This window comes from Tenrec ecaudatus, chromosome 12 (genome assembly GCF_050624435.1).
Source record: "Tenrec ecaudatus isolate mTenEca1 chromosome 12, mTenEca1.hap1, whole genome shotgun sequence".
Classification (NCBI taxonomy): domain Eukaryota; kingdom Metazoa; phylum Chordata; class Mammalia; order Afrosoricida; family Tenrecidae; genus Tenrec; species Tenrec ecaudatus.
The window spans coordinates 112,972,124-113,116,302 of NC_134541.1; the positions used below are offsets into that span (position 1 = coordinate 112,972,124).

Genomic DNA, 144,179 nt, shown 5'->3' on the forward strand with positions numbered 1-144,179 from the left:
TTTTAAAAAGAAATCTTCCCTAATGGGAAAGGCATTGGAATATTATCTCAAAGGCTCTAAGTCAGAACGTCAGGCTAGCCTCTTGTATTGATTGACTGTCCTTAATAAAACAAACAATAAGCAAAAGCAAAATGCTGCTACACTGACCTTGAGACGGTGTGTGAATGCCCACGCAGTGCTGGCGTTCCAAGGGAAGATGCTCCACTGCTCTGATCACCCACCCCTTAACTTGGGCTGCTAAAGGCCAGGCTTTCCGGCTCGGTGAATTTAGAGGAAAGCAGCACCCCCTATCCCTTGCCCACCCAAAGTCAGCCTGTCATCGGGCTGAAGCAGAAGGGCTCTCCCTCCACTAAGATGCTGGCACCTCCTAATGAATTGTTTCCTCACTTAAAAATACATACTCGCATCCCCGAAGGAGACTCAACAGGCAAAGTCCAGTAATTAAGGCTCTCTGCAGGAAGAGGACACAAACCCAGCAGTCAGCTCGCCTCGCAAGCTGTCATTTATCAGCCCCTGCACATGGAAGGGGAGCTGCTGGTGTCACAGTGCAGCCCAGCGCGCCAGCAGGATCCCTCTGAGGACATCTGCTGCCCACGGGTCAGGGCTGGGGTCCGGAGGGGTAGGTGACAGCATGCATACTCCACGTTGCTCACACTCTTCCTTCCTGAAGTGGTCCCTGCACCTGCAGGATCCCGGCGCTTTGTTGCCTGTCCACTGTGCTCTTAAGGAGGTACCGATTCTCAGGGGTGTGTGCATGTGCATGGCTGCACCTGAGAATGGAGCAATCTTAAATGTCATACCCCAGCCTCCTCCCTGACCTAATGTGAGAGCTGGCCCCAGGAAGAACGGTGTGCTTGGAAGGCTGATTGAATATTTATGTTCTGTGTTAAGGGTTCTGGGGTCCAGGGCCTGTGAAAGTCTCCTCTGAGCTTGAGTTTCCACCTCTGGGAAGTAGAGAGGTGACGGGGAAGTGGCCACCTTGCCAGTGTGCAGGTTCCGTAGAAGAGAGTGCTATTACTTGAGCAGGACATTTTTATCTTAAAAGGTGACACTGTCTGAATGGCTTGACCTAGGCCGATCAGGAAGAACCCTCTGGAGCTAACTGTAATTTTTAAAAGGAGATATTTTAGCAACTTGAATAAGTGGCTTGTTTATGTATGAGGAAGCCTTCTCTGAGGCATGCCTAAGTAGGAGAGTTTTAGAGACGCAAGAGTTACATGAATATGCATGACAAACAACAGAACTCAAGGTCTCCTCCCAGTTGATCAGGAGACAAAGTCTTGGAGGGTCTTGAAGTTTGCTGAAAGGTGAGAGAAAGAGGTGCTGACAAGGAGCTGCATAGGGAAAGAAGGCTCCACAGGGAGGTAACAGTTGGAGCTGGAGGTGGGGGACCAGATGGGGCAGGGCTGGGTCCTAACCAATCCAGACTTACTAGGGTTGAACACCCAACACAATCTTGCAAACGTGAGTGCGCGCTAGGATGAGACAATAAAAGGCTCCGTGTCAAAGAGAAGCCGTTTTCATACCCCCAAGCTCGAGAATATGTCTTTTGCCCCAGGCCTGGCAAAACCAGCTTCCTCGTCTCTTACGACTTCCCACTTGCTGCTTTTTAAAAAGAACAAGTAACAACATACAGAACCCAGAATTACTCATGTCTCAGGTCCCCGTGCCTTTGCAAATGCTGTTCTTGTTTCCAAATTCCCTTCCTCCAAAATCCACCCGATGGTCTCTGCTCACCTCTGCAGACTTCAGGACAGAGAGACTGAAACGCTATTCTGTTTCACACCCCCCCCCCATGGTTATAGCTGCATAAAAGGGACAACCCGATCTGTCTAGGAAGAAGGAGGGCCTGAGTACTGCCACCTTCTCAACCTGTGGGTCGCAACCCCTTTGGGGGGGTCGGATGACCTTTCACAGGGTTCCCCCGATTCATAACAGTAGCAAAATGACAGTGATGAAGTAGCAAGGGAAATAATTTTATGGTTGGGGGGGGGGGCGTCAAGACAACATGAGGACCTGTATTAAAGGGTCACGGCATTAGGAAGGTTGAGAATCACTGGCTTCAAGGCAAGGATAGTGAGTGTGGTAGTGACATAATTTCATGTCAACTTGAAGCTATATACAAGTGTATGGGTAGTACTTAACCTGTCCATCAGGTTACAGCCTGATGGGGCCTCCTTGTGGGCGTGGCTTCTCATAAGGAGGGCCCAGGGAACCTCCCCTTCTCTCTGCCTTCACCTTCCTGCTGGCTGACCACTCTGAGACCTGACAGAACTCGGTGATGCTTCCACTGCCATTGGATCCACAAGACTTTGCACTCACCGGCCTGTGATCTCCCTGCATTCTACATCATTGCTCGTGGCTGTGTGAGTCTGGAGTCTGAAGAGGGACTTATGGACTAGAATCAGACTTATGGACTAGAGTTGGACTAGGCTGGGATGTTTTCTTTGATATATAATTACTTCTTGATGTAAAGCTCTTTTTAACATATATATGTTAACAATTATCTATCTATCTATCTATCTATCTATCTATCTATCTATCTATCTATCTATATCTATCTATATATAATTGGATTTGTTTCTCTAGTCAACGCGACCTAACACAGAGAAACTTGGTCTTATATACTTTCGACCTGCTGTCAGGTGAGACCAGTCCCTGGAGAAGGACATCCGGTTTGGTGGAGGAGCATCAGGGAAGAAGGAGGCCCTTCAGGAGATGGATTCACAACAATGGGCTCAAGAGCAGGAACCATGGTGAGATGGCACAGGACGGGGCAGTGTTTCCTTCTGCATCGGATTGCTATGGGTCAGAACTGGCTCGATGGCACTTAACGACATCATTCCCCCCGAGCCTTGCACCATGCTCTGAGCGCATCTATGAAGTTTGCTACAGGAAACAGCCGCAGGCGAGAGGTTCCTTGGGAGAATCAGGGAGGAGCGTGGTCCACTGTGGGCTGTAGCTTCATGGAAAAGGATGACAGTCAAAGCTCCTGGTGGGAGCTGAAGATTTCTCCAGGGACAGGGATTCCGATCCAGCCAGGACCCTTGAGGAACTGGGCCGAGGCATAGCAGCCAATCTGCGAAAGCCAGAATTCAGGCATGGGGAGAGCCTTCTAAAGAAAGAAAACAAATTTATTTTTCACTAAAAGGAGCACTAGAAAAGTGATAAGACTGTACCCGATCACAGGTACGGACTTATTAGACATGGGAAAACCGGGCAGCCCCGTCAAGGTCTGGTTTTCACAGACTTCACCTTTTTTCACCTGAATGGAAATTTTTACCTGGATGGAAAGGGTTGAATGGAATGGAAAGACTCAGGGGCCTCTAGGTTAGGCTGGTTGTCCAGAGCAGGGGTTGGCAAACTTTTGAGATGGAATAGCCAATCCTGTCCCTCACAAAAATTAAAAAAATTATTTGAGGGCGATAAATATATGTTTACAAACAAAGGAAATCACCATGATCTGAATAATACCCTTTAATTTTTTTCAATTCTACTTCAAAGCCACACATAATACCAAAAAAAGCATTCAGTGCACATGGTTGCTATGGGTCAGGACCGACCCAAATGCACTTAACAGCAGCACACTTTATTTGCTTACTCCCGCCCAATCCTTTGGTGGGAGTTACAAAGACCATGGACCGAAGAGCCGGAACAGACCATCTCCCTCTACCATGCTTGGCCTTTCTCCTGAGGGGCTCTTGGGTAGACTCCAACCTCCAATGTTTTGATCCGCAATCAACTGTTTTAAGTGTCTGAACTATCCAGTGACTTTTACATATCCAGTTCTGTCTTGTCTGCATCCATCTCCGTCGATTCCTCCTTTTCCTGCTCCCTCTACCCTTTCCCCTTCTTCTTCCTCTGTTCCCATGAGCCTGTTTGGTTATCGCCCTTGGGTGACTTGAATGGCCATCAGAAGAACTCAGGACTGGTTGCAGATCAATGGAGAGCTGGGAGTTTCTGTGGCTGCAGGCTCCTTGTGCTTGCTGAGCATCTATCTGAGCATCTATCTCTGAGGCCAGGGAAGTCCACCATGAACACAGAGGCTATTCTTTAAGCAGAGCCCGGGTCCTGCTGCATCTGAGAGGCATGTCAGGGAGCAGAAGCTCTTTGATGCCAGATGTGTTCAAGGGCACACATTAAAGAATTCCCTCTTTTAATCTGAGAAGCTTTCTAGCCCCGTGGCTAGGAGAGAGTCCTTGAGGGAGGACAAGAGCCCTTCTATCTTTGTTTTACTTTTGAGGATACTTGTGAGTTGTTCTCTGCCTCACTGTGCTTCAGGGTCTTCTCATGCAAACCTTTGATGTCGGTTTGTTGTTTTCAGTTTCTCTTTTCTTTGGATCTCTGGGTTGTCACCCAGTCAGGTCAAGTGCTGGCCTAATACAGGAAAGGGGAAGGGGTCCACATTGGCTCCCTCTCATGGGTGATCAGAACCTGCCTCTTGGGAGCAGTCATGGCTTCCTTTGCCCCGTGGATCTCTGTGCTTAAAAGAAGACTAGATACAGAATGCTCACACGACCAAAAGGCAGATCTTTTGTTTTGCTTTGCTGAGCAGCCCTGGTGGCACGGCGGGTACTCGATGGGCTGCAATCCACAAGGTCTGAAGTTCCAAACCACCAGGTGCTCCTCAGGAGAAAGACAAGGCTTTCTAGTCCCAAAAAGAGTCAGTCTCCCAGAACCACGGGGCAGGTCTCCCCTTTGCTATAGAGTCTCTATGAGTCAATGTTGGCTCAATGGCAGTGAATTAAAACTTGTTGTTTTTCGTACTGTATGGATTTTATTTCTCTCTCTCACTCTCTTTTCTTGGACCACAGGCTCATAACACATCAGCATTAGTGTGTCTGGGTGACTGTAGAAGAAGGGGTTACCTACTGGGGGTGGTGCCACCATTAAAAGGGCCTGCTTTCCAGCCCGACGCTTGGCTGCCATCTGAGAACTTAATTTCTGCAATATTCAGGAAGACTGCTTTGCCTGCGGGGGACAGTGAACACTCATTTACCTTCTAGGAAATAGTTGTGGCTGGTTTTATGCCTACGTGACCAACCCCCATTAGAAACTCTGGATTTGGGGGTCTTAAGTGAGCCTCCCTGTGCGCGGTGCTGACTGCTGCTGCAGAGAAGAACGGGGACTGCTGGGAGCCTGTGCCTGGTTTCCTCTTGACCTCCCCTTGACCCTTCACTCACGGGTCCTGGTCAGGAATGACCGCCCCTGGCTGATGCTAGTGATCCGTGTGCTCCCTGGCGAACCACAAAGTTGGCCCAAGTCTTCCCAGAAGCATCGTCCAGGAAAGGCCTGGCAATCTACTTCTGAAATGGTTAGATCTTTCTCATGGGACAGATTTACCTCGGTCCTTGGCTTTTGCTCAAGAAAGAACTCACGCTGAAGCCTGATTTGTGATCCAAGTGAGTTTTGTGAAAGAGAAGACACTTCAGGTTTACACAGACACCTCGGGGCCCTTGATACCTGCACATGGAATCCTGAGGCCAGAGGAGACCACTGCAGGGCTCCCAGGAACAGCTTGAGAAGTCGAAGGGCCTCAAGGCTCTGGATTCTGGCTTTTGAGGTCCTCTGCTGGGAGGCGTGGCTGACCCCTTTGACTGAGGTGAATTCACCTGGCCCAGATGGGCCAATCCAGGTGTAACGCCCACCTAGTTGTACCACCCCTTCCTTCCTGGCCAGACGCTTGTACCTCTGTGCATGCACAATGGATGCCCAGTCCCTATACAGGTGACCTAACAAAACCACTGGCCAAGGAAAGCACCACCGAGCACAGTTTGACTCTGACACCTGTGGGGTCACGGTGAATTGACGTGAACTTGAAGGCAAATGGTTTTCCTGGTGACTCCCATGGCTCCTGGGTCCTGTGAGTCTTTCTAGCAAATCAGTGAGTGAGTGAGTGAGTGTGTGTCTGTGTGTGTGTGTGTGTGTGTGTGTGTGTTGGGACTCTAAGACAACCTCTTTCATATTTATAAGATTTAGTTACCTTTATCCCAGCATTGTACTCCCGTTCTTGACATTCTTTTTTTAAATGTCCTTGCAAAAGGTGGATTTTGTGTGATAGATTCATACTACATGCATATTTATTTATTGCATAGCTATTGAATAAAAAAAACCCTCAAATGTAGAATAAGACTCTGACTGAGCATCTTACGTCCTACTTCAAAATAATCACATGGTAAATTTGACCCTTCTTCCTCTTGTGATGTGTAGTTCTATGAATTTTAACACAGGTTCAAGTCATATAATTCTGACAACGGCCACAATCAGGAAATGGGCAAAGTCATGCCCTCCCTCTGGCAACACCCGGGGTACCTGGCAACCACTGATCTGTTTCCATCTCCGTAAATTTATCTTCTCAAGAAAGTCATGTATAAAGAGGAGCTAATACCAAGGGCTCATGTAAAAAGTAGTGTTTTGAAAATGACAATGGCACCCTATGTACAAATTAGTTTGGTGCTATTGATGTGTGGATTGTTAAAGGAGTTGTAAGAGCCCCCAATAAAATGATCTATTAATAATTTTTAAAAAAAGAACGTCTTGGACATGAGATCGGAGAGTGTTAACTTGTGAACTTCAATCAGCATGATCCTTTAGAGATTCCTTGAGATTTCTGCACGCACCAGAAACTTGATATTCCAGAGTCTGGATACATGTTTATCCTTTCACTAATGAAAGGATGTTTGGATCATCTCTGTTGTTCTGTGATTATGAATAGAACTGCTATAAATATTTGAGTGTCTGCGCAGATTTTGTGTGACTGTCAGCTTTTCATTTCTTAAGGTAAATCCAAAACAAAAGTTTTGCTGTGAATTGGGTAAATAATCGCAGGGCAGATCAATTTTCCATTGAATGATTTATATGCATTTTGTTTCACATCATTGAATGCACTGCCGACGGTGCAGCATCCTTATCCCACGTCCTCCCTGTGTTTCCTGCTTCCGTTCTTCCTTCTATCCAAACCCTTCTGTCCTTTGCTCTTGGGTATAAACTGTCCTTCTGACCCCAAGTCATTGATGATGCTAAGCTACGCCTCCCTCCCTCCATAATGTCACTGCTCGTACAGGGTCATAGGTACAGGCTGAGCTTCCTAAGACACGGTTTTTCAGAAGGGCTGCTCTGCAGAGTGCAGGGTGTGGTCATGTTGCTGCCCCAGCAGCCATCAGCAAGGCTCTACTGTACGGTGCCACCGGATGTCCTAGTCACTCCGCAGGTCATTGGCATTTAGCACTGTCAGTGGAATCTGTGTCTGGTGCACGTGTCCCCCTCATCAGGTTTATTTGGAAATGAGTCTACAGTTAACATAAATGAGTCTATAGTTAACTGGGCTTACACACACAGCCCAGTGGTTCTGGACATTTGTATAGACCCTGTGTAATCTCAGGTTAAAGCACGTCAGAAGTGCAGGCTGATCGCCGATACTTTCCAAAGGGAACCACGGCAATAACCTCTGACACTATTGATAGAACTCCTCTGGTAGCACAGTCAATTAAGCAATGGGATGCAACCTAAAGGTTGGCAGTTCAAGTCCACCAGTCGAGCCAAGGGAGGAAAACGAGGTCCTGTGCTTTCATGAAGATTTATAGCCTCGGAAAACTTAGGATCCTATTGTGCTGTAGAGGCCGCTCTGGGTGGGAATGGACTCGATGGCAGTGAGTTTGTGTTTGGTTACGAGTGTGGATGCGTTTTGTCTGATTTGAAACCTCATTACATGGAATACTACAGCCCAGCCTCTTTTGCACCTGGCTTCTTTTGCTCAGTGCCGTGTCTGTAGGATGCCCCTGTGCTGCATAGAGTTGCAGGGTTTCTATTGCTTGGTCATCTGTTGTAGCGCTGGCTGTCTCACCCTTTGTAACGACTGGCTGCTTCCGGTTTGGCGCTGTTAGGAGTTAAACTGCGATGAGCGTGCTGATACATGCCTTTTGGCAGATGTAAGTGCTCTTCTCTCGGGCATCCTCACCAGGGCGGAATTGCTGTATCATAGTATTTATATTTCGCTTCAGCAAATACCGCCAAATAGTTTTCCAAAGTCCTTGTACCAATTTGCTCTCCCAACATGCACACTTACAAACATGATGTATGTTGACATGTCCTAAGGAGACCAGACTGTTTCTTATTACCCCTCCTCCCTCCATGGCAGTGTTAAGGTCCACTTACCATGCTATTTTCCCATCTACACTGTCACTTCTAATACACTCTTGTGGTCATTCATCCCCTCTTATTGGTCCACATTTCCATTGCCTTCAACTTCCCAGCACTACACAATGCTGCAGTCATGATCTCCTTCCATGTTGTTTAAAAAAACCAGTTTTATTAGCATGTAGTTCACATATCATACCATTCAGTGCATAATATTAAGCAGAGCTATCCAATCATCATCATAATTAATTTTAGAACATTTTCTTCTTTCTTTCTTTTTAAAATACTTTTATTGGAGGCTCTTCCATCTCTTATCACAATCCATACATTCCTCCAGTGTGTCGAGCACATTTGCACATATGCCGCCAACATCATTTTCAAAGCTTCTCTTCCCACTTCAGCCCATATGTTATTACCTCCTCATTTCCCCCTACCCATTTTTGCCATGCCCTCCCAAGAAACCATTAACCCAGTCTCTATAGATTTATCTATCCCAGACTTCAAACCTAGATGAACATCCAAAAGAACAAAACAGCAACAACCACAAAACCCTAACAACATTAACAACGTAAAACAGAGAAAGACCTCAATCGAAAAGAAAGCAGAAAACATTAGAAACGAGAACAAATTTAAAGTGGGCCAGAAGGGAGCTCAAACGAAGAAGTATGAATAATGTCCTATAGCACTACTGGTCATGGGGACTGTGAATGCTATGTTGACTAATTAGTTAATGGGTTGTTCTGGAGAGACTTTCCCACTGTGTGGAAGGTTTCCCTTGTCACAGATTCCTGCCAGTAGTCAACTTGGTTATTGCACCAGGTATTAGAGATCTCATTCATATTTTAAGTTGCATCTCTCTGCATCCTAATAAGTTTTAGCATCCTGATATATGTTACATACATGTTTATGTGGGTTTCTTCCAAAATGCAGTTTCTCACCTTTGACATTATTGACATTTGGGTGTGATCCTTTGTTGCATGTTTGTATGTGTGGGAGGGATGCTTTCTATATAGTGGGAAGTTTAGCTGCATCCTGATCTCTATCCATGTAACCCCTCCATAGGATAACCAAAAACGTCCTCTGGGGTCTGAAGTCACTCTGGTTGAGAACCACTGCTTTAAAGGGACCAGGACAAAATGGACACTGATTAAGGCCATGCATTTGCTGCTTGGGGGTGGTGGAGCTGCAGGATACTAGGTATGAAGGCTCCTGGGATGCAGACCTGCTATATTCTGAGGTGAACATCTGAAGCTGGATCGTCCCAGACTTATCTTATTCCCCCATCTCCCATTTATTTCTCTCTTAGCGAGTCCCAGTCTGAGAGCTGGGCAAACTGAGTTGGTGGTGCCACCCACGGGGGTTCTGGGGCACTGACGTTGGGGATTGAGAAGGCCAGGCTGGAAAAGAGTTGGATGGGATGTGGGAACAGCCCAGAGTGGTGAAGCTGAGGCCCTTCCAACAGTGGCTGAAGAGAAATGGGGAAGTGGCGGTCAGGGCAGCAGGGTCCTTCATCAGCGTGGGCAGATGGACTTCTAGTCCAAAGCTGAGCAGACCAGGAGCAGACTGGACAAGAGAGCCTGAAACAGGACAGAGAAGTGGACCTGAACATGCTGTAGGTATTGGAGGCCTGCTTTTGGGAATACCCCAAGATCCTTAACCTTAAACTCACCTGAACATGACAAGAGTACTCCTGCCTCTAGGCCTTGGCACTGCTGCTGCTGCTGCTGCTGCTGCTGCTGCTCGAGTTTGTCTTTTTCCATCTCCTCTCATCCTTCAGTCATTGGGTTAAGTGACTTCTGACACGCTACTGGTTCCAGCTGCTTCTCAGCCCCACAAACCATCTCCGAATGAGTGAGGATGTGCTGTGGGCTAGGATGAAGCAGGGAAGTGGGTCGCAAGGGGAAGGGCTCCTGGTTTTGAGCAGGATGGCAGAGAAATCTCACCGAGAAGGGGACATTTAAGCCAAGTCGAAGGAGGCTTGGTGAGAGAGCCAACAACCTTGAGGTGAATCATCCTCGATCCCTTTGAGAAGCTGCAAGGAGGCTCGTGCCACTGAAGGGCGTGGGAGTGAGTCCGAGGAGATGGGTCTGGCTAGCACACAGTCAGGTCCTCCATCTCCATCTCAGCCCCTTGAAGTTGAGCATCTATGAAGCCTCCTGGAAATCCTAAGAGGTTCGCCAGGCGGTGGAGCTTTGAGGTGGAGGGGCTGGTTCGGACAGGATGATGTTAAGTATATGTCACGGGCCCAAGGTCTCCAGCCAGTGGTTAATTTAGTACAAGTTAATACAAGGCTCATGCTTCAGGGTGTGCCTGGCTTTAACACTTGAATCCATGAATCGAACTTCTGTTTGTTTGTTTTTTTGTTTTGTGGGGGATGCGATGTAGCGATGTGAGATACCGTGGAACATCAAGGACTTGTGCATCCCCTGTGAAACCCGTGAAGGACAGGTCCTGGGTAAGATGGCCTCCTGCCCCAGAAGGAAAACTCAGAGCGTTTCTCCTAAACAATGACCTCAGGCTAATCAACCATTCTCTGCAAGTGGACTTGGTGAGATGCAGGTGGAATTAAGAAATCACGGACGTTGCAGCCTGACTATGAGCAAGTGTGTTTGCAGAGACCGGAAATAACATCCAAGAAGTGCCAGAGTCGGAAACAAAGTCCGCCCCCTCCCCCACCCCCCTTTCTTGTGCATCCTGGGCCGTGTGTGAGGACTCACTGCATCCCTACTCTTCTCCAAGGACATCTGTCCTTTTTGTTTCTGTACAACCTCCTCCCCCCCCCCCCCACTTTTTTGGAGCCCGTCCCTCTTTTGTCTGTAAAGTTCAGTTTGGGGAAAATTTCTGCCTGGAGTTGTTTTTTGGAAGAGTGTCTTACCAACCTTTTGATAAGGTTATGGACTTAAGAGACTTGATTCAATAATGTCATCAAAAACCCAATACCAAAGAAACGGTTGGCATCAGACACTTTTTTAATTAAAAAGTTAAGCTGGACTGTCTCTTTGTTAGAATGGTGTGTCTGTGTACAGTTTGAATACACTTGGAAATCCTTGTGACACATGGTTTCATGTCTTTTCCAAGCCTACAGAATGGAAAAGGAAGACTCCCTAGGCATTGATGTAGCAGGGTTCTTCACAGCCGGCCTTAGATCTGGAGACACAAGACAGTCCCTTGGGTTCCGGTCTTCACAGGTGTCACTGTTCCATAAACGCTCCAGCAGGGACTCCGCTGCCTCGAGACAGCCTAGGAGAACCACCAAACCATTCAGGGACCAGCCCTCTCCCTTGTCCCATGCACTCTACAGCTACAGGGTGCCAAAGGCTTTCCAACAGCAAACACAGGTGCAGCCACGGGGTACTTGATCAGGACACCCCATGATTTTTGCTTAAAAAAATAACAGAAGTCACAAGGGGTGGGGAGGAGATACCACCTATTTGACCACTCTGTCATTCAACAAATGTTTACCAATAACCTTCCCAGTGTTAGGCACTATTTCTTGTCTTTAAGATATAGCAATGAACAAAAGAGATGGAAATTCTTGACCCCTAAGAACTTACCTTCCAGTGGGATGGTGGATTTTTATTTTTAAACATAAAACTGTACTGTGTGTCCCACCATTGTTACTGGCTACCCTCGAGTGATTTCAGATGTAGGATGGCCTTTTTATGCCACAGGGGCTTTCAGTGGCTAATTTTTCAGAAGCAGATTTCCAGGCCTTTCTTCCATGCATCGCTGGGTAGACTTGAACCTGCAGCCAAGCATGTTTAACTATTTGCCCCACTAAGGGACTGCTTATCTATTGGATGGTGGTAAGTTCTATAAGGAGAAATCAAGCAGGGCCAGGGACCAGGGTGTGCTGGGAGTGGCCGGTTACCATTCTAAACCCGTAGTCAACATTTCTGTTTCTTTTTTTGTAGTAAAGGAAATTGTTGGATCAAGTGATGGAATACAAACAAGCTCTGAAGATTAGATAAGAGTATTAAGTTAATGTCTGATTTTACATGGTAAGAAAAGGACTTTGATCTTAGGAAATGCATATTGAAATGTTAAGGAGAAAGAAATCTGATGACCCAAATTTACTTAACCAAATGGTTCAGAATTAAGCAAAACAAAACTCTTCTCAACCCCCACCAAACATGCTCTCTGACAATCATCTTTATTCATTTGTTCCTGCCATCGCCAGAAATGTTTACACCTTTCCTCTCTGAAAATCTCTGCTTAGCCCTTAAAACTCACCTCTGTGAAGCTTTCCATTATTGTTTCTTATACTCTCTCCAGAGCATGAATATCTTTGCCTCTGTCGTACATCTGGATGTCGTTTTCTCTTGTATAACTGTATGTAAAGCACATGATTAGTTCATTTTGATGTAAGCCAGCTATCTTTTCCTCTTGTGGATGCCATGGGACGGGCTGTGGGTCTTAGTCATAGGTGCTGTCAAGCCAGTTCTGACTCATATCCACCCTACGTGCATCAGAAGGAAACGCTGCCCGGTCCTGCACCGTATTTGAGCCCATTGTTGCAGCAGTGGGGTCAATCCATGTTGTCTAGGGTGTTTTTCTTTCTCGTTGCCCTTCCACTTTGCCAAGCATGATGTCCTTCTCCAAGGACTGGGCTCTCCTTACAACGTGTCCAAAGTATATTGAGAAGCAGTCTTGCCATCCTTAGTGGGAAGAGAAGATAGAGAAGCACAGTAGCAGGTTGAAGTTGAAAATGAAAACAAATCCGAGAGCCAACATATGACCTCGAGGCGATCGCACTTGGATTTCGAGAATAAGGTTGTTCTACAGAGAAGTGGAGAGGGAGATATTGATAGTTAGTCTTTCTCATGACATGACCAAGGCTTCTTTTGACCAAAGTCCTTGTCAATTTTCCAGGCCACTAAGAACTCTGAAAATCATAAGAGGTCGGGGATGAACAGAAGTCCATGGACCATTAGTCAGAATCCCATTGGCTGTGCGTGCCCTTCAAGCTTTGATGCCCTTGGCTTTAAACTCACAAGGAGGGTGACCCTGAAAATGAACCTTCCTAGTAGAATGTGGAGCACTAGATGGTTTACTGACCCATATCAGGCTTGCTGGATGTCCTGGGAATGGATATTCTTTGTAGTACATGACATGATTTCCAGTCTTTATAGAGTTCATTAGATTTCCAGCAAAGCTTTTCCCTAAAGTTTTGGGACTTGGGCAGAGAGAGACTGAATTGTGTAATGTCAAGTGGAGTTTGTAGGGATCTGCTGTTACAGAATTGTATGAGAGAGAGTCTTGGAGACAGACCTAGAGTTGAGTCACAAGTCACTGGTCAGTTTTGAGCTCTTGTCCTCTCTAATCCTGTGCCTGAATCTGTAATATGGATACACTCATAATACCTAGGTCTGATCGTCTTCGTGGTGATCAATAAATGCACGTAAAGGGCTTAGTGTAGCACAACACACATAATAAATGTCTAGGAAATTTAGTTTATAATAACGCAATAATGAAGAATATCTCTCATTTCTGGCCTGATTTATCTGAGAGATCCTCTACCTAGCGTCAGGGCTGGCACAGAGAGGGCACCTGGTGAATGCCTTTCTCGAACTTGCTTACTAAGAGTCTTTCATTCCTTTTTCATTATAACACTTTATCTTCCAGGGCTGCCCTTGGAAAATTTCCATTCAGCTCTTTTACGTTATCATTTCTCCGCGTGGCTCTAGCTTCTCTACCACTGCCAGAAAAAGGAGCAAATCTGTTTGGGAAGAAGTACAGCTGGATTGATCCTTGGAATCGATGGTGGTGAGATTTTTGTACGTTGGGCATATCATCAGGGGGAACCGATTCCCGGAGAAGACATCATGCTTGGTAAAGCGGAGAGTCGGCTGAAAGGAGGAAGACTCTCAGCAGGATGGATCGCCGCCGTGGCTGCAACAATGGCCTCAAAGAGAGAGATGAGGATGAAGTTGGTGCAGGGCCGGGCAGTGGTTCGTTGTGTTGTACACAGGGTCGCTACGGGCCAGGGCTGACTCGGTGGCACCTCACAACAGTAACAAGTTAGATCTACAACCCTCCTCCCAGCTCAGATCCTGTCTCCAGGAAGGAGGTCAAGTTGAGCTGTTCACAGCTACATTCTGAGCCCCTTACGTGTCCCCTGACACCTGGCAGACCATTTGCCATCTGTTGACGGGTGGAAGAATGAATGAAAGTGTGGATCGATGTGTTCCCTAGTGAGGAGCGGGGTGCTCGCTGATCCTCGGCAGTTCTCTATTGCTTGGCAGTTTTTATAATCAGCGTGCATTGCTTGAGTGATGAAAACACCAAGTGAGATAAAACAACGACAACAACAACAAAACATTGCAGAGAGAACTGAAGTAGGAGGGGGGCAAGATGAGAAAGAATGGGAAACAAAAATGAGTAGATTTACTAGAAAGAAAAGCCAGTCACATCTGGGCCATCATGGAGGTTAACCTCCCCTCTCCCAAGTCTACCTGTCCCTACAGAGTCACTCTGAGTCGACATCAACTCGATGGCAGTGAGTTTTCCCAGGTCAGAACACAGAGTTCAAATAAATGATCCAACCAGCAAAGACTGGAACTGGTGTTTCTATCCAGCTGACCCACCTGTTTCCCTGATCCACGCTGCCATCTCAGCCTTGTCGAATGTGAGTTTCCATGAATGGCAGGTACTCGCATGCGCTGTTAGCCTGTCCTCAACAAACACTGCCCACCCATGGCAGAATCTGCCCAGTTCGCTCCCCTGTTTGGGGGGCCTAGACATTTGAAAGTGCACCAGTAAATGACAGCACCCCCTTTCAGGCTGGAGGTTTATAGCCAACCCTCCCCCAAATTTTCAAATGCTTTTCTGAAAACTGCATGTGCTTTTTCCCATGACCATCTCAAGATGTTCCAGTGTAGCACTTCCCCTCAGGGCACCCGGCACAGTGTGTTCCTGGGAGACCGAACGTAAATTGTCTCTAAGTTCTCAATTTAGCTGTTCAAGAACTTCCTCAGAAATCCACGACTGATGTTAGTTCTTGGAGATCAGCTTTCAGGCCAGATGGCAGAGATTTCCTTTGTGGGGACAGAAATGACAGTGGCTTCTCTGCAGCTTTTTCGGTTTGACCCAAAGGTGCTCCAGACCAGGCCGCTTCCTGGACATGACCTCATTCTCCGACTTGGTTCATCTGATCTGGAAAGTTGAACGTATTTAAAGCAGTGTCTTTTGTGAGCCGCTCATTTATCTCCGGTTTCAATTTCCTCCTCATTTTATATACACACCACGCACCTGCCGGCTCAGCACATCCACCTCTGCGATTCAGCGATGCTGATGGCATTCACGTTTCACATTCATTCTCACTCCCTTTTGAGCTATCCCTCCGCCGTTAACATAAATTCTGCGCCCCTCCCCTAAGCATGATCTCCCTCCTTTTTCCTCCCACTCCCGCTGGTTGACCATTAATGATTTTTTGGTTTGCTTTTTTCATAAAACTGAGGTGGAATCGTTTCTTTACTTTCACTGTTGATTCATTCTGTTTCACGTGATGCTTCTGAGGTCCATGCCTGCCGTGGCATGCCTCAGGAAGTTAGTTCTCCATGGCTGATCTGCAGGCCAATGTGTGAATTCACCGTATGTTGTGCATCCATTCATACATTGACGTATCTCTGGATTGTCTTTACTCTTTTGTTATTGTGGAAAGTGTTACCATGCACATTGGTGGACCTGTTTCAAGTTCCTCCTCTTAATGGTGTGTGTGTGTGTGTGTGTTTTAAATTGAAGAGATAGTTTGTTAGTGCGAGTAGACTAGAGAAACAAAATCAGAGACACTCATATGTATGTAAGAGAGAGCTTTTATATCAAAGAGCAATTAAACGTTAAGAAAACATCCTAGCCCAGTCCAGGTCAAGTCCATTAGTCCGCTATTAGCCCATATGCCCATTACCGGTCTATAAATTCTTCTTCAGAATCACGCAGCCATGCAATGATGCCGAAAGCAGGAAGAAAGGTCACAGGCCAGTGGGTGGAAAGTCTTGTGGATTCAGTGGTGGTGGAAGCATCTCAGTGCTGTCAGGGGTCTCCACGTGGCTCCTCCAGCTCCAGGACTGGCTACTCTATCAGCGCAGCTCCATGTGTCTTGTCAGCAGGACTGTCTCCCAGGAAGACGAAGTAGAGAGAGTGTGTGTCCCACCTCCAGCGAGCTATTTATTTCCTTAGCGCCTCCAAATGAGGTCGTCAAGCTGTGACCTGATTGACAGGCTAAACTCCATCCCATTCACTCTTAATAGTCTCAAGTTGACAATAGATTATGTAACCGCCACAGATGGACATGCATCAATTTCAACTCTCCCCTTGTAGCTGGGGGGTGGTTTTGTTGCTCAGTGCTCAGACTGTTCTGCTCACACTAATGACCGTGAAGTGTGAGTTGCCGTGGGTCCGCCCTGACCCCTAGCAACCCCAGGTGAGCCACGGTGTTCAGTGGCTGTGGTCCAATGGGGCTTTGATGGCTGGATTTTCTGACGTAGATCACCAGGTGCCTCTGGGTGGATTCAAACTGCCAGCCGGAGGCTGTAATCGTTTGCTCTCTCCAGAGTTCCTCTCCTGAGGAAGAATGGCCACTTTCCCTCTGGAACAAGTGCTTCCTTCAGAAGGGGGTGAAGGTCAGCCTGGACTCTGGGTGTGCGCTTCCAGCTGGCTGATGGGAGCTTTGCATTCTCTTGACCGTGAAGACAGCCAGTGACCAAATTAGAATGACTCGGGTGCTGTTACATCAGTAGAGGAAGTCCCGCCAGCCCCCTGCCGAGGTCTCACTTTGTCAGAACTGTTTGCAGAAAAGAGTGTTGCCAACCTGGGCTTCCAGGAATTCCTCTCTGGCTCCGGCATCAAAGCCAATAGGCTAGATGGCTGGCCTGGCTGTGAGAGGAAAGGGGAGCGTAGATGCGACCGAACCCCGGAGCCCAGCAATTACCCAAGTCAGCCTTCCCTCCGCACCTCTCGACTCGGGACAGTGGCCTCACTGTGTCGCAGGCCAGGAACAAAGTGGTCACGTGCTCTGAAGTTCACGGAGAGATCAGGGGTTTGAACTCCTTGGACTGCCCTTTGGGGAGAAACCAAACCAAACCCATAGTCTGCTTCTATACAGCTTCCAGGCTTAGAAACTGCTGGGGTATTTCCCTCTGTCCCACAAGGTTGCTATGAAACGGAATCGAGGGATGGGGTTTCTGCTAATTACAACAAAAAGGGTACTAGTGATACACTTAATATTATTGTGAACTCTGAGCGACACTTTACAAGTCAAGAGTGGGCAGTCCTGGGCTTTGCTCTTTTGGGGGGAAGGGTTATCTTAAGGCGCTGCACCTTCTCCATCACAGCCTTCATGTTCACTGCCATTTCTGGGTGTTTATTTTTCATAAATCCCTTCATTACATATGTTGTAAATTAAAAAAATAAAAAGCCAAGGGAATTCATACTGTGAAGCCAGGCTTACTTGGATTTATAAATAGCTTTCTTTCATTCTAGAGAGTGTTTAATGTTACCACCCGCTCATATCTAGGAACACAGTCAGAGGGAAGGAAATAAAGCCCACCCAGTGTCTTGCCATCCAAACAAAACCAAGGAGCGTTTCCCCCAGATTCTGCATTCTTTTCAAAAACTTACCTTTTCTCCGCTTGCGCCATTGTGGCACATGCTATAAGGAGTTTGACATGTTGCTTTAAAATGCGTTTGAAGCGACCGTATGGGGATAGAATACAAAAGGTCAAACCTGCCGACTGCTCCGTTGTGCTTTGCATTCTTCACCTCTGGAGGAATCTTGGAAGTGGCTCTATGACCGGACCAAGTGCGTCGCCTCGCTCTTCTGCTCCGCGGATGTCACGGACGATTTGGACAAATCCCTATTGTTGCACACTTCAGTGGTTCCCAGGTTTTGTACCATTGTAACCCAGTGCTGGGCGTCTTGTGTATGAAGCTTTTGTGATCATTTCAAAGGATGGACGCTCTGAAAAGAAAGGACATGTACAATTGGCGGGGACACTTTTTAAGGCCACGGATAACGTTGTGAAATTACCTTTCCAAAGGACTGCTGCGTGTATTCTCTCTAGGAGCAAAGGAAAGGGCTGTTTTTGTTCACTCGCACGTGTTTAGCGTCCAGAGGCGTGCTCGGCCAGTCGTAAGCGCTTCGTGCATGAGGCGCTGTCCCTGCGGTTGCTACCACCATGATTATTGTCCCCTCGCACTAGCGCCAGTCTTTTCTGCCTCATTAGTCCCATTTGAGAGCATGCAGACAGTATTCCAAGTTGAGCAAACCTCTCTTCCAAACCATGAGACCGTGATCTTGGGAACATAACCTTCCTTTAAACTTCAAGATGTGCTACTTCCCCCACGGGGAATGCACAAAACCCAAAGCCCGTTGCTGTGCTGTTGACCTTGACTCGTACGGATCCCCCCCTCTGTTAAAGTAGAACTGTGTCCTCACGGGCTTTCTTCCATGGCTTTGTGTGTAGGAAGCAGACTGCCAGGACTTCCCTCTCCAGTCACGCACTGAACATTGCCACCACCAGGGAGCACCTGGAAATAAGAGAATGCAATTATTAAAAGGAAAAAAAAGGCACAAAAATAAAAATGACTGTCATGCTTCCTTTGGAAAGGTGAAAAATAAAACATCTTCATGACATCCGCCCGAGTTTCTGACGGGTTCCCACTTTAAGGCCTAAGCAAGATCCCACGTCCTTCGCCCAGTGCCTGGCACGTTGGAGGGGCCTACATTCTGCCTGAATGAATGGTGTAGAATGAATGGTCATTGAGCTCTTTGGCGACTGACCCTAGTAGCTCATGGACGCTCAGTAAGGGTGTCATTTCTTGCTCACCACAAGCTGAGACTGACTAACTCACGGGCATCTGGTCGCTGCTCCCTGACAGCAATCCTAGAGGACAGGGTATAAGTTTCCCGGTGGTTTCCATTTCTGAGTCTGTAACTCTGTACAGGAGTAGAGCGCTTCATCTTCCTCCCGTGACAATGTTAAATGAATCTATGGATAAATCCCGATGTCCGGATCACTCCTACAGATCCCGTGGCTGTCAAGTCTATTTCCACTCCCAGTGGCCCTGTTAGGACAGTGGAACTGCCCTGGACGGGTTTCCAAGGCTGTAACTCTTTTCCCTGGCAGACTGCCACAGCCTTCCCCCACTGTGGCTGCGAGGTCGGCACTGCCTGCCTGTTGTTAGCAGCCAAGTACTCACCACTCCGCACCATCAAGACTCTTCCAAGTATTCATGCCAACGTAAGACACCTCACACAGTGTGAACGGAACCTTTCCAAACCTGGCTGCTGCCAGAGCATCATCATCATCATCCTCTGAAATTCTTTTTAAATCACCAACAGATTCCCAGGCTAAACGTCAAAGTCACCGAACCCCAAACTCTAGGGAGGAGCTATGGCTTTGTATTTTATAAACCCTCCTTGGGGATCCTGATGTGACATCTTTACTGAAGATCATGGACAGGTGCATGGACATCACTGGTCTTTCCTCCCGCATCCCAACATCATATTACAGGTGTGTGTGTGTGTTTTTTTTTTGTGTGTGTGTGTGTGAAGGGGCTTCTTGGCTGCTCTGCAGGTGATCTAATCTTTGGGTACACACTTTTTCATGCTGATAAGCCACCCTGATGCTCTAGCAGCTGCCCCTGACTTTAATCCTATTAATAAACCTGTCCCTGGTCTCCAAGGAGCTGCCCTTTATCTTGCCCGCCAAGGCTGCAGCGAACGGCTTTTCCTAGCCGTGTACCACAACTCAGTTTTATTACCAAGTTCTGCTCTCTTTTGGAGAAATAGACTTGATGCTTGTGATTTCAATCACCAGGCTCTTGCTGTCCAAATGGCTTATCTGGTGTTTTTATGGGGCTGTAGGGATGCCACCATATTGTAGAAGTAGCAGGTTGGGATGAGCGAACAATGAACCATCCTCTTTTATGTGCAGACCTCGTGCCCAGTGTGCTGTGAGCATTAAATCTTTACATCCATAAATGAGTATTGTTATCCCACTTTTCAGGTGAGGAAACTGAGGTCAGAGAGATTAATGCGTGAGGACACTGACTATTCAAAGTTCTAAAATTCCAGAGTCCCAGTTTGGAGCCAGAGAAGACTTGGGATGGAGAGGAGTTTTAGGTTTGGACCATGGTCCCTGGTAGATTGGGGGAGGATCATGATCAGAGCATGGGGTGCTAGGAGCCTGGCAGGTTAAAGCCAGAGAGGGCATGATTGACTAGCAGCTTGGAAGCAGCAAGCAAAATATAAGAGAAGATTCAAGGTCAAAGGTAGGAGTTGGAATTTCAGGAATGAATTCAAAGCATCAAGTGCCAAGAGGAGTTGATAAAGGGCAGGGATCAGATCCAAAGTGGTTGACCGGTGACCCTAGGTGGAATGGCCAGCATGGAGCTCCTGAGGGAGCTGGGTGGGGAGAGAAACTCCTACAAAAAGAAGGGGCAGTTGAGGGTCCTTGGGTAGGGGGGCTGTAGGGTGATCTGGGGCACAATTTGACATCAGCTAAGCTTGCCATTTAATTCAACCATTCAACTCTTTAATCCAACAAACATTTACCTATGACACTCCCTATTGTGAACTAGGTGCAAGCTGACAGAGCAGACCATCAGTGTGACGCTCAACAATTCATACTCGTTTTGTTCGAACTCATCCAGCGCAGCCCCTCAGTGTACCATCCCCTCGCCCACTTTCTCCTGGTGTGCCCTGTTTCCAGAGATCCTTCTCTCATGGCCTTCCAAGCATTGCCGTTGGGTAAATGCTTCCCTTTTGGTCTTAAAAGGGTGATGGTTCTAATGCCAGGGTGACTTCAGTCCAGACCTGAAGCGTGACTAAGGAACAGAGTCACAGGGGTCCCACCTGATTCTGTCCAATCAGTAAGCTTGACCTCTTTCATGATTTTGAGTTTTGTTCCATATTTTTCTCCCACTCTATCTAGAACCTTCCAAGGTGATTCTTTTCAGAGCTCCTGGTGGTGGTAGCTGGGCACCCTTTGGTTCTTCTCGTCTCAGGGTTGTGAAGACTGCTGTTTGGGCGGTCCGTTAACCCATTGGACTAATTGTTTCCATGTTTGTTACTTTTCTTTTCTCTGGGTGAAGAGAGATCAAAGACGGCACCTTAGGTAACTGTTCGCCAGCTTTTAAGACCCTAGTCAGGACTCAGCAGAGTAGAATGTAGAGCATTATCTTTGTGAACTATGTTATGCTGGTAGACCTTGTAATTCGGATGTCCTGTGAACTTCATACATTGTAGTCTGGCTCTGATTATTCTTTAACCACATCAAAGACGCCGCACTTGTTTAACAGCATTTTGTTTGTTTGCTTTTGAGTGTTGCTGTGATTTCTGTGTGCAGTATCCCTCAGTGTCAAGCAATAGCAGTCACTGGATTCCCATTCCACCTTGGTGTGGTTGAATAATCGTTTGTTTCCTTTCCAAATGGATACTACGCCTTTGCCTCTTGCTGCCGCCATTACTAGCACTGGTTTGGCTGGATTTGAGAGACATGGTGCCCTTCATGGTAATATTTTAGAAAGAAGACTGAGCAGAGAGATAACTCAACATTCAAGAGACATGCGACACACATGATTACAATCTGCTGCCTACCTGCGAACCATGTGCTGTGTTAGTCTGGGTTGACTAGAGAAACAAATTCATAGACACTCGTATGTGTACAGGAAAGAGCTTTATATACAAGAGTGATTGAATATTGAGAGAACATCCCAGCCCAGTCCAGCTCAAGTTCATAAGTCCAATATTGGCCCATGTGTCCAATACCAATCTATAAAGCCCTCTTCAGACTCACGAGACACATACAATGACATCAAATATAGGAAGATTACAGGCTAGTGGGTACAAAGTCTTGTGAATCCAATGGGGGTAGAAGCATCTCAGTGCTGGCAGGGGTCTCCATGTGGCTCCTCCAGTTCCCAGGGTATGGGGTCTATCAGCACGTGTCTTGTCAGTAGAGTGTCTCTCAGGGAGTCAGCGTAGAGAAAGTGTGTCTCTCGCCTCCAAAGAGGAACTACAGGAATTCCCAGAATCCTCAAGGGAAGGCCATGCCCACAGAGAGGTCTCATTGGCTACAACCTGATTGACGGACTAGACTCCACCCCTTCACTCTTAATCCTCTCAAGTCCCACTTTGACACCAGATGATGTAACTATCACACACTCAAAGTTACAGAGCCAATAATGTTTCATGCAACAGTTCATACATATTTTGTTTCATGTCAATGATTGCAATCTCTACAATGTAACACCACCCGCCCCCCTCCTCCAGGTGTGTGCTGTTCCATTTGCTCTTCTTTCCTATCCCTTCCCTCCTTCTGGACTTTGACCTTGCACTAACACTGCCCCTTTGATTTTGAACAATTTGTTATTCTAAGTAACTCAGACCTTCCTGTTGTTGTTTTCCACCTGGGAGACCTCTCTGTTGTGTGACTGAAAGCTAAGTCAAGGCAGTGAGCTCAGTTCCAGGCTTGAAGGATGACACAAAGCCATACTCTCAGGGGTTCAATCATCTCTCTCAGGCTTGTAAGCCTGGTCTTTTAATTCTTTTTTTATGATGTTGAGTATTACTCCATGTTTTTCAGCAACTCCACACGAGATCTTTTGATGTCTTTCAGAGCGGTCAGCTGTGGTGGTCTACACCTCTGCTTCTGTTCCCAAGGCTGTGGAGGCTGGTTGCATGGCTTATTAGTCCTTTACACTCATTGTTTTCATGCATCTTTGATTTTCTTCACTCTTCTTTGCTTCAGACAGGGAGAAACCAATGGTCACTACTCATCAAAGTAGGAGATAGACTATCTCCTGTGGGCTATGTTGTTCCACTTGACTTTGATGTCCTCTTGGTGACTTTGATGTTTGGTTATGGCCAAGACGTTGTCATCACTGTGCCCCTGTATGCTCTACTAGCATCATGGTTATATTTGCATCATATGGAACTACATATGGTGGGGGAGGGTTTCAAAATTTGTGGAAAAAATGCAACGAAAAGATCATGGAATTTTTTCTGTGAACTTTTTGAAGCCCCTTGGTTAGGTGGGCATCCCTGCTGTCAAACCAATATCTATTCCAGAATGTGGTCACATTTGCCTCCCACCCCTCTTCAGCTTACAGTAACACTTGAGCAATGTTTTCTGTGCTGCTTTTGGTTCCTTCCTGTTGTGGAATTCCTATCAAGCATAGTGTGCTAGTCCAGGTTGACTAGAGAAACAGATTCATAGCCACTCATACGTGTATAAGGAAAAGCCTTATATATAAGAGCAGTTGAATATTGAGAGAACATCCCAGCCCAGTCCAGAGCAAGTCCACAAGTCTGATGTTAGCCCATATGTCCGATTCCAGTCTGCAAAATCCTCTTCAGACTCACACAACACATGCAATGATGCTGGATGCAGGGAGATCACAGGTCAGTGGGTGGAAAGTCTTGTGGATCCAGTGGTGGTGGAAGCATCGCAGAGCTTTCAGGGGTTTCCACGTGGCTCCTCTCCCTCTAGGGCCCGGGTTACATTAGCGTAGCTCCATCAGGCTCATTGTCAGTAATGTCTTGCAGGGACTGAGTAAGTGTCCCACCTCCAGTGAGCTACTTATCTTCTTAGTGGCTCCAAATGAGTTCATCAAGCTGCGACCTGATTGACAGGCTAAACTCCATCCCTACACAAGTTGACCCCAGACCATGTAACTACCACATGTATGTCATTCCTCTTGCTAGTGTTCCACGTAATTCTTAGGCTTTCTTTGGATCGTTTGTTTAGATTGTTCTTCTAGTAGATGTGTATTGAGAGATTTATTTTAAGGCTCATTGATTTTGTCTTCCATTTTACTATGCTTTTACAAAGGATTTAAAAAATTCTAAATTCTTTTTTTTATTTCTAAATTCTTAGTAGTAATCTTCTGAATTTATTTTTGGTTTGTGTTGATTTATTTTTTTATATGATTTGTATGTGGTTTACGTTTTCATTAATTGTATCAGATTGTTCTAAAGTTATCCTCCCCAACCCCCTACCCCCATGTAGCTTTCTTAACAATTCTCTCCATCCATTGAAAGTACCTAAGAATTATTCTCCATGATTTATTTTATGGTAGTTCCAATACCTTTACTTTCTCAGGAGGGTCTTTGGCTCTTTATATTGCTCACCTCTTTGCATCATTCTGTCTTGTTTCTTTGTCAGGACTGAAATTGCCTGCTGTCACTGAGGTATTGTGGTATTTCGGTATTTGTGGGGTTTTTGTTTTTGATGATCAGATGGGACTGGATTGGGTGGTAGCCTTTCGCACTCGGTGTACTTATTAGAGGGACAGGGTTTGGGGCTGGATCATGTGGGGACAGTTGTCAGATAGACCAAGAAAGGAAAAAATAAGAACTAAAAAATAAACAAACCAAAAAAAACAACCCGAAGCCAGAACAATCTCTTGTTCTGTGTCCCTTTCCAGTGACTGCATTGTCCTGATCAAGGTGATCTCTGTGACCTGTGATCCTGATAAATCTACACTTTCCTTCATCTACATTTTCTTACAGCCACAGGGGAGCACAGGGAGAATGCAGCTGCTTCTGGGGACATGAAGCTGGGGGCCCGCAGCTCCTTGAGTTCCCAGGGGGTTATTGAAGAATAGAGACAATGCCTCCCTTCTTACATCAATCTCTAGTGTGTATCCGTTCTGTGGTTTATCAACGCCATTCCCATGACTGGTTGCTCCTGCCTGGTTTGCTTTTTCTCTCAGACTATAGTAAACAGCTCTACAGGGTGGGGGCTGGTCCCACCTCTGTTCATCGAGGATGTGGGAACAAGGAAGAGTCCAATCTTTCTCCTGCCCAACTGTAGAGGAGAACCCAGTGCGGTGGCAGGAGCTGAAATGTACATGCCTGAGGTATGCCAGTGGAAAATCCACTAGCTTAATTTTCCTCTGGGTATGGGTTACTCTTAATTTCTTTTCTCTCTGTTGATATTTGGTTCACTAATCCATCTTTGGGAGCCCTAGTGGTGTAGGGGTTACATGTTGGGCTGCTCACTGCAAGGGCAGCAGTTCAAACAACCGGCCACTACTTAGGAAAAAGATGAGGTTTTCTAGTCCCATGAAGAGTTACAGTATTGGAAGCCCACAGGGGGCAGTTCTGCCTTGTCCTATAAGGTCACGTTGAGTTGACATCACCTCGATGGCAGTGAGAATCTATCTTTTCTTTAGAGCTCCAAGCCTCCAGAGTTGTGCTCTGTGTGTGTTTGGAAATCCATGGAGAGGTATATGAAAGTTGGACATTGAATAAGGAAGACCAAAGAAGAATCTATATATTTAAATTATGGTGCAGGCAAAGAATACTGAAAGCACCAATGACAATTAAAAGAACAAACAAATCTGTGATGGAAGAAATACAAGCAGAATGCTCCTTAGAGGCCAGGATGGTGAGACGTCGTCTCAGGTGCATTGGAAATATTGTCGGGAGAGACAGGTCCCTGGAGAAGGAGGCTTGGTCAAGGAGTGGGGCAGTGGAAAAGCAGAAGCCCTTCCAGAAGATGGACTGACACAGGGCTACAAGAATGGCCTCCGACAAGGAATTGTGAGGAAGATGCAGGACTGGCCAGCGTCTGGTTCAGTGGTACGTGGGGTCACTATGAGTTGGGACCGACAGGACGGCACTTATCAAAGAGAGCATGTTTTCTGCGTGTCTTTGTTTTAGAAGGTCTGTACGGCGTGGCTCTCTGGGCCGCCATCTTGCCACAAATCTCTGTGCTTTCACTCTTAAAAAAAAAAGAGATATATATTCTAGAGACACGAGAGCATGTGCTGTGTGTGGGAAGCTGTCATGTTCATGATGCCCTGTTCTCTGGTTGGGATTTCGGAACGCGATGGGACCAGGGACATATATGATGGAGATGTCATCAAGCATGATCTGAATGTGCATTATGTGGCTTGTGACTGCACATTAATCATCATTATAATAACCGCAATCAACATTCTTTGAGCATTTATGTGTTAGATGCAACTTCAATTACGGTCCACAGGTTAATGCATTTAATCTTAGTAATTGCTGTATGAAGCCAGTCTGTTGTTACTCTTACGTTATAGTTGAGAACCTTTTCTCCAGAACAGGTGAGCCCCTGCCCCACCAGGTGGGGATTTGGGGTTGGGGAAGGGGGAGGGCACTGCTAGAACTAGGATTGGGGGGCTGACTTCATCCCCCCAGAACCTCATGCACTGAGTTTGCTCCCTCCCATTTGGCATCTTGCCATTTTCCTCAACTTCTTTCAATAGCTTCTGATAACTTCCAGTTTCATTTACTCTGCTTTGTGCTCTTAATTGTCCTCACCGGCATTTCTTAAAGAGTCTGCTTTTAAAATGTAAAGCATTTAATTGGCCTCCGTGGTGAAAAGGCAGGCACCTGCATTTCTTGTAGAATGCCATCCGTATGCAAATTATCAAACAGCCTCCTGGTCTTGAAGGATTCTGGGCCCTGGGAGACCCACTCTTCCCAAGCTCACCTGCCTTCCTGTCCTGAGACATTGGTGTGGCATCTGTTGGATCATTCACTCCGATGACACCTTTTTTCCTTTGTTCCTAAGTGCCTAGCCCACTGGGGTAACGAAGCCATATCAATAAAGGGCCTGCCCTCTAGGAGTTTGCATTTGTGCTGTGGAAATGAGACACAGCAAGGGTGAAACACTGGGGTTATCACTGTAGTACATACTTCAGTGCAAAACTATGTGGTAGAAATTGCCAAATGCTACACCTGGTGGTCTAATGGGCTGCACAGTGGGCTGTTAATTGCAAGGCCAGCTGTTTCGACCCAAAGTACATGAGATGAAGTCTTGCCATCCTTGCCTCGAAGGAGCACTCCACTTATAATTCTTTCCAGACAGATCTGTTTGCTCTTTAAATAAAATGATTAAAAAGAATTTTACTAATTTATTAGTAAATATTATTCTAATATATTATAATAATCAGTACAATATTATACTAATATTCATTTTAGTATTAGTTGGGATTTAATACATATGAGGGGGTAATCCCCCTCAAACGGAATTTTTTTTAAAGCTATGTATTTAAATTTTTTTACAAAGCAACCTCACCACCTTCAAATTACTCTCCATGACCCTTAATATGTTTGCCAAATCTGCAATTCCATTCTTGGAAACATTTTTCAAACTCATTTGTTTGGATGGCTAACAGCACCTCCCTCGTTTTTTTATTTTACCTCTTCTATGTCATCAAATTGCTGTCCTTTCGTGTTCTTCTTCATTCACTGAAACAAAAAGAAGTCACATAGAGTGAGATCAGGTAAGTAAGGTGCATGGAGCAATTTTTTTTTTGCCCCAAAGTGGCGCACTGAGATGGCTGCGTGAGCAGGTGCATTGTTGTGGTGGCAAAACCAGTCCCCTGTCTGCCACAAATCAGGCTTTTTGTGGTTGTTGTTGTTAAAGATCATTTTATTGGGGGCTCTTACAGCTCTTATAATTATCCATGTATCAATTTTATCAAGCATATTTGTATATGTGTTGCCATCATCATTTTCTAAACATTTACTTGTCATTTGAGCCTTTGGTATCAGTTCCTCTTTGATTCCTTCTTCCCCCCCCCACCCTCGTGACCCCTTGATAAATTATAAATTATTATTATTTTCATATCTTACACCAACTGCTGTCTCCCTTCACCCATGTTCCTGTTGTTCGTCCCCCTGAGGGGGTGGAGGTGGTTATATGTTGATCACTGTGATAGGTTCCCCCTCCTCCACTCCTCCCCCTGCCTTCCCCCTACCCTCCTGGTATTGATATTCCCATTTCTGTTCCTGAGAGGTCTATCTGACCTGGATTCCATGTGTCATGATTTCTTATCTTCACCAGTACATGCTCTGGTCTTGTACACTGTGATGCAATCTTTTCAGAACCTCTAAATAGAAAGCTTGGTTAACAGTCTGACCTGGTGGAGCAAACTCCAAATGCACTATGAGTCGACGTTTCATCTTTTCAGGAAGTTCAAGGACTTCCAGAAGCAAGTTTGTCATCAATCGACATTTCACCTCTTTGAAACTTCAGAAAAAACACTTGTTCACTTGCGTTTTCCCATAGTGCTGTCCTTATAATCTGTGTTCGATATCGTAATAGTCTATATAGCATTTGTCCTGAGCAGGAAATAAAATTTCACATCTGCACACGGTTCTCTTAAATTGGCCATCACAAAAAAAATGAGGTTTAAGTGAAACTGCTTTGATGAAAAAGTTTGCCATAACCAAAGAGAACCTTCCCAGGTGATGCCACTGTGTGTACCAACTCAGAGCGAGAATACTTTGAATGTGATGGGTTGTTTTGTAAAAATTAAATACATTGCTTTGAGGAAAAAATTCCATTTTTATGAGGGAGGTGCCCCCTTGTATAGTCCAGCTGCTTGGAATGTTTGCTCAGAATTTGGATTGAATAAATATGGTTGAAGGACACCACCCTGACACACACACCTCTCCTGATTGTAAACCACACAGCACCCTTGGTTTTGATTCAGTAACTCTCTCTTGGTTACTAAGTACAGGTTCTGCATAGCACAATTACATGTTTGGGAATTCCCATTCTTTGCAATATTATACACAACAGGTTATTCCTCACACAAATTCCCTTGCTTCATCAATCAAACACAAGCAAACATTGTTTCTGATATCCTCTGATTCAAATAAGATCCGTCTAACATCAATAATGATATGCCTCATTACATTTACTCTTCTGAACATGGCTTGGATTTTTGGCGGCTCCCTATTGATGTATTGCTGCAGTCTTTAAAAATTATCGTCTTTACTGGCATGTTGTAGTTACAATAGTGTTCAACAATGTTGACATACTGGAATTACCTATCTTTGGAATGGTCACAAGCAAGAACCTCCTTTAGTTGGCCAGCCAGGTGGGTACCTTCCGAATTTATTTCTATCTTCTAAAAAAACCCCAACTTCTTATTGTGAATTGGGTGAGGGTTTACAGAGCAGGTCAGCTTTCCATTCAATAATTCACATGCATTTTGTTTTGTGGCATTGACTGGAATCCCCACAGTGTAACATCCCTTCCTCCTTCCTAACCCTTCAGAATCTTGCCCTTTTGATACCATGTGATTGGTTCTTCTAATGTATTCTTATCTCACTTGTGTTATTATTCCCCGTATAGACCTGTCTATTGCTTGTTGAAATGGAGCTGTAGGTGAGAGCTTATTTTGAGACCCAAAGGGTGAGTAAGAGCTTAGTCTTGGGGTTCCACCAGGTTTTCCACTTGACTCATAAGCCTGGTCTTTTGGTGTTCTGTTCCTCATTTTTTTCTCTAACCAAGACTTTATAATACAATCTCTTCCAGAGATGTTAGGAGTGGCCATTGGTCATCATCCAGATCTACTGGCTCGGGGTCATGGAAACAGGTGTTCACATGGTCCATCCATCCTTTGGGCTAATTATTTCTGTGTGTTTTAGATTTCCATCATTCTTTTTATTCCAGACTGGGAGAGACAAATAGCGGCACCTTAGATGGCCCCTCATGAGCTTTTAAGACCCTAGTTGCTTTTCACCCCAAAACTCAAACTCACTGCCATCAAGCCAGTTTCAACTCATAGCAACCCTATAAGACAGAGCAGAACTGCCCCTGTGAGTTTCTGAGACTGTACTTGTTTATGGGAGTAGATTGCCTCATCTTTCCCCTGTGGAGTGCCTGGTGGTTTTGAACTGCTGAGCTCCTGGTTAGCAGCCCAACACAGAACCTATGCCACCAGGGCTCTTGACTCACCAAAGTAGGATGTAAAACATCTTTGTGGACCACGTTATGGAATTGACCTTGGTGTTCCTTGACCTCTTGGCCCCAATTCCCTCTATTCAGTGACAGTGACACAGTCCCTCAAACTGTTTGGTATATCCAAGAAGTTTCATAACTTTGCCCCATGTACACTCTACTAATTTATGGATATATTTGCAGTAGAGTTAAAAAAATAAGACAGTGTGGTAGTTGCATAATTCCATGTCAACTTGATACGTAAGTATGGGAGTGGAGTCTAGCCTGTCAATCAGGTCACGGCCTGATGATGTCTCGCTGTGGGTGTGGCCCTCTCATGAGCATTCTGGGAACTTTCTCTCTCTTTCTCTGCCTTCATTTTTTCCTGTTGACAAGACATACAGAGTCTTGCTGAGACCTGCAAGGAGCTGCTCTCTCTGCTTTACCTTCCTGTTGAAGAGCCACACTAGGAGGGCTAGAGGAGCCACAGGGAGACCTGCACCAACAATGACCTGTTTCCACTGCCACTGGATCCACAAGACTTTGCACCCACCGGCCTGTGATCTTCCTGAATTTTGCATCGCTGCATGTGACTGCATGAGTCTGAAGAGGGAATTATGCACTAGTATCAGATTTATGGGCTAATATTGGATTTATGGACTGGGCTGGGATGTTTCCTCCATATACAATTGCTCTTTGATATAAAGCTCTCTCTTACACACATTTGAGTGTCCCTGGATTTGTTTCTCTAGTTAACTGGGACTAACATAGAAAGTACCAAGTTCTGGTGATGGGACTGGAAGCCACGTAGATTGCTAGTGAGACTGTAAGATGGTGCGAAATGTTGGAAAAAACAGTACGGCACAGCCTTAAAAATTGGAAAGAGAATTACTATTTGACCCAATAATTCTCTGCTTGGTATGTAATGATTAGGGGCCTGTGTTGCCTTCTATTTTTTTTTATTTTACCTCTTTAGCTTCTAATATCCATTGCAATGGTTACTCAGAAATTGAAGACAAAATTCATGGATAAAGGGTTTATTAAGGAAGTTAACCAGTCGTAATGCCAGTGAGAAATGCCCAGGGTAGAGCTGCTTATCAGGACATGTTACAAAGTTCTTTCAGGTCTGCCAATCAATGCCCAGAGGGGCATATCACTCCACTGTAAGCCTCAAGCCAAAGGCTTTCAGCTCCGTGAACAAGCAAACCCAGCGCCTCCAATTAAGTGCTCAGAGGCACCTCCACGGCTTGAGAGGTCCTGCCGCTCTGTTTCGTGCTTTGGCTCCTGGTTCTTCCACTTATCCTCTGATATTTTTAATTTCTTTTATTTTTTTAACAGTTTTATTGGCACATAATCTACATATTATGCAATTCAATAGTTCAATCATATCGAGAAGAATTGTACAATCAGTACCATAGTCCATTTTAGAAGATTTCCTCCCCCCTCCTCCATGGTTAAATCACCTTTTAAAGTGAGTTGTGCAATCACAATCAGCTCTAGTGCTCTCTCCCCGCTCCCACATTCGTAGTTTGCTCCCCCAATCTACTGACCCTCCTATCTCCTACTCCGCACCCCCACCTCCCCTATTAAACCCTTTCCTCAGCTCTTATCTCCATCCATCTACTCCTTCTGTGCTTCACAAACTGGTAAACCCAAGAGAAACAGTAAAAAAAAATGAAATAAAGTGGTAAGGATAAAATAATGATAACAGAAAGATAAAAAATACCAATAATGAGTAAGAGAGAAAAGACCACCATCAATATGTTAAAAGCCAGGGGAGAAATGTTTGTCATGGAACAAGCAAGAGATACTTGCACCTAGAACAAATCAGGTTGGGTTAAAAGGGGTGTCAACTGACCAAGTATCACGTTCAATCCCGCATGAGCAAGATTATAATGCTTTCTGTCTGGTAGAAAGGATGCGCAAGTCCCTTGCCTGTGGCTAGCGGGGGTCTGCCATCAGCTTAATCTAACCAGTTATTCTGCAGATGGGTTTGGGGCTCCTACTGTCCTCCATGGCTTTCTACAAATCAGGTGTTCATAAGTTCAATTCGGCTACTTTTCCCTTTGTCCTATTTGAATTTTGTTATTGTCTCCTTTGGGTCACCTGTGGACTTAGCTGACTGCTCGATTAGATGGTTGCTTGTTTGAATACAAGCCTTTAAGACCACAGACACTATTCTGATTGATAGCCGGGCACCATCTGCTTTCTTCACCACACTTTACTGTAGCACCCTTATCTCCAGTGTCATTTCATGAAGGTGAGTATTGAGCAGGGCCATGTTATCAGAACCAAGTGTTCTTGGATCATTCTGTTGTTGTGCTTATGGGGTTCGATTTTGTCATAGTACGACCGCCCCAAGTAAACCTCGGTCGTGCACATCCCATGGGAAAGCAGATAGATTCTGGGCTCCGACTTAACTATCCTCTTCTTTTATAGCTGTAGTCTGGATCCGTGAAGTTCACTGCACAGAGATCTCAGGTCCAGAGGATGCACTCCACTCCCGGCTCTTGCTGGTAATGAAATCTCTCTTGTTTCTCAGAGGGCTCATTTTATATACAGTAGGCTGGCACCCCCAGGGAATCCTATCAGTATCTTCAACCACCTTCTAACCAGACCCATGCAGGGAAAGTTCATCTGGCGAGAGTTGGAGACCTTGGCTGGGAGAGCCATGTTAAATAATTCACCGCCCCTGCAGGGACACATCTGACCTCCGGCTTCCTAAGCGGATTGCCATGAGGCTGAATCAGACATGCCTCCACTCTCTGTCCCCTTTACCCTATTCTGACATCGACAGTCTCTCACATGGCACTTTATTTTTGCTGTGGTCGCGTTTGAGAATCCGTTGCAGTGGCCACACCCAGCTCCCAGATGGTGCTCACAATTGCGGGTTTATTAGAAAAGTTGAGAGGTTACAACCCAGGCTACAAAATGCTCAGGAAATGGTTGTTCGGTCTGCACAGTTTCTGCTCTGTTGGGACCACAGGCAGGCCTCTCTCTGGTCTCCATCCTCTTTGCCCGGCCTCTGGCCTGCTTGGGTCATGTTACAAAGCTCTGGAAGGGCTGCTCAAAGGGCATGCCTCTCTGCTGTAAGCCTCATTGAGCCTCAGCTCAACTTCAAAACCCAGCTCTCTGAACTAAGTGCTCAGGGACGCCTCCACCCCGCAGGCAAGGCTCCTGCGCTAGAGCACTCAGCTTGGCTTGCTCTGTGGGCTGGGGAGTCGACTGCTCTGTCGCATGCTCTCTTTGCTTCTGTTTCTGCTGTTGCTGCCCCTCTGGTGTAGAGGCTGCCCGTGCATCAAGGAGACGCCATGCACAGGTATAGCAGGGTTCAGAGGCTCCTCCTTCTTACAGGGAGGGCACCCCTCCTGCATCTGAGCTGGCTGATTTTGTATCCAGCTGGGTGGCAATCAACATTAACCCTGTAAGTAATCACTCACAGCCGAGCCCTATAAGCTACAGAGTAGCTCCTTCCACCTGCTTACGCAGACCCACCAGTAAAAGAAAGGTGGCTTGGTGGGAATCCCCAAGGCTGTGGCTAGAAGAGTCATGGTAAAAAATCCGCCGAGTTGAAATATGTTGAAGAAATAGGAGCCGTGACATAAATAGATGTATGCACACCCAGGTTGATCTCAGAGCTATTCATGACAGTCCAGGATGGACACCATGTAAATGCTCATCAGCAGAAAGAGGCATAAATGGATCACGGTCCTTACGTACAATGGAATACTATACAACATTACAGAATAGCAATTAATCTGTTAGAACCCGATAGGATGGATGAAGCTGCTGGTGTGGATGAACATTGTGCAGTGTGAAAAATTATAATCTTTTAAAAAACATTTTATTAGGGGCTCACACATCTCTTATCACAAAATTATAATCTTTTACTTTCCTTTCTCAAGGTACCTTTGACATCTCCCGCAGAGCTCTTTGGCTCCATCCTTTCTCCCGTTCACCGGAGCAAGTCTACACTCCAGAGCAAGCTTCACAGTTTGGGGTCTTTTCTTTCTTGTCTTGGGAACAACCCTTTGCTTGTCTTTGACGTCCTCTCACACACATTTTCTGTTGGGAACAGAATTGAGTACGTGCCAACACTGGGTCATATTCTCAATACCACCGTCCTTCCCATTTTCTAAATGAAGAGAAAGACTTTGGGGCCAAGGGATTCTTCTTGGTCACAGCCCTCAGAGCCCATTTACTTCTGCTACTTCAAGCAAACACAAAAAGGAATACTTAAAGGCTTTAAGGAAAAGTTGAAGGTCATACTTTGCTAAGATTAATGTCTACACCCGTTGTCCCAGTCACAGGCACCAAGTTTCTTACTGACTTCTGAACACTGCGTATCATGCTCTTGTCTTATTTCCCTTAGAGCTAGCGGCCTCCTTGGCCACCATGACAGAAAGATGCATACTGCCTGATATGTGTTTCCTCTCATGGAGGTTTCCAACCGGGTTGTCAGAGGACTGGCCCGGGAGTCCTGTGTCTTTGTGAGGCAGGACTTGTAAGTGAGAAAATACTCCGTATAAGAGGACTACTCTTTAAAAAGTTCTGGGCAGCTAGAAAATCAGTCTCCACAGTGCATAGGTCTTAGTGAGTACTGGACCTTTGGTCCAACTCCATGCAGATCTGACTACAGAGACATGCTCACCATGACTCTACTAAAATTCCCAAAGAATGTTCTGAGGCTGGGCTGGCTGAAAAAGAATCCCCGAGGGCCCTGGTTTTCAACCTTCCCAATGCCCCACCCTTTAATACAGTTCCTCATGTGGTGGTGATCCCCAACCATAAAATTATTTTTGTTGCTACTTCGTAACTGTCATTTTGCTACTGTTATGAATCAGGTGAACCTGTGAAAAGGTCATTTGACCCCCCAAAGGGTCACGACTCACAGGGTGAGAACCGCTGCCCTAGGGAGTTTGTTAAGAACACAGAGTCCCAGGCCTCTCTCGGAGGTTCTGGTTCAGTGGTTCTGAGGCAGTCTGGCAATCTGTATTTCTCTTAGATGATTCTGATATGCAGCCCGGTTTAGGCATCAGTGTATGGTGTGCTGCTCTCAGCGACATTTTCCTGAACCACAGACAGATCCTTGATATATTAAGAAGCCCCCATGGTTCACCTGTTAAGCACATGGTTGGTAACCCAAAGGTTGGTGGTTTGAACCTACTAGCTGTCCCGTGAGAGATGTTCCTGTCTAGATTACAACCTAGGAAATCCTATGGGGCATTTATACTCTGTCACACTGAGTTGCTATGAGCCAGAGTCAGCTCGATGGCACCTCACAGCCACAATGTGATGTATTCAAGCTGTGGTTCTCAAGCAGGGCAGATGCCTGGACACATTACTGGTCGGCCACAATGAGTGGATGCTACAGACATCTCATGGATAGGAGGCAGACTCACCATTCACCATCCATGCACAGGACAGATTCCTGTAACAGAGGTATCCCGTCCCAAATGTTAGTAGTACAGAGGTGATTAGTACAAATTTCGTTGTGCCAACCTGGGTGATAAACACATGTGGGGTTAATTCAAGGGCAGAGGGATAAATGGCTCCATGAGCCTCGCCTTTCTAGTTCTCAGGTCTCTTGTTTTGTGATGGTCACACCAGGGTGCAGCTGCCTTAGCCAGTTCCCTGCTTCAGCTGGAAAGGTTCACTTCCTGCAAGACATTCTGAGGAGAAGCTGCATGGACCTACCCCGATGCGCCCTGGGTGCTGGAGCAGCCATGTGGTGACTCCTGCCAGCGCTGAGATTCACTGATTCAGCTTTCCTCCTGCAGTCGGAGTCATAGAGTATGTTTTGTGGGATGGAGAAGAACTTTGTGGAATAGTGTCGGGCATATGGGCTAATATTGGACCTGTGGGCTTGGGCAGCACTGGGTTGGGATGTTTTCTTGATGTGCACTTAACCTTTGTGTAAAACTCTCTCTTATACATGAGTTTCTGTGGATGTGTTTCTGTAATGTACCCAGACGAACACAAGAAGCTAAGAAGGCTGTATTTAAAGGTGCCCACTTTGCCAGGACCCTTCTCACCGAGCGTGATGTGCTTCCGTTAACGCAGAGCGACCTCACGGACAACAGTCCTGCTTTAATCGTGACCACTTGAAAATCAACTCCCGCGTTCATGTCATTTCCCAGAGACTGAAGCTTTCACACTAGAGCCCTTGTGACCACGGTCCTTCCTGTCTGTGACCCAGACCTTGCACGGACTCAGCCCTCTGCTTGCTTGCCCTGAAGGTTCAGGAAGGCGACGTATTCAGTGGTCTTTAGAAGGTCTTTTATTGCCAGAACGCACCCACCCAAACGTTCGCCAGCAGAACTTCTGCTGACCTGGGTCGTTAGTTTTCAAGTTGTGCACCCGTCAGTGTTATCCTTTCCCAAAATGCGTTACCTCCATGGACGTAAGGGCAGTGCCTTCCGAAGGAAAACCGTCCCCTCCCCATGCCTCCTCCCTCCTGGTAACCATCAGTGAGCTTCGGTTTCTGCGTAGCAGCGTTGCTGAGCTCCTACACACGAGGCCGGAGCAGCCTTTGTCCTCCCGTGCCCGCCGTCTTCCGCTCCTCCTCCCCTGTGCCGTGGATCAAGCCTTCGGGTCTCTTCGTGGCTGTGTCACACTCGTCTTCCGTGGCACGTCGGCGCCACATTTGTTTGCACGACCATCTACTGAGGGGCACGTGGGTTGTTTTCACCGCGTGCAGTATTTTTAAGCATCGTCTTTGCAAGGAGACTCGCGTTAGAAACTCAGCCCTGCCATTTGCTGTTCTCAACCAGGTTCCTTAACCCTGCAGGATGGTCGCCTCCCTCATAATAGTGACAGATAACCGTTTACCTGCCTTGCTTGTGGAAAGGGTACTATCAGTATGCATCTTACCCCATAACACTGTACCCCACACCCTGAACTTTTCGAAGGCAGATGGAAATAGCCATTAATCCCCTGCCCAGGCACCGGAAAGCTGGGCTGATTGAGGGTGGGCTTGGAGCCAAGGCTGCAGCTTGGCCCAGGTCTGTTTCACCTATCTCTCATCCTCCAGGGAGCTGTAGCTTCTCAAGATAAGTTCTTCACGGGATGAAAGGTGGGGAGCAGAAGTCGAACCCCACAAATACATAAAGGTCGAGCTTTGGCTCATAGGAACCCTTGTTCCCTTCCCATCGCTCCCACTGGCCAGGCCAAAGCAACTCCAGCCCCCAAGCCTCATGTTGAAGGAGCTGCCCACAGGAAGCAGGGGAGGAGTGTAAACCAAATCTTTATTCTCGCACGGCAAGTGTTCGGCCGGGGGTTTGGGTTAGGAGTAGTTACTGTGCTCCAGCACAATCTTTGTTCTTCCCTAGCCTGCTCCTCTGACCTCGGTATTGATCCAGGTGTGCATTAGCTTACACCTCTTGCTTATGAGCCAGCCTGAGATCTGTACATCTGGCCTCCCCAGAGGGCCTGCATGCATGCCTGCTTCTCTGCCAACTAGGTTAGTTCCTTCATAAGAGCATCTCCGTGGACCCCTGGCATCACATCCCTTCGTCCAGGAGTCTATGTTGTGTTAACCTTTTACACAGAGCTGTAGTTGCCCTGAATTTGCCCTGCATTGCAACATACTGGGATTTCAATTTTTAGTCTGTTACTCTGCTGGTTGCTCAAATCCTTCCCTTGCTTTTAGGTTGTGATCAACCAGTTATCGTTATTCTAAGTGGTTCCAGCCATCAGGAGTCTCTTTTCAGGGTCCCCACGCTTTGTCATACTTGTCCCCAATCACCTTGGCCAACACGGCTTCTAGAAGATGGCCAGTCCCTTTTGCGTTGTTCCGGACCCGTGGCAGAGCTCTGAAAGGCACAGGGCACTCAGGAAGTGCTCGGCTAATGGTTGTTACTTCCTTTGTTAGAGAGAGAGAGAGAGAAAGAGAGAGAGAGAGAGAGAGAGAGAGAGAGAGAGAGAGAGAGAGAGAGAGACCCTTCTATGTGGAGAGTATGGGGATGTCTAGCTCTTTGTCAAGGAGTCCTGGTGGCTCCTGGCGGGCTACTAGTTGGCTTGCAACCTGGAAGGTTAGCAGTTTGAACCCACCAACCTCCCGGAGGGAGAAAGATGAGAAATCTTTCCTTCAGGATCCACAGCCTCAGAAACCCACAAGGGCAGTTCTGCTCTGTCCTCTTGTGCAGTAGTGATGAATTGGGATCGACTTGATGGCAGTGGGTGGGTCATAGCTCTCCACCTCTTTCTCACCTCCGTGATGATGCGGAATGAGAGGCTGCCAGGCCCTGCATCATCCACATAGTTACTGGCACGCTGAGGTCAAGGGTTGTGGCTATTGTACCAGCCCCTCTCATGGAGCATCTCCTTGGTCCTCACTGCTCCCTCCGTCCCTTCTTCAGCAGACATTCCTCCCAATGACCTGTCCAAGGCAAGCAAGGCAGTGTGCTGTGGTCATCGATGAGGTTTTTGTTGGCTAGTTTTCTGATGGAGATGGCCAGACCTTTCTTCCTCACCTTAGTCTGGAGATTCTGCTGAAACCTGTCTACCATGGCATGGGAAATACTGGTGGTGTTCTCTTCCAGCATCACAGCAACACATAAGCTGCCACTGTGCAACACACTGACAGAAAAAAGCAGCGGTGCTCTCTGTGTCTCTTTGGGTTCAGCATACCAGTGTTAGGGGGCACGGGTGGAGGTTTGGAAAAATAGTGATGCTTGGTCCCAACCCTAAAGATTCTGATTTCATTGGTCTGGGGTCGAATCTAAGGAGCCCCGATGGCATTGAGCCGCTTGCTACAAGGTCAGCAGTTCAAACCCAGAAGTCGCCTTGTGGTAAAAAGGGGAGACTGTTTGCTTCCATAAATAGTTACAGTCTTGAAAGCCTATGAAGCAGTTCTGCTCTGTCCCGGAGGGTCACTCTGAGTTGTAATTGACTCAATGGCAGTGGATTGAGTTTTGGGGGTGTGTGGCCTGGGCATCAGATGGTTGTCATGTGCACTCACAGTCGAGAAATACTGTTTAAGAGCAGGTCCCCGCTCATTTGTAGACCTTAGCTTTGCACTTAGAGCGACAACCTGGTCATGCTCCCCCGTCTGCCTGAGCCTCATGTCCTCACGTGTAAGACAAGGCAACCACAACACCCATCACCCCCAGATGATGTAAAACAGAATGGCTTAGCCATAGAGCCAGCAGCCAGAAAGCATCTTTATCCCCCAAATAAACCCAAACCCATGATGGCCCAGCTGATTCCGTTGGGTTTCCACAGCTGTTGTCTGTGTGGAAGCAGACTGCCACGTCTTTCTCCTGTAGTGCAACTGGTGGCTTCAACCCGCCGACCTTTAACGTCGTAGCCAAGCACTGAACCCCTGTGCCACCAGGGCTCCCGAAGCACCCTTTTAGTCCTCGAACGTGGAACCTGGTTTTCTTTCTACGGCGATGTTCAGTAATGGAAACTTGAACCCCACGGAATGGAGGTGGGCAGCCTCCCGCGGAGTCCTTCTTTGCCACCTGACCTGCTGTGTCTGTTTATATCTCTTTCACGGCGCACAGATTTTTATTTTATTTTCAACCGAGGTTGAAATGATGGTGAAATACAATTTTACTCTTGCTTTTGTGTACTCACTTTTCTAATGATGAGTTCATAACACTGCTTCCAACCTGCCGGAGCACTGGAGCACTGGTCCAGGGAAGAGCCTCAGGTGCATAGGCGCACCGCTCTGAGGTCACCATGCCTCCGGAAGGTTTGGCTGTTACTGTACAGGGCCAGAAGCAAGCATTCGACTCAGTGTGGCACTGTCTTTGGGAACTTTATTCCCTTTGCCTGAGAGCATCTTGTCTCTGGTGCCTCGTTCCACCCATTCCACCAGCAGCCAGTGACTCCTCTGTCGGCACCCTCCTCCCCTGGGTGGCAGGAGTGGGTGGGCAGGGCTCACACTCCCCACTTCCCAGCTTAGATACCCAGTCCTGCCTCAGGGCAGCAGGAAGCCCGCACTCTCTGTGCGGTTGTCCCCATCTGGGAGCCCAGCCCTCCAGTGTCATGAGAACACCTTGACCTCTCGGATCTAGCCGGCTGCCTTTGAAGTCAAGACCTGCAGCTTTACATTCACCCTAACAGGTGTGTTCCCTAACACCGTACACACCGTCTCCTCCCTTTACAAGGGCCTTCAGCCACCAACCAGGATGTGGGCGGTGCAAACACACCTGCCTTCCGGGGGGGGGGGGAGGAGAAGGCGGGGCCAGCTGGTCCTGTAAGGATTGTGACAACCTTGCAAACCCTTCTTGCAAACCCTTCTGCTCTGTCCAATAGGCTTGCTGCCTTTGGGTTAACATAGACTCAGTAGCCACTGGCTTGTCTAATATCATCTACCTTGTGGGGTTGTGTGAATATTAATAATTCATTTATCTGCTAAAATCTCTTACTACAGAACATAATGCAACTATTACAATAGAAGGTAACTGTTTAGAAAATAGTGATGGCAACATATGGACAAATATGCTTGATACATATTTGATGTATGGATTGTTATAAGAGTTGTAAGAGCCCCCAGTAAAACGATCTTTGAATAAAAATAAGTAAAATAGCAAATGCAAAACCAAAACACAAACTATTTACTGAGCACCTATTCCTTGCCACCGATGGTCGTCGGTGGTGGGAACATTGGGATTTTCCGGTTAGCGGGAGAGAGGCTTGCAGCACAGACAGAGGTCCCGTGACTCATGTTCCGACAGGGAATCCCAAGGGGGCCCGGGGAGGACATGACATGGAAAGGGTGCTGCATGTAGACTGTAGGTAGCTTTCCAAGAAAATGGGGTGGACGTGCAGGCTCATACTCACTCCTGGAAGCCCAGAGAAATCCTGGATAAAATATAGCAGGGGGTGGAAATGTAGCTTAGTTTGAAAGAAAGAAAGGAGAGTTTCATGGGCTGGAAAGAGAGGGTATGACAAGCAGGCATGAGGAGCCAATGCTGTGACCAGACAGCCCCACGCAGGTCCCCTCCCATGCTCTTGGAGCTGGACGGCTTGCCTGGCAGCAAGTAGGACCCACCCACCAGCAAGTCGGGAGACACAGTCTCAAGCTGTCAGCGTAGGTGTGCAGCAAGGAGACTGGGCTCTGTCTAGGGTGAATGGGGCAAGGGAAACTGGAAACATAGGGGTTAATTTGTGTGGGATTTTTATTCCATTTCAAGGCATGGAGACCCTGAGCTGAGGAGTTCATGTCAGGACTGGGCCACAGTTAATGAAACCCAAAGGGTTCTGCTAGAGGACCCCGTCACCCGGAGGACCACACCATGGCCACCCCAGCCTGCAGGGCACCCCAGGGCTCCTTTGCACAGGCTCGCTCCTCCCCCTCATACACTCAACCTGCTCCCCGGGTAGTCTGCTTCCCCCATCTTTTTATGGCGAACGGCGGGAAGGTTTGCAGAGCAGATCCGTGTTCCATTCAGCAATTCACACACGTTTTATTTCATGTCATTGGGTTCAACCCCCACTTCGTCCCTGTGTCCCTTCCTCTTCCTTTCTTAAACCTTCTGAACTTGGTCCTTGGGTAGACACTGCCCCTTTGCTCTCTGATGGCTGGTTAGTCTGAGGTGCGTGGACCTTGGCAGGGTGCCCAACAGTGCTCTCCAATACTCACCGGGCCTTGGTTTGTAAGGCAGGAAATGGAGGCACAGAGAAGTTAGGACATTTGCCAAGAAGGCACACACTCAGATTATCTAGGGAACTGCTGCGTGGTCAATGTTTTTCATGACTAACCGCAAGGTTGGATGTTCCCATCCCCCAGGAGCCTCTTTGAAGAAAGGCTTGGTGATCTATTTCCCCAAAACCAGTGATTGAAAACCTTTTGAGTTCTAATCTGATACACAAGGGGTCACAATCGCCTCTGTGGCAAGGAAGTAAGAGTGCCTAGGGTTGGCCCCCAGACGGTGCAGTGCCAACTCCTTGTTACTTCAGCAACTCATTACCCCCAAGAGTCCCAGGAAGCAGGTTCCTTAGAGAGCACGTGGTTCTGTCCGCCCTGTTGGTCTAGAGGCCTTTGAACTTCAAGTTCCAGCTTCTTTTCCTTCCAGAACTACCCAGAGGCCTTCCTCTCAGATCCGCAAGGACCCAGCCCTGTCCTTTCTTATTCGCACTGCCCAGGGGGGAAGGCTGGCCCTGAGCTTTTCAGGGGAGCTGAAGCCCCAGCTGAGAAGCTACACTGCCCATCACACACAGAGTGAGAGACCTCACAGGCTCCCCCTGCAGACAATCCCAGGAGAGCCGTGTCAGGTAGGCCAGAAACCTGCGCAGGCCCACAGACCACTGTGGACTCAGAAGAAATAAGCCTGACTCTCACTGCAGGGCTGGCTTAGCTGTCTTCACTGCGTGGCAGTGACTATATTTATGGAAAAAGTGACCCTGTAATAGGTTTTGTGTTTGTAGAGGCCCCCGCTCCACACTGGTGTAGATGGGTCTACCCATGCAGGAGCCTGCGTGGTGTGGTGGTTATGGGTTGGGCTGCAATCAGCAAGGTCAGCAGTTCGAGCCACCAGAAGCTCTGCAGGAGAAAGGCTGGACTTTCTAGGCCTGTCAACAGTTACAGTTTCGGGAATCCACAGGGATTTGCTAAAGGCCAATATTGACTCAATGGCAGGGAGCGAGTGAGCTGTGCCTTTGAAGGGGTTACCTTGCCCAAGCATCTTGGTGAGAAAGGGACTGAGAAACAGGTACTTTGGATGCAAATCTTGGTCTGGCTCCTCCCTAGCTGTGTGGTCTTGGATACACATGGGGTTGGATTTGAACTTCAGACCCAGACAAAGGCCCACAGGCAAAGTGATGCAGGAGCTGGCGTTGGGAGGCAGGTCACTATAATTGGCCATTGACTTGAAGGCATGGGCTTGTCTTGCCTTGGAAAAGGGGCAGGAGGGACAGACTGTCAGCCTCCACCGTGTCTTCCACAATCTGGCCCAGCCTGCCTCTTCAGCCTTAACTCCCACTACACTTGGAAGCACACCTCACAACCACATGCCACCTTCCACGTACACACACACACTCACCAGCAACACACTCAATCTACAACCCTTCCCCACACAAACACACCTCATAGCACACACATCAGACAAAACTCACAACGTGTATGCTCAGACCACACACAGCCTGCAACATACTAACAGCATGTACAAGCCACGACACACACACACACACACACGATTTAATTTCTCAGATGTGAAAAACCCAATCCAACGAACAATCCTACTGCCAGCAAGTCAATTCTGACTCACTTTCTGAAATAGTACATCTTGAGGGGAGTCCATAGTCTTAGCTCTCTCCTACGGAGAGGCCGGTGGGGTTGAACTGCTAACCTACAGCACCATGAGGGCTCCTGACGCTGAAAAGCCTCATTTCAGAATAGCTCTTTCTCCCCTCTCTCTAGACCAGTGGTATCAACTTTCCTCATGCCGTGACCCTTGAATACAATTCCTCATCTCGTGGTGCCCCCCACCCCCGACCATAAGATTATTTTTGCTGCTACTGCATCACTGTCATTTTGCTACTGGTATGAATCAGGCGACCCTTGTGAAAGGGTCGTTTGACGCCCAAAGGGGTCGCGACCCACAGGTTGAGAACCGCTGCTCCAGATCTTAGTTAAACTCAGGTCTCCTTGGCGCAGAGGTTCTCCCCATGCCGGTGGTTGGGTTTGGATGAACGATGTCAGTCGTATTTGACTGTCAGCAGCCTGCATGTTCATTTCACTCCCTAGCTCCAGCTGAGCTTTGCTGCTGTACTCTGCACCCCAGGAGGGGAGGGGGTCCTCACTCCCCTGGCTCCCACTTCTTAGCGCCAGGCCTGACATATTTACAGATGACCCAATAGAAATGTGTTGAATTGATCTGAAAAGTCATCTCTTACCACAACAACCACTTCGCTGGGTAGTGTTGCCTTTTGTGCCCATTTCACAGACGAGGAAAGTGAGGCTCTGTGGATGCATATAACTCTGTGACCAGTCAGGACAGGACCCTGAACACGTTAGTCCCTGTTCACGTGGATTTCCGGGGACACAATTCCCCTGATCACATGGGAAGCTCTGCATGCAGCCCTCTATATTGACACCCCTTCTCTGAGTGTTTTGCTCTTTCAAGATGGACTGAGCTTTTTAGATCAAAAAAGTAACTTATGCCTCTTGCCTCTGTATTTTTCAGAAAGGCCTTTCCCATCTTTTGCGTTTCCGTTTGTACGTGCCGCAGAATGCGTGGTCTTTGTTTCCTTCTCTGGAAAGCGGGGTGCTGGAGCAGGCCAGGCCTTTCACTGCCCGCTGAGGGGCACCGGGCCATCTGGGAATCCCCTGAATGGAGGCAATAAATGTCCCTGGGGACCCTAGCTTTCTTGGATTATTTGAGTCCCCGTGACCCCTGAATGTTTCTCAAGTGTTGTAACAGCTGTTCCTTACAGCCTCTTCCAGAAGCATTGTGTTAAAATCTTTATGAACTACCAGCGCGCAGTGCCAGCCCAGAGACCAGTCATTACTTGTAAGGTCTGTAGTGGGAGGACGGGAAAGAAGTGTGGCCTGTGCTTGTTACAGTTAACATCCAGGTGTCTGGCCCGTCAGCCCGATGTTAGCAGTGAAAGTGGGCTCTGGCAGGAGTTCAGGGGGATGTGTACTTTTATGTATTGTGGGAATGTTAAGTGGCTGTATCCTCAAGGAATATCGTGTGATAACATGTGTGATGAGCTCGAAAAGGTGTGTCTCTGAGATCCAACCATTACCCTGCTGGACCTGTGACGTGAGAACACAAGAAATTCTGGAAATGCCTACCATGGAAAATCGGGAACTCTTCATGGGAAGTTTAAGACCGTTGTGGTTGATTCTTACTCTCTAAAAATATTTGATAAACTCTGCCACCCACTGCCGATAATAAGAAGATGGCAGTCTGAACACACATGTTGAACAATACCAAACGAAAAAGAAAAAAGCCTATACCAAACCAACCGACAACTAGGCCCTGTTGCTCACACAGGGAGATGCGAAAGGCGTTTTATTGACTGTAGGGACACACCACACTCTCTGACATCAATTTACAAGTGAACTAGGATTGCTTGCCCATGCAATTATAGAAGAAAATGAAATAGAGATAAATATTGGAGAGGACATGACAAAATAACCATGACTTAAAATGATAGGGAGATCGAGATAGAAAATCTCACAGAATCAACTCAAAGCTGTTAGATGGAGTCCGCAAGTGTCGAGCTGCTTGGGAGGCAGCATTTGTCTCTCACCCCTCACCAGGGAGGACGTGCAATGATCCTACAAAGATGCCGAGTGACTGCCAACAGCGAAGCCAGCTAGCAACGAATAATTAACATTTGCATTTCTGAAACGTGCCCGATGCCGTAAAAGACGAACGAACAGAGGGGTTTGAAAACAGGGTGCCCAAGATTGCGAAGCCAATTCCATCGACTGGAGTTTGGGAGATGAGTTGGGAGATTAATAGCACCGTTCAGGTCAGAGGTGAACGAAGGCTGTGGCCATGGACATGGAGACAACATGGGGGCTGGTTCAAGAGGCTTGCTGACGGCTGGGGCAGGTGAGGAAGAGAGGAGGGAGACCCCTTCAGAAGGAACTGGTTGCCTGTTTCTTCTCTCGGATCCCCTACGGATGGTCCCGTTCAGACTGTTGGAGCCCTTCTGGCTGCAACGGATGACTCGCTGGGCTGCGAATCAAAAGGTCAGATGTTCAAAGCCCTTAGCCTCTCCAAGGTCGAGAGATGAGTCTAGCTGTTCCAGTAGAGATTTACAGCTCCAGGCAGCAGTTCCATTCTGTCCTATAGGGTCGCAGTGAGTCGGAATTGGCACACCAGCAGTGGGTTTGTGGCCGGGCAAAGATCCCTGAGGGGGTAGCATGTCAGCACTCGACTGCTATCCACAGGGCCAGTGGTTTGTACTTGGCAGCCGGTCCACAGGAAGAAAGGCCTGCCAATCTCCTCCGGTGAGCGTGACAGCATAGGGAATTCAGTGGTGCAGTTCTGCTCCGTCTTGTCCTGGTGGGTCCCTATCGGGCTACACAAGTCAGAATCGACTCTGCGGCACACAGCAGTGCCAGGGAGCCCATGATCTCCAAAGCCAGACCATCTGGTACTGGGCTAAGCCCACTGAACCCCTTCTTCCCGTGCACCTTGTTCTATTGCCGGCACATCGTAGATTGCTGGGGTTCCTATGACTGCCCTGCCCTGTCCCTGCGGCTGCAGTGAACACTGTTCTGTTCCAAGCAGAGACAATGAGGAAGTTCAGTGTCTACTGCCTTTCGTTGACTACCAGTCCCAGGCCCGTGGCCACGGGAGAGGAAAGTGGGTCCCAGCGCAATCAGAGTTGCAAGGTGTGGTGGGGCTCAGAGCGTGGGAGGACTTAGGATCCAATTACCAAATCTCCGCAGGTCTCAACTTCCCAGAGCAGTGTGGAGAAAATGTGCTAAATTGCTCCCCAGCAAGAGGCAGCACGCTGGCCCTGGAGTGCCCCCACTGGACTCGGCTGTGCTCCCAAAGCCTGGCCTACTTTGATGTGCTCTGGGTGGCTGCGGAGCCAAGCAGACCTTAGGAGATGCCTGATGCTCTTCCTCCCTCCCTCTTCTCTCTGCCAGAGCCCACCTCTGCCTCCCAGCCGCAGGAGTGTCAGGGAGGCACCTGTTAGGAAGCGAATGGATTCTACTCCAGTTTCCTGGGGTTGGCGGCAGCCGCTGATTAGAGGTGTGTGCACAAAAGTGGCTGCTGGAAAGTGAACAGGGAGAGGAGGGTGCTGGGCCCCCTGGGACTTGGTAGAAAATGGCAGAACAGGGCTTTGGGAGAGAGGTGCAGGCGCGTGGAAAGACATTCATGACATCAGCCAGGCCTGGTCCTGGGGCTGAGGTGAGGGCCACCATGGATGGCAGTGTGAGACAATCCAGAGGGCGGGAGGAGTGGCAGCCGCTGGGGTTTCTCCTGCTTTCCCAGGGACTCCCTTAAGCAACCCTAAAGGCACCGCCCTGGTCGCACTGTAGTTCAGGTGACCAGCTGCTAGCCAGAGGGTGGTAGGGGTGGAGACTGTGAGTGGCTCCACGGAGGATGGAGGACGGAGGACGGAGGACGCTGGGACAGCCTTCTCCCCTAAAGATGGTAGCCTGGGGAGCCCTGTCCCGCAGGGGCACAGAGAGGCGCTGACAGGTTTGGTTTTAATAAGGTTGCCTCTTAGAAGGGACGTGACGTCACTGATTTCGAGCATCAGTCTCGCCTGAGGTGTGTGGTCTCCTTTGTTCTGACATTGTTTTTTGGACCTAATCTTCCCACTTTATTATTTTTATTAATTAAAAAATTCGTGTTTGCGTTCTTGCCTGTTAAGACACTTTAAAACAAACAAACAAGAAGAGAGACTTTAACATAACTTCTTCATATGTTATTACTTGATACTACATTAAATACATATATATTTGATTCCAAAACTTCAACAGTGATAGCTTCTAAAAGGTTATGGGAGGGAGATTTTGAAATCATTCCAGTGTTTTTATTTTATGCTTTCCATATACCATTAAATTAAAATGCATTGGTCTGTTCTACTAAAGAAGGAAAGAAACTTCCATCTGAGAGCCCATTAGTTTTCCATTCAACACCCCACACACGATTTGCCTCTGCTCATTCACTGTAGTTTCCGCAGGGCAACATCGCACCTCCTCCCAGTGTTGGTGCCTCCACGTCTTCTCTCCTAACCCTTCTGAACGTGGCCCCCTTTGGTCCCTCCAGTTGCCATTGGGTTGGGTAGGACGCCATGGAGGGGTGGATGTGTGAGTCTGTAACCCACAGCCAGATGGCTGTTTCGTGGAGTTTTGTCCAGGGAAGGAGTCTGGGGCCTCGTGATGTCTACTCCTCAGCCCACTCCACAGCCTACGTCTGGATCACAGGGAGAAGATGCAGGTCCTGAATAAAAGCAGAAGGGAATGATTCTGATGCACAAGCAGGGTTGAGTGGGACCAACATCACAAACACAGTGCCATTGACTGATGAAAAGCTGGGTGGGTGGGTCTGACATAAGAACCCAGAAAGGAGAACCACACCTAGACCTCCATGGGGCACCCATACCAGCAATAGTTACCCTCCCCTCCCTTGACAGGCAGCCTTCATCAATCCACTCACACCTGTTGGCTGAGCTGCTGGTGGGGGACCAGAGTCTTGAGCAGTGGAGGAGACACATTAGAAAGAGTCTTTTCAGGGTCAGTCAGATAGGAAAGGAGACTCACATTTGAGACCTATGGGGCTGGGGAAGGATTCATGCTGGAAAGAGCATGTTGATCAACATCTCCTAGAACAGGTAGACTTTGAGTAGGTGGGTAAGGGAGCATGCCAGGTGGGACCCTGCCATGGATGGAATTCTCTCCCCATAAACTCTGTGCTGCAAATCCTCACCCCTGTGCACGACTAAGTTCATGAGCTCAGTTGGGTTCCGTTAGTGAGGCACTATGAATACAGTGTGTCTCCGGCCCATCTCTTTGGAGATGCAAGAGCAGAGACGGTGGTAGATGCCAAGGCCGTGTGAAGATTGCGTAGGAGCAAACGAAGTGACGTTCCTTGCTCTCTTGCCCCTGTTCCATTGCCAGGAGAAACATATACCTGGGCTAGGCGTCAGGGCACAGAAGAGGATGAGACACGCACGGCACAGATTCAGCTACTTAATCTAGCCACGCCCACATAACCCTGCCAGCCGAGCGAGCTGGCTGGACTCCAGGTGCATGAGCTAAGTAACTTCGTCGTACTATCTATCCCACGCCACGGGGACTCTGCGGTTGTTACACAGCACCACTGGGCCATCGTTAACAGAGCGAGCCAAAGGGATGAGCTGGTCTCATGAAATTCTAACAGGATGAACTTCCTTCCTTCGAAGGCTTGTGTCTGCAAGTTTGGGCCTATTCCTATTCGTCGGTTGCTCTTGCTTCCGCAGAGAGCTTCAATGATTTCCTCAGGGCCGCACAGGTGACCCCAGAAGCGGGGCTCAGGGTTAGTGCCTTGGCCCTCCAGCTCAGAGATCTTTGCCTCCCCCTGCTCTTGCTCCTCACACGGAGCACTGCGTGGGGGCCAGGACGACGTTTCCTCTCAGGCTGGGGAGGTCTCAGGGCCTCAGCAGACACCTCTGCTCAGCTATTACCCAGATTGATGTGGCCGTTTGCCATGACATTTAGCAACCTCTCCATCAAACAGATGGCCGGAGAGGCTCTTGACACTTTGCATCGTGAAGAAAGAGAAGCCCCATTCTGCAGCTTTAGGGGAGGTTGCCTGAACAAGGAAGGAAGCCCTGGGAATTAAGGCTCTGTGGCTGCCCCAGTGGGCGGTCCTGCGGAGTCAAAGGGCAGGGAAAGCCAACCCTGCAGCTGCGTGGCTGTGCGACACCCTTTCGGGTCCCCAGCACCCACCTCTCAGGCAAGTCCTTCTGTTACCCTGTGGTTCTCTGAGTCAATGGGTTTTCCTTTCTGAGTGATGGGTGGGGAACTGGGAAGAGGATCTGGGGTCGGAAATGACAAGACCAGTGTCAGTACTGAGTGACTCCCATTTTTCCCCCTCTCTCTTCACACCATTAAGAAGCCTTGGACCTTGGCGGTGCTAACTGAAAGGTCAGTGATTCAAGTCCCACAGCCGCTTCTGGGAGAGAGCTGAGGCTGTTCACTCCTGTAAAGACATAATCCTTATCTATAAATATATTTACATATGTACATGCCTGTATTTAGACCTCTATAAAAGTCCTTTGTCTCCTAGTTCTTTCCTCTATTTCCTTTTACTTTCCTCTTGTCCCATTATCATGTTTGACCTTCATTTGGCTCTCAGTAATTCCTCTCAGTTACATTGCCCTTGAGTGCTCAGCTCGGGCGTTTCTGACTTGGTCTCAGGAGGGCCTGGTCCTCAGAAGAGAACAGCATGCTTGGAAAAGTGGAGGCTCAGCCTGGGGTTCACGTAACAAGAGTAAGAAAGCATAGGGGGGCTGAAGGGCTCTCCTCCATTCTTGCTATTGAAGGTGTTGTCCACAACCAGGAGCATAAAAATCACCTGGGAGCTTGTTAGAAACACCATCTGCGTTCTGACGGTTGGAAATGGAGTGTACATTGAAGAAGATCCCTAGAGGATTTACATACAGCCATGTTTGCTAAGCACTGGCCACAGCGAGCTGGGGAATGACCGGTGTGGTTTAGATAGGTGTGCTATGATGGCTGAGTCAGCTTGTCAGTGGAGATGGACATCGGTTTAGACATTTCTAATCCTGGCTCTTCTAATGCTTTGGGAGAATCACTGGTCTCTTGCAGCCCCACATTCCACATGCATACATTAGGGATAATAGGATTTCGCATATGGCATTGCTGTGAGAATTAAGTAGGAAAACAGAAACACCGATTCTGGCACACACCTGAGGCTCAACGAATGGTATTTCCATTAGTCTTTCCCTGGACGCTGACGATCGTCCTCTCTGAATAGGTGAGCACATTGGGAGGCAGAAAATAATAGGTAGCGCAATGACAAAATTAGCAATAATTTATGGAGTGTTTATTATGTGCTAGGTACAATGCTCACGGTGTGGTTGCTAAGAACTTCTGTTCTGGAGCCAGACGGCTTGGCTGACATCTTGTATAAGACAGTGAGCCAGTCATCTAACCTCTCCATGTCTCAGTCTGCTCATCTGTAGCATGAAGACCATGATACGGCCAATTCCTTTGTCAGAATCATGTGAGGAATGAATGCATGTTCAGTGCTTAATGACGTGTCACACGGCGGTACTTAGTGATGGCCGAGTAAATGTTAACTTTATTAACAGCTTATTTAATTCTTATTGCAGTCTCTGGAAAAGAGCATTACTCTCCCTATTTTATAGACGAACAACCGAGACGTTAAAGAACTCGCTGAGGACCATATGGCGAGTAATCAGGCAAGCCGAGATTCGAACCCACAACTGTTAGTCTCAGAGTCGATGTACCTTATCAACTCACATCGCTGTTCTCGGATATTCCAAGGCCTGGGAAGTAGCCCTATGGTCAGACCAGCTATTCTCAGCTTCCTAGTAAGGACAAAACCAATGGAAAAGTAGGAGAATTCACTCTGCCAGCCCCGGGAAGTGAAAAGACAGAGCCTGAAGGTATTAACACTGATCATAATCCATCCCTTTGAAGTGTTCTTCAGGGCAGTTTGGAAACATGTGTCCACAGAGGTGCTGTTCCCCCATTGGCTGTTCCCTGACACATCTCTTCAATTAGATGTACAGTGACAGCCGCACAGATGCAGCCTGGCTGGGACTTATTTATGGGGCAGCCCTGGTTCCAGCTGAACTAATGCTCAGGGCTTGCCATAGACATCAATAGAAGAAAGAGAATGTGTCACTTGGGGTGTGGGGGGGTGTCTGTCTTTATTTTCTGTATATTGGTTAAAGACACCCCCCCCCCAATTGTCGCTGAAATGCGTGCTGTGTTTTAAGTGAAAATTGCAGGTTAAGATATATTAAGGGGATTTGGACTAGATTGGAAGTAGGACCGTAGGTTCTTTACAGCTCAGGGCACCACCCTGGGTCCTGGTCCAGTTTCTACCAGCAGTGTGATCCTGGGCCAGGGGTTCACTTGTCTGTCCTCAGTTTCCTCAACAGTAAGGCATACGTTCGAATTATTCCCAGAATCTTAACTGACATACCACACGTGGGGAGCTTCATGCAGGTCCTGGTACCTGGCGAGTGCTTAAAGCATGTTAGCTGTTATTAATAACAGTTACAGTACTGGTTTTGTGACCTGGGTAGTTAATTCCCTTTTAAGCATCTCAGTTTTTGTTTTTTAAGTGAGACCATCTGGCTAGACTGTTTCTTAGATTCCCTGTTCAGCCATCTTGCATATTTCTCCTCTTAAACCCTTGATATTGCACCCTTCATGAACAGGAGACAGATCAATCTTGGAACCTATCTCCGAATTACTCTTTGCTCCCATCTGTCTGTAACTCTCCCTACCTGTTTATCTGTCTACCTGTCATCTCCAACAGCCGTCTGTTAGTTTCATGTACTTAGCTTATGTGTTGCTAAGCGGTCAGAAGCTAAGCCAAATTCCAGATTTCAAATTCCAGCAGGGTTACCCACAGTGGTCAGGTTTGCACGGAGCTTCCCGACTAACACAGACTCGGAAAAAAGGCCTGGCAGTCTACTTCTGAGAGAGAGAAAAAAGTAGGCCGTGGAAGCTTTCGCGATCCCAACAGGATGTTCTCTAACTCTCTTGCTTTGGATATGTCACCAGGAGGGATCAGGCACGAAAGCAGGACACCGTGTTCAGTGGAGCGGAGGGCCAGTGAGGGGGAGAGAGCCTTTGGAGAGATGATTGGTGCAGTAGCCACACCTGTGGATTCAAACATGCTGGTGATCATGAGGATGCTGCTGGGCGGGGCGACATCTCATTTGTTGTCATGGGTTGGAGTTAACAGCAACAATCTCTCTCTCTTCCTCTATTAATTATTCATCTATCCGTCCATCTGTCCATCTATCTATCTGTCTATCCATCCATCCATCCATCCATCCATCCATCCATCCATCCATCCATCCACCTATCTACCTACCTACCTACCTACCTACCTACCTACCTACCTACCTATCTACTTACCTACTTACCTACCTACCTGTCTGATATCCGTTCTAGAAAGAATCCAGGAATAATAGATAAAAGTATCAAAGCAGTCCCTTCCCTTCCAACTGAGGACGATCTAAACTTGACATACCGGCACCTGTAAACTTGTGGTCCACACATCCTCTTCTTACGTTCCTGCAGCACGTTTGAGATCTTGGCCTTGGCTTGACCGCTGGCCATTTCCCTGTGGTCTGATTTTCTCAGTTTCTGTTTGATGACCATTGGAAAGCAGTGGGCTCAGTCTAATGAACTGTGCCGTGCTATGAAAGGCCACCACAAGCTGTCGGACGCCCAGGGTTCATTTTCCTCAGACTGGCTCTTGACACGAAATAGTGACCGTCAAGGTTGTTAAAGTAAGCATGCTGCCTCAAACACGCGAATGGGTTTCGATGGAGTGGACCCTGTGAGAAGAACTGATGGAGAGACGTGGTTTCCATGAGTAATAGTTATCATGGGAGGCTTGTGGCCCCTAGGGGGCGAGGGGAAGGGGGCGGGAAGGAGCAGGGAGAGAGGGGAAGAGAGCATCATTCCAACCTCAGCGGGTGTTGTTATAAGTGGTGATGATTATTTCTGCAATTGAATATCATTCTACCGCCTCTGAAGCAGTGACACCCATGCTTCCTGATTCCATCCTCACGGCCACTTTGTGGAGATGAAATGACCTTCCCGTTACAAGGACGGGGAAGCTGCCACTCCGAGAGGCAGGCCCCCATGGATACACCTCTGGTAAACCAGAGCTGCTAAGCAAAGGCTCTGTGTTTCACCCCCACACACAGCGCTGCAAGCGAAAAGGCCCTGCTCTCTGCCAGCTGGACAGCTCAGCCCTAGGAAGCCCCAGGAGGCAGTTCTCTTCTGTCACAGCCACGGGGTAGCTGTGGATAGAAAGCAACTCCATGGCACCGAACTGCAACAGGCAAACCAAAGAGCCAGAGCCCGCACCCTCTCCTCTAGACTCCAAGAATCTAGTTCTGCAGAATGCAGTACAACAAAGGACGGCTCCCACTTGGCTTCCCCCCACATCCCATCCTCCCTGGCCTGGACTGGTTGAGAAGCGGGTGACATGGTGAATGGACAACCCTGCCTCTGAGAACCTATCCTTATCGCTGATTTCCAGTCAGTTGGAAGAGACTTTATTTTACAACTTCATCCAACCAAGAAATAAAAAGAACCAAAACATCGAACCAAACTCACTGCCCTGAGGTCGATTGTGAGCCTCCAGGACCGACTGGAGCGGCTGTGCCTTTTCAAGGAAGCAGAAGTGGACCGCCCGGCCTTTCTCCAGGAAGTCTCCAGAGAGGGGGGAAAAGATGCCTTTAAGTTTAGAGAGTACTTCGAGATTGTATAAAACCGCAGCATCTTGTGGTTTGCAACATCACCTGTTTTATTTTTTAACATTTTAGAGAAACTCAGTGGTTATTTTGAGATCTCTCCGCCCCCACCCCCCACCCCCAGCCCGTTCCCTGGGTTCTGCAGAAGCAGATGTTTGTCAAACTGAACGCGCCCCTCAAGAGTCAGTCCGGGGGAGCCTCTTTGCTTTTTCATTTCCCTTGTGCTTTTCCAGTCTCGTGCTGTGCCGGCATATGTTTTCGTCTCAGACAGCCCGCCTTATTAATTAATCGGTTAATTAATTCAGTCAACTATATTACGCAGAAGGATCGTCCAAGCTGTTGGAGGAGCGTCATCTGTTTTGGGAACCAAGGTGACAGTTCAGTTTGGACGCGTCACTGCACCCCTACCTCGGCCCCCGCGTCCCTAAGCTGTCTGTCCTCTAGGGGAGCAGATGGGCGGCACTTTCTCCCGCCACGCTGCCAAGTCACTATGAATCACCAGCCTTTCTGGGAGCAACTGAGCACTTAACTGCTGTACCACCTGGGACATTCTAGGAGGAAGGATGGAGGGAAAGAGAGGGATGACTGAATGTTCTGGGGAAGGAAGAATCTATCACATCTCCTGTCTGGGGTCCTCCAAGGATCTTCCTTCTGCACTGGACACCCTGCTTGGCATTCGCAGCGGGTCAGTTGAGAAGGCTTTGCCTGCAGAACGGAGGTCAGAGAGGGAGTTTTTATGCAGTGGGAGGGCAGTCCTGGGTGGATAGATGTTGTGTAAATACATTTATTCATTTCTTTACTGCAAAGAAAAGAATATATATAACTCCCGATCAAAATTCCCTCCATCTCTCCCTCTCCCTTTCGGAACGAGACTCGTGGTATTGCTTGTTTGTTGGGGGCAGTCTTTCAGTGTGTTTGTTTGGGATCAAGACTAGAGAAAGATGGTATAAGAAATATTTGAGACTTTGCTTTCAATCTTAAATTCACAAAACCCAAACCATAAAAAAAAAGAACAGCACACTCCAAACCCAAACCCAGACCTACTGCCACTCCATTAATCCTGACTCAAAGGGACCTTATGTAGGTTGCCCAAGACTAAATCTTTTTTTAAAATGTAGCTTTATGGGCATATACTTTGCATATCGTATAATTGTTCAATCATATTGAGTTGGGCAATCACCACCACAGTCAAGTTCAGAACATTTTGTTTTTCTACTCATTGTTCTTAGTTCCCCACTGCCCCCTCTTCCTTTGCTTAACCGCTGGGCAATTATCAATCCAGTTACAGTCTCTATGGAGTTGCCTATCCTAGATTTCATATGCAGAAAATCCCACAAAACACAAAAAGGGAAGTAAATGTGGGGACCCCTGCAAGTGGATTTCGGGCTTCCATTGTCTTCCATAGAATTCTGGGTGTTCACAATTCAAGCGCTGCTACCATTCCCTCCCTTGTATTTGGGTTTCATTATTTGCAATCCTTGGATCACACCGGTCGGTGTACTTCTTCTATGTGGTCTGAGTTGACACCTCACTTAGATGATTCCTTGTTTTAAGAAGAAAAAGTCTTTAAGACCCCAGGTGCTATTCTTTCTGATAGCCGGACATCATTTATTTTCACCATATTTTGTTACAGCACCCAGATCTTCAGCAAGGGTGATTATTGAGTAGGGCCATGTCATGAGAATGAACTGGTTTTAGATTGGGACTAGTGGGTACCCTATCCATTCACATATCTGTGGTTTATATATGTCTTTGGTTCCCTTTAGAACCATCCTTATCATTTTATGTTAAAAGCCAAAAAACCCAAACTCGATGCCATCAAGTTGACGTCAACTCCCAGCGACCCAATAGAACAGGGGAGGACGGCTCCTGTGAGTTTCTGAGACTAACTCCTTATGGGAGTAAAAAGCCCATCTTTCTCCCAAGGAGTAGCTGGCGGTTTGGCTAAAGAACATCATAAATTATCCCCCGTTGTTAATTTAGCCAATGGCATAGAATTTAAAACACTGTAGAGAAAAGTCATACAAATGCACAAATATCGGCTGACTTCAGGCCATATGCATGAACTGTTGACTTGTACAGACTACACTCTTAAGTGAGGACACACTATTTACACAAACAATGGGAGTTTGTGGATAGGGCAAAACTTTCAATAAAACTCATTCACAAAGGCCATGCCAACTAGAGGAGTACATGTCATAAGAAAGCAAGAAGAGCATGAAAATAGTCACGATATGGTCGCCCCAGGCCACTATGCTTTGGGCACCCTCAAAACAAGAGATCCGAATCAAAGTCCTGACCTGGGATAGCAGTCATCTCTTCCTTTCATATTACGGCGTTTCAGCCGTAAGTCCAAGAGAGTATGTCAGTTCCTTAAGTCAGCTACAAAGGAGTTTGAGGTGAAGCCTAATTTGCCTAGTAGGGCTTTCACATCAAATCGTTTGGACGTGGCCTATGAAGGATGATGGGCGGCTTGAAACATTGGGGTCTAAAGTCCTAGTAGTCTATAGCACGTGACCTGGGTCACTAAGGGCTGAATAGAAACTAGTTCACCATTGACCAATTAGGAACATAGTACTAGGTGTATCTTCCCCTTGAGTTCCATGCTAGTATTATTAAGTGTTATGGAAGCAGACAGCCTCTGTTTTCTCCTGCTGAGCAGGTGGTGGCTTTGAACTGCTAACCCTGTAGTTAGCAGTCCAATGCTTTATCTAACATCGCCGCCAAGGCTCCTTGAGTAGCAGTTGGAAAATGCAGAGGAGGCCCGGGTCAGCAGCCCAAGGACACACTGTGGCCAGATCACCTCGTCCTGGCTCGTCTGTCACTGCTACTCCAGACCCCTTGCTGAGTGGGCCCAGAAGCCAAAAACATGCAGACAGGAGAGCTGAGAATAGCGCAGGCAGATCTCCAAGAGGCGCTGGGATCTGGGTCTGAACCTGGTGTCTTGGAGCCTCTGGCTGAATCTCCCCATTCTGTCCCCGTGGCTGAAACCTCCTGGGGCTCAAGCAACTGATTGTTGACCTCTAAGCAGGATCTCCTAGAACAGAGTGTGTTCCACCCGTGATTCTGAGTCAGACATGAGGAGTTTTCTGTTTATGCTCATGACGACTAAGAGATACAATATAGCCTGCCCATCTAAGCAGTAATAGGACATTTCCTTTAAAAAGACATTCTTTTAAGTTAAAAAAATGAACAAAACCTGGAGTCTATTTAGGGGGAATATTAAGCAAATAATAAGGGAGAGGGGTCACCCATGGGACAGGAACTTGTAAAGGTAGCCCGTGGACGAATGAAGGACAGCGAATATTCTTGTAAAGAGAAACAACTCACGAATAATGATTTAGGTGGCCTTTTAAGGATCCCCGATTAGGAGCCTGGAGTTTGGTTACATGTGTTGGTTAAGGAGCCCTGGTGGACGCTGGTTAAGGAAAGATGTGAAAAAACTTCTTTTGGAGCTGGGCTGTGCATGGAACCAGTCCTGCCTTTCCGGCTTCCAGGTCTAGGAGCCCAGGCGGGTGACCAGAGGGTGGGTTTGGACTGTGCATCTCAAGTTTGAGAGTTCAAATCCACAGAGTGTCTCCTCTGTAGGAGACCAGTGAGGTTATCTGAGCCTGAAAGATTTTTGGTCTTGGAAGCCCTATGCAGGGTGGCGTGAGTCAGAATCCATTTGGTGCCAGGGGTTAGGAGCAAGATAGTGTCGTCTGGGCTAGACATGAACAAATCAAAGCTCCACTCTCTCAGCGATGAGTCTTAGAAGGTTATAAAGTCAAGGCAGCGGCAGTTGGGTGTGTGCAACATTTTGGCTGCTCGATGTCTATACCTCGTGATGTGGTTAGGGAATCAGCCATGGCTTGTCATGGAGATGTACATGTGCTTCTGTCAGATCACAGGCCAGGCCAGGGAGCGTGCTCTCCAGGGTCCTTGGAGGAAAGAATAGGGGTTCTGGGAAGAAGCTCAGGCTTGACAAGGGGCGGGCCTCTGTTGGGATGGGCTTTGAGCTGTGATTTGGACCAATTACTTCCCCTTGGTTCCTTCCCATTTTCAAAGCACATTTTTTATCTTTGCCTGTATGAGCTGCTGGAATGAAATAAAGAAAGCAAACCTGCAGCTGCTGGGTTCATGCCCACTCATGGTGGCCTCATGTTTACAGAATTATGCTGCCTATTTATAGGATTTTTTTCAGGAGGATGTGTTAGGCTGGGTGGACTAGAGAAACAAATTCAGTGACACTCCTAGATGTACCAGAAAGAACTTTATATCAAGATGCAATTATGCACAATAAAACATCCCTGCCCAGTCCAACTCAAATCCATAAGCCCAACTTAAGTCCATCAGTCCCTCTTCAGACTCACACAGCCACATGCAATGATGCCGAATGCAGGCAGATCACAGGCCGGTGGGTGCAATGTCTTGTGGATCCAACAGCAGTGCACAGATCCCCAGGGCTCCGGCAGCCATCCTGGTCAGCCAGCAGGAAGGTGAAGGCAATGAGAGGGGGAAGGTTCCCAGGGCCCTCCTTATGAGAAGACCACACCCACAGGGATCACTATCTGGCTGTGACCCGATTGACAAGTTGAATACCACCCCTACATGTCTATATCTCTTCAAGTTGACATGAAATTATGTAACTGCCATAGAGGGGGTGGTGGTGGAGGGGACTGTAATTTTTACAGTAATAGTTTGCCAGGCCTTTCCTTGGTGCTGTCAGAGTGGAGGTTTGAACTGCCAACCCTTAGGTTAGCAGTTCAATGCAGTCTTCTTGCTGCAGCCAGGGCCTGAGGCTATTGGATACTCATAATAGTCGCTTCTCTGCTTAGGCTACAAATTGTCCATTTCTGTTGCTTTCCACTTGCTTCTCCTAGGCTCTCCCTGGCCCTTGTTTGGGACGGCCTTTGGCCAGTGCGGTCCCCGTGCCTCACAGCTCCCTGCTGCAGAGTCTTCCTGCCCGGAGGGATGAAACTCTTGGGGATTACTAAAAACTAGAACAAATTTAAAATGGGTCAAAAGGGAGATGAAATGATCAGGTGTTAAATTTTAACCTAACTTCATCGGCAAGAACCCACTTTGCAGTGCACGCTGCAGGAGAGCAAGGCTGTTCTCATCTCTGGTCTGTGGTCGGGGGGAGGTTCTGTGGGCTGCATCCCCATGGGTCTCTTCACTTCTGAACACAGTGTTTCCGTCTCTCTAACCCTTCTCGGAACTATTCCACACCATTTAATTTGCACATCTCACAAGGTCCGGCTGGCACCCACCAGGGACTCAAATCATGTTCCTATTGAATTACAGGGGGGTCAGGGTGGGGGAGCAGTCTGAAGAGGCACATAGGGTTGGAGGGTGGGATAGGGTAAGGGAATTCTTGTAGGAAGTCCTTGCTATCCTCAAAGGATGAGGACGTACATTGTTTGATGTGGGGAAAATGCTTCAGCACTGCTTTCCTGGACTTCCACTTGCCATCACGGTTTTCATTTTCTGAAATGTCTTCGTAATACACTCTGGTGATCATTCCACTCCTTTCGAGAAAATCTATCAAAATTACTCCTTGGGAATCACTTCCCTCTCTCCCCCCCCCTCAAAAAAAAAAAGAGTCACTGTAATCTTCTGAGCGGACCTCTCTTGAATTGAATTGGTTCAGTACCCCACCCCGCCGCCGGCAGCCTATGTTTGCACTGGGTCTTTTTATGTAGGTACCCCATGATGCTAACATCAAGCATGTTATGGAAAGAACTTGTTGGCAGTCATCTAATGATGGCTGGGGCATGCTTCAACGTGTCTCGTGTGAAGCAACCCACACATGTATGGGGATTCACGTATGGGATTCAGTGGGGTCCTTGTAGCTGCACTTTCTGACAATCCCATGTACGTTACTTATTGGTGTCTGTCTATTTCCATTCAGAATAACATAAATCCAGGCAAGTAAGAATAGCTGGTCTATTTATCTCTTCCAACTACCTAGAATAGTGTCTGACACCAAGAAGGTACTCATGAAAGAAAATTAAAACCGACACATGAGAATGAGCTAGTGTGACAGTAAAATAGCTCCATGCTTTTAAAACAAGGCTGCTTTGGATTTTGGGGTGGGTGCAGCTCATATCTAGATGAAAATGGGGCTTTAGACTAACTAAAAACAAACAGTGAGTGAACTATGGGGCTCTGGACTGGATTCTGACCCACAGTACCTGAGTAGAACTGCCCTATAGGGTTTCCCGGAAGCAGACTGCCCCGTCTTTCTCAGAAGAAGCAGATAGTGTGCTTGAACCGTGGACCTTTTGGACGGCAGCTGAATGCTTCACCAACGTTCCATTGGAGGCTCACTAGTGTTAATTCAAATAGAGGTTTCTTTTTTCTTATCCTCTTTCGCACATTCCTGGCCTTCCCTCTTGTGTTTGTCTGTCTTCTCTCCCTCCCTCCCCTGGCGCAGGCACTGGCTGGAAGGAACCCGGTGTGAGCTCTGGGGGCTTGGGTGTTAGCAGGACAGTGGTATACATAGGAAAGGATTTCTGTTCCCAAGTTCCTACTCTTTTCTCTGGGACACACTATCTGCCGATGAGGGTGTTGGTATAAGAGTTAGAAGGATGGATTCGGGCAGCAGACAAGCCTTTCCAGGACCTGCTTTAGGGCCCTTGTTGGGGTTCACTTCACCTCTGTGAGACCTCAGTTTTTCTCATCTGCAAACTAGGGCTGGAGTCATACCTACCCTCCTAGGACTGCCGTAAGTATTCCAGGAGGTGCTGTGGGCCTGGTCGTTCTGGCTAAGGGTGGCGACACGTTTCTCTCGTGTTGTCATTAAACAGGGTCACGTGGCTCTGGGTACCCCTGGATGCCCTCGGGCAGTGCTGTGCCACCAGCATCTCCATCTTCTCCTCGAACTCCTTTCCAAAGGACTTAGTGCTGGACGTGTTTCCTTATTTCTCAAAGGGCCAAATGTAACCTGGTAGTTCCCTGCAATTTGGGGAGCAGTGGCTGGTTTTGAGGGGACCATTTCAGGCCCAAAAGGATGTTGATGGCTTTCCCTCCCCCCCTGCCAGCACTTTATTTTGTGAGTGGGATTCGCGTTACCTCTTTCTGAGATTTTGTTCCCCCTTTTTGGACATGAGGCGGTTTTCTTATCCAATCAAAGTCTATCTGACCCAAGGCTTTGGAGGCAGCAAAGTGACATGCTTATCTGTCTTGTTCTCTGGGAACCTGGCAGTTCCATTATTCATGCACAGCAGTGGGAGGGACCACGGGGCAGCTCAGAAAGGAGCATTAACTCTTGCCAGCCAAGCGTGGAGGGACTTCTGGTGGCTCCATGGGTAAACGCTTGGCTGCTAAGCCAAAGGCCAGTAGTTTGAATCCACCAGCCACTCACGGAGCAGAGAGGCAGTCTGTGTCAACACAGACGACAGCCTGGGGGACTCTCCTGGGCAGCGCTTCTCTGTCCTACAGGGTTGCTGTGAGTCAGAAGGGACTCCAATGACAATGCATTTTCCTCCTCCAGGAGGGAGCCCGCTCCAGCCCCACTCTTCCTGTGGCTCTTTGCTCTCTTGTCTGCGTTGGCAGCTCCTCTTGTGCATATCCCTCCTACACATCCTCAGTGATACTCAGGTTCCCTTGCACTACAGCGCCTTTGAATATTTCCTCCCCTTAAATGAGCGTCCCTGTTCTTCTCCCTTCAAAGAGTGACATTCCTGTGCACCCTTCAGCGTCACCAGTAAACCAGAGCCTCCCAAGAGGCTCGCTTTGGGCGGGAAAAGCAAAACCGGTGGCCATGACGTCGATGCTAATGCATTTCAATCCTGAGCAGGTTTTCCGACTGGAAATCTTTGCAAGTGCAGACAGCCTCCCCGTTCCCCCATGGAGCAGCTGGGGTTTTGAACTGCCAACCTTGGGGTTAGCTGTCCAACGCCTCGCCTGCCAAACAAAGGGGAAAAGGCCAAGAAGGATTCAGATGTTGTGCTAGATACCGATACGGGAAAATGTGGTTTCCAGGAGATGGAAACCCATCAATATGGCAATCCTGGCCTCCCTTCACCTGTTCCCCCCACCCTCCCACCCCAATCTGGTGCCTTAGGGGAAGAATTATAGCTGAGCCCTTTCTCCTGGCCCAGTTCCTTCTGGGCTCAGTATGCAGAACCTCCTTGAAGCAACACACGGCTCCAGATGAAACACCTCTCCGACATCATCCTGAAACCCAGATTAAATCAGTCCTCCCCTGCTTTCCACAGAACCCCTATTTTCCTGCCTGGCTCTCATCTCAGAGGATAATTACACTTTCATTTCTATAATCATTTAATGCATTTCTATTTTATCAGGTTGAACCATATGAAATGCCATTTTCACAAAAATAAAGAAGTCAACTACTGGCAATTTCATTGGTTCAATACTCAATAAAAAGTAAGCACTTGGAGCAAAAATCTAGGTCTGGTTTAGATAACTCATTTTACCCATACAGCCAAGGCTAAATTCAGAGGCTGGGTTGATGCAAAAATTTAGCTCCCTACCCCTGTAAGCAGTTACAGTCTCAGAACCTCACAAGGCTGTGGCTATGAGTCAGCATTGCCTGAATGGCAGTGAGTTTTGCTTTGTTTGTTTGTTTGCTCCTCATAAACATAAATAACTATTGATTGATGGAATGACGTGGGTAGCCTCATAACAATCACCTATTAGCACAGAAAGCTTTAATTATTTAAAAAAGAAATCTGTTCGAGCAATGAGGAGGCGTCAAGAAAGTTTGTGGAAAACATGGAATTGTAAGAGAATAGATTTTCCCCCCACAAACTTTCTGAACCCCCCTCCCATATACTAATGCTATAAAATGTAATCATCAAATATTACATATGATGTAGTATAACTTTATTTTGTTGTAAATATAGACTCAAAAGAGCTAAATTATCGTGTCATGGAACAAACCCACTGCATTTTCATAAGCAAAGGATGGGATTGTTGATAATTGCTACCTTGCTTTAAGGTCAGACAAGATTGGGGCTGGACTTGTCACCCTGCACGCAGATGGATAGTCAGTCTTCAGTAAGAATTTGAACCTAGGTCTGCTTAAATCCACACCCCAGTACTCTTTCTAGCATACTTTCTGCCGTCTCCCCCCATACCTGACTGGATTCAGTTCTTCATTCTGTTACAGATGAGGCGGTTTCCAGCCACACCGACGTCGCTAATCCTCTAGTGCTTCTCGGTGTTCAGCTCAGCCGTGCGCGCGAGATGCTAAACTCTCCCTGTCTCCCTTGAACCCCCGATGACCTTTTCCCATCTTTTCGATTCTAAGCTCATTTGTAGAAATCCTGTTTCCTTTCACTTTCCCCACCTGTAGTCCTTGCAGAGAGGGAGAGGTTGGGACCTTGGGCAAGTGACTTAATGTGTCTGTGGATCAGTATGCTGATTTTTAACGTAAGGATTAAATGAGTAAGCTCTAGAATGGCCTGAACAAAGACCCTGCAATGGAGTAGACTTCTAGCAATGTTAAACATACGAGCAGAAAAAACCCAAAACATAACTCAGCAGAGTTGAGTTTGCCTCATAGCCACTCCACGTGGGCAGAGTAGAACCATGCTTCACAGAGCTTTCAAAGCTGTGATCTTTGGGAAGGTGAATACCAGACCTTTCTTCCTAGCTACCTCTTGGTGGATTTAAACTGCCAATTGTTTGGTTACAGTCCATTGCTTAGCCTTTTGCAGCACCGAGGGACTGATCTCACGTTTTGGTAATTGATACCCCTATTAATAATATCTTAATAGTGCCAACAATAAAGCAATGCTCAGGTGATCCTTTGGTGTGAGGGGCATCTGGTTTCGCTAAAAGGAAAGTAGAAGATGGTCAAGGAAAGTTTCAGATTTTCTTTGGAGAATGGATTTTCTTTCTCCCAAAGAAGAGAAGCCACTCCTCAATTCACTGCCATCACACCTATCCCAACACATTGCAACCAGGGAGCAGTTTAAACTCCAATGCCAGGGTAAAGAAGCAGGGGAGGAGAGGATGAGTGAGGCAAACGCTTAACCCTGCGCACCCCGGAGAAAAGTGAGTGCGGGCCAGTGAGAGTGTCTTTCTCCAACTCCAAGCTGGAGATGCTGCTTAAAAAAAAAAGCCTCCCTCTGAAATGGCATGGGGGAAGTGACAACGGAATCCAAATTAAAACTAGCAAAGGAGCCAGAAAATCCCGGGGATCTGGTGATCTGAGCTAGAGCAAAGCCAGAGAACAGGAGAAGGTGTCGTGTTTGGCATGCGGTCGGCATGCGATAGGAGATTGTGAGATAAGTGTGTTGAATCAAAGCACATTAGCACTTTAGTTGGCATCGCCCATCTCTGATAGATCCTTTTCCACCTAGAAAGTGAGTGGGCCAGAGCCACGAGGTCCAGCCTGTTGGCCCCAGACGTCTAAGGGAACATGGACTCAGTAGGCGGTGCATGGAAATCCTAGGAGACACAGAGGGGAGGCTGCTCTCTGCACTGCAATATCCCCGATCACCTTGAGGAGCCTGGGGAATGACGCTGTGGGCTGAGGGAAATGTGGCTGGAATTGACTTATAACCATCACGGCAGATGTTAATGGTCATGATGATAATGGTCCATGTGCAGAAAGCACGGTGAGCTCTTTAAGTATATAAACAGCCCTGAAATCCAGAGGAGTCCCTGGTGGTACAGTGATTAATATGCTCACCTTGTAATGGAAAGATTGGAGGCTCAAGCCCACTCTCAGGTGGGTTTGAAAGCAAGATTTGATGACCTAACTCTGACAAGTCAGCCATTGACAATCCAACTTCCACCAAAGCTACACGCTGAGCAATAACAAACGTGGGTTTGCACCCTTGGGATCGTCAACCCTTTGAGATCACAGGGCAGCTTAAGGATCACATGGAGAAGGCAGGATGGGAAAGGACAGAAGGACAAACGGAAATGATGGAAACTGAGAACGACAGGGCAGAAGTGGAAAGCAGGGTGTTGTGTTATGGGGACTGCCATCCATGTCACAAACTGAGATGCATAATCGCTTAATCGAAAACCAAGTTACTCTGTACACTTTCACTCAGGTCACAAAGAGAAAAAGTTTAAAAAAAACAAAAATAAACCCAAAGATGCATAACTTAAGTCCTTACTTTCTTTGAGGCTTATGGAAACCTCTAGCCCCTTGCATAATGCCAATGTTGTCAGGGGTCATCCTGCAGGTTCCGATTCAGAGACACCCCTACAGACACCACCACCTGGTCCAGCATCATCCTCCCAACTGTTCCTGTGTCTGAGCCCATTGCTGCAGCCACTCGGTCAATCCCCCCGGTGAAGGGCCTTCCTCTTTTCTGCTGCCCCCCATCTTTACCGAGCATGATGGCCTTCTCCAGGGACTCGCCTTTCTGACATGTCCGACGTACATGAGATGAAGTCTTGCCATCGTTGCCTCAAGGAGCATCAGGGCTGTACTTCTTCCAAGAGAGATATGTTGTTTTGGCCATCCATGGTACGTTCCATAGTCCGCGTCTGCACCATAATTCAAATGCATTGATCCTTATTCTTGCCCAACTCCTGCATGCATATGAGGCCATTGGGAATATGACTTGGCTCAGGCAAACCTCCATGATAGAAGGAAACTCCTTGCTTTTCAACACTTTCAGGAGGTCTCGTGCAGCAAATTTACTCAATGAAATGTGTTGTTTGATCTCGTGACTGCTGTTTCCATGAGCATTGATTATGGATCCAAGCAAGACACGATCCTTGACACCTGCAATCATTTCCACGTTTATCTCGAGGTTACCCATTAGTCCAATTGTGAGGTTTCTGGTCTTCTTTACATTTCATTGTCATCTGTAATGTGAAGGCTGCAGACCTTGGTCTTCATCAGCAAGCGCTTCAAGTCCTCACTTTCAGCAAGCACGGTTGGGTCACCTGGGCAGGCTGTTAATAAGTTTTCCTCCAATCCTGATGCAGTCACATTCTTCTTCACCTGTCCAGCTTTTCTGATGATTTCATCAGTGTACAGATTGAAGAAGTACGATTAGAAGCTACAACCCCGACACACACCTTTCCTGATTTTAAGCCACGTGGTATTCCCTTGTTCTGTTTGTACAACTGCCTCTTGGTCCAGGTGCAGGTTTCACATGAGCAGTTAGGTGGTCTGGAATCCCCATTCTTTCCAAGGTTATCCATAGTTTGCTGTGATCCACGAAGTTGCATGTCTTTGCATCGTCAATGAAACGCAAGTAGACATCTTTCTGGTAGTCTCTGCTTTCTGCCAAGGTCCACATGCCAATGTAGATAAATATTTCACCTGAAGATTGATCAGGGATGAAGAGGAATATCGTGTGTTCGTGGTTGGCCCAATTAGGATGAATATCTCAGAGGTGATGGACCTCCTTCAGGTGTCTCCTCTGCCTTTCTCTCCACAAGCCTCTGAGATAACACTCTCAGAGGAAGAACTAAAGGCCAAGAAAGACAGCGCTGACTAGTGGGGTAGAGAACTGGCTCTGCAAGTTGGATTATCCTCCCTCCCAGTAGGGCTTGCTCAGAGTTGCCCTCAGATTTAGCGTACATCGGAATAATCTGTAGTACCTGCTAAGGTAAATTTCTGGACCTTAACCTCAGAGGTTCTGATTGGTGAAGGGACTTTTTCTTCCTTTAAAAGCACTTAGGTGATTCTGTATCATTTCGATCTTCCTTTCTTGTGATTGATGATGCACACAGGGGACTCTGGCCCACCAGACATGTGACTCCAGCCTCGGGGATCACAGAGCCCAGTAGCCTCCAGATGCTGCTAAACCAGAGCAATGGAAGGCTCACATCGCAGTCTTTTAGCCAGATGAGTGTGCAAAGCAATGCTCTCTGTATAAAGCAATTTGGTTAACTCACAGCTGCCTGATTCAGACTTAGGGGATGACATCTGGAGTCTTCAGTCACTGACCTATTCTTCAGAAAGTTTCTCAGAAGGAAGCTTTGCTGACATAGTGAGCATTGACGACCATGAAGAAACCCTTCCTAGGGCCAAGTTCTCACCCCTGGACCTGAAAACAATAAGTGATAGGGGCTGTAAACTTCAAAATAAAAGACTCTTCTGCCTCGGGCAGGGAGGCCCTATAACTCTTCCTGAGAACTTGAGAGGCCGGGAAGATTCATTCTTTACTGCTCAGGACTCTCCTCCTGCAGTTTTCATCCTTGGCTAAATTTATAATCTCTAAATCCTTAGCCAAGATCCAAGTCTTTAGGGAGAGAGCAGCCAGAAGATTTACAAGTCATCCTGTCCCTAAGGGATGCTAATGGTGAAAGAGACTTTGGTAATACGTTCTTAATTGTCACCATAAATCAACACCACGTGATATGTTAAGTTTGTCCATGTAAATTGCCAATTGGAGAGGCTTCTGCATGCTTTGCAGACAGCGGGAACTTGGTTGAAACAAGTGGTTTGTCTCAGAGGATGTGACCCAATACACACACTAATTCATTCCCTGAATACCTGCCATGCTTCCTTACCCTCAAAGAAGGTTCCTGATTGGTCGAGGGAAGAAGCTCCTGTGAGCTTGGTGTAGAGGGACCTATAGAGAGGGCGTTTCTGCCCCTGGGCTGGAAGGTTTCACAGAAATTACTGGCATTTTAGGGATCTCCCCTTTGAATACTTCTTCTGGAATCTGTCACCCACTTCTGTAGTCAAAGAGTTTCAGCATGCCTCAATTAGTTCTTCTTTGCATCCATCACATGCATTGCAAGTGTTTCCTTTCTCAGTAATTCATTCGTGAAACATTTGCTGCACGCCTACTATGTGCAAGGCCCCCAAAGGACATGAGAACAAACAAAACAGATTTTTAAAAAACCTCGACTCTTCAGAAGTTTGTATTTCAAAGATGGACAATGTTGAATATATAAAAATATTCAGGTCTATGATGAAGATCGAAAAAGGCAAACTCCTAAAAATCATTGTCATCCAGTTGATTCTGATTCACCTTATAGGACAGAGTAGAACTGCCCCTTTGGGTTTCTGAAGTGTTTCATCTTTATGGGAGCAGGATGCGGCATCTCTCTTGCAGGCAGACACTGGTGGAGTCGAACTTCTGACTTTGTGGTTAGTAGCTCAACTTGAAACTAATGATGCCCCCATCAGGGCTCTGATGGCCCGTGAATTGATTCTGATTCATGTGTCTACGTAGAACTGTCCTCCATACAGCTCCGAATGGCTGAGTTTTCAGAAGTGGAATACCAGCCCTGTCTTCTGCAGCGATTGTTGGGTGGATCCAAATGGCTGCCCTTTGGGTAAGTGACCTATTGCTGTTGAGCCCATATGACTCACAGCAACCCTATAGGACAGAGTCGAACTGTCCCTCAGGGTTTCCCAGCCTGTCAGTCTTTAGGGAAGCAGGCTGTCACATCATTTCTCATAGAAGAGTTGGCGAGTTCGAATGGCTGGTCGTTCAGTTGGCAGCTGGGTATGAGCCATGGCCCCTCAGAGCTTTGCCAAGCACAAATTAAACACTCTTTCATTGGAGACGGGCAGGGGTGGTTCATGAAGAGATAGTTGAAAAGGTAAATCTAGGAGGAGACCTGCATGCAAAAGAGCAGCCAATCCTGATCCCAGGGGAAAACAGTCTAGACCTGCGGTTCTCAACCTGTGGGTTGTGACCCCTTTGGGGGTCGAACGACCCTTTCACACATTTCTGATGGTCTTAGGAACTGAGACACCACTCCTCTATCTGTCTCCAGGCAGGTCTGCCCACATGCAGATATGCTGCTCTGGTGAGAAAGAAGCTACCTCAACCTTCGCACTGACATTGGCTTTTTACGCATACTGTGGCAAAATGTAGCAATGTAGGTTACTGTTGTTATATTAAGACTGTTACCCATGCTACACCATGCTTCAGGACAACATTTCATTTATTTGTAATTGGATATCAATATTTCACAATATATAATTACATATTGTTTTTGTGATTCATCACTATGCTTTAATTATGTTCAATTTGTAGCAATGAAAATACATCCTGCCTATCAGATATTTATATGACAATTCATAACAGTAGCAAAATGATAGTTGTGAAGTAGCAATCAAAATAATTTTATGGTTGTGGGTCACCACACCATGAGGAACTGTATTAAAGGGTTGTGGCCTTAGGAAGTTTGAGAACCACTGTCTAGACCAAGGGAGCAGTAAGGACAAAGGCCCTAATTGCTGGAAGGGATTTGCATATTTGAGATGCAGTAAAAAGGTCTAGGTGCCCCCCAAAAGCCTATCAAATCATGCATCAACCTAAAGAAACTCTAACATATAGTGTTCACAGAGGTAGTTTAAAGCTACAACAGTGCGATGTTGAGGCGCTGAGTGTCGTTTCAAGGAAGGGCCTGACCCGTCCACTCTCACTACTTGGGGTAAGCGAGGCCTCTGTCAGACCTGCTGCCAAGTCAGTGCTGGACGTTTTCCTTTTGGCCAACGTCTTCTGTGACCAGTTAAGCAGGTCCTAACAGGTCTTTCATGAGAGCATGGTCAATGAAAGAGAACTTTCAAAAAGCAGGAGATGCCTATGCCACCGTTTCTATATTTTATAATAAATAGATATGATTTTTATAATGGAAGGACACTACTGGAAGGATAGTGAATGCAAGACCTATTTGTTTCACTTCTATCCGACAAAAACATATTGTTAATATTATGGAGTGATCTATATAATGGGATCTAAGGATGTATTCATGTCATTTTTCACATGTTTGTGCAGATTCAAAGAAGACAACATGGCGGCTATAAGAAGTAGAGGGAAATCAAAGGATCTAGGTTCCACTCCAGATTCCTGTCCCTGGTCACCTGTGAGTGGAGACGGCTACTGCATTTCTTCAGCTGTCAGCTCTCTGCTCAGTAAAAGGTATTCTGGAAATAAAATTAAAATCCTGCCCCCCCCCAAAAAAAAACCCCAAACATCCCTTAGGAGGTGGCAAAGGGATGGGATTGGAGAGCTGGGTAATTGTCAATACTTTGGTAATTTCCAATACTTCGGTAATTTCTAATATATATATATATATCCCTGCCATTTTGAGTTGCTTTGTCCACTACATTAAATGTTGCTTTACGGAAGTGCGTCATCAAGATCAAGACCCCATGATTTGGATCCCAATGCTCAATTTGCTCCTGTAATTTTTCTTTATATGGGCAGCAGGGGTGGGGCAGGGTGCAGTGGGGCCTGGCGGGGCGGGTAGTAATAATATTGCCTTTGTGTCATTGTTGCCTTTAACTCTGATGTTTCTAGAATTTACCGTTGCCTTGCTCATTTTGTGAGGAACTCCCCCTTATTGTAATGCCTTTCTCTTGACCCAGGTTAGTCATTGTCTCCCCACTAATTAGTATTCCCCCCTCTTTATCCCACACTCGGTAGCCATCAAGGAGCATTTCTTTCTCTGTGTACAGCTTATCTTAATTTTTTTATAGTCGTATTTTCATACACTTGTCCTTTTGTGCTTGGATACTTTCTCTCAGTGTGATGTCCTCTAGGTGCCTCCCAGACTCACCTTAACGTCCTAGAGTAGCTGTTCTCAACCTGTGGGTCGTTCGATGGTGGTCGCTTAAGACCATATTCCCGATGGTCTTAGGAACTGAAATACTGCTCCTCTATCCGTGTCCAGGGTGTAGCCCACCTACGGAGTCCCCACACCATGAGGAACTGTATTAAAGGTCGCAGCATTCAGAAGGCTGAGCACCACTGTCCTAGAGCATTAAGAACCCTGACACAAATACATGCACATCCAGGTTCATTACAACAGCATTCTGAATAACAAGGAGATGGAAACAACCTAAGTGCCCAGGGAGAGATGAATGGGTAAATAAGCTGGTACACACACACACACACACACACACACACACACACGGTGGAACACTACATAACCTTAAAGGATCACAATGAATCCGTGAAATACTTCGGTCATTTCTAAAGTCCATTTTTATGGGTTCAATAGCCATACAATAAAATGAATGTTTATAGGCATTCGTTTATAAATTCTAACACAGGCATGGATTTGGGTAACAATCAGGATTCAGAAAGGTTCCATTACCCCAGAAAACGCCCTCCTTTCTAGGCACCTGCTCCCCGTCCCCCGGACCCCTACTGATCCGGGCTTTCCAGCTCACTTTGTCCTAAGAATGACATCATGGGTTTCAGAACCTTTGCAGGCTGCCCTCTTTCACTCAGAAGAAGGTCTTTGAGAGCTGTCTCTGCTGACTCCTGGATCCACACTTTCATCCCCTTTGTGGAGGTGCAAAGTGGGTGTAACCATCCCCCCATTGCAGGACATGTGAATTGTTCCTCCTTTGGATGGTCAGTAAAGCTGCTTAGTGTCCTCTTTGGGAGCCCTGGTGACGAAGTGGATTCCAAATGGGCTGCACTCCACCAGGTCGGCTTGTTGGAACCACCTGGCGCTCCTCAGGAGGAAGAATGGACTCTCTCCTCTTGTCAAGATCTGCAGCCTCTAAATACCCCCCATTACCCCCGCCAGGAGCAGAATGGACTTCCCGGCAGTGAGCTGGGGGTCCCGTTTGGGAGCATTGTCTGTGGGTTTCCGTGAGACCCTGTGTTTTTGGTTCCCTGGGGCACGGCTGGGTCAATGTGCATTGAACCCGAGGAGAAGCGGTGGGTGGTTCCCAGCTTTGGGTTTATTTTCAACTTTCTGAACCTTGGCACATTGTTTCACAGCTTCGTCCGAGCGGAAACAGGCGTCGGGCGTCTGATGCTCACAGTTTGTCCTGGGAGAAGTTTATGGACATGGTGCTTCCCATGGGGATCAGGCAACATCTTGGTCTGAGAGGAAGCGGGAGAAAATAGCTTTGACAAAAACTGTTCATGCTCTAAACGCAACGTCTGCCCGTGTTTCTCCCGATTCCTCCCCATTTCCACCAGCATCCTGGGACGGTTGGGGCAAGGTTCAGTGATGTGAGCTAGCTGGTGAGCAGACCCCCATCCCTTCCAGGAAGAGCCCTATTGCCGACTCCATTTCCCAGAGGAGGCCCTCAGGGCAGGCTCCTGCAGAGCAGAGATTGTAGGGGGCAATCTCAAGGGGGCAGTACATTCACCCTGGAAAGGGCTGCACCCAGAAATAACACCCTTCATTGGGGCAGCTCACTCAGCCCCCAACCTCCGGCACCGTAGCCCAAGGGAGGGAGGGAGGGAGGGAAAGCCTACCAAGGGCGACTGGGGGGGCCTGGGGTCTAGTCTGATAACAAGCACCCTCGCTGTCCTCACCTGTAAAAGGTTGGGGTTGCATGACGTCATTTCTGAGTTTTCCCCCACACCGTGGATTCCTCTGGTGGCTGGCACGTGTGGGAAAGCCCAGGTGGGTGCGAGTGGAATGGGCGGATAAACAAGAGGAGAAACGGAGTGGAGGCCGACATAGTGGATGGGACAGGGTGGCGTGTCAGAGAAGGGAGACCAGAAGACCTCAGCCGCATTGATTACTGGGGGCGCTGGCCCTGACAGGAGGGTTACCTCTCACCTCTCCCAGAAAGCCAGGGACTGGGAACATCTTGGGATGTGCACTGAGGGGTTCACCTGGTCTTGCTTCATGGCAACCCGAAGGAAAGGAGAACCCCGAAGTTATTTAGACCCGGCTTCTACCTTCCCCGTGAGATGAGGCTTGTAAGTAAAATTAAATTCTGCCTTATAATAATATAAACAAAATGCGTTACATTTCTTGCTCACCCTCTTTGAGTCTTCGATTTTCACCTGATGCATCAAGAATGACTTAGGTGCGGGGAAGAATGCTAGTTATTTGGGGTTGCTCTGGAAGGTGCTGAGGCAGGAAGCAGAAACATGACTGACTGCCAGGTGGTAAACTTTTGAGAGCAAATACTTGTGGAAGCTTCCTTGAGAGCCTCTCTCTCTACTAGTACCTGGTGCACAGAACAGGACCGGGGGCATCAACTGACCCACAGCAACCCTGTGTGCGTGGGTGGGTGGGTGTAACTAGGACCTACAGGGTTTTCAGTGGTTGGTTTTTCAGATGCAGGTCGCCAGGCCTTCCTTCCGAGGCACCTCAGGTTAACAGTGCCACAGGGGCACACTGGTGGCGTGGAAACCAAAATCAACCCCATTGCTACCCAACTGACTCCCAACTATAGGGCAGGGTAGAACTGCCCCATAGAGTTTCTGTGGCTGCAGATCATTTATGGAAGCAGACTGCCACATTTTTCTCCCGTAGAGCAAGTAGCAGGTGAATTCGAACTCCTGACCTTCCAGGTGTCACCTCAGCACATATGCCCTGCGGCGCCAGGACTCCTCCTGGAACACAGAAGGGAAAACAGCACCCTTCCCCTCGATTGGTCGGGCTGCTGCCCTGTCATACCTAGAACTTCATCCTCAATCAGCATTTTGCCTCTTTCCCTCCCTGACTCACGTCCCTGAGTGTACGCCACATTAAACCCTTAAACAATAACAGCTTTCAGGACCCACGATGCATCATTAAATAAGTTAAGGAGCTAATTAAAGGGGGGTCCCATCTCCCTGCTTCCCTTGTACTAAATCACCTCTGCCCCATTTCAGCAAGTGTTTCCAAGCCAGGGATTGGCCCATAAAGTGATCCCGCATTAGCACAGCATGTTAGGTTTCATTTCCTCTTATGCAATTATCTGTTCGTAATTGGAGAAGGCATTACGGCAGAATAAATAATGGAGCATAAATCACATGACTTTGGAGTCACACGTAGCAAGCAGGTGGCTGATGAGAGGAGCGTGTGTCATGTGCTGGGACCCTCCGAGGACTGGTCATCCTCCCTTGCCTTAGAGTCCCCAACCTGGTTCCTGAAGAGGTCCGAAGACCTGGGTCTGCAGTTGGCTGGGCAGTGAGCATCTTAGCTTTTGTCTATGGGATGGATTTGTCATGATCCGGGGCCTGACAGTGGAGAAAGAAGTTTGCCCCAACCCAGCCTGCAGAGATGGAGAATATATTCTGTAAGCATAGCTGTCTAATCTGGGGAAATACCATGTTGAGGGGTCAGGGTCTCTGCCTTTGGCTGAACTGGTAGTGACCTGCACACCTTCAGGGGTGCCCCTTGTATTGGAGTTCTGTCCCAGGAGCACACATCTGCGCCCTAGACACAGCCGTCTACCCAGAAGGCAAATGGTCACCTGGCACTATGGATGAAGAAACAAAGCCCACAATATATTGAATGATAGACCCATGGGGCTATTTATTGACTGTTAGAACTTGAGTTCAAACCCAGGACTTGTGGACCCCAGTCCATTCCTCACCTCTCCCTGCTTGTTGAATCTGAGAGGATGGTTTGGCGATCAGAAGCCCTCGCAGAATAAAGGTTGTATCTGTTGGGGGGGGGGGGGGAGATGTCTTTATCTAGAACTGCTATTCTGATTGGCCAGGGTACATCATGCTCACTGAGGCATGTTTCCCTACATGGACAGGGACATGCTGAAGCCCTCTGCTCCTGGCGACCTTCCAACTTATTCTTGCCTTAAGTTGGACAGGCAAGTGAGGCCAGAACGCCCCTTCAGGCCAGCCCTCTGTGTCTTTTGTCTGTTTGCTCACCTGCTACTTGTGTCAGGGGTTAGACACAGGGAGTGAGGCTCTGCTTACACACTGTGTGTAAGCCACGGATTCCAAACCCTTCAATCCATGGAGAATGGGGCTGCGCATGATGGGGGGTTTGCTCTGCACTTTCAGGTGTCTGTTGCTTCTTGGGTAGGAGACTCCCTCTGCGGGAGGGTTGGGGGCCGGGGGAATGCAGCCATTCCTGGGCTTCTTTGCAGACCCACATCCCTCTCAGCTGGATAGGCAGCATGGAGCTGGTCAAGGTGCAATGGACATGGGAAAGAAAGACAGGTCAGAGGCACAGGGCTGATTTCAACTGTCTTCTCACTCTCAGGATATTTGCTCCCCATGGAGAGGACTCCCTGCCATGGGTATGCACATTTGCCCCCAAATAACGCGGCTTTTCAATCAAAGCACCAACAAGGATTTGCTTTTTAAAAAGCGATTGTTGTTTACACATCTACTAAAATGCCCGTTGTTACTGTGATATTGGCAAATAGGCAACACCCCTTTACCATTTCACCATACGGTACATCCCATGTACCATTCAGTGATATTATGTTTATCATGCTACTCAACCATCACCTTTATCCCTTTCCAAATTTTCATCACTTTTGAGCTCTGTGTCCCCTATGCAATGAGCGCCTGTCCCCTCTTCCCTGGCTTGCTCACGCTAACCACTAATAACCTTGGGTCTCTATATACTTGCCTATCCTAGACTCTTTCTATAAATGGGGTTGATACAATAGTTGTCCCTTCGGGACCAAATAGTTTCATTCAGCCTAATTTATTTCAAAGTTCAGTCATGTTACCATGCCTACCTGGACTTCATTTCTCCTATGAGAGGGTGACATTTCACTGCAGGTTTGTATCATATCATGTGTAGCTATTCATCTGTTGATGGCTGCTTCCACCTTTCCTCTGCCCCCTACTGCAATGAACACCGGTGAGCAGGTATCTCTGTGTGTTCCTGCTTTCAGTTCTTTTAGGGACATGCCTAGAAGTGGGATTGCTGGATCACACGATAATCCCTTGTTTAACATTTTGAGGAATGGCCAGACTTTCCCCCTGTGCTTGTGGGTCCAATCCCACCCACCCTGGATGAGAGTCCCAGTTTGACCACATCCTCACCAGCAACTGCTGGTCCCTGCTTTTCATCAGAGCCACGTTAGTGGTGTGGGATGATGTTTCTGTGCAGCTCCTGGTGGCACATGGGCTCAACCCTGGACTGCTAACCTTAAGGACAGCGGTTCAAACCCATCAGCCCTTCTGCAGAAGAAATATGAGATTGCATCCAAAAGATCTATGTTCTCACACCCCCAGGAGAGCAGTCCCACTCTTCCTCACCGAGCATCTGTGTGCTGGTCTTGTTTTGGAATGGCTGCGGACACTGGGCTTTTTTCAATGTGCTCACTGGTCTGATCACCTTTCCTCTGCTCTGGGATGTCTTTTGTCCATTTTAAAACTGCAGGCCTAAAGCAGGATTCTTATTGTGTTTCTTCAACCAGTCCCCCAAATTGGATTGAAGACTATTGGGCAAAGAAAAGGGGGGGGGGATACGTAGAATTGGATTGAGGCTGTACCTGATTCCCAAATCCATTCTAAGTATCAATGCATTGACAATGTGAAGTATTGACCCAGAGATAGCTAATAAACGAAAGGAACAGAGTTCAGAATCCGGTTTCTTTTTCTCTTACACAGATAAAAATATGACAGAGAGAGTCAGAGACACAGACTATGTGACAAAAATGGCATTTAAAATCAACGGGTTAAAATTATTAGGTGAATAGGATTATTGGTTATAAATGAGAAAATATCATATAAAACATTCCTAGCTCACACCATTACTAAACTCAAGATGCCTTAAAGGTCTAAATGTGGAAGGCAAAGCTTTACAGCTTTAGAAGGAACTAAAGTGGATTACCTTTATAATTTAGGAATACAGAAGGGTTTCCTTAATAAAAACAAGTCAGAACCTCAAATGTAACAACTGATCTATCCGACCACACTCAAATGGAAACCTTTCATGTGAACTACAGTAAAAACAAAGTATCAAAACAAACCAGGCTAGCAGTATATATTTTGAATACAAAGCTGTTTCCAAAAGACTAGGAAGGCTTACCTCAATTACCAAGAAAGACAAATGACCCAAGAGAGAAGGAGAGTAAACACTGAACAGGCAATTCACAGAAGAAGCCCAAAGGCCAAGAATCATGAGCTGATGCCTATAGTTATTATTAATTAGGTGTCCGAGTAAACCAGCCTCCGAAAAGCAAGGGGTCCGCTGGCGCAATTGTGTGGTTATAATATATAAAGGTTATAGTACAGTTATAGAGAATAAGAGAGAGAGAGAGTTACAAAAAGGAGTCAGGCACATTTCATAGTAGCATGCTCACCTCTGGGACTACCATGATCTCAGTAGCCAGGTTTGCGCAGAGAGAGAGTTTTTACTGTCTTGGGATCTTTATAGGAGCCATAAGACACACATACTCAGTACTTACATGCATCCCAAGTTGGGTGGTAACCATAGTAAATTCCCTGAGCTCACATATGAGGAAACCTAATACCTGCATTGGGAGAAGGTATACGGGGGGGGGGGGGTAGGGAGATAGACTGAACCAGGTGCTCACTTGAAGGCAGCACAGCTGTTTGGGGAGAATCTGTGGGAATGATATTTGAAGCAGGATAATGTACTTGGACTTGATCTCTAACTTCATAAAGTGGTGGTTTTTCTCCTGTGGAATACGAGCTTTCCAGATTCCCTCTGTTATAAGTTAGAGAATATAGTCCTAGTCATATTTCCCTCAGTGCCAGTTTCCCACAATTAGGGAAATTAAACTTGAAACATGACATGCTATTCTATACACATCAAAATGACAGTGCTCATCATTGACTAGGATATAAAATGAGGATAATGCCACCTTGTTGTTGGGACGGGATCAGTCACAGTGGACAACAATTTGGCAAAATCTAGAAAGATTTTGTATTTGCATATTCTATAGCATAGTCATCCACCCCAAGAAATGATTCCATATGTGTACAATGTGACATATGTAAGAATATTTGGAGTAAAATAAGAATGTTGGTGAAAACAGTTGACATGCTTGGTTGCTAGCTGAACAGTTCTCAGTTCAAGTCCACCTATTGGCACCTCCAAAGAGAAGGCCTGGTGATTTATTCAGCCATTGGAGATCCCCAACTGGACATCCCTTTAAGGAAGCGTTCCGGGGAGATGAACCAGTCAGGGTGCAGTGTAGCAACGATGAAACATACAACTTTCCTCTAGTTCCTAAATGTTTTCCTCCCACCCCCACCCAACTATCATAATCCCAGTTCTACCTTACAAATCTGGCTAGACCAGAGTATGTACACCGGTACAGATAGGAACTGGAAACACAGGGAATCCAGGGCAGATGATCCTTTCAGGATCAGTGGTGAGAGTGGTGATACCTGGAGGGTAGAGGGAGGGTAGGGTGGAAAGGGGGACCCAGTTACAAGGATCTACATGTAACCTCCTCCCTGGGGGATGGACAACATAAAAGTGGGTGAAGGGAGATGTCGGATAGTGTGAGATAAGACAAAATAATAATTTGTAAATTATCAAGGGTTCATGAGGGAGGGGGGAGAGGGGAGGGAGGGAAAATATTGAGGAGCTGATGCCAGGGGCTTACATGGAGAGCAAATGTTTTGAGAATGCTGAAGGTAACGAATGTACAAATGTGCTTTATACAATTGATATATCTATGGATTGTGATAAGAGTTGTATGAGCCCCCAATAAAATGACTTAAAAAAAAAAGAAAAAGGAAAGGCCTAGTGATTTATTCAGCCATTGGAAACTCCCGTGGAGTTCAGTTTTATTGTGACACCCATAGGGGTCACCTTGAGGTTAAAGCAACTCAACAGCAAGTCGTTTTTATTGACAACAACAATAATAATAATGGAAACAACTTCAATGCTCATGAATAAAAGCAATGCATACATTAGCATTCATTGCTGCATAACAAATTACCCCCAAACCTAGCAGTTTACCTCCACAAACCTTTGTTAGCTCATAGGTGGGGGGTGGGAATCCAGGTATGGCTTTGCTGACAGCCTTTCACAGGCTCTGCCCAGGGTGCTCACCAAGGCTGCAGCCGGCAACTATAGCTGGACTGCAGCAGGAATCCCTGCGCCTGGTGTTGGGAAGTCTCCGGTTCCCAGAGGCTGTTGACTGGGAAGCACCAGCGCCTGCATATGTGCATCTCTTCGTAGGGTACACAAAACATGGCCGCTGACTTCTCTTAGAGCTAGTCCACAAAAACGTCAGGAAGGCTCTAAGACGGGTGTCGCAGTCTTTGGGTAACCCAATTTCAGAATTGACATCACGTTATTTTTGCCCGTGCTGTTTGTTAGAAGTGCGTCAGCAGGTCTGGTCTTGACTCAAGAGGAGGGGATCCTCCTGATTGTGAATATCAGGAGATTGGGGTCACTGGGCCTGGCCTTGACTCAAGAGCAGGGGGTCCTCCTGGGTGTGAAGATCAGGGGACAGGGATCGCTGAGTGTGGTCTTGACTTAAGAGCAGGGGGTCCTCCTGGGTGTGAAGATCAGGGGACAGGGATCGCTGGGTGTGGTCTTGACTCAAGAGCAGGGGTCGCTGAGTGTGGTCTTGACTCAAGAGCAGGGGGTCCTCCTGGGTGTGAAGATCAGGGGGCAGGGATCGCTGGGTGTGGCCTTGGGACTGCCTGAAACCTGGTTGGATCGCTCACAATGGGTCCCGAAGAACAGTAATAAAGAAATAGCCGTTAGTTGGGCCCCTTCAAAAGTCACCATCTAAAAGCCCAGGTGACAAGGATGAAAGGATTATACGTGCTGCTGTTAGGTGCCATCGAGCTGGTTCCAATCACAGCGACCCTGTGCACAGCAGAACAAAACACGGCGCCGTCTTGATCCTGTGCAGTCCGCACAGTTATTCTTGTGCCGAGCCCATTGATGGCGCCACTGTGTCCATCCGCCTGGCTGAGGACTTTCCTCTTGTTACCGCTCCTCCATTTCCCCAAACGTGATGTCCTGCCCCAGGGACTGGTCTCCTCTGATAATACGTCCAATGCTTGTAAGGCGAAGTCTTGCCATCCTTGTCTCTAAGGATCACTCTGGCCTTACTTCTTCCATCACAGGTCAGTTTTCCCTCTTAGCAGTCCATGGAACTTTCAGTATTTTCCTCCAGCGCCACATTTCAAATACATGGATGCTTCTAGGATCTTCCTTATCCAGTGTCCAACTTTCCCTTGCATAGGATGCAATGGAGAATACCATGCGTGGGCCAAGCACACCTCAGTCCTCAGAGTAACGTCCTCAGAGTAACGCTCTAAAGATGTCTCATGCCTCAGACTTATTTAAAGCAATATGTCTTTTGATCTCTTGACTGCTGCTTCCATGAGCATTGATTGTGGATCCAAGTCAGACAAAATCCTTGACTTCAACCTTTTCTTCCTTGACCAATGATGTGGTTGTGATGGTTGTTAGTTTCCATCAAGTCAGTAACAACTCACCTGTGCACAACAGAATGAAACACTGCCCAGTCCTGCACCCTCTGCACAATTGTTGTGTGAGCCCATTGTTCAGCCACTGTGTCGATCTGTCTGGTTGACGGTCTGCCTTTTTTGGCTGACCTTGTACTTGACCAAACATGATGTCCTTTTCCAAATTGTAGACGTCAGATAATATTTGTTTTCATTCAAGATGGGCATTAATGAAATGCATTTTATTATCCCTATTTCTCGGATGGAGGAAACTGAGTTTCCTCAAGGTCAAGTGACTTTCCCAAGGTCAGAAGCAGAACCAAATGAGCTGGATGAATCACTGTGCTATGTTTTTCCTTATTAAGGACTACACAAAGGAGGTAGTGGGTTCCATGTTGGACCGCTAAGCCCAAGGTCAGCAGTTTGAAACCACCCGCTTCCCTGTGGGAGAGAGATGAGACTCGCTGCTCAGAAAGCTACAAGGGAAGTTCTTGCCTGCCCTATCGGGTTGCTATGAGTCAGAATCAGCTGAATGGTACCGCGAGTGAGTGGAAGAGCACACGCAGAGAGGAAAGGATCATGGAGCTCCACCTAGGTTCCTAGGCTGTATGTGAGAGCACAGCAGGCTGATGGGAGTCAGAAACAGGGCTTCCCCAACACGAATGGAAGGCTGAGAGGCTGCCGTCCACTCCTCTCTTCCCAAGGTTAGTGATCTAAATTGACCCCACTGTTTCTATTTCCACTTGTATTTTGGTGAGGTTTCCCAATTGCCCAACTGCCAATATCTGGATCTCTTTGCCTGGGGATGTGGCCGGAGGAGCCAGCTTTGCCCAGGCTCATGAGAGACTAGAAGGCTGGGAAATGAAGGATCTCTGACATAGAGCATCCCTAGCCTATGGCGGTGAACTCCCTAAGGTGTGGATGCTGCACGGTTACCAGACTGACCCAGCTTCTCCTACCGGTAACTTGTCTGCCAGCAGACCCTTTAAACGGCCTCCTTTTACTTCTCCACACCAATGGATCACCTCCCAGTATTTTACTGGAATCTTTCTTTCAGAGTGGACTTCTGAAGAAACCTGAACTCTTTGGCTGGAATGACCAGGAGACAGGTCTGTTCATTTTTGCACGCACACAATTCATGTTGACTTACCAGGGACCTGGCTTGGGATGGAAAAAAAGATTGAGCACCTGGGTGCAAGGGTTTGTCCTTCTCATGAAAGCGAAATGACCCGGGCAAGGGAGTTTCTGTGACCGGATATTGCTTGGAAGGAGAAAGAGGTCCCCGGGGGTAGTGAGCCTTTCAAAGATATATCCCCATATCCATTATGAGAAGCCTATAAATTCCAAGACTACCATTCTATTTCAGGAGCATTGTTAGTATCACGTTTCTTTTGTCTAGTGTGTGTGTGGGGGTGGGGGTGGGGGTATGGGGTGCATGCATGAAACACTGCTTTTAATTAACTACATGCAGTTAAACTAATATTGGTTCATTAGGTAGAGTGAGAACGTCTACTGAGGGCAACTTTCAAAGGCAGGAAGTACTAATCTGATCTATGTTGGCTATAAAACATCGCTTCTCAAGCAGCTTAGCAGAGGCAAGGCAGGGCCGATTTATTTAGATCGTTAACCTCAGGAAATAAAACGACAGAGTGCAGGGTTTGTTAAATGGCTGCCCAGCCCACGCTGGGGCGCTTTGCTTCCCAGTGGAAGAAAAAGAAGACGACAGTCAGAGCATTTGCCGGCATGTGGTACCCTGACAGCCAGGGTGCTGTGGTTCTTCTCTGGCTTGCTCTCCCTCTTCTGGGAGCTAGTTGGGGATGTCACAGAGGTAAAGATGCATCTTGTCTATGCTCGATGTCCCAGCACTCCTTTCCCTGGGCCAGTTTATTGACCAAGCTACAGAGAAAGGTCACTCAAGGAATTCCTGGCTCTATTAACAGGCAGCAATTTAATAATCACAAATCCAAGGCAGATCCAGATTAGGAGAAATAAAGATCAGAGAACGAAGTACAAATAGAGAAGGGGTTAGCTTGCCTTTTCCCGGAAGTCCAAGCACAGCAGGTGGCAGGTCTTGGAGGGATGACTCTACTCAGAATTATTACTTTATTGACTTTTTATTTTATTTATAGTAATTAAAAATCATTTTGTTGGGGGCTCTTACAGCTCTTATAACAATTCATACATCAATTGTATCAACCATATATTACCATCATCATTTTCTAAACATTTTCTTTCTACTTGAGCCCTTGGTATCAGCTCCTCCTTTTTCCCTCCCTTCCCCCTTCCCACCCCTGTGACCCCTTTATACATTATTATTGCTTTCGTATCTTACACCAAACGCTGTCACCCTTCACTCATGTTTCTGTTGTTCATCCCCCGCCCCCCAGAGAGTAGGGGGTAAATGCGTTGATCATTGCTATTGGTTCCCCCTTCCTTCCCTCCCTCCCTACCCTCTGGGCCTTGCTACTCCCAATTCTGTTCCTGAGGGGTTTATCTGACCTGGATTCCAAGTGTTGTGAGCTCTTATCTGTACCAGTGTACATCTAGCCAGAACTGAAAGGCAGAACTGTTTAGTGGGATGTGAGGAGGCCTCAATGAACCAGAGGAACGTTGTGTGTTTCATAGGTGCTACACTACGCCCTGGTTAACTCATCCCTTCCTTGTGACCCTTCTGTGAGGCGATGTCCTATTGTCTACAGATGGGCTTGTGTCTCTGCTCCAAACCCCCTCATTCTCAAAATATGTTTGTTGTTGTTGTTGTTTTGGGTTTTCTGGTGCCTGTTACCTGATTCTGTCGACACTTCATGATCACACAGGCTGGTGTGCTTCCATGTGGGCTTGTTGCCCCAGATCCTGTATCTTTTGGTAGCTGGGCATCATCAGCTTTCTTCACCACATTTGCTTATGCACCCATTTTGTCTTCAATGATCCTGTTGTGAGGGTGAACATCACAGAATGCCAGGTTGTTAGAACAAAGTGTCCTTGCATTGAGGGAGGGCTTGAGCAGAGGCCCAAAGCCCATCTACTTCCTTAATGTATTGCCATATAAATATATGTACATAGGCCAATAACTCTATTTTTATGAATCAATATGTATACACCTATGTTTATACCTCTATCCATAGCTTTGTTTCCTAGATCTTTCTTCTGTTTCCTTTTACCTTCCTCTTGCCCCATCATCAGGTGTGTCCTTTTTCTGCTTCTTAGTAATTCCTCTCAGCTAGATCGCTCTTGCTCCAACACCACCAGGATCTCTCCATCCACCTTGTTGTTGCCTTTAATTCCCTAGTTGTTCCCCTGTCTATGGCGTTGTTTGCTCAACACTCCTTTCCCCCAGCCCCTTCTCCCCACAAGTCTCTCTGGAACTGTCAGTCCCATTGCTTTCTCCTTGAGCTTGCTTATCTTATATAAGTCAGCAAAACAATAACAGAGACAGAAAAGAAAAAGACAACAAAACAAAAGATTCAATGAAAAGGGGAAAAAACCAAAAAAGAAGAAAATAATTAAAAAGAACTAGCAAAAAAAAAAATAAGGCAAAACAAAAAGGCATACATAATTCTGAGTCTGTCTGCTGACCTTTATGACTATCTCCCCACCGGTCCTGGACGGTTCTGGAAACTGCCCCTCCTGGCCTGAAGTCTAGTTTGGGGGCTCCAGGAGTTTTGTGGCTTTGCTTTGTTGCTGATTGGTTATGTTCCCTTGTTGATTCTCCCCACTGTGGGGGAGGTCAGACAGGGCTCACTGCCTGCCGTGTCCCCAGTACTGTCCCCGGTCTCAGCAGTTCCAGCGAGGGGACATCATGTCTGGAGCTGTTGTCCACACTGCAGACCTCTCTGTGCCTTAGCAGCTTCTGCCGGGGGGTCGTCCTCAGGGCTTGGGGTGCCAGTCGGGGGTCTTCCCTCATGCCCCCCTTACCCTTCTTGGTTTGCCCCTCTCCCCAACCTGTAGGTTTACTGCTGTCTTCTGTAGCACATATTTCTAGGGCGTGTGTGTGTGTGTGTGTGTGTGTGTGTGTGTGTGTGCCAGTTTGGCTCTGATTGGGGCTGGCCCTGTAGACCTCTCTGTTCATGAGTTGCTCCAGGTGGTTACGTTGCCCATCAGGGCTTGGCGAGCCATGGTGGGGTCTGCACTCACACTCCCATTTTTGTGGAGACATAAGCAAGACTCTCCTCCTGGGTGGATTAGTGCCCTGCTCCCCCAGTGCCATCATCTCCCTCTTTTTCCCCTCCCACACCCCCTTTCCTCTTCTTTGCCTTGGAATGACACGTACATCTTTGGGTTTGGTCTGTCCCCATCCGATTGCCTGTCCCTCAATCTGCATAGTGTGAGATAAATGACTTTTCTTCTATACCTACTGTGCTGATTATACTTACCTCAGTGGACTCGTGTTGTGCGTGTCCTTTTGGGGTTGGCTAACATCTGTTAGCATCATTTCCTCCAACTCTTCCCATGAGACCATGTGCTTCATGCGACCATCAGTGCTGTTTACTGATGTGTAGTACTCCATTGTGTGTATGTGTCAGAGTTTTCTAATCCACTCATCTGTGGATGGAAATTTAGCTTGTTTCCAATTCTTTGCATTTATGAATTATATCATAATAAACAATGGAGTACAGATGACTGGTTGTGGTCAATTTCTTACCTCTTCTGGGCATATGGGATTGCTGGGTTGTAAGGTAACTTGATTTCCATTTGCTTTAAATATTGCCAGGTGGCTTTCCACAGTGGCTGTATGTATCTACATGACCACCAGCAGTGGAGGAGAGTTCCTATCTCACCACATCCCCTCCAACATTTGTTGCTCTCTGATGTTCTGATTTGGGCTAATCTCAAGAGTGTTAGGTGGTGTCTCATGGTTGGTTTAGTTTGCATTTCTCTGATGGCTAATGATTGGAAGCATTTTCTTAAATGTTTATTGGCCATCTGGATCTCCCAGTCTCCTCCCTAATGAAACTTCTATTGGGGTCTTTTGCCCACTTTTTAGGGGGTTTAATGGCTTCCCTTTTTTTGCAGGATAGGAGGGGATTGTAGATTTTAGTAATCTGATTTAAGCATCTGTTATGTCATTGCTAAAAATCCTCTCCTAGTCTGTGGGTTCTCTTGTTACTCTCTTGGTGAAGTCTTTCGATGCACACAGGTGTTTTATCCTTAGCATGATCCCATTTGTCGAGTTCAGCTTCATTTGAGCATTTCTCTTTCCCTATTACAGTTAGCCTATATATTCCCTGCACCAAGGTTTTTAGATTTGTCCTGATTCCTTCAATGATGGTCCTAATAGTTTGGGGTTTCACTTCTAGGTCTGTGATCCACCTTGAGTTTGTTCTTGTGCATGGCGTGAGGTAAGGGTCTTGTTTCATTTTTCAACAGCACCATTTGTTAAAGAAGGCATCCACCTCCCATCTGACGTTTTTGGGGCCTTTGTCGAAGGACAGATGTCTATATGGTGATGGCTGTATTTCTGGAGTTTCTGCTCTTTTCCATTGGTCTGAGCATCTGTCATTATTCCAGTACCATGCTGTTGTGAGCACTGTGGTTTTGTAGCAGGTGTTGGTGTCAGGAAAAGCGAGCTCTCCAACTTTGTCCTTCTTCGTGAGGAGTTCTCTGCTAATTCTGGGCTTCTACCCTCTCCATGTGAAATTGATTGTCAGTTTTTCTAATTCTTTGAGAAAGATTGTTGGTACTTGAATTGGGATATCATTAAACTTATATAGTGCCGTGGGTAAGATTAACATCTTTACTCTATTGAGTCTTCCAATCCATGAGCATGGGGTATTCTTCCATTTGTGGAGGCTGCTTTGGGTTTCCTGGACTAGGGTTCTGTAGTTTTCCTTGTATAAGTTTTGTGGTTGTTTGGTTAGCTATATCCCTAGATATTTCAGTTTGTTCTTGGCAATTGTGAAGGGTACTTCCTTCTTGTTCTCCTCTTCCATGGTCTTGTCCAGTGTATATAGAAAACCAATAGACGTCTGTTTTTTGATCTTCTATCCTGCCACTCTTCCATATTCCTCCATTGCTGCCAGTACTTCTGTTGTGGAGCTTTTGGGGTTTTCTAGGTATGGAATCATGTCGCCTGAAAATAGTGATGGTTTCACATTCTCCTCTCCCAGACAGATACCTTTAATGTCCTTCTGCTGCTTTATGATGTTGCTAGGACACCAAGTACGATGTTGAAAAGTGGGGACAAGGGGCATCCTTGTCTGGTCCCCTTTTTTTCAGTGGGATTGTTTTAGCCTTTTCTCCATTGTTGGCTATTCACTTTTTGTAAATAGCTTGTATTAACTTGAGGTACTCCCCCTCCATCCTTATCTTCTTGAGTGTCTTAATTAGGAATGGGTATTGGATGTTGTCAAATGTTTTCTCTGCATCTATCGTATTATCATGTCATTCTTATCCCTTTTCTTATCAATGTGGTCAATAATGTTGATGGACTTTCAGATGTTAAATCATCCCTGCATTCCTGGAATGAATCCCATCTGGTCTTGGTAGATGATATGTTTTACCCCTTTCACCTTCCATTCCTGATCTTTCCCCATTCAGAGTTGTTTTTGTTCCCCACTGTGTTAGTCTAGATTGACTAGAGCAACAAATTCATAGACATTTATGCATATATAAGAAAGAGTTTTATATAAAAGAACAATTGTATGTTGAGAAAACATCCCAGCCCAGTGCAGATCAACTCCCTAAGTTTGATATTAGCTGATATGTCTGATACCAGTCTATAAATTCCTCTTCAGACACATGCAATGCATGCAACAGCACCAAATGCAGGAAGATCACAGGCCAGTGGGTAGGAAGTTTTATGGATCTTGTGGTGATGGAAGCATCTCAGTGCTTGCTGCTCCACCCCTTCACTCAAGTTAACAGATTATGTAACTGCCACACCCACACTCAAAGAACACTTAAAAGAAACACAATTGGGGTTCCATGAGGGTGTCCAAACTGCTGTTTTGACTGACTGAGTATCAATGGAGGAGTACAGAATCCGTTGGGAACGGGTTGGAAACATGGAAACATTGCCTTCCGAAATGTATAGACCAGTGGTTCTCAACCTTCCTAATGCCACGACCCTTTCATGCAGTTCCTCATGTGGTGGTGATCCCCAACCATAAAATTATTGTCATTGCTACTTCATCACTGTCATTTTGCTACAGTTATGAATCAGAAGACCCCTGTGAAAGAGTCTTTCAAACCCCAAAGGGGTCATGACCCACAGGTTGAGAACCGCTGGTATAGATGGAAGTTGAGGATATGTCAGAAAACACTAGCGTCACCTTTTGATACTTTCATTTAAATGAAAGTGGAAAAAATGGCATGTGAGCCATCTGACTTTCTCTAACTCCTTGTGGAGTTTGGTAGGGAAGTTAGCAGTTGAGAAAGGCTGAGACCACAATTGTTTCATCCGGGCAGTTTCTTCTCTGCTGTGCCTGTAGGCTGGCCTCACTCAGCCTGGTGCTTGCCCTGCTTGGTAAATGTTACACAGCTCCTGTAGGGCAGCTTATACATGCCTACAGGGCACACCAGTCAAAGCGCCTCCCCTGCAGGCACTCAGCTGCAGCTCTGTGGCTCAGCAAACCCACTCCCCCAATTAAGTGCCTAGAGGCACCCTACTCCACAAGCCAGGATCCTGCCCCAAACACTAAGCTTTACTTGCTCTGTGGACCGGGAAGTTCAGGTCTCTGCCTCATGCTCTGGCTCCAGTTTCTGTTGCTGCTGCTTTTCCTCCATGCCTGAACTGTCTGCTGGCTCAAGGATGCTCAGGGTACAGGAATTTTGGGGTCAAACAGAAGCGCTCCATCCTGGCTCTTCTCTCTCTGGTAGTGAGACCCACCCCCCTCACCCCGCACCTTTCTGCTTTTGAGATGACTGGCTTACACCCACCAGGATGGCAATTACAATTAACTTTGTTTAACAATACTCACAGTTGAATTATAAGCTAATCAGCATATTTACCCACTTTCATCCCCAGACTCATCAGGAAAATGAAGGTCTTTGGGTGAGAATTGCAAAGATTATTACTGGAAAAGCCATATCAAATAATTCACTGCATTGCAAAAGGTTTCTGGGATTTTTTAGCAATACATTTAAAAAAAATTTACTCGTGTATGTATTGGAGTGTTTGGGATAATGTTAAAGTTTCAGAAAAGTTCCAGGGCACCACCAGGGGAAGCTAACATTGGCATGTACCGTTCATTAAATTCCAACCTCGTTCTTAATTCCACTGGTTCATCCACTGAGGTCAGTGGCAGGAAAGCTCTGTCGACTTGACTGGGAGGCATGAGGGCACCCTACTATGATAGAAATACTTTGTACAAGATTGGGCTGTTTGGTGATACAAGTCTGTGTGTTTGTCTGAGTTTATTGGGCTGTATTTTAAATAATTTAAAAGGTAAAAGAACGTCATCTTATTTACATACATTACACTGCTTTCAGTTGGGAAAGTAGCTTTAAGCCTAAGGTTTGAAGAGAGGAGAGATGATGAAAGTACGGTACTCGAAGCTGAGCACCCCTGGTGGGCGCAGCCTGGGGAAAAGGTCAAGCTATAACAACATGGCTGTCCCAGCCTTTCTTCCTAACCCTAAACCTGTCTCTGTGGCTCTTCCTGGGGCATCATCAAAATTGTACATTATTATCTATCACTGAATAGACAAAGAAATCTCATTTACCCAATAAGTTGGGTACATAAAAAATATATCTTAAATATATAGTTTTAGGGATGTGGATGAAAGCCAGCTATCCACTTACGTTGAATTGATTTAGTTCCTCGACCTACTGCCACCACAGTTGTAGATCATATTATTTTAGAACTTGGTCTCTGCTCTTTATGGAATAGCTTTAGGAAGTCACTTCCTGTGTGTGTGGCCCTGGAGTCTTCCTCCGTGTCGGGCCATTGTCGGCAGCAAAGGCACTGGGGAAACACTGGCTTATGCTGTCCTCGTGGGACCCAGTGGTCTCAAAGCTGTGCCCCTGGACACAGCCGGCTTCAGGATTTGGGGCGAATTGTCAGCACAGCAGATTCCGCACAGGGCAGCTGTAGGGTGTGTCCACACAGCCTCAAGGCTGAAGGGTACCAGCATCTCTGAAATGGATGTAACACGTCCTAAAATGATCCTTTAAGGAAGACTCTCTGCCCAGTGAATTTAGGCCCTCTGTATTCAGTTCCAGCCATGCCGGGGGGTGTCCACTCACATGATCTGTAAAGGCTGAAACACAGAGTCTCTGCTAAGGAAGAAAGGGTTGGAGGACGAAACCCCAGGTTCCCCGGTGAATTGTTAGCTTACAAATAACTGACTAACATGGGCTTTCTGGAAGCCAAACTCAGAAAAGGCTGGGGAGCGAGTGTTATGCTCTTGGGCCATTCCCTTCCTGAATGAGTTATTTGAAGACATAGAGCAGTTAACTAAGGACTGAATAAAAATGCAGACACAAATAACAGCCCTCAATATTGATGGCCTGCTGGTGGACATTGGAACCGTTTAATTAAGTCCCAGGGATTGTTGTAAGTATGGTCCGTGCCTCCTAGGTGATGAACAAGAGCTATTGCTGAGCATGTCTTTTAAGAATTTGTAAGTCGGAAAGACATATGGTCTTTATTTAGCCTTACTTTAGTGCAGTGAAGGAGCTGCCCTGGTGGTGTAGTGGTTACGCCTTAGGCTGCAATCCACATGGTTGATAGTTCAAAACCACCAGCAGCTCTTTGTAAGAAAGGCTGGGCTTTCTACTCCCATCAGTAGTTATAATTCTCAGAAGCCCACAGGGTTGCCACTATGAGCCAGCAATGGCAGAGAGTTGGTTAGTGTAGTGTTTTCCCAAAGTGGGAAATCCCACTCTCTGGGAGTTGGGGGCACTGGAGTGATCCCGTGTGGCCTACAAAATGATCCTGGATTACGGACTATAGTACAAAAGTTTTTCATTGCTGGGGGGTGGGGGCACTGAATAGTTTTTCTTCTGAAAAGGGGCCATAGGCCAAATAAGTTTGGGATCTTGTGCTTTAGCGCATGAATAAGCAGTTACATGGTGGGTCTAAAACGCCCTTCTCTGGCGCCATCGTCTTTGACTAACGGAGATCTACAGATGGACTAGTAGTTACAGGGCATGCTCACGAAACACCCGTGGGCGGGTCAGATGCAAGTCACCTGGGGATCCCAGGCATGACCTGTGGAAGCGTTTATGAAACTCCAGCTTCCTCCACCTGCCTGTTTCTTCCTGGAGGGAAGTTGAGACCCTGCTTCATCTCCTTTTAGATCACGATATTTCATTCCTGACTCAAATTGATCCTGGAGACACAGTGTGGAGCAGTGGTTCTCAATCTTGAGCGACACCGGACATGCAGGCACCTGGGTGCCCACTCCAGAGAGTCTGATTTAATAGTGTCGACTTGGGCCTGAACATGAGGCTTTTCCAAAGCTTACAGGTGTGTCTGCGTGTAAACCAGCTAAATTCAGAAAACAACCTTTGAGTTGATTCAAACTGGTACTGACCTTCTCAGGCAGGGTGGAACTGCCCTGTGGGTTTCTGAGACTGTCATACCTTTACGGGAGCAGAAAGTCTCATCTCTCTCCCTCAGGTCAGGGGGTGGTTTCAAACTCCTGATCTTGCAGTTAGCATCCTGGCACAGAACCCACGATGCCACCAGAGCTCCTGAACCAAAGAAAGATAGTATAAACCTGTGCTTGACAGTGAACAGTGAGACTCTCATGCGTGTGTGTGTATGTGTGTGTGTGTGTGTGTGTGTGTGTGTGTGAGAGAGAGAGAGAGAGAGAGAGAGAGAGAGAGAGAGAGAGAGAGAGAGAGAGAGAGAGAGAGAGATCATGTGTATTTGAGTAGGAATGTGTCCACCTGTGTCATGTAAAGTGAGGCTGTGCATGGGTGTGAGCACCACAGTGGGTTATGCTTCTGTGTGTGTTCTGTGCAGCCCTGTGGGAGATGGAGACTCCTGCTTATCTCTTAAAGTGGCTGTAAGCCAGGGCCAACTGCATTAGCAGTTTCCTAGGGGGAAAGTCAGCCTCTGAAGCAGCTGGGGAGGAGGTGCTAATTAGGGAGGTGAGGAGAGGAGCCAGGTAAGCAAGGCAGCTTGGTGAGAGCTTGTCCTCAGGTTTAAGGACTTGGAGGGAGTGTGCCAGGAATGGAGGAGGGCAGGAATTCTCTGTCTTTAAAAACTCCCTCTCCCCCTGAGGAGCAGAGTACCCAGTAAACAAAGTAAGCACGGGCTTACTTACTCATCATCTGTTCATGAAGGGTTAGTAAGCAAGCACAAGTATGCCTGTGCTTACCTTGCGTATTGGGTAATCCAACACTGCTTAGAGGTGTGGTTCTCACTCTGTAGCATGCATTAGAATGAGAGGCCTGCTCCAATACAGTTTGCTGGGTCCTGTTCCCAGAATTTCAGACGTCTAGGAAGGTCTAAGACTGTGCCTTCCTAGTGAGTGCACAGGTGTCACTGCTGCTGCTGCCCCTGCTACTCCTGCCTCTGCTGTTCCTGGTGCTCCTGGTGATGGTGGTGGTGCTGGTGGTGGAGGTAGGCCACACTTTGAGGCCCAATGGCGCAGAACACTGGAATGACCTGTCCTGATGCTAGAGTACTCAGAACCCCTGGGAGTGTGGTCTAAGAATTCCCAACACTTTCTAGGCGATTCTAATAGTCCACTCAGGCCGAGCACCAAAGCTCTAGAATGAAAGCTTCCTGCAGGTGCACCGTTCTGTCCGTTTCGGTTGTGTTTACTCATCTCCAAGTGCCCAAAGGATGCGCAATGGAAAGTCATTGAGGGAGGTGCTGTGTCCTAGGTACTGGCCTCCGGGGTGATGTAAACGGTTTGCACCTGCCTGCCAATCTAAAGGTTGGCGGTTCAAACCCATCCGTGTCACCATGGAAGAGAAGTTGGGATCTGCTTCCTCAAAGATGGCCATCAAGAGAACTGCTTGGAGCTCTTCTTCTTTGCAGCACCCGGGCTGGCAACGGGTTGGAAGATACTTGACAATCATGGTTGCTTTGTTCTTCGGTTTTAACTGCCCCCACTCCCCCCACCCAAGCCTAAGACTTATTAATTCTGAAAAAATTCTGAGTACTTATTTTAAGTCAAGGAGGAATCTGATTTCTTGAGATCCCACACTGAGGCTCTTGAACCGTTGACTCTTTTCGGGGCATGTGATGTGTAGGTAGGTGAAATAGCGTCAGTCTTCCCAACCCTAGGGTCAGGCCCTCAAGTCCTCCTAGTCAAGATGTAAGGCCGTTGCTATTTAGTTGCCAGGTCACTGACATCCGCCAGCCCTAACACCCTGGCCTCCGGGGCAGGCTGCTTCAAACTCAGATTTAGTCCCAAGAAGCTGGTCATGACCTGAGTCACTTCTGACATCTTGTGTCGGGATCCTCCTTCCTGCTTCGATGCCTCGTTAGAAGTCAGAGCCCTTTTCAATGTGAACTTGGGGGTTGCTGTTGGCTGGGCACTGGACTGCTCACCCCAGATTCGCAGCTTCAACACCACCAGCTGCTCCTCTGGAGCAAGAGGAGGCTGTCTCCTTGAATAAAGATTTGCAGCCTCAGAAGCCTTGCGCTGGAGGGTCTCTAAGAGTTGGAATTAACTACATGGCGACGGGTTCCTCACTCTCTCCAGGCCATTGAGCCGGTGCCGACTCACAGCCACCCGTAGAGTAGACCACAGAGAAGAACTGGCCCTGTGGGTTTCCGAAACTCGAACTCTCTGGGAAGTAGAGAGCCTTGTGTTCCTCCCGCAGGGTGGCTGGTGGGGTCCAGCTGTTGTCGTCCTTGTGGCAGCTCCGTGTGGAACTCACTGCACCACATGGCAGTGGCTTTGTCTTTGAGTTTCTTCTGCTGATTCCTTATCAAACATATTCATACTCCCGGTCATATACCTTAGCAACCTGGTCCTACACCCCAGTGCCTACAAGTCTAGAAGGAAGGCCAGGTGTTCACAGTGGCCTCACCTGCTTCCTGGAAGTTTCTTCCCCATGTGAGACAGCATCGACTCTAAGGTCAGCATGTCGGCAAAGGAATGCTCTCAATTTATGTGGCTTGTGAGCCAGACCCATGGCTTTGAAGTTCCCTTCTCCAAAACCAAACTCGCTGCCATCGAGTCCATGCTGACTCACAGCAACCCCCGAGGGCTTCTGAGACTATGACTGTTGGTGGGAGTAGAAAGCCCAGTCTTTCTCCCACAGAGCAGTTGGTGGTTTTGAACTGCCGACCTTGCGATCACAGCGCAAAGCATAACCACAACATCACCAGGGCTCTGGAAGTTTCCTTAGAGTTGTGATATTCAAACTGAATTTATCAATCAGAAAGAGGGTAGATCCGCTTTTCTTTTTTGTTATGATTTGAAGTGACGTGCAACCAATACATACAAGATATGCTTGGTGTGAGTGCGTGGTGTGTGTAAGACTAGTTGAAATCTCAGGTGATGCCTCTTCATCCAGAAGTTTCCCCAGTTTTAGCTCTTAATCCTAAACCCAACCTTGATTTTAACCTCCACTTAACTCTATGTTTCATCCTAATTCTGTCTCTTAATATTAACTCTAGCCTTACCTAGCCTTTTGGAGCCCTCGTAGCACAGTGAGACTGCTATCCACAAGGTCAGTGGTTCAAACCCACGAGGAGAAAGAGGTGACTGCCGCCTCCCATAAAGATTTTAGTCTCAGAAACCCAGAGAGCAGTTCTACTCTGGGTCACTCTGAGTTGGAATTGACTTAATGGGGAGTATGTAAGCTAACCTTCGCAGTTACCCCAAGGCTATCCCTAAACCTGAACCCCGTACCCCTAACTTTATCCTGAAGCCCTGTTCCTAACAGTAACCCCCAAGGAGAACCGCTGCCTTCGACCATCACTTAACTTCATTAATTCTGTAGGGAGATGGGAACCCCTAGCGACTGAGAAGTGGCCCTTTCTGGCTATTTCACAGTGAGCGAGACCAGAAACTCCATGGAAGGGGAAGTGTGATGATTAAAAAGGAGGACTATACATCCGTAGAAAAAGTTTGGGGGGTTCCGGGATCCTCTTAGGTAAACAACGTTTTGTTTTGTTTTCCCCAGAAAGAGATGAACCGTGCCTCTTTGCCATCAAGATGAAGATAATATTCCTGCCTCTTATTCAGGTGATCTCTAGAACCTACACGTTGGGGGAGAAGTGTCCACTGGCATGCTGGGCCCTGCTAGGATGGGATTTTGTCCCCTTGAGTTCAATCAATGCTGTGAGAACTAGCTGTCTTAATTCATGGTCCTCTGATATCCTGGGCCAACAAACTCGCTATCAATGAACGTAATGGGAGAAAGACTCGGGGAGGTTAAGTTAGGGAGGTGTTGCTGCTGTTAGGGTACCAGTCCATACACGAGGGGTTTCTGCCAGGCACAATGTGTGGAAACAGCTCTGTGATCAGGGGAGGGCTGTGAACGTGTGTCTAAGTAGACCACATGTCTTGGTATTTTTCAGGTGCCTTAAAAAAAGTTCCAGTCAACAGGGATCCTTCCAAGGGGACCTGCTGGGCCAGTTTAACTCTAAGCAGAGAGGTCAGCTCAGAGGGTGATGGTGACTGTGTTTGGGTTTTGGATTCTAGAAGAGTCATATGATGTGTGCTCCTCAACATGGAAGCTCCCTGAAGACTATTCCACGGTGATCCTGCTGTTATTTGAATGGACCAGTTGGTATTGCTTGTGACATCAACCTACCCTGCCAGCCAGCACTATAGGAGAAATCAAGAGACAAATAGTAGAGTACACTTGTTCCTCTGCTCAGGAAAATGATCTGTTTCTTGGACATAAGAGGTCCAATCGTCTCCAAGTTATAGTTGCTGCTTTCTAGAGAGCCTCGTTTGCATCCTGTTCCTTTCTCCTTCCTTTATGCGTCTTCCTCTTTTCACTCCATTCAACATCTTGATCACCAACAAACACATCAACATTGTCATTATTGTCTCCTATGGTCAGACTGCTACATGGTGGTCTTTGCCATTGTCATCCTCCTCCTCCTCCTCCTCCTCAACATCATGACCGCTTCATTGTAGTCTTAGAATTGCCCCACTGCTTTTATCATCGCCATCCTTCTTGTCATCACAACCCTCATCAGTTCCTTTCACTAAATGCTTGCTCTGTGCCCAGGCCCTGGGATTCATAGTTCAGACGCATTATCTCCAAAAAAAGAAAAAGAAGCTACAAAACTCACTTCTTGTGTGTGATTGTCCCCTTGTTTTACGTGACAGGCCTGAGACCCAGAGAGGTGCGGTAATTTGCTCAAGGCTGGGAAGCAATCACCGCTCTCAGCATTTGCTTCTGCTATAAAACCTGGCTGATCCAGCGGACACCGGAGGATCTGGTTTATTTTTAGGAATTAAAGAAATTATAAGCTTGAGCGCCTCTGCTGTTAACTAGGGGCTGCTGTGAACCCAGGGAAGGAAATGGAGTGTTATTATTCTCCAGCGACAGTTGTTCCCTGGTTCAGAAGAGCTGGTCATGTGACTAATTGTTAAATTTACATTTATGATTATTATTTCTAAAGGGAAATTTGGAGTCGAACTGTTTTAGATCATAAATCAGAGCCATGATTCAAACTAGGATTTGCCCGACTCTGAAGGCTGTGTTCCACCACAAGGCTGCATGGAGAGCGTCCTTGGAGACCGTGCCAAATAGAAGTTGCGACGTCACCTAGCCCACCAGCAGCACCTCCTCTGGCTCCGCAGAGGATGATGGCTCTTTCTGGCAAAAGGAATGCCCAGGAAGCCCTGCCTGAATTGGTGGTATGGCATCTCCCCTGTACCCCATGTCAGGGCAGACGTGTTGGTCTCTGCTTTTCTTCATCACCAACCAGTATTGGTGGTGATGAGTACATGGATACACTGTTCACCGGACACATAAAACAAAAGCATACGCTCGCTTCTCAGTGGCATGACGAGAGGGGCTGAGGGATCTCAGAGCACCCTGTCTTTCAGATGTGGCCCAGAGGGGACAGGGGAATATGGGAGTGATGGGGAGGGGGGGGGAGAGTAGTGCAGTCCAGTCCAGACTTTGACATCTGGTTCCTGCAGAACATGGGACAATGTACTTCTCTGCTCCTGAGTATGTTCATCGATGAAATAGAAACAACACCACTGATTCCATGGCTGATAACGTTGGGGGGTCAGCGAAAAGGAGGGAAAACTTCAATGAGACTGAGACGCTTGACTCGACAATGGGCAACTACTGAAGTTCCTGGAGATGACGCAGGACTGAGCAACATTTTGTTCTGTTAGGTGTAAAATCACCATAAGTTGGCATTAACTGGAGGGTAACCAATATCAACAACCTTATTAATATGCTGTGCAATTTAAATGAGGCATATATATGCATTTATTTGATTGATATATATATACTGTTATACATATATGTATATACACACATATACGGCTAATATGTATCAGATGTCTGTAGATACCAACTCATTCTTCCCATTCATTCATGAATCAAAACCATGCATCTATATAAGGCCTCATCTATGTGCCAGGAACTGTGTTCATTCACTGCCATCGAGTCAATGCTGACTCACAGCAACCCTACCGGACTGGTTAGAACTGCCTCTGTGGGTTTCCAAGGCTGAACTCTTACGAGAATAGAACACCTCGTCTTTCTCCCTCTAGTCAACTGGTGGTTTCAAACTGCTGACCTCATGGTTAGCAGCCCAACTCGTAACAACTATACCACCACAACTCCTAGATACTATGTCAGGTGCTATAAACACAGAAATCAAAAGCAACTACAACCCCTGCCTGGGTGGGGAATGCATGAATTATTACATTAATCAAACAATCACATAAATACAATATGGACAAAATGGTCACATATCCCATGAAGGGCAAAGGGCTGGACTGAGAACCCCTTTAAAGTTGACAATGTCAGTTTCTTAACCTTCTCCCATCCTCTTCCTATTGAGTCCTGCCTTGCCTTTGGATTTACAAGTTGTATTTGTTAGGCTCTTACGTTGTTTTTCGGTGCCATGAAGTCAGTTCAGACTCATAGCGACCCTTATGCACAACAGAATGAAGCACCACTCAGTCCTGCACCATCCTCACAATTGATTTTTATTCTCAAACCCATTGTTACAGCCACTGTGTCGATCCTGATGACATGTCTGAAGTATGTGAGACAAAATCTCTTCATCCTTGCCTCTAATGAGCATTCTGACTATACACCCAAGACAGATTTGTTGGCTCTTTTGGAAGTCCACGGTCCATTCACTATTCTTCACCAGCACCATGATTCAAATGCACTGATTCTTCTTTAGCCTTCTTATTCAATATCCTACTTTCACATGTATACGAGGGGGTGCCCCCAAAATCAGAATTGTGCTGATAGTATGCATTTTCCCCAGTAGGTGAGCATCCAACAACCTGCTCTGAGTTAGTGCACCCGGTGGTGTCACCTGGGAAGGTTCCCTGTGGTCACAGTGAATGTTTTTGTAAAAAGAGTTTTGCTCGAACCTTGTTTTTTATGATGGCCAATTTAAGAGAACAGTGTGCCAATGTGAAATTTTGTTGCCCGCTCAGGAAAAATGCTGTGGATACTGTTGTGATGTTGAGCACAGCTTACAAGGACAGTACTAAGAAGAAAAAACAACTCATGTATGAGTGGTTTTCTTGTTTTTAAAAAGGTGAAATGTTGATTTATGACAAACTTTGTTCTGGACATCTGTCAACTTCCCAAATGGATGAAAATGTCAACTTGTAGTACATTTGGAGTTCTTTCTACCAGGTTAAGCTGTTAATCAAGCTTTCTATTGAGATATTCTGAAAAGATTTTTAACAATGTGTGACAAAAAAAGGCCTGATTTGTGGCAGATGGGGGACTAGTTTTGCCACCACGACAACGCACCTCTTAATGCCGCCATCTCAGTGTGCCAGTTTTTGGCATAAAACAGCATGCCTGTCTTGGCCCACATATCTTACTCACCTGACCTCGCTCTGTGTGACTTCTTTTTGTTTCCACGAATGAAGAGGGACATGAAAGGACAGTGATTTGATGACATAGAGGAGGTGAAGAAAAAATGAAGTACTGTCAACTTTCCAAACAGATGAGTTTGAAGCATGTTTCCAAGAATAGAATCAAATATTTGACAAATGTATTAAGTGCAATGGAGAGTACTTTGAGGGTGATAAGGTTGTTTTATATATTAAAAAAATGTAAGTACAGAGCTTTGAAAAAAAATCCATTGGGGGGGGGCGGGGGTGCTCCCTAGTATGAGGCCATTGAAAATACCATGAATAGGTCATGGGTACCCTAGTCCTCAAAGTATCATCCTTGCTTTTCATCACTTTAAATTGGCCTTGTGCCGCAGATTTAGCCCCTACAGTGCACCCTTTGAGCTCTTGACTGCTGCTTCCCTGAGCAGGAATTGTGAAGCCAAGCAGACACAATTCATGACAACTCCAGTCTTTTGTCCATTTATCATGATGTAACCAATCAGCCTTTCTCCCGTGTTGTCAGCAGAGGCCTGGAGAAGGACATCAGGCTTCATAAAGCAGAGGGGCAGTGAAAGAGAGGAAGGCCACACGGTGGATAACAATGGGCTCAAGCCGAGGAACAATTGTGAGGATGAGGCAGGACTGTGCAGTGATCTTGCTCGTGCATAAAGTTGCTACAGGTCAGAGCTGACTCAGTGGTAAACAACAACAACAACAACAACCTATTGGTCTGGTTGTGGAAATTTTTGTTTTCTTTCCCTTGCGTTGTAATCCAAACTGTAAGCTGCAAACCTTGATCTTCATCAGCAAGGGCTTCAAATCCACTTCACTTTCAGCAAGCAAGGTCATGTCATCTGCATATTGCAGGTTAATAAGTTTCCTCAAATCCTGGTGCCCTGTTCTTGTTCATATAATCCAGCTGCTCTGATCATTTTCTCAGCATGCAGACTGAGTAAACATGGCGAGAGGATGCAATACTGGCCCACACCGTTCCTGATTTTAAACCATGTAGTATTCTGTCATGCTATGTGCACAGCTGCTTCTTAATCCACATACACTTTCCACATGAGCACAATCACGTGTTCTGACATTCCCATTCCTTTCAAGGATCTCCATAATTTGTTATGACCCACACAGTCCAATTTCTTGGTGTAGTCCATAAAATACAAGTAAATTTTTTTCTGTTTTTAGTCACGATCCATCTGGCATCCACAATGATAGCCTTTGTCCCATGTTCCCTTGTGAATCCAGCCTGAACTTCTGGCAGCTCCCTGTCAATGTATTGCTGTAACCATTGTTGGATGATCTGAAAAATTTTACTTGCAATGATATTGTTCTATAATTCGAGCACTCTGTTGGGTCACCTTTCTTTGGCATGGGTATAAATATGGATCTCTTCCAGTCAGTTGGCCAAGTAGCTGTCTTCTAAATTTCTTGGCATAGGAGAGTGAGTGTTTTCAATGCTTCATCAACTAATTGAAATATCTCAATAGATATTTCATCAAATCCTGGATTTTGGAAAATGCTTTCAGTGCAGTTTCAAGGACCTCCTTCAGTACCTTTGGTTCTTGATGATGTTGAAATGGTTGAATGTTGAGTAGCTCTTTGTGGCACAGAGACTGCACCCTTTCTATCTTCTTTGGATACTTTCAGCATCATTCAATATTTCCTCTGTACCTTTTAATATGTCAACTCGAGGGTTGAATTTTTTCTTTAGTTCTTTCAAATTATGATGTGTTGAGTGTAGGTCTTTGCACATTTCATTATATTTTACTTGTCTTCTCAAGGAGCTGCCGTTAGAAATTTTCCGTTCACCTCTCTGACTTCATCATTTCTTTCATTTGCCCGACCTTACTCAATGATTAAGAGCAAGTTTCAGAGTCTCTTCTGACACCCACTTTGATCTTCTCTTTCTTACCTGAGTTTTTAATGACCTTTTGCTTTCTTCATGAGTGATGTCTTGATGTCCTTCCACAGCCTGACAGGTCTTCTGTTCTTTAGTGTTCAATGCTTCAAATCTGTTCTTGAGATGTTCTCAAAACTCCAGTGGGATCGACTCAAAGTTACACAATTGGTTCTCATGGACTTGTTTTAATTCTCTTCACCCTCAACCTGAAATTTAATATGAGCAATTGATTTGAAGAGTTGATGAAGTCTACCAATGTCTTCAGTCCAGACTTGGTCAAACATGCAATCAGGGTACATTGAGAATCATTGGTGATTGGAATGCAAAAATTAGAAACAAAGAAGAATGAATAATAGTTAGAAAATATGTGCATAAGATCATAGCGGCCACATTATAGGTTCTGCAGATGGGGACGGAAAGACTCATGAGTAAGTGGGAGCAATATAATTTATTAATTGGCAATTTAGGGGCTGATGCTAAAGGAAGGCAAGGAGCTCTAGAGGTGGAGTGGGGTGCTAATCACAAGGTTGACAGTTCACGCCCAACCGCTTCTCTGTGGGAATAAAGAGGCTTTCTGCTCCTATGAAGTTTTACAGCCTCAGAAACCTACAGGGGTGGTTCTACTCTGTCCCAAAGTGTCCGTTGCCATCGAGTCAATTCTCACACATAGTGACCCTCTAGCGTAAGGAAGCAGACTGGCCCATCTGTCTCCCACAAAGCAGCTGGTGACTTTGACCCACAGACCTTTAAGTCAACAGCCATTGTGTTCGAAACCATAGACTTTCGGGTTAACTGTTGAGTGCTTAATCACAGTGTCACTAAAGCTCCTTTTCTGGATGAATTCAACCCCAAATTCGAACCTGTGGCTGGAGAGTCGATTCCAATTCCTCATGACCTTAGAGGACAGAGTAGAACCACTCCATAGGATTTCCAAGGCTTCCAATCATTAAGGAAGCAGAATGCCACACCTTTCTCCGTGGAACAGCTGGTGGGTTCAAGTCCCCCACCTTTCAGTTAGCAGCTGAGCACTTCATTGCCGTGCCTGCCAGTGAGAAGCTACAGGCCCTTGGGGCAGAAAGCAGTGAGCAGGGAGGTGAAGCAGCCAGGCGCCTTTCACGGCTGAGATGTGCGGGTGGTCGAATCCTATGGAGAACGCGAGATGAACCGCCAGTCCTCCATCAGGCAGACACTCCCCGTTTCCTTCCCCTCTTTAAACTTGAATTTGTTGACCCCTGTTTTGTCACGACTCTTTGTCCAAATGTTTCTCTCTGCTTAGCCAGGTGATAGGTTCCTTTTGTGACAGTAACAAGGATGTGCGCACAGGGAGAGGACTGCTGGGAGTGGCCCGAACGGCTCCAAGGGGCGAGACAAAGGTGGGCTTGTAAATCACACCAGGAACCTTGAACTTTGGGAGCCCATGAACAATAACATGCCACTTTATTCCACTCCTGCCGCGGGTTTATATATGTTACTGTCACTTTTATACTGTTCTCCACCGCTGGTAATTTTCTTGCAATCTAATTTTTATTTCCCAAGGGTCTACCAAGGTTAAAAGTACGGGAAAACCAATGACTATTCTTTTGCCAAGGGATAGTAAATTAAATTAACCGTTGCTGGTGGCCAGTTCTGGTCAGAACTATTTATATGTAAATCGGCAAACCCCCCTGAAGGCATGGTTGCAATGATTAGTTGTTCAAGCCCAGATGTTGACCACAAGAGGAGAGGTCATGAACAAACCGTTGAAACACAGGGGCAGATTAGACATTCTGCCTCTCTTTGCACACTGGCGGGCTTTTGGTAGCTCATGTACTCCAAATTTGAGTCCTGTGCTGTATACTTAACTCAGAATCTGCACGTGAGGGTCTTCTCAGTCTAACCGATGGTCAAATGGGCAAGGGAGGCTTCAGTCCTATTGCAGGGCCATTGGTTGGCATGTTGCCCCAGATGGAAGACTGTCCCATCCAGGGAAGTCAACATTTGTAATCCTCCCTGAATGGGAAGCGACTGGACTTGGAGCTCCAAGGTCATCAAGAGCGTCCTTCTCTCTTATGACTCTGGTGACTTGGGGGTCTTCCTAACACTATTTTCCAGAGGAAGAATCACTTTGGAGGCACATTTTACAGGAATGAGGACCCCTCTCATGGAATGCTTGTCGAAACCAGTAACCAGCAGCCGTGGACTTGACTCCAAATCCGGGTCATCCCAGGAGTGTGACAGTTTAACGGGGTTCCATGGGGTGTCCAGTGGCTGATGTTTTAGAAGGAGATCGCCTGCCTTTCCAGCAGAGGTGCCTCTAGGCGTGCTCAGCCTCCAGCCTTTTGATCAGCAACTGAGCACATTAACTGTCCGCCCCAGTGTGTCACAGACTTGCTTCGGAGCCTCCCTCTGTGTCCTGTGTTCACATCTTTTCCTTCCCCTTAGGAGAGGGCCTCCATTCTGGCATCCTTCTCGGAGCTACTACGATTTGCACGTGGCCGCCCCATCCAGACCCAAGAATCCAGGACTACCTTGATCATTTATAGCTTGTTTCTACTCTCTTGAGCCCACCAACATGGCTCATCAAATCAAACCCTTCCACCCGGGGAACTTAAAGAAGAAGAAACGTTTATCTTTTGAAAGAAAGGAGAGAAGATAGGGGTTCTCCTCCTTGCCCAGGCTTCCGCTGCACCATTCTTGGTCCCAGTGGAGAAGACACCCCAGGTGTGGGCAGTTCTGCCCTTTGACCCAATCAGGGGGTCAGCAAACTGTGGCTCATGGGCCACATGTGGCTCTTTTGGTAGGCACATGTGGCTCAGAAGTGAAATTGGGAAAAATGGAAGGATATGATTCAGATAATTTATTTATGGCTCTCAGATAATTTTTAAACTGTTAGGAGGGACAACAGTTTGCTGACTCCTGGATCAGGTGATTGATTGCTTCTGATGTAGGTTGTAACGGCCCCTTGTGGACCATGGCTCAGCCAAATAGCTTCCCAGCCTCTCTGTTCTATGGTGTCCCCTTGAGTTTGCTGGAGAGAAGTAGGGCTGACTGAAACCCGCTGAGTACGTCACCCATACTAGACAGTCTAGAACTAGACTACTAGGGATTTGAGGGTCTCCTTTTCTGCACCCCTCTAGCATTCTCCCCCCACCCCCACCTTGAAACATCTTCATGGCTCTTCCCAGGGACTCCTCTAACACACTGCCCCGAGAACCCACCATTACTCCTGCTGCTGAGGATTTTGCCCATCCAATGGTGGTCCTATTTCAAGGCCTGCAGAGAAACTCGCTAGAATTTCACCCACGATTTGGCGGCAGACTTGAGCCACAGAAGTATGGCGGGGGGGGGGGGGCACGATCGAGCCAGCGTTTGTTCTCCAAGCTGTGCTCCTAGGCCTTGTCATGCAACAGGAAAGGGGTCAGCTCTTCTTTAAGTGAAGGCGCTGCCATTTTGCCTGCACCCACCCACAGGTGGTGCTCTGCAGGCAAGAATTGTGTGGTTGAAGTGTGTGACGATGCTGTGTGCTCAGCAAGTGCAGCCTGGGGTGGGGGAGGGGGACCTTTGACTAGCTTTCCCAAAGGCACTTCATAGGGTAGAGGCAGTACTGTCTCAGAGCCCGGAAGGGTCCGCTTTTCCTGGGGAACCCACATAACCGGTTTAGGGTCTCATCATAATTTGATGGCCTCGGGGCTCCAAGACCATTCGATTCACAGAAATCATGGGCCTGGTGCATCTCTGCACCCCATTTCCCTTCCTCTCGCCCCAATACTTCCCCTGGTCTGAGTTTTAATTTTATGCTTCAGTTTTATGCAAGGGTTATCATAGGCGCCCTTGGCAATACATAAAGGAAAACATTACATTGTACCCAAAGTCAATGACCCATAGAATGAATGGGCCCGTCCTCCCTGGACTAGGATGCCTCAGGGAATCGGGGAATGCCTTCACTCTTTTGCCTCGAGCTCCCCAGAACTGTAATAATGTGTCTTCCAGCCTGGCTGGGCACCTGGAAAGAAACAGAGTAATTCCTTTGATGGATGACAGCTTGACCCTCAGTGGTAAACAGAGCCAGAGAGGATGAGCCAAGAGGAAGGAAGTTGGCAATTTCCCATTCAAGCTGAGTTCATTAGGGAAAAATATTTTGTCACAAGACCTGCCATAACTGTTTTAGAAACAGGGTCGTGGTGGCAGGGGGAGGAAGAAGCCTGTTTGGTGGCTGTCCCACCTAAGGGCTCACCTCCTCTCTGAGCTCCTCCCTTCACGGGGACAGGGAGAAAGGAACCCCAGAGAACCTTCCTCAGAGTAGTCCTCCTTCCCAATATGCACTAAGCCTGGAGTCCATATCGTTTCAGTGCACCTGCCTCTGTACAACTCAGCCCAAGCAGCCAGAGACCCGGGTGTCCCTCAGATGGGGAGCTCCAGAAAGCTTGTCTCCATGTCGGACAAAGGGGACACCAGCACACGGTGACTGGATCCTGTGGAAAGTGGGCACGTGGGCTGGGCTGCTGTTCATAACATAGCTTTTTGGAGGTTTTCATGAGCCTTGAACCTGCTCAATATTCACAGATTATAATTTGAACATTCAAGGTCTTGAACAAAGATCACGGTCCCGGAAGGTATTAAAAAAACAACCAAAAACCTCCCCCAGAATTGCGTTTATTAGCTCCCGATTTCTGATTGATGTTTCATTAGCCTGTGGTGATAAGTATGGAGCGGTGTGAAAGAAAAGCGCAGATCCCCATTTCGAAACATTACATCCAGATTGTGACGATAACCTATTTTTGCGCTGCTATTAAGGGAGCACCAGCTTGCACCCACATCCAGTTATTAATCTGTGCAGTGTTTTCTCTCTGGCGCGTTATGTTCTTTTGGAGTCTGCTGCACTTAACCGTCACCGACTAAGTGGGTTATTAAATGGGAGTGGGAAATGAATCAATCAAGGATATTCAAATGTGCGGTCTCCAGCATTGTTCTTTTGACTTCATTATTCAGGCATTAAATTCCAGGCAACACCGGAAGCGAGTGTCAACACAGCGGGCCTTGATTTGTGGGGGACAAGTTCTTTCCAGCGATGACGGCGTTAGGTTGACAGAGTCGTCGGGAACCATTGCCACGTGATGCACCATGAGCTTGACTCCCGTGGTCACATCCTTCGGGGGCCCACGGCGGGCTGTGATGGGGAGCTGACGTGTTCATTAGTGAGGCTGGAGAGCCACTGATTCTGAAAAGGGCTCGCAGGCGAAGAACGCTCCTGGGCAGCACAAGGCAACCCTTCTTATTCTGGGTATGCAGCTCCACCTGAAAGAAAACCTGATACCCCCCACCCCCACCCCCCATCAGAGTGAAGAGCCCCGCTGCCTACGTTCCAGTCCTGTCTCTGCCACTTACCGGTCCTGCGACCTTCGGCAAGTAATGCTAAGATTTCTGAGCCTTGCAGTTTTCTTCTCTGAAAATGAGGCTAACGTAAGAATAATGTTGTTGTTGTTGTTGCATGGTTGGGTGCCATCAAGGCAGTTCTGGCCCGTTGCAACCTTGTGCATGACAAAAGGAAACATTGCCTGGGCCTGTGCCATCCTCACAATTGTTCCTATGCTTGAGTCTCGACTGTGTCAGTCTGTCTCATGGAGAGCCTTCCTCTGGTTCGTTGCTGTGCCAGTCCCGGTAGACTAGAGAGACAAATCCAGGGAGACTCATATGTGTATAAGAAAGAGGTTTATGTATAAGAGCAATTGGATATTGAGAAAACATCTCAGCCCAGTCCAGATCCAGTCCATAAATCCAATATTAGCCCATCTGTCTGATACCACTCCATGAAGTCCTCTTCAGACTCACAAAACACATTCAATGACACAGAATTCAGAAGATCACAGGCCAGTGGGTGGGAAGTCTTGTCCGTAGCACATCTCCAAGGGAGTGAGCCAAGAGAGCAAATGTCTCCTGCCTCCAAAGAGGACTCCCAGGGACTCCCAGAATCCTCATGGGAAGGCCATGCCTACACAGTGGCCTCATTGGCTATAACCCAATTGACAGACTAGAGTCCACCCCTTCACCCTTAACCCTCTCAAGTCCCCAATTGACACCAGATTATGTAACTTCCACAGCTGCCCCTCTACTTTACCAAGCTTGATGTCCTTCTCCAGGGAAAGGTCTCTCCCGACAGCATGTGCAAACGCTGTCAGATGAAGTCTTGCCATCCATGCCTCGAAGAAGTACACTGGTCATATTTCTTCCAAGACAAATTTGTTTGTACTTTTGGCAATCTAGAAGGTGTCTTGTGTGTTGGCTGTGTTGCTGGAAGCTTTGTCACTGGTAACTCAAATGCCATCAAGGTCACCCAAAGTGACAATGTTTCGGCAGATCTTCCACACTGAGAACTGACCAGACAGAAGGAAACAGCTGTCCACTTCAGAGGAAGTAGTCACTGAAAGCTTGATTGTTGCTGTTAGGTACCATCAAGTCACTGATGACTCATGGTGACCCCATGCAGATCAAGACACGTCCTCCTTCTTCCCTGTCCTCCAATCAGAGCCCAATGCTGTAGTCACTGTCAATCCATCCCCTTGACAGTCTTCCTCCATTTTCATGGACTCGCTACTTTGCTACCGGCTACCTCATGGGCTGGTGTGGTGTGTTCATCTGGGTACCTTAGAGGAACAAATCCACAGAAACTCATATGTATAAGAGAGAGTTTTATGTAAATGTTAAGTGCACATCAAGAAAACATCTCAACCCCTTGCTGCCCAAGCCCACAAGTCCAACATGAACCCATATGTCCAACACCAGTCCACAAAGTCCTCCTCCACCTCACAAAACACACAGTATGATGCCGACTGCAGGAGGAAAGCTGAATCAGTGAACGTGTAACCATCTCAGTGCTGGCAGGGGTCTCCACATGGCTGCTACAGCACCCAGGGCTGCATCGGGGTAGGTCCATGCGGCTTCTCCTCAGGGGTGTTTTGCAGGAAGTGAGCCTTGCCAGCTGAAGCAGGGAACTGGCTAAGTAAGGTACCTGCACCCTGGTCTGACCATCACAAAGCAAAAGACCTGAGAACTAGAAAGGCGAGGCTCATTGAGTCATTTATCCCTCTGCCCTTCATTTAACCCCACATGTGTTTATCGGCCAGGTTGGCACAATAAACTACCTACCTTATGTGGGGGCAGAACTCTGAATCAGCAGGATGCCAGGCACAGAGCAGGAGCCCCCACTGCTTTGGAAGCTCACTCCACAGCCTTCCCTGAGCTCTGGCCTTGTGCTGACCCCTTATGTAGCTCATCTTCTCTCTATCAGCCCTCCAAGGTCATGTCCCTCCTTCACAGATGAGAGCCACAGGCATAAGCCACTGGGCAGAGGTGAGATCACCTAGGATGCCAGTGGTACCCGGAACCTGGCAGCTCTTTTGGCTAGCTGAGACATCTGAGGCAAGATGCCCAGGTCTCCAAGCCCTGTTCTCCTCCTCTGTGCAAAGTGGGCTGTGAGGTGCATTTCTTCTAAGGAACGATGGGAGGGCTGAAATCACAGGTTGCTTGTAAAGAGCGGCCAACTGACATGGGAGCTGCTGGTCCAGTGGTTGTTTGGGGGTGCTGCTGTGATCAGTATGGAGTTGGGGTCACACGTGACAGATCCAAGATTTGAAACCAGGTCTGCCAGGTCATGGAGCTTGGGGTGCTGCAAGGGGTGTGCCATTGACTGCTAAGATAAAAGTGGGGGTTTCAAACCTGCCCACAGGCTCCGCAGAAGAAAGGCCTTGCAATCTCTTGTCATTAAACGTCAGAAAAACAACAACCAAAAGGCCCAAACCGCCAACCACCATCAAGTCAATTCTGACCCAGGGCGACCCTATATAGGATTTCTGAGGATGTAAATCATTTACAAAATAAATAAATAACTTCTTTTTGTTCTAATTAAAAGACCATTTTATTTGGGGCTCTTATAATTCTTGTTACAATCTATTCATCGATTGCATCAGGCATGTTTGTGCATATGTTGCCTTCATTCTTTTCTAGACATTTACTTTCTATTGAGCCCTTGGGATCAGCTCCCCCCCTCCCACTGTCATGACCCTTGATAGATGATAAATTAGTATTATTTTCATATCTCTCCCTCTCCCCCACCCTCATGATCCCTGATACAGTATAAATTATTATTATTTTCATATTTCACACTGACCGCTGTTCTCCTTTCCCTCATGTTTTTTGTTGTTCTTCCTTCTGGAGGGGGGTGTATAGTTATGTGTCAATCATTGTGATCAGTTCCCCCTTTCTCCCATCCTTTCCACACCTTCCTCATACCCTTCTGGTATAGCTATTCCCACTCATGCTCCTGAATTTTTTGTGTCATGAGCGCCCATCTCTTATACATACCTGTGAAAATGCTCCAGCCTAGTCTGAATTGAGAAGCGACACTGGGGTCATGATAGTGGGGCGTGAGGAAGCCTCAAGGAACCAAAGGAATATTGTCTGTTTCCTCGATGATGCTTTACTGCACCCTAATTGACTCATCCCTTCCCTGTGGCCCCTTTGTGGGGGAATGTTCCATTGTCTACAGATAAACTTTGGGTCTCTGCTCCAACCTCCCTCCTTCTCAACAATATGTTTTGGGGTTTTTTGTTTGTTTGTTATGTCTTCTGATCCCTGTTATCCGGTCCCGGTGACTCCTCATGATCGTACTAGCGGCGTGCTTCTTCCAATAAGTAACTTCTTATGGTGAGTTCAGTGCAGCTTCACAGAGTAGACCATCAGGCTTACATTGAGCAATTCATACACAGTTTATTTCATCTCACTCACATCGCAATTCCCCCCAGCCATGCAGCTTCACTCAGCCACTTCCCCCTTGTGCTGCCCGTTTCCATTCACACCTCCTCTCCAACCTTCTGGACTCTGTCCTGGAGGCTTGCTCCTTCCACTTAGCATAATGTCTCAAAGTTTCTCCTATGTCATAGCATGCTTCATAACATCGGTTCTCTCCATGGTGGGATGGTAAGCCATGGAAAGGACATGCCGTAGCTTGTTTATTCTTTCATCAGTTGATTAGGACACTTGGGTTGTTTCTACCTTTTGACTATTGGGACCAATGCTGCCAGGAACATTGATGCATAATTTCCCAAGTCTCTGCTCTCCAGAGCTTTTCAGTACTTGCCTAGGAGTGGAAGAGTGATCATTTTATGTCTACCTTTTAGAGACATAATGTTGTCCTAAAGGAGTTAAGTTTTGTTGGGCGGTCATTGAATACGAACGCAGAAAGCCCTCATTTGCTGGGAGGTTAATTTGACTTCCTGAAATCTATGGTAAGTGATGGTGTAGGCATGGGGACTGATTCGGGATGCCACTCAGTGTCCACAGGAGTGGCATCCTTTGCTCTTACTCCTCTCAGTCCGTCCTCAAAGGCAATTCCTTTTTTATTCTGATGGTATCTTGAGAGGGGGCGTTCACACATTGTCCACATGCACAAACATGAGTAACTTTCAGACCTTGTTTATCTATGGGACCTTTTGTTTGAACCAAATATTGCAGGGCGAAGTTCTGTATAGGGCGTAGGAAAAGGAGATGCTGGTCTGGTGGAAGGAGCTGGAACCTGGCTTGTCCCTCAAGTTTCCTAGAGCCCAGGTTGTAAATCACTGTCTCTTTGGAAAAACCCAGGTGGGAAGATATAGTAGACACACTCTTTGATTGTTCCTGTTTCGAAAGTTGGTGCAAATGCTGAATAAGCAGGGAGGCTTGGGAAGGCCCACATGTACATGCCAGGCTCTCAGGGCACTGAGTCTGTGTCACTGGCTGGGTGCCAGACAGAAGGCTGACTCTATGAGGTCTGCTTTATATCTTAGGTAGGAAATCTCCCTAAACCAAAATCCAAACTCAATGCCATCGAGTTAATGCTGATTCATAGAAGTCCTGTAAGGTCGCGGTAGAAATGACCTTCTGAGTTTCTGAGACTGTAGCTCTTCATGGGAGTTACATAAAAGCCTCATCTTTCCCCTGAGGAGTGGCTGGTGGTTTCAAACAGCTGACTTTGCAGTTAGCAATGTAACACATAACCACTATGCCACCAATCCTCCCTGAGACTCTGCTAAACAGAGTGAGTGATGAAACACAGGTCTCAGTTAGATGGTTGAACGGCACTGGGGGAACAGTCCTCAGTGACTAGTAAGGTCTGCTTCCCATGCCAAAAGGACGGGATTTTTTCTTGCTGGTGGGGAATAGAACATGCCTTTCAGGCCACGAGGCATCACACAAATGGGCATAGTGCAAGTTCCCAAGCAGGCTTGAGGATCCTCTAAGACCTGTCTAAGCAAGTATTCAAGAGCCTTCCCAGGGTCCAGTGGAGATGGAAAGAATCGAACTCTCTAGGGTAGAGACCCCAGATGTTATAGACTGCACAGCAACCCAAGGTGATTAACAAGAAAGTTGGGAAACAAAATTGGATCCTGATGTATTTATTGAAACAGCCAGTCTCTAGTCATTCTCTCTCTGTCTTCCTCCTATCTTCACACCACCCATCCATCCATCCATCCATCCATCCATCCATCCATCCATCCATCCATTCAATTCAGTGTCTAACACATGCCAGACACTGCGCTGTCATTCTGGGAAGCAAAGACAGGGTCCTTACTTTTCAGTAGCTCACAGACCAGTCAGAGCAGCCTAGGAAGAGCTCTTTACCATGTGGTGTGTTAAGGTCTTTAGCAGAGGAAATTAAAAAAAAAAAAAAAGAACAGCCCAATACATATTGATTGCTCCCAAATCTGCCTCATTACCTTCTCCTCACCGATTCTTTCTACTTGATTATTTCTCATGAACATAATGTCATTGAAGTCCACCCTGGCAGATTCCCTCTTCTGGATTGTTTTGAGCACTTCAAAGGCACACAGCGCCAGGTACCCCTGGAATTCTAATGAGCCAGGCGAGCAGATTTGACTGGCTTTCATTCATCCTTTCCCCAAGAAGGACTCCGGCTGCAGTACAGGTTCTCCTGCCTGCTGCTTTCCTTCCTTGGCAGACAAAAGTACCCCCAGCCCCAGGAAATGAGCTCCTTGAAGCAAAATGATTCACCTTGGCTTCAAACTGCTTTCAAGAGATTTGCAAACAATGCACCTGGGAAGAATGAAGAATGGGGTGGGTTTCTTTTCCCTTTTTAAAAATGATTGAATTCTACCGCATTCTGTAGATGAATATTTCTGCTGGGCAGCTCTGCTTTGTAAATTACAGACTCAAGTGGGGTTTTTTCTCTCTCCCCCTTCCTGCTTCAATGAACCGAGAATTAGACATATTTGCAATCAAATAAAATATGAGGGCTCTTGACAGGTTGGAATCCTGACAAAATTCATTGGCTTCAGATGTATAGAATGTTCTAGTATCTGTCACTGATCATTCAACACATTGAAAGGAACTTCCAGCGGGTCAGAGCCCTCTGCTAGTGTTGGGATGATATGAGAGTGAGCAGGGGAGGCAATACCTGGGAGTGGAGAGGCCAGGCAGATTTTATATAAATATTAGGAATAAAGTGGATAAAACTCACAGCCAACAAATTCACCCAATAATTCCTGGCCTTTTTTCTAGGTACAAGAGATTCACTTGTGACCCAAATAGCTAGAAAGCCTCATCTTTTAGCTACATTTATAATAACAATAATAAGAGTAGGTACAGAGGATGCTTATAGACAACCCCAAATCTTCTGGATTTGGTTGCTTAGGTTGGCAGTTGCAGAGCATGGTTTCATGGACATCACAGATGTTTAGTACTTTTATTCTACCTCTTCACTTGTTGTGTACCTGGGATCTTAAAGGTGCCTTCCTTTCTTTTTGATGTGCCCCTCTACTTTACCAAACACTATATCCTTTTCCAGGGACTGTTATTTCGTGACAATATGTCCAAAGTATGTAGGAAAAATTCTCACGAGTCTTACCTCTAAGAAGCACTCTGGTCCCACTTCTTCCAAGACAGATTGGTTCGTCCTTTTAGCAGTCCATGGGACTCTCAATATTCTTCTCCACTGCAATTCAAATGCATCAATTTTTCTTTGGTCTTCCTTATTTAATGCCCAACTTTCACATGAATATGAGACAACAGAAAATACCGTGGCTTGGGTCAGAAACACTTTAGTCCTTTAAGTAGCACCCTCACTCTTTAATGCTCTAAAGAGAGCTGGGTAGCAGATTTACCTAATGCAACACATCTTTTGACCTTGCCACTGCTACTTCCATGAACATTGATTTTGAAGACAAACCCTTGAAAATGTCAACCTTTTCTCCATTTATCATGATGTTACCTCTTAGTCCAGTTGTGAGGATTTGGGTCTTTTTTTTACATCGAGTTGTAATGCACACTGAAAGCTGCAATTATTGTTCTTCCTCAGCAAGTGCTTCAAGTCCTCCTCACTTTCAGCAAGCCAGGTTATGTCATCTGCATATCACAGGTTGGTAATAAACTTTCCTCCCATCCTGATGCCACGTTTTTCATCATATAATCTAGATTTTTCTGATAATTTGCTCAGCATACATATTGAATAAGTATGGTGAGAGGACTCAACCCTAACCCACCCCTCTCCTGATTTTAACCATGCAGTATTCCGTTATTCTGTTTGCACAATTGCCTCTTGATCCACATACAGTTTCCCCATAAGCACAATGATGTGTTCTGGAATTCCCATTTTCCTAGGTTATCCTTAGTTCATTATGATCCACACAGTTGAACACCTTGGCATAGTCAATAAAACACAAGCAGACATCTTTCTAGTATTACTTCCTTTGAGCCAAGATCCATCTGGCATCAGCAATGATATTCTTTGTTCCTCTTCTGAATCTGGCCTGAACTTCTATAAGCTCTCTGTCAATGTATCGCTGAGAGCAATGTTGGATGATCTTCAGCACAATTTTACTTGCACGTGACATCAATGATATTATTCTGTAATCTATGTATTGTATTGGGGCACCTTTCTTTGGAATGGGTACAAATATGGATCTCTTTCAGTCAGCTGGCAAAGTAGCTGTCTTCTAAATTTCTTGGCATAGGTGAGTGGGTGCTGCATCAGCTTGTTGAAACATTTCAACAGATGTTCCATCAATCCCCGGGTTTTGTTTAATGTTTTCAGTGCAGCTTGGACTTCCTACTTCAGTTCCATTGGTTCTTGAAATGACTGAATATTGACTAGCTCTCTTTTGGTACCACGACTGTATTCTTTCTCTCTTCTTTTGGTGATTCCTGCATCAGTCACTATTTTCTCATTAGAATCTTCCAGAATTGCAACTCAAGGTTTGGATTTTCTTGAGTTTTTATTTTTTCAGTTTCAGATATGCTGAGTGTGCACGTCACTTTTGGTTTTCTAACTCTAGGTCTTTTCCCATTTCATTATACAATTTGGTTTTGTCTTCGCAAGCTGCCCTTTGAAGTTTTCTGTTCAGCTCTTTGGCTTCATCATTTCTTACGTTTGTCTTAGCTACTCTATGATTAAGAGCAAGTTTGAGAATCTCTTCTGACTGCACTTTGATCTTCTCTTTCTTTCCTGTCTGTTAATGACCTTTTTGCTTTCATCATGAGGGATGTTTTTGATGTCTTCCCACAGCTCATCAGGTCTTCTGTCTTTTGTATTCAGTGCCTCAAATCTGTTCTTGATATGCTCTCAAAATTCATGTGTGATAAACTCAAGGTCATATTTAGGATCTAAAATGAGTGGACTCATTTTAACTGAATTTACATATGAGCAATTGATGGTCTGTTCCACATTCAGCTCCTGGCCTGATGTTAGTAGTAGATTTGGGCTCTTCCACTGTGTCTTCCCACAGATGTAGTCAATTTGATTTCTGTGTGTACAGTCACCTTTTGTGTTGTTAAAAAAGGTATATGCTATGAACAAGGCATTGATCTTGCACAGTCATATGATGGGATCTCCCAGCTTCATTTCTATCACCAAAACTCCATTTTCCAACTACTGTTCCTTCCTCTTTGTTTCCAACTTTTTCATTCCAATTGCCAATAATTATCAATGCATCTTGATTGATTGAATGATTCTTCAATTTTCATCTGAAGTTGTTGCTAGAATTCTTCAATTTCTTCGTCACTATCTTTTGTGGTTGGTGTGTTTGTCTGTGTATACTAGAGAAAGAAATCTAGGGAGACACTCGTATGTGTGCAATAGAGAAGTTTATATCAAAGAGTAATTGTATATTAAGAAAACACTCTAGCCCAGTCAAGATCAAGTCTATAAGTTGAATATTAGCCCATATGTCTGATATCACTCTATAAATTCCTCTTCAGACTCATGCAACACATTCAATGATGCCGAATGCAGGAAGATCACAGGTCAGTGGGTGGAAAGTCTTGTGGATCCAGTGGGGGTGAAAACATCTTAGCATTGGCATGGGTCTCCAAATGGCTCCTCCAGCTCCAGGGTTACAGCTCCATCAGTATAGCTCCATGTGGCTTGTCAACAGGAATATGAAGCAGTGTGTGTCCCACCTCAAGAGAGGATGATAGGAATTCCCAGAATCCTCAGGAGAAGGCCGTGCCTACACAGAAACCTCATTGGCTGTGACGCGATTGACAGGCTAGACTCCACCCCTTCACTCTTAATAGTTTCAAGTTGACCATATTATGTAACTACCACAGTCGGTGTATAAATTTGAATAATAGTTGTATGGATTGGATATCCTTGTAGGCAGATAGATATAATCCAACAGACAGCATTGTACTTTTTGATTGATTTTGCAATGTCATTTTTGACAATGAATGCCACGCTACTTACTCCTCTTGACGGTGTTATTCCCAGCATAGTAAATCATGTGATTTTTCTGATTCAAAATGGTCAATACCAGTCCATTTCAGCTCATGAATGCCTAGGATATCCATCTTCATGCATTCCCTTTCATTTTTGACTTCATACATTCTAAAATCAAATCATTAGCCGATTTTTGCAGCTATTTTTCCTTACCTGGAGTTGTGCCCCATCAGCAAAAGACGGTCCAGCAGGTTCCACTGCACAGGCTTTACACCGTGCTTGACTGCACTCCCAGAAAGCAGCTCCTCCTCAGTCATATTTTAAGTATCCTCAGATCTGAGGGGTGAAACCTGCAATACTATTTCCGACAATGTCCTGCATCCATTTATCAGGCCCTCAGTATCTGACAGTGGTTCAGAGCTATGCATACTGTTTTCAGCAGCTACTCTGGGACAAGAGCCAGAGGCAGGCACATCTGTTACAGGCAGTCTAGATGAGGGACATAGGGGTAGAATCATTCACTGAGTCTTGATTCCATTGTAGGCTCTGAGAGATCACCCCCAAAAAAGACAGAGAGAGTATCTGGCTAGCCTTCTATTTGGGCTAACCTCAAAAACCAAGCTCACTGCCATAGAGTCAAAGCTGACTCACTGAAGATAGATAATAATGTAAACAGACCACAAAAAGATGATAGAGTATGGTAAGTGCTGTCAAGGGGTTAAAAAAGTGCAGTATACAGATCTAAATAGAGGTATGGACATATGTAAATATATTTATATGATGATGGGGAAATAGATCTGTTTACATATATTTATAGGTTTAGTATTAAGAAAGCAGGTGGACATTGGACCCCTATTTAAGTACTCCTGCAACAAAAGAACACTTTGTTCAAATAATCCAACACTCTGAGATGCTCACCTTCCTGACACTATCACTGAAGAAAAAGCAGGTGCATAAGCAAATGTGGTGAAGAAAGCTGATGGAACCTGGCTATCAAAAGATAAAACATCAGGGGTCTTAAAAGCTTGAAGATAAACAAGCAGCCATCTAGAAGAGAAACAACAACGCCCGCATGAAGGAAGCACACCAGGCTGTGTGATCATGAGGTGCCAATGAGATCAGGTATCAGGCATCAAAGACCCAGAGCAAAAAATCATAATCTGAATGAGGGGGTAGTATGGAGTGGAGGCCCAAGCCAATTTGTAAGAAATTGAACATCCCCTTACAGAAGGGTTGTGGGGAGATGAGCCAGCTAGGGTGCAGTGTAGCACCGATGAAACATACAGCTTTCCTCTGGTTCTTTAATGCTCCCCACCCACACACACACACTATCATGACCCTAATTCTACCTTACAAATCTTGCTAGACCAGAGCATGTACATGGGTACAGATAAGAGCTGGAAACACAGGGAATATAGGACAGATAAACTCCTTGGGACCAATATTGAGAGTAGCCATACCAGGAGGGGAAGGGGAAGGACTGGGGAGGAAGGGGAAGCTGATCACAATGATCTATCTATAAGCCCTTCCCAGGGAGATGGAAAACAGACAAGAGGGTGGGGGAGACATCAGACAGTGTAAGACATGAAAAAAAATAATTTAAAAATTATCAAGGATTCATGAGGGAGGGTGGGGGAAATGAGGAGCTGATACCAAGGGCTCAAGTAGAAAGAAAATGCTTTGAAGATGATGATGGCAACATATGTACAAATGTGCTTGAGACAATGGGTGTATGTATGAACTGTGATAGTTGCATGAGCCCCCAATAAAATGATGGAAAAACCCCCATAAAATTTTTTAAAAAGAAGGCAGGTTCATGGAGAATTGGGGGATAATGTAAATGGGTGGTCAAGGAAGCTCTGTGAAGAGTTGGCCTTTTGAGACTTGAAGGAGAAGGAGGCACCAACTATGGGAAATACCAAGAGAAAAATGTTCCAGGCAGAGAGTACTGCATGTATGTAGCAGGGATGAGTTGAATGTGGGTGAGCAATGTGAAATTAGCTCATGTGGTGTGAGTGAAGGAGCCCTGGTGGTGGTGTGGTTAAGAACTTGGCTACCATCTGAAAGGTCAGCAGTTTGAACCCGGCAGCTGTTCTCTGACAGTCTGCTTCTGGAAAGGGTTCAACCATGGAAACTCTTGGGCAACTCTATCCTATCAAGTTACTATGATTTAGGGTGGACTCGATAGCAACAGATTTGTTTGGGGGAGTTGCTTTGGGATGTGAGACTGGTCTGGAGACGGACCAGCAGATGTCAATTAGTGTAGGTCTGGGAAATCTTTGGATTTTATTCTGAGTTGCATAGGAAAACCAAGGGAAGGACCAGAGCAGGGAAACACCATATTCTGACGTACATCTTAAAATGCTGTCTCTGGTTGTTGTGTGCATAATTTGAAATGAGGTTAGATGAGAGTTGTTAGCATCATGCAGGTGGTCTTAGTGGACAAGAGCCATGAAATAGGGGCAATGAAAGGATGGAACTCAGGGCGTTGCCAAGTTTTGGGTTCTGACACATGGCCTATGGTGAAAGATGGGGACAACTGGAGGAAAATGTGATTGGAAGTTGGGGGGAAGGCTGAGAATAACAAAAAGAATCAAGAGACCAATGGAATTAGAAGTCAGGAATGAGATGTCAAGGTAAACCACCAGCTAAAAGCAGGGGAAGGCACAGGATAAGATGGATGAGCAATGGTGTGTTGAAGGCTAAAGAGACTGGCCCACCACAAGTGGAAATTGATCCACGCAGTAATTTTGGAAACAAATATCACCCAACGACCTAAAGCGCCTCACCATTTCCATCTTCAAGGGATGAGCGTGATAGGGGAAGAAGAGGTCTTTGGTTGTCTGAAGGGCTTTGGGGAAGAGAGAGGCATCAAGTCTTGCCTGGAAGATGCTCACTGACTCTTCCACGTGTGGGTGGAGAGAAGTCCCTTGCACAGATGTGGAGGCTTAAGGAATCAGATCTACAGTGAGCTGAATGTGGGCTTGTTTTAAGAGGAGTGATCGCTTGCTAGGTAAGGGTGGTGTTTATGACATAACAGCATCAAAACCTTAACCCGAGTAGCAATTTGGGCCTTCCACAAGGCTTCCTGTTTGTTGTTGGAGGCATTTTTCTTTCCTTTGAAAAGTCTTAATTGAGTTTCGTATCCAGAAGGGTCTATTTGCATCGATGAGCCACACAAAACATTTTCACAATCTGAGTAGACCCACGTCACAATCACCCAGGTCAAGAAATATAACCTTTTCTGCCAAAGCATTTTAAAAATTTACAAATCAGACACTATGATTCACTGTTTCTTTGTGTGCTCTCCGGTCAGTGCCACAAGTCAGGCACTAAACCCCACTTCATCAGCCAAGTCCCCTGTCCTATGGACAGAAAGTTGGTTCCTTGTGTATTTGCCTTCAGCTCCTGGATTCTGCCTGAACCCCACCCTCTGGCCTCAGCAGCGGCTCATTTGACATGCCCAGAATTCTCCAACTGAACAAGCAGTGCTTGCATTTTGATTTCTTTCACTGAGTCTCCTTATGGCTCAGCTTCATCCCAAACAGAACCAGGTACACACCTCACCTGTTTCATGATCAAGGTAGTTTTCTCATCAGTATTGCCAAGAACCTAGAATTTCAATCCAAAGGGATTGTCTGGGTGAAGAATGGACTTGTCAAGAATTAGGTCTTCTTTGAAGTTTCTTTATTTTTGGAAGGCGTTTAAGATATCCTTGGCGTGCCAAGGACTGCGGCATGCAAGTTGCTTTCCTTTCAGATTTGGCTATCCATGAAAGGTAGGGAAGGAGGCCGGGTAGTGCAGCCGTGAAAGCACCCAGGTGCTAACGGAAAGGTCAGTGGTTCAAACCCACCAGTTGCTCTGCTGGAGACAGATGTCATAGTTTGCTCCTATCAAGAGTACAGCTGTGGGAACCCTAGGGAGAAGTTCTACTCTGTCCTATAGGGTCATTTTGAGTGGGGAAAAAATTGACGGCAGAAGGTTTGGAGGCAAGGTAGGTGGAGTCCCTGGTTGGTGCAAATGGTAAATGCACATGACCACTAACACAAATTCTGGAGGGCTAAGTCCACCCAGAGGTTGCTTAGAAGAAAGGACTAGGGATCTACTTCTGAAAAAATTGACCACTGAATACCCCAAGGTGTGCAGTTCTAAGTAGCTTGGCAGGTTGCTTCTCTGAGCCTTTCTTTGTTTATCTGTAAAATGGACATGATAAGGACTACCCTTTTGGAGGGCGGTTATGAAGATTAAATAACATGCGTGACAGTGAGTGCCTGGCATGGTGTTCACCACAGACTAGACGTGAACTTTTTTATCACCACTTGGAAAGTCGTTACTGCCATTAAGAGAACAGCCGTGTCCCGGTTGCTAGTGCCTCTGCACGTCTTTCAGCTCATGGCCACCACATGGCCAGACTCTTTATGGAGCGGAAATGCCCCATAGAGTTTCCTTGGCCATACTCTTTTCATTTGGACCTTTCATTGTGGTTTGAGTGCAACTTTGCAGAGCAAATTGGTTTTCCACTCAGGATTTCATACAGATTCTGTTTCGAGACATGAATTGCAGGCCCCACCACGCACCAGCGCTCTTCCCACTTGCTCCTTCTGTTTTCCATCTATCCTTTTCTCCTCTGCTGTCCTGCAGTGAATGCTGTGCCTTTGGGCTTGGGTGGTTGATTGCTCCCAGGACTGCAGAGGCCCCTGGCGTGACTGTTCATCTTGCTGAGCCCCAGGTGTTAGTGGAGTCCCAGGCCTGCAGGGTGACCAAGGACCATCGTAGAGGGTGTTCCACTGGTCTCCAGCACACCAGTGAGCCTGGTCTTGTCATGATTTTGAGTTTGTTCCTCAATTTTTCTCCCACTCTGTCCAAGGCCTTTGGTTGTGATACCTTTCAGAGTGGTCAGCAGGAGTAGCCAGGCATAATCTAGTAGTACTTCTGGTCTCAGGGTGGTGGAGACAGAGGTGTGTGGAGTTTACTAGTCCTTGTACCATGCAATTATTTCCATGCCACTGCCGCCGCCTCCTCCTTCTCCTTTTTTTTTAATTCAGGGAAAAAAATAAAAACACAAACACAAAAACCCAAAATAGTTTTCCAACCACACACAGGAGGGGGGATGCGTAGGGAGAGGTGTCTGTCCATCCAGCCCCCGCCCCCATCATATATGGTTATTGCAGGAATAAAGGGTGTAGGATAAAGCCCCCCCCAAATAAAAATGGCATATTTGTGTTTATGCGAAGGAGGGGGCTGCAAACGCAGTGGGAAGTGGTGGTGGTGGGGGGCACATGAGGCCAGTCCTGGGAACGCTGCAGGTGGGTGGTCGTTTCATAACAGTTCTTGTTGATCAAACCACCCTGTATACCTTCTTTGCCCATTAACAGGACTAGCGTCTTGGTAGTCATGGGGACAGTGAGTTTGAAGGTGGGGTTTCTGCCAGTCCACTTGGTGCGAAGATCCATGGTGTATTCCCAGTCCAGCAGCAGTGGGTCCCGGATCACAGTGTCAGCCCATTCATGGCTGTTGTGATGGTGACGAAGCTTTTCCCGGGACAACAGCCCACACAGAAGGTGAGAGTCCTTATAGCTCACGATGACTGCATCCTGACAGGTGACATTTGCTATGAGGTTGTGGATATAGCTGTTGCTTCGGGCCAAGGTGTGGCTCCTGGGCCTGCTTAGGGAAGTTGCTGCTGGGGCAGCCGGCTGAGTTTGGGCTACCTCTGGCTGTGGGCGGGGCTGAGCTTGGACTGCCTCTGGCTGTGGGCGGGGCTGAGCTTGGACTGCCTCTGGCTATGGGTGGGGCTGTGCTTGGGCTGCCTCTGGCTGTGGGCGGGGCTGAGCTTGGACTGCCTCTGGCTGTGGGCGGGGCTGAGCTTGGGCTGCCTCTGGCTGTGGGCGGGGCTGATCTTGGACTGCCTCTGGCTGTGGGCGGGGCTGAGCTTGGACTGCCTCTGGCTGTGGGCGGGGCTCAGCTTGGGCTACCTTTGGCTGTGGGCGGGTCTGAGCTTGGGCTACCTTTGGCTGTGGGCGGGGCAAGGCAGAGAGCTTGTGGCGCTTGCTGCTGGTGGGACCGCTGCCTCCATGCCTCTCTACTCTTCTTTGCTTTGGATGGGGAGAGACCAATAGCTACAACTACCATGGCTCTCCTCCAGCTGTGACCCAGCAAGGTGTGACATGCAACATTGTGGACCATGTCTTGCCTGTCATTTTAACAGAAAAAGATCAAGAGAACAGGTATTTTCGTGCATGGTACCATTGGGTGGATTGGGGACTCCCAACTTTTAGGTGATCCACTTAATGCAAACAGTTCCCCTAGGGACTCACAGTTACCATCAGAATATTGAAAATTATTCTAATAATAATAGTAATAATGCTTATGATGATGATGACCATGCTGGCTCTTTGGCCGGTGATGAGAGTAAGGCCCAGCTAAAACGAGTTGTCCAGGCCACGACGCAAGCTCTCCTGATGCCCAATCCAGTGCTCCTTGCAATCAGCGCGTTTCCCCAGCCACGCACCTTTCCCAGCCATGATGGTCACAAAGGCAGCTGCCAGGCTGAGAAGAGGGTCCAATGCCATTTTGAAGAGATGACCTCCAAAGCTGGCTTTTCCTGCGGACCGTCCGGCTTCCAGAAGAGCAGCATTAAGGAGTTAATGAGGCTTGGCCGAGTCGATGGGCCATCTGTTCTTAATTACCCAAAGCGCACTCAGGCCGAGGGCAGGTTGGTGTGGGGGCGGCAGGCACTGCCAGCCTTGGTCGAGCTGGCTGCCAGCTCACAGCCTCTTCCCAGCACCTCACATCTCCTCCTTCCCTGCTTGACCCTCTAAGGCTGAGAGGCAGGTGCCTCTGGCTCACATCCAGGGACCCTGAGGCCACAGGAAGAGGGTCTGAAGTCCACTTCCCTAGAAGCAGAACCAGGGGTCGGTGGGGGATGTATTTCGGGAGAGGAGAGTCAGAGCAGCAGAAGCAGCTAAGCCAGGGTGGAGGGCAGCCTCATCCTAGCTCTGAGTGGTGAGGCGGTGAGGGGGCTCAGGAGCTTGCATTGCAGTAGAAAAAGCCTCAACACACTTGCTGCCTTTCCGTGGATTCCACCTCTAGCCATCCTAGAAGACAGAGAACTCCTTAGGGTTTTGGAGCGTAAGTCTTTATAGGAGCAGACAACCTCATTTTTCTCGAAGGGAGCAGCTGGTGGGTTTGAACAGCTGACCATTCTGTCAGTAGCCCAATGTTTGACCCACTGGACCACCAGGACTCCTTCACACTGCTGCAGGGGATGCCGAGGGAGGGTGGTTGGGGGGGGGGGTGTAGCGGGAAGGGGGAAAGAGGATGCGCAGCTGTGAGTGACTGTTGACCAACATTCCTAGTACCTGGGGGAGGGGCACATCTGCTCAGAGGAAATCAGGTGAGAAGGCAGTGAGGCCAACCAATGAGGAAGCAAGAAGCCACGCCTGCGTGCTGCCTTTTCCTGACAGCTGAAGAGCGTCAGCTGCCTCTGAAGTCTTGGCTCAAGCAGACCCCTTCTTGCTTTTGCTCAGAGGCAGCTGCGGTAGCTGGTGGAGAGTGTGCGAGCTGTCCTCAGATGCAAATCATCCACCTTGGAGCTGACTGACTTTGGGCTGGACGCTTGACCGTTTGGAGGTTCAGGCTCCCTGTTTGCAAAGGGAAGTCATTGTACCTACCAACCACGACTGTTACGGCTGAGCCCTCCCGACCACTGGCTCAACCACAACCATAGTGGGAGGGCACAGGCCTGGGCAGCGCTTTGTTCTGCTGTCCACATGGTTGCTGTGAGTCGAAGTCCCCCAATAACAATAAGCACACAGCATTCTTAGAGGGGAGACACTCAAGAAAGTCCATTTCCCACATTGTCTACCCCAAGACCAAGGAAGACAAGGGATACATGAAGTCATTTGTCGTAGTAAGGAGGACCCACATCTGTGTGGCCACTGGATGGAGACAGCTGGTGTTTCCAGAGATTGCAAAGAGCCAAGCCCACAGATCGGGCAGCCACCCCATTCCGAGGCTCTGAGCTGGATTCATTTGCCCCCTTGGCTCACAGCTCCGTGCGCCCAGCTGCCTGGTGCATGCTGGGTCGTGTGAAGATGAGCCTAATTCTGCAGGAGCGAGTGCTGCCTGTCTCTGCGATGAAGACAGGGTTTGATGCCTGGGATGCCCGTGGTCTCTTAGAGACGCCGCTTGCAGATGTAGGTCAGCCTTGCGAGTGGAGTGCCGAGGTACCTCAGGTGGGATCGCAGCTCAATTGTGAATTCCTTGCAGAGCTCCTAGGTGTGCTTCTGAAAATGGCACCCCCATCCCCTCTGTCTGGCAGGAGCTGAGCTTGTCATTAGCGCCGTTGAGCAAATGTTTCCAACTTTCTGACTTCCAGGCCTGTGGTAGGATTACATTTGCCCATCTGCTTTGAAGTTCAATGTGGACACATGGCTTGCTGTTGCCTATTAGCCTCCATGGCCATGTGGTGTGAATGAAGGATGTGTTCGTCATGTCCCAGTAAGATGTTGGGCTTGCTTGTTACTCCGACGTAACAGAACTTAACCTGACTGATAACACTGGATGGGTGGAGATACCATCTATGAAGACAGGGACTTGTCTGTCTTTGTTCACTATTTTGTCTCTGGGAGCTAGCATCGTGCCTGGAACACAAGAGCAGTTGGCCAATCTTGCCGAAGAATGAAAGGAAGGCCTTGGACCAGCAGATGTGAACTTGACTTTACTATTCACCAGCTTGGTGAACTCTGTAAGGTTGCTCAACCTTTGTAGTCTCAGTTTTCTCATTCTCATCTTGGGAATACCATTGCTTGCAATGTTGGGAGGCTTTATTCTGATAATGTGGGTGTTCCTGGTACATAGTAGGCATCCCAGATATGACAAAATGAACAACCCCACATCTGTGGCTATGGAGTTGATTCTAATGCATAGCCACCCCGTAGGACAGGGTTTGAACCACTGACCCTTGAGTTAGCACGGAATGCTTAACCACGGTGCCACCAGAGTTCCTAATACACGAAGCTAATAGAACCGCCTGCTTTCAATAGAATGAAAGGAGAAGAGAGACAGTGCTGAGGTCGAAACCCTATTTTTTTTTTTCTGCAAGAAATATTGGGATAGGAAGGAACTTGTTGATGGTGTTGGTGGAGGAGACCGGGTCACAGTGTCGCCCACCTCCCGCCCCCCGATCATGAGGCGTTGGAGGAGTCAGGAATGGATAAAGCTAGGAGCAGGCTAGTCTTTCTTCCCCAGGTTCAAGAGAGCTGATTCAAATGGCACAAACATCCCCAAATATTTGAGCACAAGCCATAGCTAGCCCGCTTTTAATTACCCTGCCAATAAAGATTCCTAGGGAGAATGGTCTTCGATGCACAGTAATGTTTTGCAATGTTTTTAGTAATTGGGTTAAGATAATTTATTAGAGTACCGACTGGATGTGTTTCAATAATTGCTAAGATGAGAATATTAGCCTTTCCTCCCTGAATGCAAATCACTCCCCAATGGGCCAAAGCATTGGAGAATATTATTCTGAATATGCAAATCATTTGGAGACAAATTCCGACTGCTGACCACAGCACCTACGTGAGGGTTTATTTTAAATTGCACTTGGAAGCTCCCTGAACTGCTAGCCCCATGGTGGGGGCTGGCTTTGTTGGGGAGGTCACAGGCTATGGCAGATTGACCTACTACTGTTTCTGTTAAAATTAAAGGAAGCCCTTGTGTAGATGGGAGGTGAGGAGGGTCACAGAGTGTCTGCTGAGGTCACTAGCAGCATGGGAGACATAGTTAATGGTTAGAACAGAATTTTCCTCATCTCAGTTTTCCCTACAGAGTTTGTTGGTGGGAGGGGGGACAACCTAACCTTATTTAAGAAAAATAATCAGAAGACATAGTAACAGGAATTTGAGAGGAGGAGTCTTGCTGGGAGTAGGGCACATTTGCAATACAATGTAAAGGTAATATGAATTCTAAGCTTAATTTACTTTATCCACCACCATCACAGCATCACCACCTGGTGGTACTGTGGGTTAAGTATGGCATGATCATTAGTTCAAATCCACACCACACTCTGCAGGAGAAAAATGAGGCTGTCTGTTTCTATAGAGTTACCAATCACCTTGGAAGCTTTGATGTGCGTCAGAGCCAACAAATGGCATGGTATTAGGAGAAAGCAGGTAGGAGAAGCTTTGGGTGGTGTGTTAGTGTGGGTAGACTAGAGAAACAAATCCATGGAGACACATATGTGTATACAATAGAGATTTAGATACAAGAGCAATTGAACATTGAGAAAACACCTCAACCCAGTCCAGTCCAAAGCCATAAGTCTGTTATTAGCACACGTCTCACACCAATCCATAAAGTCCTCTTCATACTCACGAAACACATGCAATGATGCCAAATGCAGAACGATCATAGGCCAATGGCTGCAATGTCAGTGGTGGTAGAAGCATCTCAGCACAGGCAGGGGTCTCTATGTGGCCTTTCCAGTTCCCAGGGCTGCATCAGGGTAGGTCCATGTGGCATTTCCTCAGGGATGCCTCGCAGGAAGTCAGCCTGGTCAGTAGAGAGTCTCCAAGGGAGTTATCTGAGAGAGATAGTGTCTCTTACATCCAAGAAGGAATTACCAGATTTCCCAGAATTCTCAGGAGAAGGCTACGCCCACACAGAAGTCTCATTGGCTGTCTCCAGATTGACAGCCCAGACTCCACCCCTACACTCTCAGTCCTTAAATTGACACCAGATTAGGTGACTACCAGCGGTGGAAAGGACAAGCACGGAGGTTCTAGCTAGAACTACTCTTATTCTCACCCTCATCCTGAGTGTTGACGAGCTCCCTGTTATCCCCATGACTGTGCAGAATAGTCATGAAGAGACAAGGCACATATCTTGAAGGGGAACAATGAGGCTTGAAGATCAGGGACTTCCTTAAGAACAAGTGGGAGAGGAGAGCTCCCTCCGACCTCAGCCTTCTGAAATGGGATGCCCTAAACTTCCTACTTCTTCCCAGGAATCCTGGTGGTATGGAGGAGAGGCAAGCCAAAGCCAAATGCACTGCTATCAAATGTAATCTGACTCAAAGCAAGCCTACAAGAAAGCAGAACCTTCCCTGTGGTTTCCCAAGGCTCTAAAATTCACCACTATGAATTGGGCTGCCAATGCAAGATCATTAGTTTGAAATCACCGACCATTCCAAGGGAGAAAAATGAGGCCTTTTGTTCTTCACAACCTTGGAAACCCACAAGGGCATTACTACTCTGCCCCATTTGGTGGTAGGTAGTGGATCCAAAATTGGATTCTGGGCCTTGTAGGACCTGTCACCATTCCATTTCAGTGTCCCCATTGGTAACATCACCATCAAACCCATCACCAGGATAGCCCTACCATCCCCAGGGTCCCCACTCCCATCATCCCCATCATGGCCAAGTGAGTTTTGCTAAGTGTCTGACTTCAAATGGGGTTCCACATCAGTGGAGAGGTTGTTTGTTCATCCTATCAGCATCCTAATTCCAGGATCATCTGAATAATCAGAGGCAGTTACAGATTCCCCAAAAGTTTCCTAATGGACAATAAATTATGAAGAGAACATTCTTTGCTATGTAATTAATGGAAATTTACCATTTTTTAAGCTTCCTCTGGGAAATTTTCCATGTCAAATGAATTTGTCGATGGGACCCAGGAGGGAGGCCGTCACAACTGTTTCAGTGTGTACTTCTTCATTAGACGGCTGCTGAAGGTTGAATTTTCAGTCACGTCCGCTCATAGCTTTGATCTCTGATGACAGCGTTAACTCTATTTGCTCCTTGGTATTACTCTGGTATTTTAAAACAGTCTTTTAAGATCGCCTGGCTAATTATTTTGCTGGAAATTTAATTAAATCTCATCACAGAGGAATATGCTAACTTGGGGAATGCCTGCAAAATGTAAGTCAAATTGCTAGGGAAAAGGAGACAGCAGGCAGATACGCATATAAAGAATGGCACCGAAGACATATTTCCATACTGAAGAACGCCAGATTTACTAAAATTCAAATCCCCTTGTTTGTACCACATTCAACTGATGGGTGATTCAACGTTTGTTTTAATTTTACCTTTTGAACCAGTGGCATTGAAACCCACCCATTAGTTCTTTCATTAGTGTGCTGGAGGGCATACAGTGTCACCACCCTTAAAAGGCTCACGATCTCCTAGAAGTCACAGAGAGAAGTGTGGTATGTCATAGACTAAAAGATGTCTAAACATGTTCAAAATATTGAAAAGAACCTCTTGAAAAAAGGTGTAGAAAGCGTGATCTTTCTCCTGAGGAGTGGCTTGTGGTTTTGAAAGGCTTTCCTAGAGGTTAGCAGCCCAATTCATAATCCACTATCTCACCTGGACAGATGCTCCAGAAAAATCACCAAGACCTATTATATACCTATTATAGCCCAAGTGTCCAAAACCAAAGATGGAATGAATCCTGAGAGCAGTTGAACAAAGTTACTTACAAAGGAAAACCAGTAAGACTAAGTGCTGATTTCTCAGCAAAAGACATACAGGTCAAAAGGCAGTAGGATGACATATATAAAATACTGAATGGGAAAAAAAAGCTAAATATGCATAATATACCCAGCACAACTGTCCCTTAAACATGATGGTGAGATCGGGACATTTTCAGATAAACAGAAATTAAAGGAATTTGTAAAAACCAGACCAACCTTTTAAGAAATCCTAAAGAGAGTTGTTAGAAAACTTAGCAAGTCAACAGCCCGTGACTAACATGCAGGAAAAGACCACCAAGGAGTAAACCCAGTATGCTGTCATTTTCTAGGTCTCGTCAAGTTGGTTCCAACCCATAGCAACTCTACATACAACAGAGCCAAACGCTACCTGGCACCATCCTCACAAATGTTCTCAGGTGTGATACTTAATTTTTGGTTGAGTTCAGTGAACCAGTTGTTCAAATGGCACTTGGAATCAGGGTTCTCTCTACAGTGGGAGGTTGGGTAGTCAACAAACTCAACTTTGGGTCCCCAAATTATTTATATATGTTGTGGTTAGGGGCTGTTGAGTTGGCTCCAAATCCTAGTGATGCCATGCATTTACAATGGAATGGAACATTACCCAGTCCTGCAGCACCTTCACAATCACAACTGTGCTTGAGCCCACCTTTGCAGGCGCTGCGTCAATCCATCTCATTGGAGGTCTTCTTTTTCATGGATCTTATACTTTCTTGGGGTTCTTTTAAAAATAATTTTATTTTGGGATCATAAACTCTTATCACCATCCATCCATCCATCCATCCATCCATCCATCCATCCATCCATTCATCCATCCATCCATTGTGTCAAGCACATTTGTACATGTGTTGCCATCACCGTTCTCAAAACGACTTTATCAAGCATAATGTCCCTCTCCAGGAACAAGTCCCTCGTGATAACATATCCAAATTATATGAGGTAAAGTCTCACCATCCTTCCAAGGAACATTTGGCTGTCCTTCTTCCAAGACAGATTGGTTCATTCTTCTGACAAACATGCTTCAGCAACATCATGATTCAGAAGCATCAACTGTTTTCCAGGATTCTCTATTCATTGTCTAGCTTCACATTGCACATGAGGTGCTTGAAAATACCATGGCATGGGTCAGATGCTCCTCAGTCTTCAAGTAGATAAAGGACAAATCAGAGTATGGTAGGGTGCTTTCCTCATTTCCTGCACATATTTTCACATCCCGTCTGCCGTGGTGGGTTATGTGTTTTCGCTAACTGCAAGCTCAGCAGTTCAAACCCACTGGCCGCTCTGAGGGAAGAAGATGAGACATTCTCCTTCCATGAAGACTGTGCCCTGGGTAACCCAGAGGGGCAGTTCTCTGTCCTATAGGGTCTCTATGAGTCAGAATCAACTCAGTGGGAGTGAGTGCGGAGGGATTTTTGTCTTTTTAATGACTCCACATTTATTTTATTGGAGCAAAAGTGAGGGAGGAGGTGAGCGGATGGCTCTCTGTGGCTGCATGGAGAGGTTTCCACAGGCAATATGGAGTTGCTGAGAGAACATGTGGATCAACACCCGGAGTCAGAGGAAGAGCACTCAGAGATCAGGGACTTGTCAAAAAGGGCGGATGGCCGGAATTCAGCTTGAGTTGAGTATGATTATCCCACACATCAACAGAGACTTGGCATTTGTTCTAAAAGGAGAGGGCAGGGCCTACTGGTCACCAAGAAAAATCACTGAGTGTCTGGGGGAGTTTAGGCTTTCTTGTGAAAGTCTCTCAGGACAGGCTCTCTTTCCCCACACCCAGTGATATCTTACAGAAGACAAACACAATTCTTATATAGAGTTTGAAGCTTGGATTTCATTAGCTGTTTACCCTAAAGGGTCTGAAATAACTGAAGGCAGTCAGATGCTTCCTGAGATGAGGATATCAAAAATTGGCATCTTAGGATGTTCTTCACACTGTCCAGTGGAAGGGGCTTCACCATAAGATGATATCAGAGGATGTAAAGCATGCTGCATTTTGTTGCTTGCAAGTTGTAGTGACAGGTAACATCTGATTCCCTTACACGGAGTGCTTACACAAGGGCCTTCAAAGAGTTTCTACAGACATGGTGTGAAAAAATAATGGAACTTCCCCAGGAACTTTTGGAAGCATCCTTGAATATGCATTCTATGTCTCTGCTGCCAGTGATGGTCCCTGGGGAGAGGTCCTTGGTTCAGGAAGTAAGAGGATACCATTCACCTCTTTTGGATCCCATTAAAGACCTTTGCTCTAGTCCAAGCAAGTGGTGGTGGTGGATTTTGCATTAGTAGGTTCCAGTCGGAAGTTTGCAATAAATTCTCTGTCTGATATGGAATCCATGAAGGGGGTGGGCAGAGAAGAGTGCTACCTAGATTTACATTGTACACAAGTTACCTTGGCGGTGGTCTGGAAAAGATGTTGATTTGGGTAAGACTGGAGAGAAAGGGGTTTTTAGGAGGCTGTTGGTCTACTTCAGAAGAGAGAAGGTGAGGCGTAGATAAGAGCAGGACTTTGATTCGGAAGAGAGCTGCATCCATGTTGCATAGCAACCGGATCTATTGCCCCTGGTATTTTCCCTTGAGGAGGAAACCAACAGCTGGGCCTCAAGGAGCAGCAGACCAGCAGACCATGATGATTTGAATGCTTGTCTGTTGTTTTCCAGTGTCCTGCCAAGAAGCCAATCTCTCACATCAGTCCCCCAAACCTTTCAGAAAGAAGGCCCATGGCATGACATTTGGAGAAGAACATTATTTGCAGGGTTCAAAGCAGCAGAGTCCACTGCCACTCTGAGCGGGGCTCAGCTGCTTGTGTTTCCTTTGTTGTTGCTGGTACTAGGTGCCATCATGTTGGTCCTGACCCACAATGGACCTACATACAACAGAACGAAACACTGTCTGATCCTGCCCCGGCTTTACAGCAGTTCCTATGTTGACTCCAATGTCACAGCCACTCTTATAGGCTCTTCCTGTTTTGTGCTGACCTCTGCTTCTCCAAGCATGATAATCCTTCTCCCGGGCCTAGTTCCTCTCGATAAATGTCCAAAGTGCATGGAATGAAGACTTGCCATTTTAAATTCTAAGGGATATTCTTCTTCCCTGGGACATATGAGCAAAAGATTTGCTCATCCCACCCCCCCCCCCCGAATTCATGATATTTTCAATATTCGTCGCCATCCTGACATTCAAAGGGATCAATTCTTCTTTGGTCTTCCTTATTTATTGTCCAAATTTTATAAGCATATGAGATGACTAGGTCAGGTACACCTTAATCTTCAAAGTGATATCTTTGTTTCTTTTTTTTTTAATAGTTTAAAGAATTCTTTTGCAGAGGACTTGCCCCATTGTGATCCATCATTTTATTTCTGTGGATCCAAGCAAAACGAAATCTTTGACAACTTCATTCTTTTGTCTATTTTTCATGATGCTATTTATTGGTCCAGATGTGAGGATTTTAAAATTTTATTTTCAAGTGCATTCTCTGCAGAAGGCTGTAGTCTTTGATCTTCACCGATAAGTAATTCAATTCATCTTTGCTTTCAGCAAGCAAGATTGTGCCATCTGCATATTATAGGTTGTTAATGAGCCTTCTTCTCATTCTGGTGTTACATTCTACTTGATAATAGTCCAGTTTTTAGATTATTTGTGCAGCATACAGATCAAATAAGTGTTGTGAAAGGATAACCCTGATTCACACTTTTATTTTTTAGTTTTAAAACATACAGGTTCTCCTTGCCCTGTTTGAATAACTGCACGAACACAATGAAGTGTTCCGGAATTCCCAATCTTTGTAGTGTTAGCCTTACATTGTGGTCACCCACACAATCAAATGACTTTGCATTGCCAATGGGACACGTTCTTGTACTCCCTGCATTCATCCCAGATCCAGCTGATATCTGCAGTGATATCCCTTATTCCACGCCCTCTTCTGAATTCAGTGAAAATTTCTGGGAATTCCCTATCATTGTACTGCTGCAACCATTTAAAAATTACCTTCAGCAAAGGTGTACTTGCATGTGATATTAATAGTATTGGTTGATAATATTTGCTTCGTGTTGGATCAACTTTCTTAGGAATGGACACAAATATAGATCTCCTCCAGACAGATTCCCAGCTGTCTTCCAAATTTCTAGGCATAGATAAGGGTGCACCTTCAGCTCTGGATTCATTTGTTGAAACATGTCCATTGTTATTCTACCAATTCTTGGCTCTTTGCTTTTAACTAATCGCTTCAGTGCAGCATAGATTTCTTCTTTCAATGCAGTCAATTCTCAAGCATAATCTACCTCCGGAAGTAGTTGAATGCCTACCAGTTATTTTTGGTATAGTGCTTCTGTGTGTGTGTTCTTTCCATCCTTGTTTGATGCTTCCTAGGTCATTCAATACTCTGCCCACAGAATCAGCGTTTCAACTGAAGGCTATTTGCTTTTCTTCCTTCAATTCTTTCAGCTTGAGAAACGCCCAGGGTGCTTTTCCATGGTAGTTTTCTGATACCAGGTCTTTGCATAGTTTATTTTAATGCTTTGTCTTCTCGAGCTACCCTTTGAAATGTTTTACAGTTTGGAGTTCCTTCTGACAGTCGTTCTGGTATTTCTTTCATTCCTGACTTTAATGAGCATTTACTTTCTTCGTGTCTAATGTACTTGAAAGCCTTCACCCTCTTCCGGTCCTCAGTCATTAGTGTTCAGTGCACCAAATCTATTCTTGAGATGGTCTCTAAATGTGGGTGGTGTATATTCAAGGTCATACTTCTTCAGCTGCAGCTTCAGTTTCCATATGAGCAATTGGTGGTCTGTCCCACAGTCAGCCTCTGGCCTGTCCTGATGGATGATTTAGAGCTTCTCCGTCATCTCTTTCCACAGATGTAGTTAATTTGATTCCTGTGTATTCCTTGTGGTGAGACCTGCATATAAAGTCTCTGTTAGTGCTATTGGGAAAGGGTTATTTCACTGAATACATTGATGGCTGGCAAAATTCCTACACATGCCCTTCAATGTTGCTCATATTGCAATGCCACCTTTTCTAGCTATTTATCATTTGTTTCTAACTTTAAAATTCCAGTTTCCTGTGATTCTCAGTGTATCTCTGTGTACTTGATCATTTTCAGACTAATGAAGATAGTAAAACTTCAAGAATCTTCATCTTTGCCATTGGTTGGTATATAAATGTAAGGGAGTAGTAGTCATATGAACTGGTCTTTTGGGGGTGTGTGTGAACAGTATTAATCTATTCCTGACAGCATTGTATTCCAGGATATATCTTGAAAAATAGTGTTTTCTTGTTGTGTTTTTGATAATGAATGCAACACCATTACCCTGCAGTCTATCATTCCAGCCACAGTCAACCATTGGGCGGTCTGATTTAAAATGGCTGGTACTAGCCCATGCCAGCTCACTAAAGCATGGTAAATCATTGTTTATGTGTCCCATTTGATCTTTTTACAGCTTAAAAAATGTCTAGGCTTACACTTTATATATTACACATATAATAATGTACATATGTAATATAGTATTTATGGTAGTTATATAATCTGTTGTCAATTTGAGAGGATTAAGAGTGAAGGGGTGGAGTTTAGCCTGTCAATCAGGTCATAGCTTGAAGACCTCATTTGGAGGCTCTAAGGAGATAAATAGTTCACTGGAGGCAGGACACAGGCTCACTCCCTGGGAGACATTGCAGCTGACCAGACACATGGAGCTATGCTAGTGCCCTGAGCTGGAGAAGTCATGTGGCGACCCCTGCCAACGCTAAGATGCTTACACTGCCACTGGATCCACAAGACCTCCCACCCACTGGCCTAGGTTCTTCCTGCATTTGGCGTCCTTGCATGTGTTGCGTGAGTCTGAAGAGGACCTGGGCTAATAGCAGAATTATGGACTTTATCTGGACTGGGCTGGAATGTTTTCTCAATATGCCATTGCTCTTACATAGAACACTTTTTTATGCACATATTTGTGTTTATGAATTTGTTTCTTTAGATACTCAGACTGACGCAGTATCCACATACAATCCATTACAAAGTAATGGATGTTTGCAGTTGCTTCTTCACATTTTGCTTCAGGCAGCACCTGCGAATGGAGGTGCTCCCACCACGTGATTAAGGATGACTTTACTTTGAGGAGGCAATTCTTCCCCAGTCAAAGTTTGAATGCCTTCCAGACTAAGGGGCTCATCTTCTGGTACTATGCCAGACCATGTTTCACTGCCACTCATGGGGTTTTCAGTGGCTAATATATTCCACATGGACTGCCTCTTTCTTTCTAGTCTGTCTTAGTCAGAAAGTTCCTCTGACACCTGTCCACCATAAACGACCCTATCAGGTTCTGGAATACTGGCGCTCTAGCTTCCAGCATCACCGTGGCATGAGAACCACCACAGTAGGACAAACCGACTTTTGTTTCCTGTTCAGATCTAAAATACCACAGACAACAGACTTGGTTGCTAGGCAACACATACCCAGCTCTTGTTTACCATAGCAATTGCTGCAGGTCCTGGGCTGGTCGGCAGCCCCGTTAGAGCCACATAGAGATGGCAAAGACAAGTCAAGGTGATTGAGGAGGCACTTTAGAAAGGGCAAGGGTCAGGTGGTGAGAATGAGAAGAGGCAAATAAATGCTGCTGGAGGGCCCCTCTCTTTTATTAGCTTCTGTATCGCCCATTCCTCACGTCAAAAGTAGTTTTAACCAGACTGCTTCTTCTGAAAATGCTAAAAAGAGATTCAACACATAATATGAACCAAAATGACCGAATTTCTCTCTCTCTCTCTCTCTCTGGATTTCTCCTGCCACAGCTTTCAACTGCACAGTTTCGACAGTGGGAATCTGGAAATAGCTCAGCTGAACCCTGTGCTCAGGATTTGTCACCATGAGATGTATGGCCTGTGACCTTATTGAGCTGAAGGGTCAGCGGAGTCACTGCCCTCCTCCAAGTCCACCCACTGCTTTTGCAGGATGAAGTGCCTTCAAGGCTGTTGGATTGAAGGCATTAAATCCTTGGTGGCTGCTGGCCAGACAGCCATCAATGCGTGGGCACATCCCTCTCTGTCAGAAGGACTGTGAGAGAGGAGCCAGACAGGCGCCAGCAAGCTGCACGCACTTATGAAATCTCAACTGAACAATTAGATCTGTTACTTTTACCTAATTCTGTTGTTGAAGAAGGGTCCTGGTTGGAGCAGGGCTGGCCCTACAGGGAATGTAGGTTCAAGTCCACCCAGAAGAGCTCTGGAAGAAAAGGCAGGTACTCAACTTCTGCAAAAACAAAAACAGAAGTGTGCAAGCCTACACATTGCCCACTCTATGGAGCACGCTTCTATTCAGACGTTCATGAGGTCACCAGGGGTTGACATTGGCTTGATGGCAACTTTAAAAATTTGTATTTATTGGTCCTTATCCTGGGGGGCTCGGGTGACACAGTGGTTATCAGTTGCCCTGCTAACCATATGCTCGGCAGTTTGAAACCACCAACCGCTCTGCGGGAGAACCACGAGGCTTTCTACTCCCATCCACAGGGATGTTTTGGAATATCCACAGGGACAGTTCCACCCTGTCCCACAGGATCACTAGGCGTCAGCACTGACTCAGCGGCAGTGAGATTCCATATAGGTTCAGCCCACGTTCAAAGGGGATGGGCAAGGGCCACTGGAGACCACGTGAGAAGCTGTCTACCAACCACACAGCTCCCGTCTTCTTCCTGTATCATAGCCACATCTCTATTTTAGGGTCCTGTCCCCACCTGTATTCTAGGGGGTGGATCCTAGTGTACTGTACCCCAAGTGGCCTGTTTTGGGGAGCAGGTTGCTGCCACTTCCAGTCTTGAGAACATAAGAGGCGATGGGCTGGTTGGCAGTGCTCTGAAGACGATGTAGGTGGTCTTGTCTTTTAGTCCCTCCATTCTGCAGCAGCATTCCTGAGTGGTCCTCCTCTTCCTGACTCGAGGGTCAGGTGGCCCCTGCATCCTGAGTTCTACTCCCCTGAGCTGCTGCTCTCAGTCCAGCCCAGGCCCTTTCCAGGTGCTGTCGCAAGGCGCCATCTACTTCTCACCATGCCTGCTCATCTTGACCTGGGGACGACCCTCCCAGTCACATGGGAGGTACTTTTGCACCCGAGTGCCCAACCCGTTTCTGCGTAATATGAGTTGGAAAGTGATTGTACTGAAGTTCCTGAAACATAAAATATGCTTTGCAGCCAATAAGACATAGAGCATCCTGCCACCGAGTAATTTGGAATAATTGAACATGACATGTCACGTGAGCTCCTTGAAGCACACGGCTTCCAATTAAAGGGAACAAACAAACAAAGCAGTCAAGAGAAAGTTCCAGGAAAAAGCAATTTGCAAGTTGCTCAATATTTGTTTTGAATTTCTGTGTTATTCCAAATACCGTCTTAGAATGAGAGCCCAATTCCTCTCCCCCCACCCTCTCCCTCTCCCTCTCCTCCTCTCCATCTTTCTGCACACCCATGTGCCCGCCCTTTCTCCTGCTCTCTTCCTTTATGCTGGGGTGAAGAAGGCAGCGGTCCAGCTATCTGGGCACCCTCAGGAATGTCCAAGAGATGGAGGCCTCAAGCCTTGTGAGTGACCATCGAGGATGCAGCCACCAGTCTCCCTCCATTTGGAGTCAAGAAGAATGAAGAGAAAGGCTCAAGGAAATGGTTAAACCAAAGGACTATGGGCCCGGGAGCCCCAGCCTTGATGACCAGAGACGAGAAGGAGATGACGTCCCGTTGCCACAGTTGATCACTCTGACTGGGGTCCCACCAGCAGGAGCTGGATCGAATGGGAGAAAAACTTGCCGAATCAATTTAGAAATAATAATCATGATAACAGACAAGACTGGTCTGATGGAGACTGGTGGAACTCCTGCAGCATTGTTCAAGGGGCCCTTAATCCCCCCTTGTTATGGGTTGAACTAGATCCACCCCCACCCCCACAAAATAGGTGGCCACTTGGCTGGATCATGATTCTCCGTGTTACATAATTATCTTCCACTTGTGACTTAATGTAATTCTTCTATGTGTTATATCTCCTAACCTCTGTGATTTTAATGAGGCAGATTCGAGGCAGTTGTGTTAGTGAAGTAGGGTAAAGTCTACAGGACTAGGCTGTGGCTGGATTCCATTTTCTTTGAGCTGAAAAGGGGATCCAATAAGCAAGCATACATTAGGGGGATCAGACTACCACCAAGAAATAACAGCCACATGTGCAGTGTGTCCTTTGGACCAGGGAACCTTGTGCCGGGAAGCTTCTAGATCCTGAGGAAGACGGTTACCGAGATCTATGCCAGTCTTCAAGAAATCCCAGGCCCAGAGATGATGAAACAATACCAGGACCTTTCCTCAGAGGTGACAGAAAGAAAGGCTTTCCCTGTAGCTGGCAGCTTGTGTAGAAACCTGAGAGAATAAATGACTATTTATTAAAGTCACTTACAGGTGACATTTCTTGTATAGCAGTCCTAGATAACTCAGAAAAGCCTGGAATTGAATCCACCCCTGGGGATCGACTTTCAGCCAAACAGTAGGCCCGTGAAGTGAAGAATAAAAGCAGACAGGGATATATTCCTTAGTGCAGTCCACTACACAGACCCGAAGGGCAGCATTTGCCCCGAAACAAAGCTCAGAAGGGGGAGAGGGGCAGGGAAGGACGGAAATGGGGACCCAGAGAGGAAGTGGGGAAAGTGCTGTGACATCGAGAGATGGCCACCAACGTCAAGAAACAAAGCGTGCGTACATTTTCAGATGGCAAACTGATTTGCCCTGCAAACGTTCACCTGAACCACCATAAACAGTTGAATTAAAAACAGAAAGATGTACAGGAGAGAGAATCAGCCAACGCAGCCCTGGCTTACCTGGATCCAGTCCGTTCCAGCCGGAGGATGGAGGACGGTGTTATCTTGAAGCCAAGTAGGGCTGCTACTCTGAGCCTTGCTGTTTCCAACACTGTCCGGTGTTTCCAGCGTTGCTTGAACCGAAATACCACGAGTGGATGTCTTTAACAAAAGACATTAATTTTCCTCAGGACGAGGCTAGAAGTCTGAATTTATGGGCACCAGCTTTCAGGGAAGGTCTCTGTTGGTTCCCGGGGAAGATCCTGGTCTCATTCAGCTTCTCCCTCATGTTCCACAGTTTCTGTCTTCCTTGGGTTTTGCTCTGTCTCTGTCTATACAGCTCCTAATAACTCAGAAGCGATTAGGTTCAGGACGGATCTTCTTCCACTGATCTGTTCTTATAACAACAAAGAAAGTCACATCCCCAAGCAGGATCCCATCCAAGGTATAGGAGTTAGGATTTTGGGGGAGAAGGGGAGCAGGGAAAGGCATATATTTTTTGGGGGGTGGGGAAACAATTGAATTTATAACATATAGTCAAAGAATTTCATCTTGGGTTCAAAACCAGTGCGCCTGGCTGAGTTCAAGGTGCTAAGATGCCCCTGCAGGAATGGACGCAGGAACCCCATTTTATCGTGTTTAGGGAGCTGGCAAGGCAGGGATGGCGACACTGTCCCATGTGACTTGGACATGGTATCAAGAGAGACCAGTCCCCAGAGAAGAACCGACTCATCCTTGTGGTCATCCCCTGCCCTCCCAGCGTGCCTTGTCCTTGTTCTCAGGGATTGTGCATGATGGAATCTGCAGCTTAAAACATGTTAGCTGCATTTAAGGGAATATGAACTGAGTCTGGGGATGCCCGAACTGATTTTTGTTTATGGTATGAATCATAGCACGCAGAATTCTCTTAGGAAAGAGGGAAGACACGCTGCCTTCAGAAACACGTAGACCCGGATGGAGCTAGGTGAAGAAACAATAGCTTCATGTCTTGATCTTTTTATGTGAGAAAGGCTTGTTATGAGTTTACAATAATAATCAAACATTCTCCGGCAACTGGTGTAGAGGGGTGGGGTTGCACATCCCTCTGAAAGGCCAGGGTATGGGCCCTCCCTGCTCAAGCTGGCAGGAGCTAGTTAGCAAGGCAGAACCTGGACCCTAGCCTGGAGCTCCTGAGTCCACAAGGCGTTGGATGCTCAGGTGTGTAGAGACACAGTCCATTGGAAAGCAGCGGGTCTCCGTCTGAGTTCAACAGGTCAGCATCTTCGGCCTCCCCACTGGGCTTGTTAGAACAGTACAGCCTTGGGTCTGCGTTGCTCTGGGAGGGGGACCAGGAGCGCTCCGCTCTAAATACCTGTCCAGGTGACTATGAGGCCCTGTCTCCATTGACTTAGAGGAGATTGTTGTTTGGGTTTTTTCCCTCCTCTTTGAACAACGCGGATCTATCCTCAGGTGTGCTCGTTCATACTGCTGACACACTTGTGAGGACACCAGCCTTACCTTCCAACGACTGCTTCAAAGAAACATGTAGGTTTGTCTTCTCACCACTGAAAGAGAAGGGAGGAAAAGAACAGAGCCTCTTCCGCGGCAGGAGCGCACCCCTGCAAACTCCGGGCTCCATCAGCTTCTCCCTCCTTAGGGCAGCTTGAGGAGCCCTCTCCCTGCTCCTGCCCCCGAGGGACATCCTTGCAGTTATAGTAAGACACCCCCTCCCCCCACATGCAGGGGGTATTGACGTAATGTTCTCTGCTTCCCAGAATACACGCTCTGCCAGTCCTGTTCCTGAGAATGTATAATCCACAGCACAGGAGTCCTGTCGGATTACCCAGTCAACAGGTAAGCACGGGTTTCGTATGCTTATTAAAAAATCTGTAATGAATAATTTCACTACCTCCCTTCCTCCTACACACCATATCAAAGATTAAGCTGCTAGAGCTAGCTGGCATCTTATCTCTCTCCCCAGCCCCACGGCCCTTGCCCACAGCATCTTCTAATGTACAATGCCTGGCAGGGAGAGGTACCCAGTAGGCAAAGTAAACACGGGCAAACTTGCTCATGGTGCTTTGCTGGTGGTTTGTTACCGAGAGTAAGTAAGCACAAGGAAGCCTCTGCTTGCCTTGGTGACAGGCTGCTCTGCCCCTGCACACGGGCCTGTGCGGCAGGAGGGAGGCAGTGTGGCCTCCCCGTGGGCTGTGTTCAAAACATTGACCTCATTGACCAAACCAGGGAAGGGGTGTGTCCAATGTGTCAGGGATCTCTGAAGTTCACCTGGCTCCCCAAGGGCGCAGACTCACTGCTGCTAGAAGTGCCAGGGTGGGAGAGGGGCCAACTATTGCTGCCTGGATTCAAGGGAGGGTGTTAGAGGTGGTGGGGGGAGCGGGCGGGGATGTAGATGGCCCCTCATCTCTGTTAGGTGTGTGGCGCAATCTAACTGCCTTCTTTCGTGGAATTGGTGCTGGGGGCTAACTCTGAACTCTTGCCCTTCGGGTGGGTTTCTCCGGAAGCAGAATCCAGGACAAAGATGACAGTGCGGTGGACATGTTTGGGCAGTCATTCCTGGAAATGACCCGAGGAAACGCAACTGGACTAGAAGACGGGAGGGAAATTGTCCAGCAAGTGAAGTGCCATCTGGTCTCCCAGGGTGCGTCAGAGCGTGGGGAGCAACAGCTCAGAGCCATCTCACCTGTGTTGTTTGGGGGCCCATTTGCTGCATGCTGCCTTCCGGGACACAGAAGTCACTTGTCGGGGGAGAGCAGGGTCCTGTTGCCAAAAAAAGCTCTCAGGCAGAGAGAGTGGCAAATGGGGCCGCTGAAAGTCCACCCAGTCTGGGTGGACTGGATTTGCCCTGGTGCCGGGGTTCAGTGTTTAACTGCGAACAGAAATGGTTGAGGGTTCAAGTCTCCCCAGAGGTACCTCAGAAGAAAGGCCTGGAGATCGACAACTAAAAAAATGCAGCCATTAGAAACTCTCTGGAGCAGGGATTCTCAAATTTTTTTAAACAGGGGGCTAGTTCACTGTCCCTCAGACCGTTGGAGGACCGGACTATAGTTATAAAAAAAACCAAAACTATGAAAAAATTCCTATGCATACTGGACGAGTTGGCTGCTAAGCAGGACAGGCAGAGGCAGCAAAAACACCCAGCGGGCCAGATAATTGTTCTTGGCGGCCCGCATGTGACCCGCAGGCCATAGTTTGAGGACCCCTGCTCTGGAGCATAGTTCTACTCTGCACACATGGGCCCCCACCATCGGACCAACCCAACGACAGTTCACAGAGACGAGAGGATCTGTGGGTAAGGAGACCCACTCACTCTTCTAAACCACCTGCACTGAAGGCTTCCCAGACACCCAGAGTGCAAGAAAGCCGTGACTGGGAAGGAGTTCTGCGTGTCCAAACAGCCAAGCGCTGGACTGCTCACACAAAGGCTCGCAGTTCAAGCCCACCCAGGGGCTCCTGGGAAGACAAGCCGGTGAGCTGCCTCTGAAAGGCCACGGCCTGGACGGGCACCCCGTGGAGCAGGTCTTCTCTGCACACACAGGGTCACCAGGGAGCGAATGAGCGCCACAGTAGCGAAAAGCAACAACAGAAAGACTGGAAAGGAGCCAGACTTCCTAGACCTTTAGAGAGTTATGCCAGTGAGATATCCAGACCCTTCCACAGACTCACCAAATCGGAATCTCTGGCAGGCGGCTTGGGACATGCTTTTTCAATCTCTAAGCAAGGCCCTGGGTTCAGGGCTCAGCTGCGAATAAATGGAAAGATAGAGATTCACAGCATGGGTGACTCTATGGGGGGCAGTTCTACTCTGTCTGTGAGTCAGAATTGAGCCAGTGGCAACAGGTGGTGGTTTGTGTGGGGACTGGGCAGCAGGATGACGCACACCTGACTAGCAGTCCTCAGTCTCCTACACAGGACCATGGCAGACATCACTAGTCAATCACAGTATGCTCCTCCTCATTGTGGCTTCTGGACTCTTCTTACTATCAGGCAACCACTTCCTGTTCTTGAGAGTGAACATTTCTGGCAGAAAGTTTAGGAAAACTGAGAGGCACCCCTTTCTTGAAATGGGTACATTTAATCTCAGACTTGAATAAGGAACCAGACAGGAGATCTATCATCATGGTTCTGGTTGAAGACCAAAGCAAAAGAGAGCCAACCCAAGTGTCATGTCCAAGCGTGGGGTCCAGCCAAGCATAGGGACACATCAGCAGCCCCCTGCTTTCATAACTAGATGCTGGTCGTCCTGCAGGAAGCTTTGGTATCATGATGGAGCCGAGGGAGGAGTGGAGAGCCTGGGCTGAGGCTTGAAGCCTGGTCACTTCTCAGCCTTGTTGCCCCCAGGGCAGGCTGTTTCACGCCTGCCCTGCCAGGGACAGTCCATCTCCCTCATGGCATTTGGGGAAGGTGAAGGGACTTGGTCAAGTTCACATTGTGTGTTTGGGTCAGAGCCCAGAGGTAACTCCAGACCCACCCCTGTCCTCTTCTTACTCATTTCTGGGGAGCCAGCTGCATTCTGGATCTCCAACACCAGCTCACACACTGGTTCCGTAAACTGCACACAACACTGAGGCTGACACGTAATCAGGAGGCGTCTCCAAGAGCGTTTTACAGGGAGAAGAGAAACGGAAATGAGTGGGGGTGAGGTGTCATCTACAAGGTCGTGTATGCTAAACAAACCAAACTACTATAGAGCTGATGACAACTCCTAGTGACTCTAGGAATCCATGGGTTTCCGAAACCGTAACTGCTTATAAAAGTAAAAAAACCTCATTTTTTTCTGACCAGCAGCTAGTGGTTTCAAACCACTAACTGTGTGGTTAGCAGCCCAACATGTAACAACTACACCACCAGGACTCCTGACCAGGCAGAGAGGGAAATGAGTACAGGATCTTGGGGGAGGAGAGTGGGAAGCTCGCCTGGCTCCTCTTATCTGCCAGCCATGTGTGACCTCGGCATAGCCGCTCTTGGTCTGGATAAGCTCAGCGCATCTCATCACAGTCTTCGACACATGGCATTGATCGTGCCTTAAACGGTACTTGGGGAAGGCATTTCCTCTCTCTCTCTCTCTTGACTGACCCTCCCCGCCTGCCCTTTTCCACCCACCTTCTATTTGTGGGCACTTAGATGCCCAGAAGGTTGCTTTTAATGCTTCTTTTTAATCACTTGTCTTCTGACAGAGGCGGGAAGGGGCACATCTAGTGTGGGTTGCTAAGGAAATCCCCTCACTGATGCCTGATGGCTCCTCTTATCACCGGGAGCCGCTGACAAAGAAAGATGAGCCTATGCCTCTGGGACTTGCGTCCACTGACGGCGGGGCCACAAGGCATCGGGAAGGCGGCTGAGGTGGGGCTTGGCCCCCTGGCACAACAAGGTGCTGCATAAAGACCCAGATCATAGCCAATTCAGTTTTTCTTGCCAAGGAATTAAAAGCCAGAGGCCAACCCATCTGAAAGATCAAAGTAAAGGAAAGTCCCTGGAAAATGAGGTCATGCTTGGTCAAGTAGAGGGGCAGCAAACAGGGGGAAGGTCCCCGTGAGCCGGATGGATGCAGTGGCTGCATCGCGGGCTCAGACCTAATGACCGTGTGACTGGGGCACCTGGGGTCTCTGTGCATCAGAACCAACCCAGCGACCTCTAGCAACTGCAAGAGGCTTCCTGCCTTGTTGGATAGAGATGGGTGGGAGCCCCAAGGCGACCGCCCTGACCTTCTCACCTGGAACTGAACTCCCCTCTGTGTTAGGATCATCCACCTCCATCCCCCTTTAGGCCTAGAATGGTCCCCACTGTCTAAGGTCACAAGGGCAGCCTTTATCCAAGGACAAAGCTCAGAGCATGAAGGACAAAGGAAGAATGGAAACGGAAACACAGGGAGAAGTGGGCTAAGCAATGACATACTGAGGGGATTGCCAGGCGTGAGTTCAATCATCATGTGTCTGCGTTGTTGAATGCAGAACGATGTTCTACTCTGGGGCCCTTCACCTAATTCACCATAAACCTTTTGAAATAAACCATATGCTTTAAAATTCAGAAGCAAGCAAGCAACGAACCTAAAACGGTCAGGTTGCGCGTGACCCAGAGCAACGGTTTAGGGCGGAGGAGAGCTACCCTTGAGGATGGACAAGACTGCCAATCTTGATGAGAACAGACGATCCCATTTTCCTCCTGCCAAGCAGCCGGCCCGTTAGCAGGGTCTCACTCAACCCCTATGCCACCAGGCTTCCCAAACATGTTTAATTCATGTGATTACATTAGATAGGTTGGTGACTTAAAAAATTTGTTTTTTGATTGCTCCAAGTTTGTGTGTCAGATCCTGCAGGGAGCGCACTGCCCTTGTAGTTCAGCAAAGCCTTTGAGTCATTCTGTTGCATGCACGTTTGGCCTGGGCGTGTTCAGTGCTTAGGCTAATTCATCAGATGGGTGGAAGGGCAGTGAGCGTTAGTTACCTTCCATGTCAGATACCCTTTATTGCTAGGGTGACCTTTTTGGAAAGCCAGGGTCAACAAATGTCCCTTTGCAGCTTTTCTCTGGAAGAAGAATGTGGCCAGGAATGGTAGGCCCAGGGAACGTGCCTTTGGATGGCAAGCCACATGGTCACACTTGCTGTTTGTGCCTTTCTATGGGGCCACCGCTTAATAGCCACAAATCCTTTCATGTCTACAAACTCATGCTACGGGTTCTAAGTAGAGATCAGAGACATCTTTGAGTTCATGGTAGTGCTGATAGGAATGCCTGAGTGAGGCAGAACTGAGCGAGGCCCCGTGACCTTTCTAAGCCCCAACAGCTGATACTGCCCAAAGTGGGAGCGGGACTCTGGGTTTCTGAGTTCCTTTGTTGAAAAGCCTAGCAGTTGTTTGCTTGCTGGTTTTGTTTAGCTTACTTCCTAACTTCTCCCCACAAAATGCTGTTGAAATCCTAAGCCCTGGTGTTACTGTGGATTAAGTGTTGAGCTGCTAACTGCAAGGTCATTGGTTCAAACCCACCAGCCACGCCAAGGCTGTGTGTTCTCATAAAGATTTGTGGTTTCACGTCCTCTTATCGGGTCTCCATGAGACGGAATCTAATCCTTGACAGTAATTCTATTTGTTCATTCATTCAGTCTTGGGTACCTATATACTTGACTCTTCTCGGTGGTGTTTCCCCTCCCCTCTCTTGTTTGTATATTTTTGTTTTTCTTTCTCTCTGTTAATGAGGTCATACCACAATAGGGTGGAGCCTAAATCTAATCACTTTTGGTTCATCAAAAGAACAGAGTAGACACAGACATACACCCAAAAGGAAGATGGAGGATAGAGACAGAGACACCTACAAGGCCAAGGATCGCTGGTAGCTACTAGAAGCTGAAACAGAAAAGGGATGATCTCACCAAGTAGATATGCATTTGATTCTGCAAACTCGTTTATGAAACGTTTGGAGGAGGGGGCTCTTTAGGTTAGCAGATGTGTTCGTTGAGAGAATCAAGGACAGCACTCCACGGCTGTGCATGTTGCTCACTGCACAAAGGGAACACTGACACCCATTTGACTGCCTGGTGGTCTCTCCCTCCCTCCCTCGCTCCCTCCCTGTCTGTGCAGCCTTGCATCGAGTATGGGACACGTCTACTCAGAAAAGGGAGA

The 144,179-nt window shown here is 47.0% G+C and overlaps 1 pseudogene; it reads right to left on the reverse strand.

Moving 5' to 3' along the window:
- Positions 1 to 2,983: 2,983 nt before the first annotated feature.
- On the reverse strand, positions 2,984 to 120,835 carry LOC142422877 (profilin-1 pseudogene; annotated as a pseudogene).
- Positions 120,836 to 144,179: the final 23,344 nt, after the last annotated feature.